The following is a 144,179-nucleotide window of genomic DNA, read 5'->3' as shown; positions in this document are numbered from 1 at the left end:
AAAAAACATAGGCTATTAAAAAAAATTATTTGCAAAATATCCTCCAACGTTTTGCAACCCTTTGCAGTTTGAATGATGTCTTATATGAACATGACGGAGTATGTGTTTATGTTTCCACTGTTCGATCGCGCCTGCGCCTCACACACACACACACACACACACACACACACACACACACACACACACACACACACACACACAACATATTCCAGCACTGCAATCTTGACATCGCAGACTGTTCGTTATAGCCGTAATAAAATATTATAATAAAATAGTCAAACTAACATATAAAAATTACACTGCTCTTTTTAAATAGTCAGTAGTAGCCTACAATTCGTACCATTCAGCGCTGCGTAGCCTAAGCACCGCTCCACTGTGATGTTTCCAAGCCCATTTTTGCGCATGTGAAGAGAATGATTTTTTCCCTCGATATTGGATTTCAAGCACATTTTTGAGCTTGTGAAGAGGATGATTTTTTCCCTCGATATTGGAACGTGGGTGAAGTACAAAGAAGCCTATAATAAAGAATAGTTTACCATCCAAATCCATCGCGAATGTTTAAACATTTTGATTCTAATGAGAGAGATCCGCTTTCACTTTCGCTTTAAATTATTTCGTTTTGGCTTGTTTATAGTTATTTTTTTATTCTTGTTCTGTTCTGAATATCACTAAATTTAAAGGATAAATCATTGATCAAATCAAATTTGTGTGAAATGGCTTAACATTACCGTGACTTTGCGCACGAATTTTCTATGCACGCGAGGTTATGCGCATATGACTCAAACATTGGCAGACACAGCAGCAGTTGTAGGCAGGTATATTGATCATGAAATCTGAATTTTCTTGTCTTGAATTATTAATCCATTCATTAATTTATGTCACTTGTTTAATTTAATTAATATGTAAAAAAAAAAAAAAAAAAACTCGCTTGGGGGCCCCCTGGTGGCGAGGGGGCCCCAAGCAGCCGCTTAGTTCGCTTATGCCTCGGGCCGGCCCTGAGGGTGCCATATCGTCTCTTTTGCCTGAGAGAGGACGTCTTTCCTCATCGGAACAGGCCAAGGGACTGTGTCTGATAGCTGAATCAGCTCCAGAAACCACGGTCTGGATCTCCAGAGAGGGGCCACCAGCAGGACTGGGCACCCGCTCTCCCTGACCCGTTTGATGACTTGTGGAATCATCGAGACAGGGGGAAAAGTGTAAAGGGGACGATTGGGCCAGTGATGGGTCAACGCATCCCTGCTTTTCGAAAAGAACATTCTGCAATGGGTGTTGGATCTCGAGGCAAAAAGGTCTATTTCGGCCTCTCCGAACACACTCCATATCAGAAGGACCGTCTGTGAGTTCAGGGACCACTCGCCTAGGGGAGTGTTGCCCCTTGAGAGCATATCCTCGCCCAGATTCTGAACGCCCGGGATATGCATTGCCCTCAGAGAGCGCAGATTGGTCTGTGCCCACATGAGGAGGTCTCTCGCCATGGCATACAGGTTGCCTGACCTGATGCAGCCTTGGCGATTTATGTAAGCAACCACTGAGATGTTGTCCATGCGGACCAGGACATGGTGACTTTTTAAGTTTGGCAGTAATGCTTTCAGAGCCAAACCAACCGCTTTCATTTCCAGACAGTTGATATGTAAGCTCTGCTCCGTGCTCGACCAGAGGCCGGAGACAGGCTTGCCCTTGTGCAGCGCACCGCAACCCAGGTTGGATGCGTCTGTAAACACCACTTTCCTTCTGGAAACTACCCCCATGGACACACCCTTGAGGTACCAGTCCTGAGCCCGCCAGGGAACCAGGGCTCTCAAACAACCGTGATTCACCATGATACGCAGACCGCCGGACTGCCATGCATGGGTTGGCACCCGGCGTTTCAGCCAGAGCTGCAGCGGACGCATGCGCAGTAAGCCCATACAGAGTACTGACGATGCCGCTGCCATGAGACCGAGAAGTTTCTGAAATTTTCTCAGGGGCGCCCGCTCTGAACGAGGCTGCTAGTGTCTGCACTGAGAGCGCGCGCAAACTGTGTATTGATAAGCTTGACCCTCGAAGGTGAATCTCAAGAATGGCCTGTGATGAGGGTTTATCTGAATATGAAAGTATGCATCTTTCAGATCCATCGTGACAAACCAGTCCCCCGGGCGAATTTGCGTGCGACCGCGTGTTTGATAGTCAACATTTTGAATGGCCGTCTCATGAGAGCTTTGTTCAAATGTCTCAAATCTAGTATGGGTCTGAGACCGCCGTCAATTTTCGGAATTAGAAAATAACGGCTGTAAATCCCGAGTATGTTTGCGCGAGGGGGATTAATTCTATTGCCCCTTTTGCTAAGAAATTCTGTACTTCGGCGCGAAGCATGTGACTCACGTTGTTTCTCACTGAAGACTCGACAACCGTCTGAAACTTTGGGGGTCTGCGAGCGAATTGGAGCAAGTAGCCTCGCTTTATAATGTTTATGACCCAACTCGACACCCCGGGGATGGCTTGCCAGGCCTGCACCCGTGTGGCCAGGGATTGAACCACTGATTTTGATGAGTCGCCTAACATGTGGGGACCTACTACCCTTGTATTGTGATTTGTGCACATATTGAGTGTTTGACTGACTGTACAAGCTTTCGCCTGGGGGGAAGTCAGTGTTACAACAGGGAAGGGGCCAACTAGTGTAGGGGGACCGTGAACCCATGGGTTGTGATTGTGAAACATACTCTTTTTGTGCTTTATTTGGGTCGCCGTGAAAACGGCGTTTGTTTGCAGAGGCGCGCTCACTGCTGCGGGCCTGTTTACAGTAGTAAAATCCCCAGCTGCCTGAACTAAATAGGGAGCTGCGGGAAGTAGCGTAGGCTTTTTCGAGGGTGGTCCGGCTAGCGCGAGACACAAGCCCTCTCTCTTTGTCCTTGCTAGGACGACTTCGGCAGTATGTGACTCGTCCCTGGGATGTGGGCCCTGGCGCCGGGGCATCGGGTAACGTTTAGCCGACCACGGCTGGCGGAAGGTATCAGCCGCAGGGCGGGGCTGAGATACCTGCTTTGCTGGCTTGGCTGGGTGAGGCGAAGGGCGAAGAAACTGGCTTGGTCTTGCTGGACGCTGAGCTTGAGACTTCAGGGAAAAATGGCGCAGGTTTGTGACAAGGGGCCTGCTGGCGCCCCGAGAGAAACCAGCCATCCAGCCGACTACGAGGCGGCTCCTCGGGCGACGCCCGCTCGAGGTCCACAACGGCCTTGGTCAGGATCCGAAGCATTTCCGCGTCGGAGTTAGTCCTGGTCGCTGAAACGCTGCCTGACGACTGAGAAGCTCTGATGAGAGAGCTAGGCCATTCCTCCTCAGATGCAGCGATCGACAGGCTGTTGTCGTGCCCGATCAACCCGCCGAAGGAGACAAGGCCCGCCGGCGGCCTTGAAGCGGCGTCGCCGTCTCGCAAGAGAGCTAGCCGCGTTCGCAGCACGGAGATCGGCATGCTTTCGCAGGCAGAGAGTGCATTTTCCGTGTGGAGGACTCCCAGGCAAGAAATGCAGCTCGCGTGTCCATCGGCCTCGTGCAGCTTGAGTCCGCACGTGGCGCAGGATGAACTAGGCATAGTAAAAGGATATATTGTCGTCGTCGTCGTCGCCGGATAGCCACAGGTGAGACGGCGTCAGGGGAAAACGGCTGAAGGGCGTAGTCCACTGAGAGAATGCTTGCTCAAACTGAAGGGCTTGTTCAACGGCGAAGCTTGCAGTAGTCAGAGACATGCAGTTCTCGCTGAAGGAGTGATATCTGCTATAATGGCGAATTCGGGGGACTGTTATAGGCTAAGGCCACACCCCCTTGGGGAGCTCTGACGTGTGATGATGCTCATTGGTTACATGTCAGAGGCGCCCGCGCCATTGGTTTGTGCAGTTGCTGCAGCACAGCCTATGAGCGAGCCACACGCTCGATGTGCTAGCTGTGCAGCTGCAAATGCGTTTTACCAGAGAATGTCTAATAGGAAGAGAATTGGCGCTCTCTGCTTACTTCCGGTTTCTGGACTGGCTGCAGTAACACGTCTCTGTCCATGCGGGGGCGCTCGTAGGCGAGTGCAGAATGAATGGAGGTCTATGGCGAAAAACCCTCAAAATCCACTTTTCTCAGGATATAATTTTTTGTCTAGTAATTTGAATGTTGTATTCGAAAGGAGATGCAAAGAAATTACACATTGCTGGGTGTTATATTTTTTAGAGTCTCTTATTTGGTTTAAAAAGTCTTTTAAAATGTCAATGATGTCAGAATGCTGACGTCATTAGCAGAATGCTAGCGTGTTATGGGCAACAACAACTCAACCTGTAAGAAATCGAAAGGACATAAGTACTCGTTCATTCAACTTTCGACCTATAACCCATGTTGAACTTGCAAAACCTACAATAAAATCTGAGATTTCTCAACGGCAATCGGGTGAGAGAGACACATTTAGCCGTCTAGCCCCATAGACACCCATTCAGTCTGCACTCGCCCGCGATCACCTCCAGTGGAATTCTAATGGAACTGCAACCAAGATCGATACAATGGGGCTAATAGGAAGTGCCAAGGCTCTCCGTAGACGGGCTCTGGTTTTACATAAAAGTTTCAGTAAATTGAGGAAAAGGAATTTCCCCACTGCGTATAGCTACGCAATACGAAGTGACCGTTCGAAAGGGAACTACACAGAATGCAGGTAAATAAGCTTTATTCCTAATATCAATTTCAGCAAATAAGTTAAAATATTAATAGAATATTATGTTACCGTATTGCAAGTGTAAATACTGAAACTATCTGAACACTGCTCTTCGTATTGTCTGAACTTCTTTGTCATATGTGTTTCAGACATTTTTTAACATTAAAAGACAATACTGTTAATGGGATGTATGTGTTGTTCATTAAAAAATGAAACAAGCACATATTTCTGTGGGCTTATAAAATCTGGCCTTTCATTCCACATGTTCATATTTTCAAGATGCATCTCTCTTATCTTCCATCTGTTGTCTTTAAACTGTTGAAAAAGAGTTTTGACTGGGATTGCTATGGGCTTTGGGCACACTGACCGCATTGTTTTCTCAGGATCATTTCATAATAAAGGAAAGTCTGACTAGTGCTCACCTTAAGGTTCTTGCAACTCAGTTAAGAAGTGAATGAAGAAGAAATGCTTTGGAATACAGACCTAAAGAAGACTGCTCTTTTTAAAGCAGATTATTGCTGAAGTGAAAGCACTTTAAAAAAATGAAAGAGTAAAAAAAGTTTTAGAAGTTTAAGCCTAAGTTTACTAAGCAAATGTAATGAACTAAACATTTGTTTTATTTTATTAAAATTTATATATATATATATATATATATATATATATATATATATATATATATATATATATATATTACAAAATAATTTGGACTTTAAAACAGCTAGAAGATCAAAAACATATGTCTAATGGTCTAAACAAGTTGTGTTCCAAATTTGTAGTTGATATGATAAGAATTTAGCCAATTTCAAAATAGCTTTAACAGGATGAATTTTGAGTGTTTAAGCTTTCGAATGGTACCTAATTTATGATGATTACTAAAATATGGGATAGGAAGAAAAGGTGATAAAAAGTGTGCCAGGTGTCCCACTACCTTGACACTGAGCCTTAACAGGCTATCTTAATAAAAAACATTAAAAATGTGCAATTTTCTTGATTCAGGTGATGGCTTAACACAAGCTCATCTTGCCTTTCCCGTTTTCAGTCATTGGTAGATTTATGGAATGTGGGAAATTTCCAAATTCCATCACAAAGGTGACTTGGTTGAAAGGTATTACCTGCTTGACACAATTTAGTAGGAATGTCTTAGATGATTTAGCTGAGCTGGCAGCGAGTGGAGACATGTGTGATCGTACTTGCCAGAAAGGTGGGAAATCCTGAAATCAGCTCTTTTTACAGCATGATCCAGCTGTTCCCACAAAAAGGAAGTTGCTGGTGGGTTTGTGTGTGTGTGAGCTGGGTTGTGGGTGTTCAGAAAATAACATGCACAAAATGCTTCAATATGTGAGAACTTGTACTGGTTGTATTTAAGCACATTTTACTGATCACGCTCTCAATGCAGGCTACAGACACCTCGGGTGTTACTAAATTAATTATCTTTATTTATCAAATGAGATCAAGATCATTTAAAGCCTATCTAGGCCATAATGCTGAACCAATTTTTTAAAATTGTAAAAGTAAATCACACACAAAGGCAAGTTTGTCTGAGCTCTTATGTGCAATCAGATGAAACACACACACTCTGTCTGGACCTTTATGTATAGGCATAATGTAGCAATAACATGCAGACCACAGCATGTGGCAGTTACCAATTAGAATGTACTTAATTAGTGGTGCTTGCCAAAGGCGAAGCAACACTATTGTTATTGCTCATACTTATTATTATTATTCCGCCGAAAGTTTGGCGCGTAACTCGTCCCGCACCGTTTGTCACAGACCCATGAATGAGGTGTCAAATCGACCGGCTTATTGAGGAGAGGTGTGCTATGACTTATATAAACGATCAGGGGTACGGTGTTCGCCCCAGGGGCGAAAAAGTGGCCAAAAAATCCCACTGACTTAACATTGCGACGAACTTTGACCACTCGTAGCTCTGAGCGAGGATTTCACAGAAACATGTGATTTGCCACATTTGAAGAGGCTGACAGGCTCTGTAAGAACATACCTCACAATGAGGTAAAAGTTGCACCCCTGGGGGGCAGAAGCGTCCCAAAGTTTCCCATTGACTTACAAAACATTGCATAGGGATTTTGTATTGAATGTAGCTCTGGATCACAGTGTCATAGAGACAAGGGGGCGGGCTCATTTTACTCAGACGACCAATCAGTCTCTCAGGATCATTGTGAAGCTATCAAGCCACGCCCTAGCAACCATTTAGGGCACCTTAGCAACAAGTTCCATAGACTTCCATTGAAAGAGATCAAAGGGATATCTCTGGACTGAATTGTCATTGAAACATGGGGGTGGTCTCATTTGACTCGGGGCAGCAAACAGCCAATCATGAATCACCTCAACACTTCCAAGCCCCTCCCTAGCAACCATTGTCGAGCACCTTAGCAATCCAAAGAGGGATATCTTTCATTCTGAATGTCACAGAGGCATGGGAGTTGGTTTATATCAATCATTGTGACAAGAAGCATTGCAGTTTCACCATCGGCAGCTGTCAAGCAACTCCATAGCAACCAAACAGAGTACCCTAGCAACCAAAATCCAAAGAGGGATATCTTCCATTCTGAATGTCACAGAGGCATGGGAGTTGGTTTATATCATTCATACTGACAAGCAGCCTTTGGAGTTTCATGATTGGCAGCTGCCAAGCCACTCCCTTGCAACCAAACAGAGTACCCTAGCAACCAAAATCCACAGAGGGATATTTTCCATTCTGAATGTCACAGAGGCATGGGAGTTGGTTTATAACATTCATAGTGACAAGAAGCCTTTGCAGTTTCATCATTGGCAGCTGCCAAGCAACTCCATAGCAACCAAAAAGAGAACCCTAGCAACCGTTTAGCAAAACATTTAGTCATTTACATTTACATTTAGTCATTTAGCAGACGCTTTTATCCAAAGCGACTTACAAATTAGGACTAAATAAGCGAGTCATCTAAAAGAGGCAAAAACAACAACAACGCAAGGAGTGCTCAAAATACGAAGTTCAGACATTATTCAGAGTAGCATAAGCCTGATAAGTGATGTTTCAAAGGGAAAGGAATTTTTTTTTTTTTTTTTTTTTTTTTTTTTATGAGGTTAAGTGCTCACGGAAGAGATGGGTTTTCAGCTGTCTTTTGAATGTTGTCAGGGATTCTGCTTTCCGGATGAGGGAGGGGAGTGCGTTCCACCAGCATGGAACTGTGAATGAGAATGTTCTGGAGAGTGATTTTGTGGCTCTCTGTGATGGAACCACGAGGCGTCGCTCGTTTTCCGATCGTAGGCGTCTGGTAGGGATGTAGGCTTGTAGGAGTGAGTGAAAGTAGGAGGGAGCTGAGCCTGTGACAGATCTGTAAGCAAGCGTCAAAACGTATATCTCTGCATCAAAACATCGTATAGAGATGGGGCTGGGCTCTTTTGACTAAATCATTAAATCGCTTCTCCCCTCTTCGCGAAACAGAACGCGATGCTGTGATCATCGGCGATTCCATCTTTCGGCAAGTACACGCTACGTTAGGTAAAAGTAAGGTGCACAGTCACTGCTTTCCTGGTGCTCGTGTTTCTGAAATCGCTGCTCGCGTTCCCGAGATTCTGAACGGTGACGAGCGCGTCGGAACTGTGGTCCTGCACGCGGGATTGAACGACATCAGGCTGCGCCAGACGGAGGTTCTGAAGAAAGACTTCAGGAATCTGATCGATACGGTACGCAGCACATCGCCTGAAACAACGATCATTGTGTCAGGACCGCTTCCCACGTACCGACTAGTACATGAAAAGTTTAGTAGATTATTCGCGCTAAATGAATGGTTAATGTCATGGTGCAATGAGCAGAAACTGCTCTTTGTAAATAATTGGAATCTGTTTTGGAAGCGTCCTAGGCTTTTCCGTGCTGATGGCTTACACCCAAGCAGATTCGGAGCGGATCTTCTGTCGGATAACATCTCCAAAATGTTAAATACCTTTTGACTAGTAACCAAAAGTCCAAATCATAGTCTCTGCTGCACCAATTTAACTGATATAAATCCTAGTGTAGAACATTGCATAGAAACTGTGTCTATTCCTCGTTTAGTGAGATCAAATAATAAATCTACTGCAGGATCTAGGAAAAATCTAATTGTTATTTAAACAGAAAATGTTCCTATTAGTAAACAAAAACAATTTCTAAAGCTAGGTCTTCTAAACATTAGATCACTCACACCTAAGGCAGTTATTGTAAATGAAATAGCTTCGATGTACTTTGCCTTACTGAAACCTGGCTTAAACCAAATGATTATTTCGGTCTAAATGAGTCTACTCCATCAGGATACTCCTATAAACATGAGCCCCGTCTGATTGGTCGTGGCGGCGGTGTTGCAACAATCTATAGAGATATTCTCAATGTTACTCAGAAAACGGGTTATAAGTTTATTTCGTTTGAAGTACTTGTACTAAATGTTACACTCTCAGATGTAAGAAAAACATCCCTATTATCTCTAGCCTTGGCTACCGTATATAGATTTATTGAACTCCTTTGGGGTCAAGCAAAACGTTACCGGACCAACTCATCGTTTTAATCATACACTCGATTTAATTATATCACATGGAACCGATCCAACCGATATAGATGTCATTCCACAAAGTGATGATGTCACTGACCATTACATGGTAACTTGCATATTACGTACTCCTGTAATATATGCTGTGCCGCGTTATCGATCAGGCAGAACAATCCTTCCATCCACCATAGATCATTTTTCAAATAGCTTATTGGATCTGTCTCAGCTGCTCAGTGAACCCAAACAAACAGATGAACTAGAGGAATTAACTAGCACTATGAGCACCATTCTCTCTGGAAAATTAGATATTGTTGCACCCATTAGATTAAAAAAGGTCAGAGAGAAAAGTAAAGCACCAAGGTACAACAATGCATGTACGCATGTTCTAAGGAGAGAAACCCGTAATTTAGAGCGTAAATGGAAACGTTATAAAAAGGCCCTAAAAGCGGCCAGGGCTGAGCATCTCCGCAAACTAATAGAAAACAACCAAAACAATCCTAGGTTTTTATTTACCACTGTGGCTAGACTAACAAATAAACAGATGTCACCTGAACAAAATATTCCGTTACAGTTTAGTAGTAATGATTTCATGAAGTTCTTCACTGAGAAAATAGAAAGCATCAGAACCACAATTGTAAACGTTCAATCCTCAGTCGCGCCTTATAATTGAGCCTCAATTATCACCCCGCAAGAACAATTACAGTGCTTTACAACTATAGAACAAAAAGAGTTAAATAAACGTATCACCTCATCTAAAACAACAACATGTTTATTAGATCCTATACCAACTAAACTACTGAAAGAAGTGTTACCTGTAGTGGAAGAGCCTCTCCTCAATATTATTAACTCATCTTTAACTTTAGGTCATGTTCCAAGAACATTTAAATTGGCAGTTATAAAACCTCTCATTAAGAAACCACAATTAGACCCACATAATCTAGCAAATTATAGACCCATTTCAAATCTTCCTTTTATGTCTAAAATTCTAGAAAAAAGTTGTATCCGCCCAACTGGGCTCTTTCTTGCAAGAAAATGACATCAATGAAAAGTTTCAGTCTGGATTCAGACCGCATCATAGCACTGAAACTGCGCTCGTTAAAATCACAAATGACTTACTATTAGCTTCTGACCAAGGCTGTATCTCAATACTAGTTTTACTTGATCTTAGTGCTGCGTACTATAAATCACACAATACTCTTAGATCGACTACAAAATTATACTGGTGTTCAAGGACAAGCATTAAGCTGGTTCAGATGATACTTATCTGACCGCTACCATTTTGTCTATTTAAATGGAGAAAAATCGATCATAACTCCAGTAAACTATGGAGTGCCGCAGGGATCTGTGTTAGGCCCTCTGTTATTCTCAATATATATGCTGCCACTTGGAAATATTATAAGGAAACATGGAATTAGTTTCCATTGTTATGCTGATGACACTCAAATCTATATTTCATCACGGCCAGATGAAAACGCTAAATTATCCTAATTGACTGAGTGTGTTAAAGATATAAAAGATTGGATGACACGCAATTTTCTTTTATTAAATCCAGACAAGACAGAGGTACTAATCATCGGTTCAAAAAACCGCCCACAAAACCTCTCACACTACAACTTTAACATAGTTGGATGTCCTGTTACTTTATCCTCTACAGTAAAAGCCCTGGGTGTTATATTAGACGGCAACCTGTCTTTTGAAAATCATATTTCATATGTTACAAAAACAGCATTCTTCCACCTTAGAAACAATGCTAAGCTACGTAACATGCTATAAGTTTCTGATGCAGAAAAGTTCATGCATTCATGACCTCGAGACTAGATTACTATAATGCTTTATTAGATGGTTGTCCTGCATCCTCAATAAACAAGCTACAGTTAGTCCAAAATGCAGCTGCTAGAGTTCTTACTAGATCAATAAAATATGATCATATAACACCAATTTTATCATCACTACATTGGTTACCTATAAAGTTCCGTATTAACTACAAGGTATTGCTACTGACTTATAAAGCCCTAAACGGCTTAGCTCCAGTCTATTTAACGGATCTTCTATCGCCCTATAATCCATCGCGCTCTTTAAGATCACTAAATTCAAGGCTTTTGGTCATACCTAGGATATCCAGATCCACCAAAGGAGGGAGAGCATTTTCAAATTTAGCTCCAAAACTCTGGAATAGTCTTCCTGATACTGTTCGTTGCTCAGACTCGCTCTCCCAGTTTAAAACTAGATTAAAGACACATCTCTTCAGCCAGGCATTTATATAATACTTTTAATCTTACAGTTAAATCCGACCTCTAGTTTATAAACGCCAGAGGAGAACTGGCCCCCGACTGAGCCTGGGTTCTCCCAAGGTTTTTTTTTTTCTCCATTAGGTCACCTGATGGAGTTTTTCGGTTCCTTGCCACTGTTGCCTTTGGCTTGCTCAGTTGGGGATATTTGGGGATATTTAATTTAATTAATCAATCAACAATACTATTGATCAGCATTACCAAACGTGGACGTTTTCCACTAGAAACAAACATTGATGTATTATTTTAATTTAATACTGTGAAGCTGCTTTGATAAAATCTGTATTGTGAAAAGAGCTATATAAATAATCTTGACTTGACTAACATGATGCTAGCAAAATGCTAATCATGCTAACATGATCCTAGCAAAATGTTAATCATTGATGCTAGCATGATGCTAATAATGCTAGCATGATTCTAACAACATGATAATAATGCTAGCAAGATACTAGCTACATGCTAATCATGCTAGCTTCTTGCACAAACATGCTAGCAAACATGCTATTCATGTTAGCATCTTGTTAAAAATATGCTAGCATAATGCTAGCAACATGCTAATCATATTAGCATCATGCCAGCAACATGCTAATCATGCTAGCAACATGCTAGCATTATGTTAGTCACATGCTTATCATGCTAGCATTATGCTAATTTTGTTATCATCTTGTTAAAAACTAGCTAACCGCACCCTAGCAACCAAGTGGCGAGTTATGCCACTGCAAGCACCACTCATATTTTCTTCAGGAAATGTACATTCTAGTTACAAATTACTATTTACTTACAATAAAATGTAATCAGTAATTGTACAGTAACACCATATATAATAATCTAACTAATCTCATTGAGTTATTTTAATGCCTCATTGAGTTATATATATGCAAATAATAGGCTAACAAAAGTAAACCATATCAATGATATATTATTTATTTAAAGGGGTGGTTGATTATGATTTCACTTTTTTTAACTTTTTAAGGTGTTTGAGCATAAACAACATCTGCAAAGTTACGACGCTCAAAGTTCAAAGCAAAGGGAGATATTTTCTTTTAAAGAAATTGCTTTTTAATGACTAAACAAACAGCTGGTAGGGACTACAAGACAATCACCAACCCTAAAATGTGCATAAACCCCACCCCCGGGAACGCGTTTTATAGATTATCGTGACAGAATACGCTAATCAATGACTATAAGATAACTACACAAGCTACATAAATTCATCAACTAACCATTCAGAAATGTTGTCTACATGTTGTCACTTCTTGAGTCTCTCCATCTTTGTCTGACTCCGGTTTGAACATAAAAGGCTAAAAGTTTTTGAAATGTTCTGGACACAAGCTGTTGTAGCTCTGCCCCCAGTGCTGGGAGCTGCAGGTCATTTGCATTTAAAGCAACAGACACAAAAACGGTGCGTTTTTGCTCACCTTCAAAAAATGACAATTTTTTTACATAAAAATATCTGTGGGGCATTTTGAGCTAAAACTTCACACTCTGGGATCATCAGAGACTTATTCTACATCTTGTGAAAAGGGAATTATACCACCCTTTTAAATGTCATTTGTACACCAGAAAAACTAATTTGCCCTATACTGCTCTTACTGTTATACAGTAATCGAAATGATTCAACCCCCACTGCAAATCAGGTTTATTGGCAAAATGTATAGACTTTCAGCTCTTTACAATGAACAAATAATTGTATAACAAGTAATTAAAATAGCTCAACACAACAAATGTTTCAAGTGGTTTCCCCAAATTCAACTGAAATTGCAACATTTAATGACTTTCGCAGTCTCAAAATTATTCAACCCCCTGAATCCCTCACAACAGCACAAATCTGCAAAACATGTTGTCTCAAGCACACCTGATGCAACTAATCAAGGGCTTCATTAGTTGTAACAGGTCTGAACACATGAAATCTTAACTGGCTAGATTTGTTGAGTGTCACGTTTAACTGCATGTTAGAAATATGGCTAAGCAAAAAGCATAAGAAAGGTTTTTGCGCAAAATCATAAATAAGCCACAGAAGTTTTGGGATTCTGTTCTTTGGAGCGATGAAACAAAACTGAAACTTTTCGGCCCTATGGATCAACGGTGTGTCTGGAGGAAGAAGAACGAAGCATATGCTGAAAAGAACACTCTGTCTACAGTTAAGCATGGTGGTGCTCGGTGATGCTCTGGGGCTGCTTTGCATCCTCTGGCACTGGAAACCTGTAGCGTGTGGAAGACAAGATGGATTCATAGAAGTTTCAGGAAGAAGAAAACATCATGCCATCAGTGAGGAAGCTGAAGCTTGGGCGTCACTGAACCTTCCAACAGGACATTGATCCCAAGCATATACCTCAAATTCCACCAAGGCCTGGTTGCAGAAGAAGTCCTAGAAGATATTACAGTGGCCATCACAGTCACCTGACTTGAACCCCATAGACAATCTCTGGTGGGATTCGAAGAAGGCGATTGCAGCATGCAAACCCAACAATATTACTAAACTGAACTGCATTGCTTCTGAGGAATGGGCTAAGATTCCTAAGAAACGCTTCCAGAAGCTGATTTCTGGTTATACATCTCGTTTGCAGCAGGTCATAACAGCAAAAGGGTGTTCTGCAAAGTACTAAAGTTGCTTGAAGTATCAAGGACTAAGTACTTGAGATTGCAGAAGTCCTTAAAATTTGCATTTTCAGTTGAATTTTTGGAAACCACTTGAAACATTTGTTGTGTTGAGCTATTTCAATTACTTTTGTTTGAATTGTTCATTGAAAACTGAAAGACTAATTTTTGCCAATAAACCTGATTTGCAATGGGGGTTGAATAATTTCGATTACAACTGTAAATGGTTAGAGCATTATGCTAGTATGCATTTCTGAAATCAGCTATTCACTTATTGTGTGTACACAATAGTGCATAAAATCGGCTTACAAACGTTACACCACAGAAATCTGTCAAGTTCTTAATAAAATACAGATAAAATTAAAAGTACTTTACACATCAAAATATGTGTAATTGTTTAAAGCATGACAAAAGATTATAAAAATATAATTAAAATGTACTATAAAAAAATTAAATTTGACATTATTACAAATTAAGTGATCTTTTTAAAAGTCTACTTAAGTGTGCAAAGAAACACTTTCTACTTTTGGTACACTTAATTGCCACTTAAGTGAAACGTTTATTTCATTAATATTTCATCAAGTGACACTTTTATTTCAATAAAATTATTTAATCGGCAAGTACATTTTCTTTTTAATTAATTAATTATAAAGACTACAAGTGCACATTCAATACAATTAAGCACACTTCTTTTTCACGAGGTATTACCATTATAGCATTGGACTAAACAGATTTATTCCTGTTGATTTCGCCCAGTGAACAATTTCAGGAATATTCTGTGTCAAGTCAATCAAAAGATCTTTAATTTCCATCTTATATATTTTTAGAGTTATCTGCCAAAATTCTCACTGGCAACTAATAAGTAGTGCTCTTCTGCTCCTTGCAGGTGTCCGAAAGCCATGCCAGGGCCAGATGGATACAAAGAACTGTGTTCTTTCCAAAACTTGCTAAAACTTACTGTCCCCCTGAACCTCCGCTTAAGGGTGAGAAGTGGGGCTGAGCGACAGACTTTATTTTGAGGAGTGATGCCCAGGAGAAGGACCACCATCGCTGGGTCAGCCAGCACGCCACACCAGTAGCACAAACCCACCAAGCAATTGCCACTGAAGGTCTCGTCACTGCCACACAGATAAAACCAATCCCAAAACCTTGTCTACTGAAAGCACATTTCAATGCTGACCATTCTCAGTCTGTCAATAATAGAAATGTGGATTATGTCATACCTGCGTCAGACCCAACTTGTTCAGGTTGGGATGTTTAAATCATATATTCCCATATTGTTACCTTTTAGTGAATGTCTAATTTCAATTTATGAATATAAACTCCCATGAGTAGATTGAGCAAAACCAGCCTGCATCCAATACTTTCATAATAGCAGATGTGAGTAAATCTGTGAACCACTGGCAAACATTCACCAATCTGATTCCACAGATGGAAAGAATAATGACACCCATTTGGGAAACTGGCACATTCATCCAAAAACGACCTCACAAATCAAAACGACTCCCTCCGAGCATACCTGCACCTGCCAGACCTCTTCCAAAAGAGCCAGAGCAACTGATCTCAATGCCGTGTGAGTGTTCATTTATCTTTGCCATAATGATTTGAATTTATTTCTCATTACTTTTGTGACTGACAAGCATATCCAGAGCCAAAAATCCAACACCTTTCAGATACTCAGCCTTTTTTATCCCCTTTTCATAATCTTATGAGAATTGATCATAAACAAACATTTTTATTAACACCATTGATCACCTTTGTGAAAAAGAAACACACTTTAAAAAATACTTATTACAGAAATAAGGACATTCTTAAATAATAATTATTTACAAAGTAAGAATATATTCAGTAAAAACTGAATATACTTAAAGGAGCTGTATGTAAGAAATCTATTTCAATTAATCATAAAATGGCCCTGATGTGTCACTAGACATTAAGAAATCATGTTAATTTCAAATACTTATATCACTGACAACAGTAGTATGGCTAGGATATTGTCATTTAAAAAGTGGACTTGCAGCCCTCAACTGATGTTGATGTTGTCATTTTGTGTTTTGGCCTGACGCGCCTCCCTCCACCCATCTACCAATCACGAAGTCAGTAAGTGTTTCGGGATCTGGGTTGCCAGCTTTGCTCTAACCTACCCTAACTCTAGTCGGATACAAATGTCTAACGTTACTAAATCAAAAAGACCTCGTTATAATTCAGAAATTCGTCGTGACAAAGTCCGAAATAAAACCAGAATTTGTATTGGAGATGCTTTTGAAAGATGGAGACGGCTGAAAACGAAGAAGAATTTGAACACAGACGCCAACGTTGCTAATTTTCTCCTGGACAGGTAAGATTCATCTATGCTTGGCTAACTTGTACTTGATATCAATGGACATTTCATATATTCATGACAGTCGAACAAAGTTATGCATGTTCGTGCAAAGTAACGTAACATTAGCTCACATGGACGTATGCTAACATTAGCAATGCATTATAGGAGCCGTTTCTCTGTCATTTTGCTGAGACGCTGAGGAAAACAACATTAGCACGCCCATTATGGCAATTTGAAACGTAATTGAGACAGAAGCCTAACTTTACCTCAGAAAAAAATATTCGTCATTCGTTCTTCACGTACAGTATATCGTGGACTGTTACACATGCTGCAAGTTGACCTGTATGACCATTGAAGCAGCCTACGTTTCTGCTGAATCCTGCAGCTTATCTGGCAACCTCGAGTCAGGGGGGAGGGGGAGGGGATACACCGCTCTACAGTATTTTTAAAGTGATTGCAGTACCAGTTTTGGCCACAATCCTACATACGGTTCCTTTAAGTACTGTCATGGATGGGTGGAGAATTCAATGAGAACAAACCAATACACAGGAAATAAAGCACAACCACATTAACTCACGACATATACAACACTGAACAAAGAGAACACGGGCTGAATCCGGAATCATTCACTATTCCCTACGTTAGTCGACTAATACTGTTCACTTGAAGGAGTGAATGAAAAGGAGTGAGCGAATTTGGACAGCGGTTGAGCTTACATCGATTGTACACTCATTATTGCAGTGCAACGTGGGATTGAATAAGTGTACTCAATAACATCCACTATGGTTTCAGACACCACTACAAATGGCTGTCCCCTCAAGAAACATTAAAAATTGTTCATAATATTAAAATAATTTTAAGCTCAATCAGTAGAACATGGACCTAGCAATGTCAAGGTCATGGGTTCAATTCCTGGAAAATCCATGAATTGAGAAAAGTGTATAACTTAAATGCAAATGCAGTTCACATTGGATTAAAAAATATCTGCCAAATGCATAAATGTAAGAGTTTGAAAGAAAAAAAAATACTATTGAAATGTCTATTATTATTATTGCTACACTTAAATCACTCTTGGAAACCAAACATAAAGACTATATGCATACTTTCAAGTTTCTTACTGTATGAGAATCAGTTTGTCAGCAATCTGTCTTGTGATATTCGTTTTTGTTGAAAAAGGATCTAAAAATTATATTGTTGAGGGCATTTATGTGGATATGCCCACAACACCAGCCCAATCTGAATGCTCCAGCTCACTGGTGCTGCACCACCGATAATCAGGTTGAAATCCACCATTATTATCACTGTGTAGAAATATTTCATATTTGATTCTAAACTTGCAGTGACTCTCCTGTTCTCTCCAGGTTTTGGAGTGTCCAAGTGACAGACCTCTTCCACACCTCAGTCTGTCAAAATCATTTTCTGCTCTCAGGATCCAGGATCAAAGCAAAGTAACCTTTGAGCACAACAATGAAGTTGGATCGGTCAGCAACATTATCAGGGAAAGTTTGGTTTCAGAGCTACACAAAATATTCTCACGAACAATTAAAGAGAAAGATTTTATCACCAAAAAGCCAAAAGTAGAAAGTCTACTCAAAAACTTATTAATCTCAGATGTTTCCAATGGAGAGCGTTCAGCAGATGTTCCTAAAAACCAAGAATACCAAAAAACAGATGAGGAGAATCTCTCTGAGCACTTGCTTGAAATTTTTCAGAGGACACCAACAATGCTGCCTCTTCCTGGTTTGGTACAAACTGATAGAAAGCCCCTCTAAGAGAGACTCCAATTGCATGTGTGTTGATAAGAAAAAGTCACTAGAGAATTTATGGCAGGATCGAAACATTGTAAGGGTCAGTGGAATTCTGAGCCGGCTCAGTAAGGAAAAGCTAAAGCTTCAAGAGGTACTCTAAAGTTTATGGTTATGATAATGCCTGTTTTTCATTTACATGACCTCCTTTTTATAAACTCTACTCTGTTTTCTGATGTTCTCCCAACATTCTTTGCTCTTGCCCATCTTCACACCCCTTCACCAGCATCTGTATGAGGTTGTCACATCCAAGCAGACATATCATCAGAGCTTGACAGTGGCTGTAGAACATTTTCAGGAATCTTCAGTGCTGAAAGACGCTCTGGCACCAAGAGATAGAAAGTCATTGTTTTCTAGCATTGCAAAGATCAAAGAGATCAGTCAAAGGTAAGAACCAGGACTAGTGTGTATAGTCTGTTGAACAAGATTGTACATTGAATAAAATTCAGTGTAGAAAACATTCAGATCTGAGTCTTTCCTGTGTTCACGGTCATGTTCAGGAATTAATAATGTTAGACCTGCATAATGAAATTATTTAGGTCAAACCAAGTGTGGGTCCTGTGGGTTTTTTTTTTTTTTTTTTTTTTTTTTTAAAGAAATTAATACTATTATTCAGCAAGGGTGCGTTAAAAGTGGGCAAAAGGAACAGTAAAGACTTTTACATTGTTTAAAATGTTTTGTATTTGTTTTCTATTTATTAAATAATCCTGAAAAAATGTATCACAGTTTCCAAAAAAATATTAAAAGAATATCAAGCAGAACAACTGTTTGCAACATTAATAACAAGACATGTTTCTTGAGACCCAGATCAGCATATTAGAATGATTTCTGAAGGATCATGTGACACTGAAGATTGCAGTCATGGTTGCTGAATATTATTCAGCATTGTCAACAAGAATAAATTACATTTTTCAAAATATAAGAAAATAAAAAATATATATTTTAAATTGTAATATTATTTCACAATTTTACTGTTTTACTGCATTAAATAAATGAAGCCTTATAGTGGGCATAATATACTTTTTTCAAAAACATAAAAAAAAAAAAATACAGACCCCAAGCGTTCAAATGGTAGTAAATATATCTAAAATGTATGAAATCATTTAACCTTTTTCATTCTAAGAATGTATTTATTCAAATTCTTATCTTTGTTATGTGTGGAGAGAAAGATGACCCAAGAGCGAGATGCAGCAAATCAGTCTTTTAATTAACAGAGTCAGAATGTCCAGAGGTAAGAACAGAAACTTTCAGCATATTATAATAAACAACGAAAATCTTCCGGAAAACTGTAGCCGGGAACTTCAACTCAATTCCTCCGTCAAAGCAGCGGAGCGTCTCTGGTAGTAGTGGTTACCGTGAGAAAGTCAGCCGACTCCGGGACCTCCAGGATCAGAACAGAAGGCAACGAGCGCAGTCACAGGTACTCTGTAACAAGTATAGCTTAGTAGCAATTCACAGTGGTAGAACAATCCTCTTACGTGCACAGAACAGACAAAACAGGACAGGACAGGACTTCGACACGGCAGGATGTTTGGCAGAGAATTCGTACGCATAACTTCTGAAATAATCTGGCAAAGAGACAGGGGAAAACAAGGCTAGAAAAAGAGAAGATAATTAGGGAAAGTGATGACTGGTGTGTAACTGATGATGAGAATAATAAGTAATGAAAGAGAACACCTGGGAAGAAGGCGATGTGTGTGCGTAATGACCAATGAAGTAATCAGGGGTGTGAGAGCGTAAATGTGTGTGTTTGAGTGTGTGGGTGACCAGAGGGGGGAGACAAAGTAAAGGAAGAACCAGGATCATGACAGTACCCCTCCCTCAACGAGCGCCCCCTGGCGCTCCCGAGGAAGGGGACTGACGAGACCGAAGAAAATCATCGACCAGCGAAGGGTCCAGGACGTCCCGGGCAGACACCCAACTCCTCTCCTCCGGGCCGTACCCCTCCCAGTCCACTAAGAACTGATGACCACGACCTCGGCGACGCATGTCCAAGAGTCGACGGACCTTGTACACAGGAGACCCCTCGACACGAATAGGAGGAATAGAGGGGCGTGAGGGCGCACGAATCGACGGTTTAATGCAAGAGACATGGAAAACGGGGTGTACGCGACGAAGATTAGGAGGAAGCGACAGCTTGACTACGACAGGACTAATGATCTTACAAATGCGAAATGGTCCGATGAAACGAGGGACCAACTTACGAGATTCAGAGTGGAGTGGCAAATTAGACGAAGAAAGCCAAACCTTCTGGCCGCGAACGTAGCGGGGACTCTTTACGCGACGCTTGTTGGCTGTGGTGCTCATGCGTCTCCTCGAGCGACAAAGAGCTGATCTCACCGTTCTCCAAGTGCGCTTGCAGCGATCGATAAACGCCTGAACGGACGGGACATTAGATTCCGAATCCTGCGAGGGAAATAACGGGGGTTGATAACCCAGGCAACAGGAAAAAGGAGAGAGACCCGTGGCTGACGAGGGGAGCGAGTTATGTGCGTATTCAGCCCAGGCGAGCTGCTCTGACCATGACGAAGGATTACGAAGAGCCAGACTGCGGAGAATGCGGACGACAATCTGATTGGCCCGTTCGGCCTGACCGTTAGTCTGTGGGTGAAACCCGGACGAAAGGCTAGCGGAGGCTCCAATGAGACGACAAAACTCCCTCCAGAATTGTGAGGCAAACTGTGGTCCCCTATCAGAGACGATATCAGTGGGCAGACCGTGCAATCTAAAAACGTGATCAACCATGACCTGAGCCGTCTCCTTTGCGGAGGGAAGCTTGGAGAGCGGAATAAAGTGAGCGGACTTAGAAAAACGATCAATGACTGTTAGGATGACCGTGTTACCCGCGGAAAGAGGGAGGCCGGTGATAAAATCGAGTCCTATATGGGACCACGGGCGCGAAGGGACCGGTAACGGACGAAGAAGACCGGCTGGAGGAGAGTTACCGGACTTAGTCTGGGCACAAACCACACAGGAAGCGATAAAACGCCGTGCGTCACGGACCAAAGTAGGCCACCAAAAGCGTTGGCGGATCATGGCAAGAGTGCCCCGCACGCCGGGATGGGCAGACAATTTAGAGGAATGTCCCCATTGGAGAACAGCCAAGCGCGCAGGGACGGGAACAAACAGACGATGCTTAGGACAGGCGCGCGGGACAGCGACACGGGTTAGTGAACGTTTGACCAACCTCTCTATTCCCCAAACTGCCGCGCCCACCACACAGGCAGAGGGAATGATCTCCTCTTGGGTAGTGGCGGGAGTTGATGAATCAAAGAGGCGAGAAAGAGCGTCAGGCTTAACATTCTTAGACCCGGGGCGAAACGAGATGGTGAAATTGAAACGTGTAAAAAATAGAGCCCAGCGAGCCTGACGAGCGTTTAATCTCTTAGCAGAACGAATGTATTCTAAATTTCTATGATCCGTCCAAACAATGAACGGAACCGGAGCTCCCTCCAACCATTGACGCCACTCACCGAGAGCCAAACGAATGGCGAGTAGTTCGCGGTTACCGACGTCATAATTGCGCTCCGCGGGAGTGAGGCGGTGAGAAAAGAAGGCACAGGGGTGTACCTTCTCATCAGAAGGTGAGCGCTGAGACAGGACAGCCCCGACCCCCACCTCCGAGGCGTCGACCTCGACGATAAATTGTCTCGAAATGTCCGGAGTGAGTAAAATGGGAGCCGTAGTGAAAAGAGTCTTAAGACGATCGAATGAGCGTTGAGCGGAATCGGACCAGTCGAATCTAGAGTTAATAGAAGTCAAGGCGGTGAGAGGAGCGGCCACCTGGCTGAAGTTGCGTATAAAGCGACGGTAAAAATTTGCGAAACCAAGAAATCGTTGGAGCGCGACACGAGACTCGGGGGCGGGCCAATCGGTGACCGCCCGTACCTTGTTGGGATCCATACTGACTCCCTCAGCAGAAATGACCGAACCGAGAAATGAAACTGAAGAGACGTGAAACGAGCACTTCTCTGCTTTAACAAAGAGTCGATTCTCCAGTAAGCGCTGGAGGACTCGTCGAACGTGTTGCACGTGCACTTGGAGAGAGGGAGAAAAGATCAGTATGTCGTCGAGATAGACGAAGACGAAAATATTAAGCATATCCCGAAGGACATCGTTTACGAGGGCTTGAAACACGGCAGGAGCGTTGACCAGGCCGAACGGAAGAACCCGATATTCAAAGTGACCGAGTGGCGTATTAAACGCGGTCTTCCACTCGTCACCCTCCTTGATGCGCACGAGATGGTAGGCGTTACGGAGATCGAGCTTGGTAAAAATCTTTGCTCCCTGCAATAACTCAAAGGCAGATGACATCAATGGTAAGGGATAGCGATTCTTTACAGTGATGTCATTCAGCCCTCGATAGTCTATGCAGGGACGCAAAGAACCGTCCTTCTTTTTAACAAAGAAAAAACCAGCACCGGCTGGAGACGAGGACGGGACGATGGTACCCGCATTTAACGATTCTGAAAGATAATTCTCGAGTGCTTCGCGTTCTGGGGCTGACAAGGAATAGAGTCTGCCGCGCGGAGGAGTGGTACCCGGGAGGAGATTAATGCTACAATCGTACGGCCGATGAGGAGGAAGAGAGGTTGCCCGGGACCGACTGAAAACCTCCCGCAGATCGAGATATTCCTCCGGGACTCCAGACAAATCACCTGGCTCGACCTGTGAAGAAGAGACAGAAGAGACAGGAGGAATAGCAGAGGTTAAACAATCAACATGACAAGACAATTTCCATGATAAAATCGAATTATTAGACCAATTGATAAGGGGATTATGTTTGACCAGCCAGGGGTGTCCTAAAACCACCGGACTAAAAGGGGAAGAGAAAATTAAAAAAGAAATAGTCTCTTTATGGTTCCCCGAGACAGTGAGAGAGAGGGGGATGGTCTTCCTTTGAATCCTAGGAAGCGAACTTCCATCTAAGGCAAACAGGGGGGTGGAGTCTCTTAAGTCTATGAGGGGAATACCTTGTTCTAGCGCCCACGTCTCGTCGAGGAAATTTCCTTCAGCACCAGAGTCTATAAGGGCAGAACAAAAGACTGAAGTGTCAGGCCAGTGGATAGAGATAGGAAGAGAAGTACATGATCCAGATGGAGAGTCCTTGGAGTATGCGCTCGCCAGTAGCCCTCCGTTTACTGGCGAGCCCTGGCTTTTACCGGACAAGCGCTGACGAAATGGTTAGGCGCGGCACAGTACATGCACAGACGATTGGTAATTCTGCGCTCTCGTTCCTTTGCAGAGATGCGTAATCCACCAAGCTGCATCGCCTCCGGCTCAGAACCAGCAGAGGGCGAAGTAGAAACGACAGGCGGAGCAGACAGCAGAGACGAATCCTGGCGGCGCGCGCGGTGACGTAACTCAAAGCGCTTCTCTATACGGATCGCCAGGTCGATGAGCGAGTCGAGGCGAGCAGGTATCTCCCGAGCGTAGATCTCGTCCTTGAGTTCCGGAGAGAGTCCCTCCAGGAAGCGGGCCACCAAGGCTGGCTCATTCCAGCCACTGGTGGTAGCTAAAGTGCGGAATTCGACTGAGAAGTCCGCCGCAGAGCGCCTTCCCTGGCGAAGAGTAGACAGTAATCGTGAAGCCTCCTCTCCATAAGCCGAGCGATCAAAAACTCGGATCATCTCTGCCTTAAACTGGGAAAAATTAAACACACAGTCCGCGTCGATCTCCCAGTTAGCAGCTCCCCATTCACGGGCTCTTCCGGCCAGGAGAGAAATGACAAAGGCGACTCGAGCACGATCCGTAGCGTAGGTCGAGGGCTGGAGAGAGAAGACAACTTCACATTGCGTCAGGAAGGCGCGACATTGAGTGGGCTCACCGGAGTAACATGGAGGATTATTTATCCGCGGCTCAGGCAACTCACGATGATCCTGGGCGGCAAGTGCTTCAGGACGCAGATGAAGAACTCGAGAGGAGAGGTCCGACACCTGAGAAGACAGGGACTCGACAGCCTGTCTAGCAGCAGAGAGCTCCTCCTGATGTCGGCCCAGCATCGCGCCTTGGAGTTCGACCGCTGCCTGAAAGGGGTTGCTGCTCGCTGGGTCCATTCTTGGCCAGATTATTCTGTTATGTGTGGAGAGAAAGATGACCCAAGAGCGAGATGCAGCAAATCAGTCTTTTAATTAACAGAGTCAGAATGTCCAGAGGTAAGAACAGAAACTTTCAGCATATTATAATAAACAACGAAAATCTTCCGGAAAACTGTAGCCGGGAACTTCAACTCAATTCCTCCGTCAAAGCAGCGGAGCGTCTCTGGTAGTAGTGGTTACCGTGAGAAAGTCAGCCGACTCCGGGACCTCCAGGATCAGAACAGAAGGCAACGAGCGCAGTCACAGGTACTCTGTAACAAGTATAGCTTAGTAGCAATTCACAGTGGTAGAACAATCCTCTTACGTGCACAGAACAGACAAAACAGGACAGGACAGGACTTCGACACGGCAGGATGTTTGGCAGAGAATTCGTACGCATAACTTCTGAAATAATCTGGCAAAGAGACAGGGGAAAACAAGGCTAGAAAAAGAGAAGATAATTAGGGAAAGTGATGACTGGTGTGTAACTGATGATGAGAATAATAAGTAATGAAAGAGAACACCTGGGAAGAAGGCGATGTGTGTGCGTAATGACCAATGAAGTAATCAGGGGTGTGAGAGCGTAAATGTGTGTGTTTGAGTGTGTGGGTGACCAGAGGGGGGAGACAAAGTAAAGGAAGAACCAGGATCATGACAATCTTAGCTTCATGGATTTAATGCTGTTGGAGCTGGCTTCAAGTGTTTTCTGCGATGTAATCTGTGATGTTGTTCACCAATATGCTCTTGGACCCTTTGGGGTGTATATGAATTACATCCGTAATATACCCTATCAGGAGCAGACATTGCACAACCTTGGGTAAAAGAGTAGTGCTTGATGTTTATTTATCATGGATATTAGCATAAAACCTGGCACTGTATTCCATAGAGGTATTCTTTAGAGACAAGGATAATATTAATATAATATAATAAAGTGTCTGCTGTTTATTAACATAATTTTCAGAAAAGAGAGTCCTCAAATTGTGGTGATCTTGCATAAACTACAGGAAGATCCTCGATGCAACCGACTTCCCCTCAAATCTTTCCTTTAACTACCATTTCAGAGAATCCCACGGCTTAAAATCCTAATGCAGGTGAGTGATAAAGAGCATTGGCATAATTAGCATGAGCATTTTCAATTGTTTTTAAATATTACATTATCATTCAATCTGTCAAACATTTTGATGCAGAGTATCCAGAAGAAGGCCGTTCCGGGATCAGATTGTGAGGCCACAGCACTCAGAGCTCTGACGGAGATCTCCAGAGTATAAATGCCAAGCAGCTCAGCATACTCTCAATGAGTGCTATTATATAAACACAAGTTTGCTATATTGTATGATTTTTGCTGTCTTCACCTACAGCTACTAGAGGCTTGCAACTGGCAGGTAAGCAGAATGAAACAGATGGAAGAAATAGTGCAGATTGCTAACAAGATTGAGTTTGGGTGCAAGGTAGTTTTATATCGCTGGTAAACTGTTTACATATAGGTGATTACAGGTCACCTTCACATTTTGTAATGCGTAATTTACTATTCCTTAATGTCTTCTCTGTTTGTTGGTTCTCTCTCTCAGGCTCTGCCTATTGTGTCTTCCTCCCGCTGGCTTGTGAAACAGGGAGATCTGGTTCAAATCTCTTCGAAGGAAAACATGTTTGGCCAGAGAAAACTGTGTCATGTACTTATGTTCCTCTTTAATAATCCTCTTTAATTTTACCAATTCTTAATGTGCATGTGAACGCCATCAGCATTTATCACAGGTTCGCGTTTAAAGTCTGTGTAGAGAGAATGGTGTCGTCTTAGCAGCCCCTAATTTAATAACAAATTATCGTTGCGACGGAAGCGAATCAATCAAAACTAACTTTAGCTGGAAAATAACTTTATTAGAGAACTGCTATAAAGCCAAAACAATCTCTGTTACCTTAAATTATACGTTTATCTCTGTAAAGCTGCTTTGAAACAATCTACATTGTTAAAAGCGCTATATAAATGAAGATGACTTGACTTGACTTGACTTAATGATCTGCTGCTGATGACTACCAGGAAAGGGTATGGGAGCCAAATCAACTAGCTAGTCAAACCAAGGTTACTTAGTGAGAAATTTTTCCCTAGTTTCTAGGGGATGCACTGATATTAAAATATGTCTTAATTTCCCATTAGCACTCCAATCTGCACCAGGATAAGAGCAAACACCTCACAGTCAGTCTTGGGCTGAATCCGAAATCGCCCCAACCCCCAATTTGTAGTGGTGTCCAAAACCATAGTGGATGTTATTGAGTACACTCATTCAATCCCACATTGCAATGCAATAACGAGTGTACAGCCGATGTATGTTCAACAGCTATCCGAATTCTCTCACTCTTTTTTATTCACTCCTTCAAGTGAACTGTATTAGTGGACTAACTTATGGAATGGTGGTTGAGGGTTTAGGGGGTGATTTCGGCTTCAGCCAGAGTCTGGTCTCAACTACAGATAACAGACTACTTACCTGATCTACATACCTATTGGATCTCCCTATGAGTCTCCAGCTATCTCCCTGTGATACTCCAGCAATCTGGAGTGTGCTCTTTCCATTAGTTCATATTCATCTGGTCATCATTACTCTGACTCTGCCATTACTCACCTGATTTCGGTTTACAGTAATTCATCACTTTCAATAAATACTCTGTTTACGTTTAACCTAATCTCTGTCTCAGAGTCTGATGTTCTCAGACAGAAGACCAGACCCAAACATCATGAACCCAACAGCATATTCATCCATCCACTCTGTTGCTCCTATCCATTTCACAGGATGGCCTCCCTTTAGAAGACTCCGCGAGCTCCTTGAGTTCTTCAAGCTATTCCCACATGGTGTCCTGGAGTGACAACACTTTGAAGACTTCTGGAGTGGGTTGGATCTCTTCAAGCACCTACAATGGGAACTACCACCTGTACCTTGGAAATATATGTACACTCACCTAAAGAATTATTAGGAACACCTGTTCAATTTCTTATTAATGCAATTATCTAATCAACCAATCACATGGCAGTTGCTTCAATGCATTTAGGGGTGTGGTCCTGGTCAAGACAATCTCCTGAACTCCAAACTGAATGTCAGAATGGGAAAGAAAGGTGATTTAAGCCATTTTGAGCGTGGCATGGTTGTTGGTGCCAGACGGGCCGGTCTGAGTATTTCACAATCTGCTCAGTTACTGGGATTTTCACGCACAACCATTTCTAGGGTTTACAAAGAATGGTGTGAAAAGGGAAAAACATCCAGTATGCGGCAGTCCTGTGGGCGAAAATGCCTTGTTGATGCTAGAGGTCAGAGGAGAATGGGCCGACTGATTCAAGCTGATAGAAGAGCAACTTTGACTGAAATAACCACTCGTTACAACCGAGGTATGCAGCAAAGCATTTGTGAAGCCACAACACGCACAACCTTGAGGCGGATGGGCTACAACAGCAGAAGACCCCACCGGGTACCACTCATCTCCACTACAAATAGGAAAAAGAGGCTACAATTTGCACGAGCTCACCAAAATTGGACAGTTGAAGACTGGAAAAATGTTGCCTGGTCTGATGAGTCTCGATTTCTGTTGAGACATTCAGATGGTAGAGTCAGAATTTGGCGTAAACAGAATGAGAACATGGATCCATCATGCCTTGTTACCACTGTGCAGGCTGGTGGTGGTGGTGTAATGGTGTGGGGGATGTTTTCTTGGCACACTTTAGACCCCTTAGTGCCAATTGGGCATCATTTAAATGCCACGGCCTACCTGAGCATTGTTTCTGACCATGTCCATCCCTTTTTGACCACCATGTACCCATCCTTTGATGGCTACTTCCAGCAGGATAATGCACCATGTCACAAAACTCTTGGTTTGAGACCATTGGTTACTATTGGTTTCTTGAACATGACAATGAGTTCACTGTACTAAAATGGCCCCCACAGTCACCAGATCTCAGCCCAATAGAGCATCTTTGGGATGTGGTGGAACGGGAGCTTCGTGCCCTGGATGTGCATCCCACAAATCTCCATCAACTGCAAGATGCTATCCTATCAATATGGGCCAACATTTCTAAAGAATGCTTTCAGCACCTTGTTGAATCAATGCCACGTAGAATTAAGGCAGTTCTGAGGGCAAAAGGGGGTCAAACACAGTATTAGTATGGTGTTCCTAATAATCCTTTAGGTGAGTGTAGAATATGCACTGTGGCTGAGTAGCTCCTCCCTCAAAGCAGGTGAAGTGGATAAAGACATCTTCTTCCCTTGGTCACAGCCTCCCCAGCCCACATCAGTCCTCCTGGTGCCATCGGTCTTCATCTCAGAGACACCACCTGCTTCGAAATTCCACTTAGTCCCTCTCTACCCCTACTTACACCAGCCACTGAGCCACAGCCCACCATGAGTCAAGAGGCAGAGCCAACGATTGCCACAGACCCGAGCTCAGACAGCCTCTTAGCCCACCCACTATAGTCACAGAGCCCACCGCAGACCCAGAGCCTGAGCCAGAGCCAGCGACCAACAAGGACCTGCCACGAATGGAGAAGGTCACCCGGAGCCAGAGCCTGCAGCCCTACTCATCCAAGAGCCCAAGCCAGTCGTCATGTCTGACCAGGTGCGAGAGCCGGCACCCATAGCCATCCCAGTGGGGATTCTTGTGGAATTTGATGGTGTGGAGTTGGATTCCATTGATGCCCCATTCCCTGATGTACAGTTGCTGCCTATGAGCATGGTCAATATAATGGACTCACTAGTTCCCTCCTATTTCCAAACCAAGTCTCCTGCGACTCCATGGGTCCTGCCCAGCTTTAAGTCTCCTGCATTTCCGCTGGTCCCGCAAAGCTCCAAGTCTCCTGCATCTCTGCTGGTCCCACCAGCTCCAAGTCTTTTGCGTCTCCAATGATACAACCCAGCCTCCCTCTCCCACCTCTTCTACAAAACACAGCCAGTCCTTCGGCCCCGCCTCCGCTGGATCCCACCTCAGATGGCTCCAACCAGCAACTCTGATCCTCCTCGGGTCTTCCAGTCTTTAGCTCAGCCTTGGCACAATGGTCCCGTGGGTTAAACTCGGGCTGCCGAGCCCGTAACTCCACATTAGACTGTCAACTAGTCGGCTCCATCCTGGCTCCTCAACCCCTCAGCTCCACCTGTAACCGCCATCCTCTCTTCAGTTTGCAACTCAACATGAGACTGCATCATATTCTGCAACATCTCGACAGACCTGGGACTTATGCAAGGATTTTATTTGTAGACTTCAGTTCGGATTTCTATACCATCAGGCCAGATCTCCTATTATACAAACTGAGCCAGCTTTTTGTGCCCACCCCAATCTGTCAGTGGATCACAAGCTTTCTAACAGATAGGCAGCAGCTAGTGAGGCTGGGAAAATTCACATTCAGGACTCTCACTTTCAGCATTGGTGCTCCTCAGGGTTGTGTCCTCTCCCACTGGTCTTCTCACAAATTACACATATGACTGCACTTCAAAAGACCCCTTTGTTAAGCTCCTGGAGTTTGCAGACAACACCACAAAAACTCCCCCCACTCACCATCATGGACAGAACTGTGGAAGCAGTGGAGTCATTCAGGTTCCTGGGCATCACCATCTCTCAGGACTTGAAGTGGGACAATCACATTGACTTTGTGAAAAAAGCCGAGCAGAGGTTACTTCCTTCACCAGCTGAGGAAGTTCAACCTGCTACAAGAGCTGCTGATATAGTTCTACTCAGCCGTCATTGAGTCTGTCCTGTTTTCATCTATAACTGTCTGGTTTGGTTTAGCCACCAAATCAGACATCAGGAGACGACAACGGACGGTCCGGACTGCTGAAAGAATTATTGGTGCCCTGTCTGTGTCTTTATACTTTTTTTATATTTTTTATTCTTAAATGTTATTATGTGTCTTGTTATACTTATATTTGTGGACTGGAAGCTTCAATACCAAGGTAAATTACTTGTGTATGTGCAAGCATATTTGGCAATAAAGCTCTTTCTGATTCTGATTATGGCTTCACCGGGCTCCCTTGTCCTTGATTATGGCTTCACCGGGCTCCCTTGTCCTTCCAGCTGCGCCTTGGTCAGTCGTCGCTCTGCCTGCACCCAGAACTTCCGGGTCTTCACCTGCGCTTCGTCCTACCACCCCTTCGGCTCCGTCAGGCTCTGCCTTCCCCCTGGCTCCGCCTTAATCCTCAGTCACACCAGCTTCGCCTCAGTCCTCCGGCACCCTGGCTCCACCTCGTCTGCTTGTCACCATGGCTCCACCTTGACCTCCAGGATTTACAGTGTCATCCAGTCTCATCAGCCCTTCGGCTTCACCTGGGTCACCTATCATGGCTCCACCTCTGTCGGTCAGATCTCTTACTCCATCCTTGTTCTGCCGTGGGTCTTTGTCCTGGCTCTAGTCTGACTCGCTCTGTGATGTTTGCCTTCACCAACTCCTCCACTGCTCTCTCACTCACTGTTCCCCCTCAATGCCTCAGACCCTCCCTCCCAGGCCCTCGAGAACTACACCAAACTATGTCGTTCAAGGACCATTACATTTTTGTGTGCATCAGGATGGATGGGGGTTAGTAATGTCACATATGCTCTCCATCTGCCCAGTCATCTAAACAGATACAACTGTCCCTAATCTGCACTCACTCGGTCATCCCGCACCTGTTTCTTATCGGCATTCAATCTGCACCAGGATAAGAGCACACACCTCACAGTCAATCTTGGTCTGGTCTCAACTACGGATAACAGACTACTTACCCGCTCTACTTCACTATTGGATCTTCCTGTGATACTCCAGCAATCTCCTGTAAACTACTCTTTGGAATATTATATGTACCCGTCAACTCACCATAATCCTGTGAAGAGATGTGTGCTACCTGTAATCACACTCCAGTCATTATTGTTCCACTGTAACCCTGGTAAAGGTTTGGTAAATATTAGTCTTTTCAAAAAGTTACTTTAACGAGCATAAGATGATGGAAAAGGTAATCTAAATGTTAAAATAGGAGATGTGTGCACACAATAAATATTGAAAGAAATGAATAAAGAAACCTCTAAAATTGCCCAAAAACTGATATGTTACATATTGTGTGTAGGTTCTATTATTAAAACCTATTTTATAGATATCCTTTATGGATAAACAGATTGACTATACCATTCAAAAGTTTGGGGCCTGTAAGATTTTTTTGGTAACACTTTACATTAAGGTTTCATTAGTTAACTTCTTAAGTTAATATGAACTAAGAATGAACAATACTTCTACAGCATTTATTCGTTAATTTAAAAATGTACTCATAGATTATTAAAATCAAATATTGTTGGCCTATTTGTTTACATTACTTAATGCACTGTTAACTAACATGAACAAACAATGAATGACTATTTTATGAACTATTAAGAAAGATAAATAAAAAATGTAAACAATTGAGACTTTATTGTAAAGTGTGACTGTTTTTTTTATGTTTTTGATACATTAAACATCTTATGCTCACCAAGGCTGAATTTATTTGATCAAAACTACATTGTTTATTATAATTAAAACCAACTTATTTTAATATATTTGTATTTTATTGCTTTTATGGCAAAGCTAAATTTTCAGCAGACATTACTCAAATCTTCAGTGTCACGTGATTCGTGGTATTTATTTAATGTAAAATGTCTCAATTTATCTCTCTCTCTCTATATATATATAAAACAACTAACACTCTTTGCCTGTGCAGGTTGGACCAGTTTGTAGTTCAGGACTATGTGCACCGCTCTCTGACAGAGGTGACCGAGGGTAAAGACCTGGAGGAGGAGCTGGAGGGATGTGAGCTGAACTGGATATTTCAGCTGGCCCTTCTGCATAATCACCAGAGCACCACCTCTCAACTTCTACTGCATCCAAATTCAGAGTCAGTACCCATAATATGGTCCATATACCACCACAATAGCTAAACTGAACTGTGTCAACTTGACAGTGTCAAACTCTCTATATCAAGATGGCATAACAAGATCAAAACATTTAACAGTATAAAATATGATGTTCCTCTTAATATAATAACAAAGATATGTCTTTGTTTGTTTTCTTAGAGCTGAGAAGGACTTATGGGTGGATCTTCTGGGTGGGCGGAGAGATGGACAGGACACAGTGTACGAGGAGTGGGGTAAGAATGAATCACTGAATGCAATATCAGTCCAAGTGTTTTTGTTTGAGTCAGTTCAACAGAAAACAAAACAATTATTACTACTAATACTACTAAATGACATATTGACACTATCTTTAGTTTTTTTTTTCTTTTTTTTCAATTATTTGAATCATCGCTCAGGGGAAATATTTCTGTTTTATAATTTAAACCATAGAAGTCTACAACCTATTCCCATGATGTATTATAATAAGGTATTATAATACTTATCTTCTCTGTATTTCTATGAGTTTTTACATTTGATTTGTTTCACTCATTATATGTGTTATTTCAAATTATGGTGTTATTTCAGAGATTCAATTGACCTTGGCGGCTCTGTAAATAATACAATATACAGAAGCCTATATTATAATAGTAAAAAAAAAAAAAAAAAAAAAAAACTTTTCATTTTTGAGTGAACTATTCATATTCCTAAAACGTGTGCAGCTAAACATTGGCCACGAGGGGGCAAAAGTGTCAATGGCTTCAAGATTGTGTTTCCTTAAAATGGAAAACATCTGTTCTTAATCAGAGCAAACCACTAACTTCAGTGCATAATGTTCTTTAGAATTATAAAACATTTATGAATAAATAAATTATGTTCAAACTGTAATCAAAAAGGCACTGTAGACTGTAAGCCTACTCAGGTGCGATGTATTGAGGTGTTCAATGGACAACAACGAGGGGAGCTTAGTCTACAGCTAGGAGATATGATAAACATCATACTGAAGAGTACTGATGGTGCTGTTGCAACACAACCCTGCTATTCCAAATGAAATTAGTCTAAAATGAACTAAACTTGCATGCTCATTCTCTACTCTGCTGTTTTTTAGGGTTCCTGGAGGGCCGTAGGGTACAGGATGGACAGCGGGGCTGGTTTTCTGCTACATGTGTGGTAGAAATCACCAATGAACATGTACAGGGACGTCACCTTCGTCAGCGGTATCCAGTATGTCCTACAGACAGCCACACGCCTGCTGAAACAACGCAATGGAGGCCTTGAACAACGAACCACAACATCCTTTAAATGAGAGACTGCTTTGCTATACAGTCTATATTTAGAGACTTTGACTGCATTTTTTATTTTTTTTTTTCACTCACTGACTTGAATGAATATATATATAATTCAGTTTTGGTTTTGTCTTTTGGTCTTACTTTATATTTGTATGTTGTATGTAGGCCTATATGTTTCACCATTTTTATGTCTGGTTTTACAGAGCATCTCCAAATGTCCTTATGCGACTGAAGCTACTTTCTATTATGACAAATAACCTGGTCACTACTGTCAGCAAATGTGGGGTTGCTGTTTTTGTTTCTTTACATGTAATGTACTGTGTAGGTCATGCTTAATCTGTTCTGCTCCCTTATATTCTGTGGAAATAGATTTTGTTATTATAATGTATATCCCTCTAGTCTTAGTGACTCCTTAATGATTTGCTTAGGCTATATGTCAGCTGTTTTAAATGTCACTTTACATACAATGTTTGCTTATTTTTGCATGTGATCATACAGTATATATTGCATTTTTGTGGCATTCCTGCAATTCTTGGAAAGAGGAGAGCAGACACAACTAGTTTTGTTGTTGCTGCAACTTAATTAGACAGTGTTTTAGACAACAACTGAACACAAATCAATAGTTTAAATTTCGTCTCTTATTTATTTGCCTATTGAAAACTATTCAATGTACCGGTAAATGTTTCCATAACTATATCATCAACAAACGACATGGCATTTTGAAACCAATAAAATCAATCCGCAGGTACACCTCTCAGCCAATAGCTGTCGACGATTTCAGTACGAAACTGAACCAATAGAAGGCAAGATATCTCCGAAGTCGTCCAATCAGAATGCAGCTTTGGCCACAGTTCGCCTACAACGACGGTCGGACGTGTAACTCGTTTAGAGTTGAAGAAATACCAGGCGAAAAATAAAAGGTATGATGTCGATTTATTCCGAAATAGAGATTTAAAGCAAACGCGAACCAGTAATATTGGCAATAGTTTATTTAAACGTGTCTCAGTGAAGCGTACGGTAGAGTTTTATGATCTCTTCGCATGTTTGTGCGGTTTGACTAAACTTTCTCAGTCTTTGTTTCATCTCTGTAATAACAAACAGTAAAATGTGCGCTTTTATTTTTCGTTGCAGTTGAGGATATTGTTGTCGGTGTTTGTGAAATACTCTCACTCGAGAAGTAAAATGAGTTTGTCGTGAGAGGTTAAGATTGCAGAGATTTTTTTATCGTAGGTGAATTGGGTGCATGCAGCTTTAACTCATTACATTAAATAAAGTATTTTAATTTAATAGTTTTTAAACATTGTTGCATTATCAAGTGCATGATAATTGCTTCATTGCTCAAACAAAACGATAAATGGTCGCCCATTATTGTTTAATACAGCGGTAGGAATTGCTCCAAATCTTGGATGAAGTATTCATTCTCAAATATGTTCACTTCATTCCTATGAGGGTAAATGGGTCACAGCTTGTAAGTGAGCCTGTGCTTTGAAGGCATTCCAGTCAAATTGTTTAAACCAACCTGCATTAAAGAGCCAGAATCAAGAATGGTTTTGGATTTAATGCCGAGTGAATGTGATTCTCATCAAAACAGTTGGAGCTTGTTTATCTAGGATGTTGTAGTTGGTCGTGTTACAATATTGCTTTAGTGTTTCCATTGTTAATCAGACCTCATGCAAGTCACTGTGCTAAATGTGGCAGTACATTAGTAGCCTATTTTGTAAGGGCTCATGTGAGCTTGTCTTGTGTTCATTTCACTGCTGTTGTGCTGGCCAATTGTGAAAGGAACTGAATGAAGTGCAATGTGAAAGAAAGGGAGCTGGGTCATAATAATTTTTTCTGAAAGAATGAATCGTGTCATTCAGGATATTTTGAATGTGTAGAGCTGTCAATGAATGTTAGGCTGACAATAAATGCATCAGCTCAGATTGGATCATGCCTATCATATAAAGTTGGCATGAAATGGATATTCTTCTGTTTTCTAAATGCATCTTTTTTATCTTATTTTGAACGATTCATCCATGTATGTTTTTTTAGCTCATTTTTAATCAATATATCGTTACATCGGTTAGACTTCTCCAAACATTTAGTCTGATCAAAGCTTGCATTGCAGATCTGCTTCCATCCAATCAACAACTGATGGAAAGTCCCTGCTATAATTTTTTTTTTTTCTTCAATAATCCATTTCACGCGGATATACGCCACAATACAGAAGAAAAGATCTGACTCTACATTGAGATTTTACATAATAACGGAATAGTTTGCTTGTTTAACACTTAGACTAGATAATGGTTTACTAGTTAGAGTATCCTAGTAGTCAAAACAAAGATGAACTTGCCAGGTGGAAAGTGTACAAGTGTAAAGTATTTTTAATTTAAATAAGATTTTAAATTGTAGTTGAATGACTTAGACTGTGCAATATGTGTTTTTAAAGGATAATGTTCACCTTCAGATGGTTAAATGGTTAGTTCACCCAAAAATGAAATTTCTGGAATTTTCTTTCATGTCGTTCCAAACCCGTAAGACGTTTGTTCATCTTCGGAACACAAATTAACATATTTTTGGATGAAATCTGAGAGCTTTCTGTTCTCTCCATAGACACCTACTCAACTACCACTTTGACACTTCAAAAGTTTGTAAAGAGATTGTAAAACTAATAATATGAATTGATTTAATTTGATTAATTTAGGTTTTTATTCACATATAAACATTCATCAACTCTCACATCAGTTATGATAAACGGAACACAAGCATGTTCGCTTCGTGTAATAGCCAATGAGGTTCATTCTTGTGTGTTATGCAACACGTTTGAGCTTCAGCAAGAGGTTTGTTCTCTCGCGTCAAGCTGGTTCGGTTGAGCTCCTGTTTATATTCGCTGATCAGTGTTTATGTGATTGTGAATAAAAGCCTCTTAAGAAAATTTGGACTAAACCACTCAATTCATATGGATTAGTTTTACGATCTCTTTATGAACTTTTTGAGGCGTCAAAGTGTCAGTTGCGTAGCTGTCAATGGAGGGACAAAAAACTCTCAGATTTCATCCAAAAAAACATTTTTTTTTTTTTTTTTTTTCAAAGATGAACGAAAGTCTTTACAGGTTTGGAACGACATGAGGGTGAGTAATTGATAGGAGAATTTTCTTTTTTGGGTGAACTATCCCTTTAATGATGAATGATTTAGTTCATTATGTTCAGTGGTGGGAATAATTACTATCTTTGTAGATCCAGTTTCATCTGTTTTCATAATAGTATCTTCTTTGAATCCTGGAGTAGTCCCTTTTATAATCTGCCATGATATCAATTCCTGTATAACTGGCATGAGATTTAATTTCATTGCGTCATTTCTTTGATTATTGTGTTGTCTCCAGGCTGGGGTGTATATAAATGTGAGAGAGAGAGGGTAGGCTGCATCGGGAGCAGCTATGGGTGAGATTGAGGGCACCTACCGCTCCTTGCAGACCCCTGCAGGGACACGGCTCGGAGCTCAGAACAACACCGGCATCAGCACCCTGGAGCCCGGGCAGAGCCTCAGTTCGGCTATGGGAGCGGGAGGGAAAGGCCACAACAAGGGCCTTCAGATCCGCGTCCAGGGCCTGGACGATGCTCAGGAGTTCTATGAGCTTGAGGTGAGACACTTCACATCAATTTCTTTATTTTTCAATGTCTGTTCATCACCTTATCGGCCTGGGTGAGACTTCCTGAAGTTTTTGATTTGTAAAAAAAAAATTCAACAATATAATGTCTTTTAATGTGCTTTTTAATTTGACTGTTCAAAAGCCATTACTCCAGATGTCAGTGTCACGTGATCCTTCAGAAATCATTCAAATATGCTGATTTGTGCTCAAACATTTCTTATCTTATTATCTTATTAATGTTAAAAACAGTACTGCTTAATTTTTTGTGATAATGATACATATTTTCAGGATTTGTTTTTGAATTTCAGTAGAATTTATTTTAAACAAATCTTTTGTAATATTGTAAATGTCATTACTGTCATTTTTAGTCAATTTAATGCATCTTGGCTGAATAGAAGTATTAGTCTCATTAAAAAAAAGGGCTTACTATTACTAACCTCACTTTTGAGTAACATGACATTTTTTAATGTGCTGAAATGTTTTAGTTATAATACGTGTAAGTAAATAGTGCTTTATGTTGCTTATAAATTGTTTGTAGACAAAAATAAGTATAATTAAATATAATTACTTCTATAGCTTAGGCTACTCTTTGGATCTTCTTGACTACAATGGCTGTTGTTGGAACTCCTGAAGTGATGCATATCACGTATTGATAACTTACACCCTGATCATACTTTTTTATAGTTGTCTGGTTAATTGTTTGCCTGGTTGTTTTGTTGTTGTTTGATTCCATTGCACAAATATTGTACGTTTGCTATTGTGTTTGCAAAGCTACCCAAAGTTTATTTAAAAATAAGCGCACTGTAGCAACTGTGTTTGGTTTTGTCCATTTGCGGCTGTGCTGGAGAATGTAAACGACCGTCTCTCCGGAGACCGCTGGCAGTCTTGCTTTTGCGTGCCGGTTGTGGTGGGTGACAGCTGCCACATGGCTTTAGCTCTTAAATCCTGCGTCTTTAAGTCTGTTTTACACCCAAGGCCTGAAGTCACTTTCTAAGTGCTAGCCTGGGTGTAGTTACACATCTGACAAATGCATTTTCTCCTTTGATGTTGTTTATTAATCACAATGGGTGAAATGATCTGAAAAAGCAAAAGTCTTTGGTGAAGTCCTACAATATGACACCAGCATTTGACTAAAATTACATGAGCGGGGCATGATTTAAGGTCTTGTTTGTGGGTTTGTGCACTGTTGAGATTAGCAGTGTGGTTTTTAAAACATGTTTACTATTGCCAGCTGCTCAGTCAAGGACTTGGAAACATTTCACTGGCTTTACTGTGGCAACACCTGAATTTATCTTAACCTCTCCTTTATATTTTGCTGGGCTGACAATGACACGGAGGATTATCTAAATGATGTTAAATGTGGTGTTATAAGACAGCCTAACTGTTTTAGTGGACTGAGGATGAAACTTCCCATAATTAGATCAGATAACAGTATGCTTTGAATTCCCCTGTTACAAAGATCAAACACGGGAGAGTGGAAAATGGTCATTATCCAGCTTTATTAGGCTACAGGACTCTGGAATGCGGTGGTGCCACCAAACATGCTGTACTGAAGCAGAGAGACCCTGCTGGAGGTAAATGACTGTTCATATTATGTCTAGATAATGGAAGAACAATGAGGTCAGCTCTGGTTCAAAGATTTATTACTCTTTCTAGTGTTCCCCAGGAGTGCATTGGGACTTGTTTTCCATTACTCTTTATTTAGCACTGCCAAGTGCGTATGAATTGCTGTATTGATTGATCTGCTGTCAGATGATGTGGATGTTTTATTAGGCAGATTGTGTTTAATGATTCATAAGGCAACATGGCTTCGTGATCTGTTCCATGATGCACAAACCGGCGATAACGCAGTCTGGTGTTGCTCATGAAAAGGTTTTGTTTATTCTCAGCAGGAGTGTGTGTGCACGTGCGCTTGTGTGCTCACTGCATTGTGGGTCTGATGTCATGTTGCCACATCTGTTTCCAAGATGGGACTGTGTTTTCGTAAGCACAGCCAGGTACTCAAGTGTGAGTGCTGTGGGAAAATATCCCAAATTGACCCTCAGGATTAAACTACCAGACCAAAGAAATAAAGACATATGTGCTGAACTTCTGTTCATGTTAGTCTAAACAAACAAAGTATGCACTGTCTGGTGATGGGTGCAATGAGACGGTTTTTGATTCACTTTTTTCCAAATGTACAAGTTTGAAACCCCAGGTTTGTTCTAGGGCTAAACGATATACACCGCTTCAGCATCGACATCGCAATGTGCACATCCGCAATAGTCACATCGCAAGATGTGCGATGTCAAGTAGGAATCGCAGTTGATCCATGAGCCGATCGGACCAGGCCCCAATGTCTGAACGCATGTGATTAGCAGATTCGTTGCAAAGCTTAGGCTAACCATCATAGAGTGAAAGTTTATCATTTGAGGGTGTTTAAGTCCTGTCAGTTTCATTCAAACGCGAAAATTAATTCAATTCAGTTCAATTTTCACACAGAGCCGCGCAGACGTCACGCGAACAACAAATTCAGTTCTCTTTATGCCCATCTTGGCGAGTATCTTCGTAAACACAGTCACTTATGTGAACGTAAACAATTGAGAATGTATCATCATATTGGATCCGTTCATCAGGTATTAAAGTGACAGCAGCCCAATAAACCTTCTGCCAACCGTATCATTAATGTTAGTCGAACAACAGAAGACAAAGAGGAAATCCCCCTTAACAAAGATTCATTTAATTTATACAGTGCAGACTATGCAGTGTTATTTTACATTTGACCTGAATACTGTAAGACTTACCTGAAAAGCATAAAAAAGCATTTTCTATGCTGATGCACTCCCCTACAAAATCACCCCAGTCATTATAGAATGATTAATTCTTTCCAAAAAGAGCTATTAAAGCAACTTGCTCTGACGTATCTTAAAATATGTCAGTGCCATAGTTTTGTCTCAAGATGCACACCAGTAACGTTTTTTTTTCTAAGCCATGTTTAAAAACGCTACTTAAATGTCCTAATTTAATTAAGGCCTAATCCTGTCTTAATCTAATCCCTGTCTGTGAAACCAGGCCATATTGATAAACGGCTATGCATGAAGGTACTAATTGTTCAAAACTTTAAAGACCAATAAAGGGTATTAAAGCTGAAACGATAAATTAGAAAACTAGTCAGTCTCACTGACAGACTGTTTGTTTGGTAGATTAGAATTCGTCCGTTCTGATCCATCCTTAATTTAAACGTACTTAATTATTTTTTTTTTTTTTATAAATTGGCATGAAACTTACAGCTGTTTGATTTTAGAAACTGGCAGGTCTATATAGTCTGAAATGATTTGTCATGAGGGCGTGTGCATATTGGGCACTAGTCTGTTTTTTTTACTCTAACCTCATTCCCAGTTCACCCGGAAACCCACTGACCTGCTCTCCTCGTCTGTGAGCCGCTCCTCTGCATCGCCAACTTGTAATTTGTGTTGCCATCTAAATGCTGAAGGCTTGCAGCAATCTCAGCCTCAGCATGTATTTATGGATATGGGTTTGTTCTCTCCTCCACAGCGTCTGCCCGAGTAATAATTTTCTCCAACTTAGAAATCAGGCAAAATGTATTTATGGACTTTTACTCCTTAGTTGGATGTAATCTTTAGCTTTCTTTTTGGGCTTTGTAACCAATTTGTGAATATTTGGACCTGTTTGCCAGGTGTAAATGAAACTCATTCGAGACCAAGGAAAATGGTCTAAATTGCGCTATATTGTCTCACCAGTGCTGACACTTTGCACGCTACAGTAGAAGTGTCCGTTATGGTGATGTCAACAGTTGCCACAACACCTCTATTTTTGACACATTAATGAACTACACCAGAGTCACTTTATTTGTCTGAACTACAGTGTTTTTACTGGAAAAGTACAGCTATTAATTCTATTAGTTACATGTTTAATTTAAACATATCTGTTACTATAACAATCAAATACAGATTGTGTAATGTTTCTTGTTTTTGGTGTTTAAATCCTATTACAGTTCAAAAGTTTGGTGTTGGTAAGATTTTTTTAAATTTATTTTGCACACCACCAAGACTGCATTTATTTGATCCAGATCCAGTAAAATAATACAGTATAAACAGTAATATTATGAAATATTAATACAATTTACAATAACTGTTTTCTATTGTAATATATTTTAGTGTATTCCTGTTATGGCAAAGCTGAATTTTCAGTAGTCATTACTCAGTGTCACATGATCCTTCAGACCCAGTCGTCTTATTAATGTTGAAATCAGTTGTTCTGCTTAATAATTTTGTGGAACTGTGATACTTTTTAATGGATTATTTAATAAATAGAAAGTTTTAAAACTGTTTATTTGAAATAGAACTCTCTTGTAACATTTATGATGTCTTTTAAATCACTTTTTAACAATTGAACGCATCCTTGCTAAATAAAAGAATTACTTTTTACAAGTCTTGCTGACCCCAAACTTTTGAATGGTAATGTATGTGGTTATAGTGTTAAAATGATCATAATCAATTATTATTAATTGTAGGATTAATAATATTAAAAGTAGGATAGATAAGCTGTGTCTGAAATTACATTAGTTAGAGTATTCGAAGTAGAGCTGTTCTTTAGATATGGGCTGTAAATACATTCCGGGACATACTTCATCTGCCGTTATCCTTTGACCCGCCTGTTCTTTGATCTATGACATACTTATAACAGCCACAAAAATAATTTACTTGCCTGTTGTTAAAGTACAATAACCACAAAGGAACAACTATCTTGGTACCTGTAGCGCTTGCACTTGCTCTCTTTTAGTTTTTTACATTTCGAATTTCGTGGTTCTACAGCTCCCATTGCAGAATGGGAAAGTAAAGTGTCCACTGGAATCTCTGGTTATTGTTTGCCTGCTGTATCATGAATGCTGTATATTCTGAAATCATACCAAGTTGACATATGTTTTTTTGCATATTACATACTAGGGAGATGCGCATATTTGGACGCAGTTGATAGTTGTCTAGTCTATTTTCGAGCTTACAGCTGATTGGTCTGTGTCGGTGGCAGTGCTTATCCTGAGATGATTTGTTGCCTTGATATGTCCAGTATAAACAGGCTTGAGACACTCTGACTGTCAGACGTCTGGCTCCCTGTGGGTTTTTGTTCATTAGGCCTATAGGAAGTGATGAGGAAGCCGCTACAACAGTCCAAACTTCCTGTTCCATCCACACCCATGGGACGACACAGGCCTCTGCTCGCTCTCCCAAATAATCACCCAAGCTGTCAGTCAAAGTTACGGACAGGCTTGTTGCCTTAATTTATGTGTGTGTGTGTGTCTGCATATTAGTTCTACACAGTGTTATTTTAGTATCAAATTCAATGAGATGCACGTTTTTTTTTTGTTTTTTGTTTTTTTACTTTCAGTTAAAGGATTTTTGTAATGTTGTGTTTTTTTTTGTCATTTTTAGTTAAAAAACAGTCTATATAGTTTAATAATTGTTATTTTAGTTTGAGTTATTTTAGTACACCAAGTTATATATGTATATATGTGTGTGTATATATACACATATATACATATATAACTATATATGTATATACATATGTAACTATATGTGTATATATACACACACACACACACACACACACACACACACACACACACACACACACACACACACACACAACATTGACCTAAATTTGTAGTCATAACAAGGACTCCGGCAGCTGTGATGGTGTGGGCTTGTCTTAGAACATCGGTTTTTATCATTTAGTTCTCCATATGTTTTCTCAGCTCTTGAAACAAAGAGAGAACATGCACACATACACATTTGCATGGAATTTGACCAGTGCACGCAGCACGCCATTCAAGCCCTACTGTGACCTTCTGAGGAATCTATTGGAGAGCTGGGGCTCTGCGGGGGGAACGGCAGAAATAGACAGCATTAAACGGAGACTGCAGAGAACTCTCGCACAACCCAGGCCCAGAGCATGCTGCATTTTAGGAGATCCCCTGCTTTCAGTCCTGAAGAGAGGCAGAAGATGGTGTGTGTGTGTGGTAGCATGTCACACTAGTTCTCTTACTGAGCTGACTCTGTGCCAGGACCAGGAACCTTGCCAAATACTCTCCAATGAGGGTCTGTTCACAGCTGCTTGCGGAGAGAGAGGGTAGAGAGCCCCCTTTATCTGCTCAATGACACTATGCAACAGATATAAATACACCTTTAGCCATGTAATAATGTCCTCTTTGTCTGGACAAATACTTTTTATGCAACTCTACAAATTTATCGCCGGTCTGCGAGTTTTGGTGATGATGGATCAAAATGTTACATTTATACTTGCTACACTAACTTTTGGGTCAATGACATTATTATTATTTTTTTTTTTTGTCCAGATCTGTTAGTAAAACCTACATTACAAACGCAATTCATGCATACACTATTTTGAATAAACCTCTTGGATGAATTAACATGTTTTTAGTTTCTGAATTAAAAATAATTTTGATATTTTTTGGGCAGCATTAAGTCAACTGTATCACTGTTCTGATATCATGTGATAAAATGTATCACTGTTCTGATATCATGTGATCATTCTGATAAATGTTGGTTTCACTTTATTTTGATAGTCACATTCTGTTGACTATAATTAATGTTGCACCTACATCTCTACTAACTGTCATTAGAGTGCTAGTAGAGTATTAGAAGACTGGTAGGGTTAGAATAAGTTGGTATAAATACGTACACACAAGTACTGGAATTAGAGCCCGAAGCCATTTGTTTTGAGAATAATGGCTGGCTGATGAAGTTATTGGCTGGCTAGCCGGCTCAGCCAAAACCTAAATGGCTGCTGCAGCCGCCAAACTTTTCATAGCTGCAAATGGCTGAAGCCATGTTTTTTGGAATAAAATTTTATATATATCAGGCTAGGAATAATATATTTACAAATCCCTCTGTAAATGTCTTCATAATATAACTAGGTACTACTGAAGTGGAGATTTCGGACTTGGAGTATGAGAGAAAGGTCATTTTGAGAAAACGGGCTTTAAAGATTTATCATCAGCCAATGAAATCGCGCATTCAGTCTTTTTTACTTTCAAGATTGGTTGCTGATAAAAAGGAAATGACCATATTTGGATCTGACAGCATTGTACAGGAGAGAGAGAGAGAGCTGCCTACGATGCATGTGATGAGAGGGTGACGGAAGAGATCGCGGAGAAGTATGTTGATTAAGAACGCAAACTTTTGTTGAATGTATGAGAAATCTACAGACGCAAACAGACGAAGTGTAGTAAAATAAAGACCTACTGTGTATTTCGGACTTTTTTTCACCACAAGTCTGAAAGAAGACATGTATTTGAAGACAAATATCCAAAAATCTCAAAATTGACCAGTAAAAAAAAACGATGTTTTTGCCTGCCGTGTCTCGCCTTAATATAAACACACACTGTTATCAGTATTATTATGGACAAAGTTTTGCACATTTCACTTCAATGTACACTGAAGCATGCGTAGTGAATTAGAAACGGTGGTTTGTTACTTCAGTAATATCACGTTCAGTGCTATAAATCTCTCCGTTCCAGAATATTTGGTTCATAACGTCAATCTTTGTTTCAGGTGTTTGTGCAACCGTGCCCTGAAGATTTAACAAAAGTCTGGGTAACGTTAGGCCTAAGTAAAAAAAAAAAAAAAGTAAGTAGGAATTAGGAAAGTGTGTGAGAAGTGAGATCAAAATTACCTTGCTTGCTTCTTTCCGCCATTTCACCTCAGTGCGAGAAAAAAATGCATCGCTTCTTCTGTATGGAAAACGAGCAATTTTAATTGGTCGTCAGTTCACTGTGAGTCTGTGTATCGTAGCAACGAGCACAAGACTGCTGTTATGAATACAGTGGGAAAATAGATCTCGTGTATTGTTTATATATTTCGTGTGTGTATGTCTCTTTGTGATATAATTATTATTTGATGCAAATAATTCTAGCCGGCTCAGCCAAACTTTATCAGATGGCGGCTCAATTTGGCTTACGAAATTATTGGCTGGCGGCGGCTGAAATTCTAAATGGCGCAAATGGCGGCGCCTGGCGGCGGCTTCGGGGTCTAACTGGAATAAAGTTTATATTTTGGATATATACACTGATGAAGCGATCACAATAGAGTAAATCACGAGAAAGTAAATTGACGCTTCAAATACCAATTATAATTGTTACACCATTAAGTGGCGACAAGTGGCAATTAAAACTATTTGTTATTGGATCATTCAAGAGATCCTTTAAAAAAGCTGATTCATCCAGTAAAGAAGCAAGTGAAGTCTTTATGTATTTGTCTTTTCAGAATCATGGGAAAATCATGATCTCTATTTTAAACAAAAATTGTGATTCTCAATTTATTCAGTATGCAGCTCTACTTGATAGTTGAGTGGTTGTTTTTAGAATCATTAATTTTACAGTTTATGGGGGATTGGTGGTTACACTTTATTTTAAGGTGTCATTGTTACAGTGTAATTATTTAAAGGAACCATATGTAAGATTGTGGCCAAAACTGGTACTGCAATCACTTTCAAATTACTGTAAAGCGGTGTATCCCCTCCCCCTCCCCCTGACTCGAGGTTGCCAGATAATCTGCAGGATCCAGCAGGAACGTAGGCTGCTACGTAGCTGTGGTAACTAGAGCAGAGCTGGCAACCCGGATGCCGAAACACTACTGACTTTGTGATTGGTAGATCGGTGGAGGGTGGCGCTTCAGGCCAAAACACAACATGTCAACATCAGTTGAGGGCTGCAACTTCACTTTTAAATGACAATATCCTGGCTGGACTACTGTTGTCAGTGATATAAGTATTTAAAATGAACATGATTTTTTAACGTCTAGTGACATATCAGGGCCATGTTATGATTAATTGAAATACATTTCTTACATACGGTTTCTTTAAGTACTGAGTAGTAATAATTAACTACATGTACTTACTATAGGGTTTGGGTAGGATGAGGTGTTGGTTTAGGGTTAATTGCATGTAATTATGCATAATTTACTCTTATTACTACGGTAAGTACATATATAACAAGGACACTGTAAAACTGCCAAAATGGTATAAAGTTTTTTGAAACAAACATTTTAAACTCGATTTTAAAGGATTTTCCTTTTCTTTATTGTGCACTCTTTTACCCTTTTATCATTTTCTTTGTGAATATTTGCAAGAACTTGTGATAAACATTACTGCATGATTTATGTAGGTTATAAAACTGATCTGTCCTGACTCTACACACTTGTAATTCAATCTTGGGCTTGCTCTCCATTGATGTTCAAGTAAAAATAGACACTAATTGCCGCATTGGATGTTTGAACTGGCTCAGGCCTTGAAAAAACAGCCTGTCTTTTAAAAGCTGAGAATGTCCAGTGGCCAGAAATGGTTTTTGATCCTACACAGACCTGGAAACAGTCACATTAAAATACATTTCCTGTTCTTCAATGGCTTTAATGGCATAACAGAACGTAAAACATGCCTTTCAAAAACGTTGGCTCCTTGTGCCAACTTTAATCCTTATTGGCAAAAATTCCTTCCTTATAATGTCTGTGTTTTTCTTTTTAATAAAACAATGTGTGTTGTGTAAGACTGTGCAGAGGCCCAAAGTAGACATTCCCTCTGTGTTTATGTAGACGTTGTACTCAGATTCTTTCCTTTGTTAATGTTGGAGCCGTTTTTGAATGTGCTTTCAGACTCAAAACAACTGTAACTGACAGTGAGGGAGCAGCAGTGACAGCAGGTAAATGGGCGGCTCTACAAAGAGAGGGTTAAATGGGATTGGTCAGTAGGCTCGGGGCTCCGCCCACACCTCAGCAAACACCTCAGGAAGCTCAGGAACACTGGACCTTTTTATTCAACCTGTAACAACAGAGGAAAGAAGCACTGGCATTCACTCCCTGCTTTGTGTTTGAGACCTGCAGAGCGATGAAAATTTGTGTGTGTGTTTTAATGAATACATATGAATGTGTTTTTTGATTGTGTGAGGCACAGATGAGTCTTTGTGGAGGGGTCAGTGCAGTGAGGGGGCTGCTTCGATCATTGGGAATGCGGAACAGTGGAGACAGGGGCTGGCTGATGGGATTTCGGAGGAGGGAGTGGAGCAGGACTTGTCCAGCATGAGCAAACAAGCTCATAAATAGTTCAGTTGACAGACTAAATGAGTGAGTGGGAGGAATGGGGTGGTTGGGAGTTGGCATGTTGTGTGTATTGGGCAGATTGTGTTGGTTTGGCATAACTAGTATTACAAGTCGTACAACCTTAGTCCAGCCTTTGGACAAGTCTTTACAACTTACATATAGGACTAGAAGCAATAAAACCCAGTAAGTGATTTCACTATATTAACACTTAAAGACTTATTAGATGATTTTTTATTCTTTAGGGACTCTGGTTGTGAGTTTCTTTGTGTAAGACAATTTTAAAATCAGAATCCTCAAAAATAATGTAAAATGTCACTTTATTTTGTAGTTGCTTGGAATTAACTATGATTCAGTTTTGTTGCTGTAATGTCATTTTTTTTTTTACACCAAGAGTTCAGTTGAAAAATAGTTGCCTAAAGTATTGTTTAATAACACTGTGGTCAGTTGGCCTTTTTAGCTATATTTAGTAGTAATCAACAGATATAGATTTTTCAGTGTGAGTAATTAGAGGGCAAGATGGGTGTTAATTTGAGATGCGTGTTATATCAGGGATGCCAAAAGTTCCAATACTAAAAATGTTAAATTAAAATGGAGGAATACTAGTGATCTACTATATTTCAGTGCCATATGGTTATTGGCTAAATTTTTTGGTCACATGACTTAACTATGCCTTAAGTCCGAATTTCTGCATATTATACCATGGTCTGGGTGAATACTCAATTCTGATTGGCTGCAAGGTGTCCATTAAAAAGTGATAGAGGACACCTAGTAAATAAACCGTCAGGCGTAACCAGGGAAACCAAGTTATTGTTTGTAAAAACTTTAGATTTCGATTGTAAAACTAATTAAAATATAAACTAATGTTTTAAAAATGTGTTATTTGGCAAGTGACCATGGTATAAGCGGGTTAATGCCCTTCGAGGTATCCATTGTCAGGTATTAATGGACTTCGGCGGAGGCTGCGCCTCGGACAGTTCACGCCTCACCGTCGTCCGTTAATACCGGACAATGGACACCTCGTCGGGCATTAACCCTTACTTAATAGTTAGAAATGTAGTTGTTAAGTTTAGGTGTTGGGTAGGATTGAGGGATGTAGAATATGGTCATGCAGAAAAAGGTATGAATATGTGCTTTATAAGTAGGGATGCACATAACTTTTTTGGGTCTGGTTCTCAAGGGAGCACCTGGAGATGCTGCTTGGTACTCTCACTTTACGTGGCGCACGTATCCTATGATGGTTAAACTTGGCAGTTAATCCACAAATCACATGCATGCCATTCTGTTGGGCCTGGTCCGTACGGATCACGGTTGCACCCCTAATAATTAATGAAAACACTTATCATCATGATTGCTATCTTACCAGAGATGGAGGGAAAAATAAACGTGAAAGTAAAAAGTAAAAGTTTACTAAAAAGTAAACGTGTCCCTGTTCCCCAAAATGTTGGTACTCAAAAGCACCTCCCTTCACGTTTTCTACTGCGCATTGTTTATTTTTACCACGCATGCGCACCTGCTTACCAGTTATGTGCACACCTGTTTATAAGTATAATAAACAGCCAATATCCTAGTAATATGCATGCTAATCAGCAACTAGTTATTAGTGAGAATTGGACCCTAAACTAAAGTGTTACCGTTTTTTTAATATTGGCTATTTCATTTTGCATGCTTATTTCCTCTGTTTAAATTTAGATTACGTTTGCCGTCATCTAATAATCTAATATAAATACTCAGTATTCGTTGAAGTTGTGTTTAAACGGAAGTAGCAACAGATATTTTCTTAATTATCAAAAAAGGCATCTCAAAGAAATACCTGTAGAAAGTTTTTACACAGTGAAAAATAAATAATAAATAATAATAAAATAATTCAAATTAAATCAGTTTAGTTGGGGCAACAAAACATTTTTTTTTTATGTTTGTCTTCCTCCTTCCTTAACTCCTAAATGTTCAACATAACAACATTAAACTCTAACATTTCAATCCTTTTACTGAAAACATAAAAATAGCACTTAATCCATAAATTTACTCTCCTAATGCTGTCACTTGCAAAGCATGCTGGGAACCAGAGATCCCCTGCCCAGTTAGTTGTTAATATCATGTGGTTTTAACACAAATTAAGTAAACTTCAGTTTTAAATATATTAGGTGGATTGAACGCAATGAAATTAAGTTGTCAAAATTGTTACTTTAGCTCATTTGAATTAATTAAACTGAACAAAAGCAAAAAATTACTTTTTTTTGTGCAGTACAACAGTATTTTCGAACACATGCATGTTTACTTGTGCACTCATTCTGTTACAGTATTGCATTATAACATTTACACTGGTATTTCTTCTGACTACTTTTTTTGGTATTTATGGAAACCCTATTTGAAAGCAGATACATTTTAATTATAATGATTGAGATGTACACACACATGCTGAAATTAGATAAACATTTACTTAAAGGCTTCTGCTAATCAGCTGGGGTCTATGCCGATAATCTCAAAATAGATCGTTTTTTTTTGTTGTTTTTTTTGATTATCAGAAATGTATTGTTGCTTTATCTGGTTGTTTAATCTTATAGCAACAATGGCAAAACAGCTTTCTAATAGTAAGTCACAAGATGCACGATCTACCACATCAGTACAGTCAGCTCTAGGAAGCCTCGCACACGCTCACTCATTTGGCCTGCTTAACGTCCTCATACGATGCAATTAGTGGAACAAATTAGTGACTGCTTTGAGAGAGCTCGCCATGAGGAAAATCCTAGAGGCCAGCATCTCTTGATTGCTTCAAGCCCCCGCCACCCCCAACTCAGATGACAACTTTTCGCATCTCTCACTCTGATGTAATTTAAGGGTGTTGAAGCGTGACAGATTTGGCTTTTCATTGGTTTGGCCCTGTTGGTGGCCGTCACTGACTTTGACCTTAAGTCGGGATTTGCTCAAGCACAGATCAAGTTCACTACAGAGCCTTTCCAAAGAGACTTAATATGTTAATATATTGGTTTTATTTAAACAATGGCAGTACTAAACTGGTACTATACAGTAGAGATGGTTCAGAATAAATTCCATGTGCATTTTTGTGTGGTCACCTGTGCATGTGCGAGTGATCTGAGCACATAAAAGCAAAGGTCCACGAACTAGTGCTTATGTTATTGCGTAATTTAGAATTGCTTTATAGCAAAACGACAGAAATATATTTTTTCATACAAAACACAGGCCAGTTAAGCGGTAAAAAAAGCAAGGTCTAGAGACATTTTTAGAATGCTTTGTCATGCACGAGACGCTGCAAAAGACGCGAGCACAACAGTCAAACATGTCCGTCTAGCACTTATCTACATTGAAAATCAATATAAAAGTAACACAGTTTAATGGAAAAAAATGTATTCCATGTGAACCCGGACCTTGCAAGAACATTTTACTGAAAATCAAGGTGGGGCTTAGCGATGGGCCAATAGTGCTGCCCTAGCAAAAACTGTGGTTTAAAAAAAGAGAGAGAGAATGCTTAGCGTAAAAACTCTTGGGAACTCATCTAAACATGAGATATTTGATTAGATTTGTTGAACGAGTACTATTCCTGTTGAACTGCACTCAACTGAAGGCTAGCTTTAGCAAGCTATTTAACCATCTGGGTGACGCAGCACACTGGAGCAGTTGGTCAGTAATGCCAGGTACATTAAAACCCTACTCTGATCCTTATTAACTCCCATTTTAAGTGCTGACAAACTCTTTATGTCCAGCTGTCCGCCCGAAATGCTAGCCACTGGTGGTGGTCACAGGTCTCTTGCAGGAGCCAGTTGGTTTGATGCATACAATAAGGAATCAAATGTATCATTTGTGTATTATTTGAATGAAATCTCCCTGCTCTGTTTATTTTAAGGGTCAGATTCCTGAAACATTTAGTTGATGCCTGTAACAGTGAGTGTATTGAGTGAGGGAGTGTTTTAATCTTTGCACTTAAATAAGCCCATGGTCAAGAACTTGAGAGTAGGGTTAGCTACAATTTTGTTCTTGGCATGTATGCTCTTACCACAGTGACGAAAGTCAGGAAAATGTAGCCGTCTGCGGCACATTTCCTGAGAACTTTACCCTTTTACTTCATTCAGATAAATATTGAACTAAATAGGTAATCTAATACAGTCATGTGTTGGCTGTTACATTCATAATATAATTTGGCTGGGCCTGCTTCATTTTTCTTTTTGCTGTGTGATTTGAGTTGATTCATATGATCAACATTCCATACATTTTAAGTGGATTTTAAGATGGATATCAGTAAAAGTAATTATTGTATTTTAGTTATTTTAGTTTAGTCATTATAAAAATAAATGTCACCTTATCTATTTTGTAAATGCATGTTATAGATCTTATTGTGAAAGATTAATCAAGGTTTCATTTTACAAAATAATGGGTTTGATTTTGTATTTAACATCGGCAAAATGAGACAGACACACAACATTATAACCTTAACATCCATTTCTTTGACATCGAACAATACATTATACAACGTGTATTATACAACAATAGCCTCGTCATATAACATTTCACAGGTCTTCAACAGTTAAACAATAATGGATCATTACTCGCTTCACTTAGATCTTCACTCAACCCGTTTAAAATAGTTTATAATAGATTAAGACAAAATTCATGTAGTTTTTGCTGTCATTTCCCCCTCCCATATATTCTCCTTGGCCGTGAGGTCATGGTTTGCTGGTTTGCATTAAGGAAACCAAGTGTGCCCTGACAACGGCCAAGGAAACAATTATTTTACTCTGTATATTTCATGCTTGAGTACTTTGGCTTCCGACAACGCTAACTAGTGGTTGAAGTAGTCGATTACCTGACTACCCGACTAGTCCATGCAAGCCCTAGTCTACGTTTTTTTTTTTTTTTTTTAAATGTATGACCCTTTACATTTGGATGTACGTCATGATATGAAAAAAAAAAAAAAAACTATCGCTATTGCGAATCAGATGTTGCTTTACACCAGGGGTTCCCAAACTTTTCCATGCCAAGGCCCCCCAAATACCACTAGGTTCTGGCCAAGGCCCCCCTTTTGCAGGATGTGTTATTGAACCCATCGACAATACTACGGCACGTGTAGAAATAAATAAATAAAACATCTAGGTGAACATCAGATTATGTGGTGGTGTTTGATACCAGAAAGATTATGCACCGATTACAATTTTCAAGGCAGATTCCGATTTTTCATTGAGTTTAACCTGCCGATACAGATTTTAGCCGATTCTGATTTAATTTTTTCTTACCACTTTACAGCACACACAAATATTATATATATATTAGGGCTGGGAATCGATTAGAAAAAAATAACTAATTACTTGCACAATTTGCTGTAATTAATTGCAATTAATTGCATTTCCTCCAAGCTTGTAATCATCAATAATTAAAACTTAGAATCACCAGAAAAAAGGAACAGAAAATAGCCCTATATTAAAATAATATTAAACATCAATATATCAATGTATTATTCTTTTTCAATAATCAATCAACATAATCAATTTAAGATTTTTTTTTTTCAATTTTTTTTTTTTTTTTACTAATTATAAAAATAAACTATAGTCCTAAAAAAGCTATTATTACACAGAGCATGTGATCAGAGCAGGTCATTTTAAAGGAATAGTTCACCCAAAAATTAAAAATTCTGTCCTCATTTACTCTTCCTCAAGTTGTTCCAAACCTTTATGACTTTCTTTCTTCTGCTGAACACAAAAGAAGATATTTTGAAGAAAGTCGGTAACCAAACGACTGATGGACCCCATTGACTTCCATATAGGAATAATAAAATACTATGGTCAATGGGGACCAGCAACTGTTTAGTTACAAACCTTCTTTAAAATATCTTCTTTTGTGTTTAGCAGAAAAAAGGAAATCATACAGGTTTGGAACAACTTGAGGGAGAGTAAATGACAGAATTTTCATTTTTGGGTGAGCTATCCCTTTAACATTGTTGCCCAGCATGCATAACAGCGCAGCAAACAGAAGTCTAGATAGAAATTTCACCTTATTTGAGCGGACTTGCTTTTCCAGTGCGTGATCGGTACATGATTGGAGCGTTTGGGCCGTGAACGACAGAGCAGAACGCGCAGCGCGCCGACACACACACACACACACACACACACGGAACGGAGAGTGCGGCGGCGCACACGGAGCGGAAAAGACCCGCTCATTAAAGCTGCTCGAGAATGAAACCCGATCCACATATTTTCGGCTTTTTAATAGCAGCCGCAACAGGAAATCATTAAAACGAGGCAAAAAAAAAGTGCTGCGTTAAATGCGTTATTTTTTTAACGCGTTAAACATTTCAAATTAATCGCAAAGATTAACGCGTTAATTCCACCAGCCCTAATATAGCCTATATATATAATAAAACACCACTTTTACCCAAACTGATTAGCCTAATAAAAACAAGTTTATTTTCTATAAATATTTTTGTCTTCATTTTCTTTAGTAGGCTATGTCAGAAAAGAAAATGAAGACAAAAATCCTACTCCAGTTCTTGTTCAAAACACACTATAGGCTACATGCAATATGTGCATTTTAGGTACTTTTTGTGTGAAATCATATTTATTTTGTCCATCAAAAGTGTGCCTTCACTTTAATTGAGCGTGAGCAGCACAGCAAAAATAGACTCGGCGCCGAAACCCTCCGCTTCACTACTGCTCATGCGACGCTCCTGCTTGACGCTCACGCGCTGCTCCTGCTCGCAGTGTGAATGAATCGCGCTGCTCGCGCGCCGCTCGCGGTCTGAAACGGCCGTAATTCACAAGGTTTCCTACATGTGCGTTCTGTGTGCATGTGTGATGCTGATGTTGCGCGATCATGTTATTCATGCGGCGCCTGCGTGCATTTGAATCAGCATATGTCAGACTGAAAATCACGTGAAAATCGGCCAATTCTTGTCACTAGCCGATCAATCAGTTCATCTCTAAAATATTAACATTAAAAGTATAATGTTAAGATAGGCTATGCAACAAATTATTATAATGTTATTTCATAACAATACTCATATTAGCAAATATTTAATATTTTATATAAATATATATTTTTTTTTACTTTTTTCCGCTTTTTTTCCCCAACTTGCTGCGGGCCCCCTGGCGGCCCCCCAGGGGGCCGCGGCCCCCACTTTGAAAACCCCTGCTTTACACCACTCTGACTGATTGAACAATTCGTAAAAATAACTATTGAGAACATTTATTTGCTTGTCATTCAGACAGAAACGCTTGTTTGTCCTGTTTGTATCCTGTATGTTTGTGTATTATCTGTCATTTATTTTGTCACATTCTATTCATTCAAATATGATTTCTTTTGCTGTGAGCCTGTGGTGCTGAAGATTCAGCAGCCGTGCAACAATAAACACCTGTAATTCATTCATGTAACTGCCGTGCATTTACTTAAAGTTAATGATTTACGGCGTTTCTTATTATTTGGTGTCAAGGTATGGCTGGGATTGTTGCAACATAGCAAACGCTGCTACCTGCTTGGAGTGTGAGAAGGAGATGCCTCCTGCTGAGATCTCAACATGTCCCAACACAGCACTCAAACGCATGATCACCGATTCTGTACTGACAGACTAAATGGGAAAAGCGTACATATTACTGTTAGTTTGGATTCAGCAGTTGCCAATGTAGTCTGACAAATTGGCTTGGTGAATACGAGAAAGATTCCCCAGACTGTGAACATCTGCTGCTCAGTAATCCCAGCCACTGTTGACCCATAAACCCGCCCGACTGACGCTACAACTGTAACAAGGAAACTCCTGCTCGCTGGATAGCGTCTATGTGCTTAGAGGGTTCAGCAGGCACTGTACTGTGACGCGTGGAAAATATGCTACGGGTGGTATTTCCTTGTTGGAGTCAACACCCCCTAGTTGATCCATAGCTTAGATTTGTTATGCTGTACTTCTAATGGGCTTTTAGTTTAGGGTGCTTGAGGAAGCTGCAGAAAAGAGACTTAATCCAATTATTGCTGAAGTATGTGAACTGACAGTCTGTAGAATTCTCTTCCAAGCATAAGACACACCTCACACATGGGACCGTCGAAAATGCGTTCAGAAGACCAGTACTGTTTCTTGTTTTTTTTTTTTATAGCAGTGTGAGTGATTGTACACCAAAGTCCCTCAATTGGCAACCATTTTTTCTTTGTAGATTATCCAGCTTTTGCAGTGCAGAAGCTACTTTTTTTGAACGTGCAAGTCTTCTGATTCATAAGCCGCTATAGGTAAATAACTCTTAAGGATAACACAGTGCAGTAAACAATACATCTATTTGTGATATAAACCACTGTGTTCAGAATTATGATTATCAATTAAAATAATCAGATAACAAATGCCAGTTTGCAATCAAGCCAGCATAACAGACAATGTTTTTGGACTGGTAAAGTAACTGAAGCAAAGGACTCTAGTCAAATGAAGCAAGTAACTCTTACACTATTATTCAAAAGAGCAGAAACATTTCTTATTATTTTCACGAATTTTGTGGAAAGTGTCATCCTTTTTTCAGGATTGTTTGAATAGAAAGTACAAAGAACAGCATTTATTTCTTATCAGAAATCTTTATATCATTGTAAATGTCTTTACTGTCTTTACCTTGCTTATTGCATCTACTTTAATGGGAAAAGGCACAACTGATTGCCTTTCAATAATATATTTTAGGGCTGGGAAAATTAAAAATTTTCCAATGAATGACCCTGATATCAATTCCGCACCAAGGTAGAAGAAATCATATTTTTACCAAAGTTGTTTTTAGGGAATAAAGAAATACAGCACAACCAGTGTAGCCTGATTCCTGAAGTTAATGAACCCTTATAAGCCAGTTCTTTCAAAGAATAGTTCAAAAGAAGAATAACCATTTCTACACTGTATAATTAATAGCATTGATAGATAGACAGTAGGTTTCTTTATTTCATATGCATGTAAGATTATAAATGCCATTTATAATTGAAATATACCTAAATGAACTTGATCCTTAATCTGTATTAAACTGAGAGCTTATGAATCAGAATCAGATCTGGAAATCTATATTAAAACCCAGCCCTGATGTATTTCATTAAATTCTAACCACAATTTTATCATATTTTTTTTTTTCCGTCAGATCAAATAAACGCTATATTAAACTATTTTCCAGGCCGGTCGAACTAATTTGTGCATTTTAACACACAAGCAATGTTTCCATAAAATTGCCATCATGTTGATTCTTCCAATCCATTCACAGCTTCCGTATCAAGTATTATGATTTCTTCATTTCTCTTTTAGTGGTCCATCTCCTCTTTACACTGCTGTGCATGTTGATGCCGGTTTTGGCAGAGTTTAGAGGAAGCCATTTGGAAGGTGCTTACCTGCCCTGCTTGGCACAGAGAGTACATTCTTTATTTAAGAAACTGTATTAAAGAATCAGTCAAGTTTAGAAGGTACCACAGAACTCAAGGGTAACAATCTGGCCAGCCCAATTCGGGCTGTTTTTATGGTCTTTAAAAATACATTTCACATTACAAACAGCTGTCTGCTGTATAATTTTCCCAAAAAAGTCACAGACTTGAATGGCAAAACCCAAGCACAGTGTGTTCTGGGTACATAGTAATTAGTCCTTCATTTTGTAATGACAAACCCTTGAGTCTGTTTACAGGGAAACCCCTGCCTTTTCCCTTTAAGCAGGTTTAACCGCCTTTGTGCTCTGAAATGTCCTCAGATGTTCTCCTAGCCTTTCACAGCTATATGTTTACATCAGACAGTCCAGCTGATCTCAGAGACTGAATGTGTTTTGGCCTTGCGTCTGGTTTAGGCCTGGCTGCATGCTGTGGAGAATTTCTCAGATAACCCACAGATATTTCCCACTGACACCCATTAGCCTCAAATATCCAGCGAATTCATAGCAGACACAGCTGCTTTTCCACAGAAACATTTTACCCCTCATAACCCCATAAAAAGAAAAACATTATTTGAAATGAACTATAACATCATACTTGGAAGAAGTTATACTTTATGTGATTATTTGATCTCGTTGCAGTTATATGCAATATATTTTCTAAAATAATTTAGTATTTAAAATAGTATTCTTGTCATCTGACTTCTGTGCAAAATGTATTATCATATATTTAACGGAAATCATACATTTGTTGTATGATTCTGATGTATGTGTTTTAAGTGGTGAACAAAATCTGTCTCTCTGTGTGTGTATGTATGTGTTTGTCATATATTTAATGTATATTAATTGAATGTCTTGTTTTCCCTTCTTTTTCTTGTAGTCAAAAGCAGAAGGGCAAGCTCTTTTCTCTGAGGTGTTCAGACGGATCAATCTCATTGAGAGCGATTACTTTGGTCTGGAGTTCCAAAACCTGCATATGAACTGGGTAAGTGGCCACTTGACAAACAGTCCCCCTGCTCACACAAAGACGGGATTGTGAACGGCCCGCTCCTCTGAAAACCCGGCTAAGCTCTTAAAAGACGAGGAGGTGTATTATGTTATTTGTGCTGCCTTTCTCTGGGCCCCAGAGGTTTGCTGTTCCCTTTAAACCAGCCTGATACAGACACTCAAACTTAAAGAACACATGCTTTATATTTTATAACATATCTATAAATGGGCGTCATTAAAGGAATACAGTTATACAGAATTACTTCACACTGGAAGACTTTAGTTGATCAAACAGTTCTGTGTGCTGTGCCAGACAAAATTTGATGTATTTAAAGGATTACGTGATCCAGAAACAAAAAGTTAAAGCTGAAGTGTGTAATTTTTCAATTTTGAAATACTTACCCTTGCTTAATAAGGAGATAAAATGATAAGTAATCGTTGCTAGGTTGATTCAGCTTAGCCAGTGGTGTGAGTTAGGGATGGGACTTTTTTTTCTTTTCTTTTTTTTGACCAGTGACGGATGAGAGGAGTGTTCAGAATACCAGTTTGAAAACGGTGGTTATTTTTTTACATTTTGCTTGTGTTTGATTTTGCAAGCCTAGAAATTAATTACATAGTCAATATATTTTAAATTTTCTGGCAAATTGTTTGTGGTTGTGTGCTTTTCAAAGGAAATGTAAGTCATTTTATAAGCCAGTGAAGCAAGTAAATTTTTTTCATAATGAATAAGCTTAAAGGTATAGTCCACCCAAAAAAATTATATTGTCATCACTTTTTTCTATGGAACACAAAAGAATATATTTTTAAGAATGTTGGTAGCTAAGTTTTGGTTCCAATTGTATTCCATTGTATGAACAAAAAATATATAATGGAAGTCTAAAGGAACTGAAACGGTTACCAACGTTCTTCAAAATATATTTTGTGTTCAGCAGAATAAAGAGATGTTTGAAATGACATGAGTAAATGATATAATTTTGGGTTGACTAATCCTTTGTGTTATGTAAGTGTAAGTGTATGTGTCTTTTTTTGGTTTGTTTTTTGCTGGTTTCTTTTGGATTGGTTCATTGCTTAGAACTGTTTATTAAAAAATATTTATAAAATCACTATGGAGAAAATAAATGAAAAAGTTAGCAGTTTAGTTATCGCCATAATTCATCTTTTTCGGTTTGTTTTTTTATTATTGACGCAATAAAAAAAAACACATTGTCAGCAAACTTTTCATAAGTAATTCTGATATAAACACTGTAGACGGTCTGTTGGCCATCTGTTTTTGAGTTTGCCATGCTAGCTTATTTGGAGAGGTTAGAATCAGGTGTGGAATGTGTGTATAGGGTTGTTGTGATGATTCCGCTAAAGTTGAGAGGTCAGCGGAGTGGAAGGAGCTGGAGGTGGAGTGAGAAAAGGTACATTCTTGCCACAATCAACTCCAGATGTGCTGTGAGGAGCAGAGTGTCTACAAACTCTACAGACACATACAATTAAAACTGATCATCCACATCTATGCAAGATCCCAAAACTGGCAAGCACAGAGTTTTGAATTAAAAGAGTGCATATCACGGGGCATTTGAATAGGAGCAGATAATAACTTTCCATAAATCTCTGAAATATGTTTTTGGTGTGGTCACCATCTCAAGATCTCATCTGTGGCCTCTGTGACCATGATGTTCTTCAGTTTTAGTGCTTGCTTCAAAGACCAAAAACAGATGTAGTTTGAAAGAGTGAGAGATTATTTGTATTATTTATTGCTTAGAGTTTATAAGCTGAAATGCCAGTCTTATTACTTTGGACTGTTTTATTTCTACAGGTTTGGCTGGATCCCACCAAGCTCATAATGAAACAAGTGAGACGTAAGTACACCTTCTGCTTTGTGTTGTGTTAAGAGATCACAGGATCTTGGGGTCTTTGAACCTGTGAGTTTGTGCTTACCATCCACAGGGCCGATGAACACACTCTTTCGACTGTCTGTGAAGTTCTTTCCTCCAGATCCCGGTCAGCTTCAGGAGGAGTTTTCTAGGTGGGATGTTTAGAAATCACCATCCATTCATACGTTATATATTGACAAGCTGAACAGTTCTTGTAATTAAATGCCTCTTTTTTTTTTTTTTTTTTTTTTTTTTTTCAGGTACTTGTTTTCTCTGCAAATCAAGAGGGATCTAATAGATGGTCGACTGAACTGTTCAGAAAACACTGCCGCCTTGCTTGCCTCTCATTTGGTGCAATGTATGTACGATCAGTTAGTTTCCTTACCCAAGTCCTTCATAATGTTTTAAATCTGTTGTGTTTCACTAATTATGTTGCGTCTCTGCTTTGTAATGTCAGTCATTGACATGATTATTTTTTTCAAAAATGCATTACAAATGGAATGCATAAATTCATTGACTTGAATGTGTATTTATGAATAGGGGTGAATAAAGTAGAAAATGACAACGTTCAGAAACATACAGGGGGGAAACATAAAACAGACATGCTGTCATAGAGATGAGGATCAGCAGAGCCTCATGACTGTATTTCAAGGTCAATAAGTCTTTTGAAATGTCAAACAATTAGAATTTATACATTGCTAGGTTATTTTCAGGTGGTAAAATGTCTTATGGTACAACCCCCCCAAAAATGTAATATTTACACTATCGTTCCAAAGTTTGGGGTTGGTAAGATGTTTTTGAAAAGTCTCTTGTGCTCCCCAAGGCTGCATTTATTTGATTAAAAATACAGTAATACTTGGAAATATTATCAGTTTAATTTTCAGCAGCAATTATTTCAGTCTTCAGTGCATTGGTGCTTAGATAACATTTCTTATTATTATCCATGTTTAAAACAGTTGTGCTGCTTAATATTTTTGTGGATATATTTTTTCAGAATTCTTTGAATAGAAGGTTCAAAAGAATGGCATTTTTTTTAAAATAGAATATTTTGTAACATAAATGTCTTTAATGTCCATTTTAATTAAGTTGATGCATCCTTATTAATTTTAATTTCCTTTAAAAAACATAGTAATTCTTGAACGGTAGTGTATGTACTTACTTTACATTGAGAACGTAATTAAAAACTGTTTTTAATTTATTACTTTTTACACCATTACATTTTTAGAGTCATTCAATTTAAACAGTTGTAAAAGTTTTTCAAAACCATATGAAACCAACATGAATGCAAACAGTACGTTGCCACAACTAGAAGTTTAAAACTAGATCCTTTTTTTTCTCTTGGACGCTCTTATTTGTCTTTTAACATTTACTTTTCTGTCCCCCCCAGCTGAGATCGGTGACTATGATGACATAGCAGACAGGGAGTTTCTGAAGATGAATAAAGTGCTGCCATATCAGGAACGTGTGCTAGAAAAGATCATGGAGCTCCACCGCAGACACACGTAAGACATTATTGTTTTGGCCTGAAGGTGTAGTTTTGCGCATTGTTCCTCTTAAATTTATCTTAGACTGTCAAGCTTTGCGTTTGTAACTTCACTGAGCTGACCACTGGGAATCAGTTGAGAAAATTTATGGCACCAAAGTAATTTTATCTTTGACATGTCCAGTTTAGTTGGAAGCATTTGTGTGGAATGAGAAGCCATTTCTTTCAAGTGGAACATCTAACTGAACTTTCAATACAAACTCCCCTGGATATCTTGAATGACAGTATGTTTCCATTTAGTGCTGAGTTTATTTGGTTTATCTGATAGTGTGTAAGTGATTGTTGTGTGTGGCAGTTTAAGAGATTTAGAGGCAGTTAAAGGTGGACTGCAGATTCTCTCTCTGCTTGAACTTTAGAAAGACACTATTTTAAGAGCTTACAGACACTATTAGATAATATAATAAAGGACACGTATCTGCTTAAAACTATGTGGCATGTGTGCTATTACTTTTGTAAGCAATCACACTTATTGAATTAAATTTTTTTTTTGGCCAAAAAATGGGCTGACAATTTTTGTAACTATACATAAAACAAAAGATTTGAGGTAATATGAAAACAAAATATTAAGTTTTTTTTTTTTTTTTTTTTTTTTGTAAGATCTCAGGCATATGAGCCCTGTGTTTTTGGCTCTTTGTAATGATGCATTTCCGGTGGGTTTAATCTGAGGCTTTGGGTGTGAGAGAAGTATTGCAGGTCGGCCGTGTCAGTGGCTATGTGAGGCTGTGGTTGTAATCCAGTGGCTCAAGGCTTTTTATTAGCCATACGGCCACAAGGGAAGGGGAGGGGCTTAAGCAGATTGAACAGCTTAAAGGATGAGCAAAATTGCAAAATGATCTGGCTCTGCTCTAACATTTGCCCAGGATTAGCCTGAACGCTATACAACATTAATGGAATATATCTGGCCATCCCCCAAACTTTGCTTAGAAATGGGAGGATATAAGTTTTGTGAGATTTAGATAAAAGGTGTGTTTATATACAGGTGAATATATAAGGTAGTGAGGTATACACTGCCGTTTGGGCTCAGTAAGGTTTCAGGCTATATGTATATAGGATATATATCGCTGGATATCGCTCCTGTCAGCGACTTTTATAGTATGAAATAGTTGTCAATCAAAAGGAGATGCAGCCTTTTGACAGACCCTCCAATCGTCACGCAGAAGCCCGGAGTCCCGGCCAGCCCACTCCTCATTCACCCCCAGAGACGTTGAGCGTCTGTGGGCGGGACATAATCGCAGCATTTATCCAATGACCGTCAGTTTCGAAGCACTGAAAAAAACTGTTCAAAGCCAGCCCCATTGAAGTCAATGGACGCTGGGCTTCAACAGGGAAATGCACTGTGATGCTACGTGAATGTATGAGAAGGAAATCGAGTCAGCCGACCTGCTATATGTAGCTGATTCTGAACAAACTCGTCTTTGAGATGAGCGTTTTCTAACGCATTTTAGTCAATAAAATGTTAACACAATAGTACATATTTGGCCATTCATTTTTTGACATTATAGGGGAAGCCGAGCTTCCCTTGCAGTCTTAAAGAAATCCCCAATGATATTCTGACTGACTTACTGACCCCAAACGGCAGTGGGAAATATTCATTTATTTTATGTATGTATGCATGTAAAATATATATTTTTTAGTTATTTTTTATAAATTAATATTTCTTTTATTCAGCAAGAATGCATCAAAAGTGACACTAAACATTGTTGTATTAGAAATTCTATTTCATAATATTTCTGTTCTTTTGAATTTTCTATCCATCAAAAAAAAAAAACCATAAAATATTAAGCGGCACAACTGTTTTCAACATTGATAATAATAAGAAATGTTTTATAAAGCACCAAATCAGCTTATTATAATGATTTCTGAAGGATCGTGTGACACTAATTCGTGGAGTAATGACTGCTGAAAATTCGGCTTTGCCATCATACATGAATAAACTACATTTTAAAAATGTATTAAAATAGAACACCTTTATTTGAAATTGTATTATTTCACAATTTTGCTGTATTTTCAGTCAAATAAATGCAGCCTTAATGAGCATGATACTTTTTGTCCAAAATATAAGGTAATATAATACAATACAATACAATACAATACAATATTGCAGCGACCCTACAGAGGATAAGCAGTTTGGATGGTTAACAATATATTAAGAATTCAGAAACCCTCGTTATTAGCAATACAGGTGGCCGTTTAGTAAACTGCAGCCAGCAACTTATTGCTTGTGCTCATACACATAATGCTCAAGAGACTGAACGTGATTTAATGCCCCAATATACTCACAGTGGAGTTATTTTTCCTTCTTTGCTTAGAAGTGAAAAGAATTTGGAAATACTGTTGCAGCAATAAACTGTTCACGAGCATCCAGATGCCGTCCAGGCAGCTGAGAGCGACATTTAGATTAATATTTAATTATGTGCTGTGCGCTTTTATCAATAACAAAATAAACACACAGTACAGTACAGTGCAGAATGACTCTTTTAGCATTATCCTGAACATTGTATTAGCATTCATTTCATGTGTCATTGAACGTAAAAGGGGATCTCGGGAGCGCGCGTAACCGTTACATCCTTTGGATTATCCTGGCGAAACCAGACCGAATCCTTCAGATAAAAATCAGTCTACAGGCTTTCATAGACCACCTAGGAAGTCAGGGAAGGTCTCATTTTTAAGTGTCGTTACAAGCTGTTCACACATGGCAATACAAAAATATAAACGTTAATGTAAAGTGGGTATAGATGATATTTTGTCTTATTAATTTTCAATGTTATAAAACCTATAAAATGTTATTCTAGTCAACAAATTATGCTTTACCCAAATTCTTTTTGCTGTGGTAATATGTTTCACTTGTCTTTGCGCCCTCGCCTGTAGGGGGCAGACCCCAGCAGAATCGGATTTCCAGGTCCTGGAGATTGCACGTAAACTGGAGATGTATGGGGTACGCTTTCATCCCGCTGCTGACCGAGAAGGCACCAAGATCAACCTGGCTGTAGCACACATGGGCCTGCAGGTCTTTCAGGTACATGTACAACTTTAACTTCTTAGTGAATATAATTGCTTCCTTAGAGCTCTAAAAATTATTATTATTATTATTAGTCCAAAATTATTTTAGTCTACTCCAAATATTGGTGCATTTTTAGTGCGTTATTTAGTACAATAATATAGAATTCCTCTGAAATGTAGTCACAGGTGTGTGTATATACGCATGTATTTGTTTCATATCTATTTTATTATAAATATTTATCTTTTTATTTTTCAGGGCCACACCAAAATTAACACCTTCAACTGGTCCAAGATTCGGAAGCTGAGCTTCAAGAGGAAACGATTTCTAATTAAACTGCACCCAGAAGTCCATGTAGGTATCATGTTTATAATATTATATATTGTTATAATATTATTATATGTACATTTACAAACATGTAGTAGACACTACCTCAAAGAAAAAGGGACGGAATAAGTCTAACATGACAAGGAAACAATTTCATATGAGAAAAGACTATTTTTTATACTTAATTGCTATAATGTGTCTTGTTATATTTATATGTGTGTACTAGAAGCTTAAATACCAAGGTAAATTCCTTGTGTGTGCAAGCACACTTGGCAATAAAGCTCTTTCTGATTCTGACTCACTAAAAGACACAATTTTGGACAAATACAAAGCAGTGAAATCAGTCTAAAAACTCCTGGGACATACAGAATCAACAGAGACACATAATAAGACATAGAAGTAATGTTTTCGAGCTCTGGAGTTTAGTTGGATGAGGCCATCTTATACATCTTATGTAAACATTTTAAATGTATTCCAAGTGACGTTTGTTATTCTGTCTGGATCACTTTCATGGGTTGCTAAGAATTAAGACCACATGTTTCCTCATGTTGCCTTTCATCTGAGATGGAAGTTCTTAAGATCAATCTTTTCTCAGTGACTGATCAACATTTCGTTCCACAGGGTCCTCATCAGGATACGCTGGAATTTCTCATGGGCAGTCGAGATCAGTGCAAGATCTTCTGGAAGAACTGTGTGGAACATCACTCGTTTTTCCGTCTCTTAGACCAGCCTCTGCCCAAATCCAAAGCCGTCTTCTTCAGCAGAGGATCCTCCTTCAGATACAGGTACACGTGCTATGATCGAGAATCACTTCGATTGTGATTATGCCAGTGTTTCTGGTACTGCTACTTATGGCCCATTCACACCAAGGATGAACAATAAAAAAAAACATCCTAGTCCATCCTGTTTTCAGAGCTCGAGCATTTAAAGTGGCAGGACGACAAAACTGCATCATGCTTAGAATGAACAGAACAATATTGTGCACTGGTGTGGATGCTAATAGTGTCATCATTATAGTCATCGTCCTTGCGGTGAACAGGCCGTGGGAGTTTCTAACAAAACAAAAACATACAGCCCAATCATTGTAGTCCAATTCATATGAGCTGATTTGAATGAATTGTTCAAAAAGACTTACTGAGATACTAGTTCAATCTGTTAGAAGAAACCTTCACTGAGTGAACTCACTAACATCTGCCTCACTTACTGAACAGGTACTGCAAGTTACTTGCATAAGTCACCAAAAAGGTTTTCATCATTTCATGGAAGGCTATCCATATCATTTAAACAATTTTTAAATAATTTGTTTATTGATAAAGTTGTTTCTTTGCATTGTTTTGTTGACTGTTCAAAAAAATGTATCTAAAGTGACAGTAAAGAAATTTAATGTTTTAATTCTGTTGTTTTGAACTTTTCTTTTCATTAAAGAGTCCTTAAAAAATATATGATCACGGTTTCCACAAAAAAATGTATCTGTACTGTTTTCCACATGGATAATAAGAAGAAATGTTTCTGAAAATTCAGCTTTGCCTTGACTTGGTTTGTTAAAATGCATTGTGTATATGTAACAGTGGGAGGACGCAGAAACAGCTTGTTGAGTATGTGAGGGACAGTGGGTTGAGAAGAACTCCTTACCAGAGGTAAATCTTTTTTTTTTTTTTGTTTTTTTTTTTTTTGTCTCACATGAAACCTGTTTTATACTGTGTATTGGACCGTTTTTCGTAAGCCATTTTGCTGTGGTGCTTCTCTCTCTGTTATCTGCTTTGCACTGATTATGCTGTTTCTACAGGAGGAACAGTAAGATTCGCATGTCGACACGTTCCTTGGCTTCCGATGTGCTCAAACAGGTCAGTAGAGCCTAAGATCAGGGACACATCCAACCAAATTCATGACAACCAATACCACTATGAAGAACAAAAACAACTCACTTTGTTTTCATCCACTCTCTTTACCTTACCCATCCATTTCAGAATCTGTCTTTTAACGACAGTCTAAGGGCTCCAGTGTGTCCTTCCTCTGTCACCGCCTCCTTCCACTCCCTGCATGCCCCCAGCTTACCCATGCGGACAGAGACCCCGAACCAGCCTCTGAATCTCCAACAGATGCAGCAGCCTCCAAGAGCCCCCAGCCCAACTCAGCAGGACTCCATCCAGAACTCCCAATCCACCTACGCCTTCCCAGGTGCCATTCATATCCAGGCAGCAGGAGACTGCAGCCCCTCGTTTGTGTGTGTAGAGAGTAGTTCCTCTAGTGCACGGCCCTCCCAAAATGGCAATGAGGATAGCGAGGGAGTAGGGGTGGGTGGCGCAAGCGTTGGGGCGAAAAAGGGTTTCTTCACACCTGAAGCGTTTGAGGCGGAGTTAATGCGCGTCCAACAGATGTCGTACCAGATCCCGAGTGCCTGCAATCAGCTACATGTTAGCGAAGAGTATATAGATGATGATCCAGCTGAAATCTCGTTTTACGCTGGTGGTGCGGAAGCCTACTGTTATGGGTTTGACGAAGAAGGTGCTGAGAGATTCGAATACGGCGATAGAATCACTGTGCCGCCCGCTACATACGGTCTCGGTCTCGAGGACCTTAACGGCAACGCTAATGCATTCTCAGAGAGTGCCTTCGGCCGATCCGAGACCAGTTCCCTGGTTAACAACCGCTCCGAGTGTAGCTCGCTGGATAACCTTCCTATAGGTTCTGCTGGCGACTCGCTCTCGCTCGGCTTTGGAGGCCCCGACTCTTCATCCTCCTTGCGTCTGCCTGGTTCCGAGAACCTTTCTGAGGCAAGTTCGATGGTTAACTTCCCTGCGTATTCGGTGCGTTCGGAAGACAGTTCGGCCATGCAGTTTAATGATCTGGTGGAGCAGCTGGAGCAGCTCAGCTATCCGCCCACAGCCACAGAGGGCTCGGCTGACGGCAGCTCCGATTCCGACTCCGACTGGGGGTCGGATGGAGGTCTGCCTCCAGATCATAACCTCTTCTTCAGCAACCCACTAGTGAGTGAGGCAGATTTAGACAGCTTCTTGCTGGAATGCCAAAATCTCAGGGCTCTAAGCATTGGGGAGACCCCGCCAGGCCCCACCCATCTTAAAATGTAGCATGACCCCCATTAAACGGCAACAGTATTGGTGGTTTTTAATACAGAACATGACCAAGCACTTAATTCTCCACATCATCCTGATATAATCAGTTCTTATAGTTTTGGCACTTCCTGTTATCGCTTCAACCTACCCCTTTTTTTCCTCACGTGGCTTTCCAGTGTACTACTTCTCTCTCTCTCTCTCTCTCTCTCTCTCTCTCTCTTTCTCTATCTCTCTTTGGTGTTAATTCATTCTTTTTTTTATTGTTTTTGAATCATGTGCTGTAAGTTCTTGTAGGGTCATATGATTCATTTATATTTTTCAGATTATATAGTTCAATTATTATAACTGTTTAGTTTGACATTTTAATCTTGGTAGTCTGGATGGCTACAAGTTGCGCTGTGACCTTTTGAAGGGGAAAATCAAATGGATATATCACCTAGAATTGTGATATCCGTACCACTTTATGCACACAAAACTATAAACTTTCAAATTTATGAGCATTTGAAGCTTAGAAAAGAACATTTAATCATGTTCCGTGATTTTTTTTTTTTCTTTTCTTTTTTCCATATTAGGGCTGCAAGACATGGAGAAATGCAATAATAGCTGTATGCATTACATATAAGATAATGGCACACATCAGTTTTATCTAGTAGATTTAAAGCCAGAAAGTTTTCTTTCTGAGTAAAGAACTTCCCAACTACTCAAAGTGAACATTAAATCTTTTACTAAAATATCATGCTGTAAACATAAAAAATATATATATTATCTAGCATTTATAGGTAATCAACTGGAAATCTAAACAAAGGTTAAGTTTAATTGACAATTTGAACTTGTCAAGTTTTGACTTGATTATAAGCTCATCATATGTTTATTTGCAATATTTTGGGGGTTCTTGCCATTCTTGTCCCTTTAAATGTTTTGACCTAAAAGGGATCCGAAAACAAGTTCAAATATTCATTCAACCACTGAACTGATTTGTCTGAAGAGGAAAACTCACTTGAATATGAATAAGGAAAAATACACATCACTAAGATGAGATTTACATGCTTGTAAAGGTACTTTCATATCAGGATAACTGCATGAGCCTATTCCAGTAGTGAGCCACTCTACTCAGGGCTGTGATTTAATTAGCAGTGGAGCTGACAGCCTTTGCTTTTAAAAGCAAATTTGAGCCGAAGTTAATTTTGTGTTCGTTACTTTAGAATTGTTTGCTCCACTCTGCCCCCTGCTGTTTAACTTTTAGACGTGTGCATCTCTTATTTTATTGGACTATATGGCTGCATTTACACACGATCACTGGCACAGATTGGACCTTGTTGCTTGTGTGTAAACGCCAAAAGCACTCTTTTGGCATCCGATTTGAGCCATTTTTAAATCTCATTTTCAAATTTAGCATTTTGACTTTATATTTTGAGTCTTAAGTTCAGATCTGTGCATGTTTCTTTTCAGTGTAAGCCTTTGATGCCTCATTTTTCCGATTTTAGTTGTAGACTATTGTAGCCATTAACCCATGTTCTGCATGTAAAGAAATGTAGAAGCTTGCACTACAGTTCAAAAGTTTGGGTCAGTAAGATTTAAAAAAAAAAAAAATTTGAAAGAAGTCTCCTATACCGTTTCCTAACCAGACGCGATGCGATTCCAGCAACAAGCAATTTATCTGGCCACATCAGACGCAAAGCGACTAAAGGTGATGATACACAGGGCAACTTTTTGGGCAATGTTGCTGGGCAATGTTGTCGTCAACGGGAAACCAGATGAGACACAGGGCCCACGACCGATCTGAAGTATCCAGATAGAAATTTATTGCTCATTTTCAATGGGAAAGTGCCCAAGCAACAATCGCTCAGCAAGATTGCCCAGCAACATTGCTCAAAAAGTAACCCTGTGTATCATCACCTTAAGAGACACGATAAAAACAATCAAAAATCACAGCCTATCAGAAGAGCGTGTGGGCCGGCACTTTCGACTCTTACACCATTTTAACAATTAAAAATACATACTGAGTGACTGAAACAATCTTTTTCTTAGAATAAACTTGCTTGTTAATATTGAGTTCACAGTTAAAAGTTCTTGTTTCCTTTCATTTATTTTCAAGATCTGAGGTGAATGATCCATTGTCGATTCAGTACGGCTATAAAGGTCATTCAGACTCATATTAGATGCTTTTAACATTAAATCAACCAAATAAACAGTACCTGAGATTATCACTGTCAGACTTTTGTATGTTGTCATTCCAGCCGCGACATCGCAGAAACGTAGAAACCGTTTCTAAAATAGAATTGCCACATATCACAGCTGGTTAGGACAAAAACTCTGATTAACATGAAAAAGATACCTTTTATCGCATGTCACGTCACATCTGGTTAGGATACGGTGTTATGCTTACCATGACTTGCATTTATTTGAAAGATACAGTAAAAACTGTCAAATTTATTATAATTTAAAAAATGTAATATATATATATCTGTATATCCGGCAGCCATTACTGATTTGGGGCTCTAGAAACATTTCTTAAAGGTCCCGTTGCATGCGATTCCATGTTTCAAACTTTAGTTAGTGTGTAATGTTGCTGTTAGAGCATAAATAATATCTGTAAAATTATAAAGCTCAAAGTTCAATGCCAAGCGAGATATTTTATTTAACAGAAGTTGACTACAAAAAACGGCTCGATTGGACTACACCCCTCTACATCCTGCATTAGTGATGTCACCAGAACCGTTTCTTGACTAACCTCCGCCCACAGGAATGCTCCCTCAACTCTACTGGCAACTTGCGCACTTCTTATAACTTAGCCTACTGTGTTTACTCAGCTCTTACGGTGATTTTCTGAAGTAAAACTGACGCTTCATCTTTTGTGTGATGTACAATAAACTTTATTAAACTCATCAGTACATGTTTGATCATCATTCAGACAGCAGACTTGTAGGCTATTAATAAATAATGGATACATAGCCTACAAGCAGATGACAAATACGTTATAATAACCGTAATTAAACTACTAAACCATACCTGTTTCATCTCTATACAGCACTCTGACTCTGTAGGCATTATTGTCCGACTCGAAATGAACGCCGTTACTGAGAGTTTCTGATATTATCATCATTCCGTGAGATGAATTTTTCCTGACAGACTGAGCACGAGCTCATGAAGCTCCGCCCCCTGTGTCGTCCAGCAGCACCTCATTTGCATTTAAAGGGGACACACTGAAACGGCTCGTTTTTCTGAGCCCCAAAAAATGTCAATTTAAACATGCTGTAAAAAATTATCTGTTGGGTATTTTGAGCTCAAACTTCACATACACACTCTGGGGACATCAGAGACTTATTTTACATCTTGTGAAAAGGGGCATAGAACGGGACCTTTAATGTTATCAATGTTGAAAAAAAAGTTGTGCTGCAATTTTTTTGTAGAAAGCGTAATGCTTTTTTCAGGATTTTTTGATGAATTTAAAGTGATTAGTTATTTTAAATAATCTTTTGTAACATACGTAAATGTCTTTCCAGACACTCAATTTGATGGTTCTTTGCTGAATAAAATTAATTTTTTCTTAATTTTTTTTTTTTTTACTGACCCCAAAATTTTGGCCAGTTGTGTAGATTTTTGCTTTTATCGACGAATGTAAGTGGTTGAGTATTGTAATGTGCTGTCAATACCACTGATAAGAAAGTGAATGTAATATAGAACTTCTAACCTCATGCACAGTATTGTATGCGCGTAGGAGCATGTGGAACTATAAAAACCAGAGTCATAGTTAATCGTCCCTATTATAATTATGGTCTGATAATGTAAAACGTCTCTATCATTAACAGTACGACCGGTTCTGGCACATTTTTGTGAATGTAGTGAACATTTCTTACTTAAAGTTTTAAGAACGATTAGTTTGTGCCTTTTATTTGCTTTATACAAAATTGGTGAACTTCTCTTTTTTTATATAAAATAGCCTCAGAAACATGATTCAGGTATTATAATTCAGTGAAGTGTCTTTTTTTTTTTTTACTGTATTTTTTGTGTCTCTACTCTGTCCTCTCTCATTGATTTATACTGCAGGTTTGCTTTCGATGCACTTGAATCTTTTGCCTGTTCTTATTACCTTTGGGTGTCTCTTTTGAAGGTTTTAACTTGATCTTTATTTGCTTATTAATGCCTCACCTAATACATTCAAATTAAAGGCACTCCTAATAATACAAAGTATTACACAGTGCCTTAATAGGTAACATCAGCTCTGTGCAGTTGTGTTTTTGTATGACATCCAAACCACACAAATGCCTTAGGTTTCTGTTCTGGGGTTTGGAGTGAATAAGACTGTCTGATTGCCATGAGTACATTGAGTTCTATGAGCCCATGATGAAATGCAGACTGTGTCTTTGTATTGATGTCATTTCCACTTATTTTCTTGAAATCCCATTTAATATCCTGGCATATCACTCTGCTTCACTTCTGTCCTTTGCATTTCTTTAGCAGTCCCATTTAATGAATACCACCCAAAAGTGAACTAAACTCTTTTTGAACAATTTTGTTGTAAAGAACAACCATTTTAGTATTAACCATAAGAATTCATTCTCATTGTCATTTTGAGAGCACATTTGGCCCGTTTATTTTTTCTTTGCATCCTATTTTTTAAAACTGCAGGAGCCTCTCTCTACTCCCACAAGCGAGGGCAGGCCTGGGCTGCTCTTAAACTCTGGGCAAGGCACCATTTGGCCATCCACCTAACAGTGCTTCCTTCACATCAGATCTCCCATCATGGACACAATGACTTTGACTTTCTCTTTGTATTGACCATTATTATTATTATTATTATTAACTGTTGCCAAACCTACTTTATAAAGTGACCTATGAAGTAAAAAGTAACATCTTTTCTTATTAACAAAGTAAATAATTCAGGATTTTTTTCTGTTTTTACTTTAACATCACAAGGCCAGCACTAATGGATTCCCATAATGTTTCTGGTCCAATCTTAGCATGTGTGATCTTCTCTCTTGCTTTGTGAGGGCTGTTATAGTTTAGATTTAACTGTCCATTTAACACACAAAGCCACTGTATAAGAGGAGACCTCTTTTATCTTTATGAAAACACTTTTTATTTAATTTAACTCAGGTCTTGTTCCTTTCAAATGCGTCAGTATCTCCGATTGTGGATGTGTTTTAGTTACATGACCGATCTGCCACTCTTGAGTTTGGATTAATATGTAATCATAGTGTGCTCGGTCAGTGTTTTAACTTCACTCTGTCTATGAAGAGCGTTTTCCATATCATGGATCATGATTATTATAATGTATCGTTATGATTTATACCTTTTATACCATTTTTATACCATAGCACTTCATTTTAAAACAGACGATACACCCTTTTTATGGTAGATTCAGTCCTTAGTAAGTAATGAAGCCCACCATTTTTTTCTCCCCTGAGATAGATTTATGATTTGTTTACATGCACGCTTAAAATCTTGGCGCTTAAAAAAAAAAAAAAAAGTGTTTCTTATAAGAGATGCAAAATAAACATGTTATTGGTAGGGAACATCTCTTACAATGTACTATTGTAAAACTGTAATTGCTATTGAAGGAGCCTCAAATTAAAATAGTATTATTGTGCATTTTGTTTTCGGTATTTATTATAACATTTTTTTTTTTTTTATGTTTGGGTGCCGAGTCAGACCTGATGTTAAGTGACCTCTGCACAGATTTGGTCCAATTAATTTTGTTTTTTGAGGAGTTAAAGAAGCTTGATTATTTAATTAAATCATATAGTTTATCTGGCTTTTCATATGAAAGTTTAAAGCATTTCAAATAGAAATACTATTATATTATATTATATTACAAAATTAAGTCACAATTAATCACAATACTGCATCAGAAATGTGTGTGTGTATATATATATATATATATATATATATATATATATATATATATATATATATATATATATATATATATATATATATATATATATATATATATATATATATAATGAGGTATTCTAAGTGCTTTGTGGGATTTAATAAGAGAGAACGTAACCAGATTCACCTTACCTTTCTTTACTTGCCTTGTGCTTTGCTTTTTGCTTCCTCAGTATACATACTTTTGTAAATTTAAATCTGAAATTAAGAGCTATTAATGCAAATACAACGTCCTTAATGTACTAATGTGAAAATAGTTTACTTATGTGTGTGTGCATTTCATATATTTCCCCTTTGAAATAAAAAAAATACTTTTGGGTAACTGGGATTTCAGACTTTTTTGTGAATCGAATGACTTAACAAGCATCAGCTACATTAGCCCCTCTTATAACCTGTGTCTATACCTAATATTTTTTTTAACCATGGTGTTCATTACAATTTAATACAGTTTTCTTAAACTGCTGGAATGCTTTTTTTTATGAGGATGTGACCTTAATCGTTTTTTCAGGATTTGTGGTTTGCAGTGTTATTTTGATTAGTTCTATATTTAAGGAGCTATTCTCAATGGCATGGATCAGTGCCACTGTCAACAACATGAGCCACCTATTTATCTTCATTTCTTTGAGAGTTTGTGGTGGAACTCACAGCTAAAGTCTTAGAGAAAATCAAGCCGATGGGCAGGAAAGTAGGAACACAATGTTAAAACTAGCACCATAATGGCAGAGGCCGGGAGACTGTCTGGCATCATTCTGATCCTTCTATCTGTATGTTAGATGTTGCAAGATCATGGGTATGGCATTGAAAGCTAAGTTCTGTGTTGGATAATGCCCTGGTATATACTAATTCAAGTAATTTAATCTTGCACAAATCTTAAGTGAACGTGTTTGCTAATATTGTACCAGCCACCCGGAAATAAATGAGCAAAATCCGTAAACAGTGCTAACGCTGAGACCATATCAGATGTCCATTTGCCTTCCTGTGTGTATTCCTTGTTGACCCGGCCTGTGATTTAATTTACATTCATGTTGCATTTCAGTAAATATATACTTAAATTTAGTCTCCATCTAAATTTAAATAACCTTTTATTTTTATATTTAAAATATTAAGGTTAAAAAAACCTCACTGACCCCAAACGGCAGTGTGTATACCTCACTACCTTATATATACCTGTATATAAACACACCTTTTATCTAAATCTCACAAAACTTGTATCATTATAACTTATATATTATAATACATTTTTATTAGTTTTATTTAATAGCAACACTGGTCTACATTATATATGTTTAACAGATAAGTTAAGATAATAATTAATTTCACTCATTGTAAAGGTCTGTCTTTTTATCCTTTTTAGTTATACATAAGTTACTAAATAGGAAGTCAGTTCTATTCTTTTGTGTCTATATATTTACATGTATGTTCTAATCTATGTTCATTTCTGAACAACAGATGATACTGTACACAAAAGTGTATATAAAATACCCTGTTTATGATTACTTTGTGCAGTAGCTCAAGATTAATGTTGTTTGTTGCTAATAATTACAAGTTGCTAGTTTACAAATAGTTCTGATACATCTGTTTCTCATCTATAGTTTATAACTATAATGAACTACCATTAGGATTTGATACAAAATGGGAAAATATGCACAATCTAGCATGAGTCTTTCTGTTGTTTTAGAGTTTCAGATACACTTCTTATGCTACATTCCACAGCCTCGATCTAGTGTAGAGCGCTGTTTGCTTAGGCTAGCTGCCAAACCCCGGCTCCAGACCTCCTCTCTCCCTCCCCTCTTCTCCTATGTCATCCCCGCTGGGACACTCCAGTTAAACTGTAAACCACTGCCGGCTCACCAGCCCAGCAGTATTGCTGATAATCCTTTGCAGGAATTATTTCCGGGTCGTAAAGCCACCTTTTTCTATCTGGAGTTCCTTGTTTATGCCCAGCCTCTACATTCTTGTTTTCCCCCGTGACCTGCTCCTCTTTGAGGAAGAAACCATTTCCCCCTTCTCATATTTGTCCCTCTTTATATAGGCGTAGTGCTATCTTGCTTTTGTTTTCAGGTTTCTTATCTTCATTTTGTTTTAAATAAAATAGTCTGTGGTAAAGGAAATAGATGTGATTTTTGTCTAACTGCGTGTTTATTGCACTACAAAAAGTGGCTAAAAAAGTCTGGGACCAGCCTTGTGTCCTGGTGTGTCATATCTTTTGCTGTTCTGCTTTGTCCAAATAGCTGAAGTAAATGCCTTTTTTGTTGACCAAATGTTTTCTGAAATTTGCCATGTTATGTTATTAGCACTTTGAATGGTCTGTTTGATCTGTCAGATTCAGGACAGGCTTACTGAATTGACAAGAAGCATGAAGAATTTCTTGAGTAGTTTTTAGTGCATTTGCAATTGCTAGCGCAATTGATAGCTTGTTCTTAGTGGTTGCTAGCATGTTCAGAGTGGTTGATGGGTGTTTACTGAACTCCTAATTTGTCTTTAATATTATTACCATAATTTTCATTATGCTGGTGATCTTAACAGTATTATCGCCCTCTCTTTTTCCATCCCATAGACTCGCTGACAGCCATTGACAGCCCACAGCTGTCTCCCTTCAATGCCAAGGGTGCTCTGTGTCTGTCGCCCTCCTTCCAGATGTCCACCCTCAGTCTTCCCGGCCAGTCACCCTCACCCCTGCACAGCCCCATCTTGAATGAGGTGGGCACCTCCAGACTAGAGGAAGACGAAGAGGGCAGGAGGAAGGTACACTGATCGCATGGCGACCTGCCCAGGCCTCAATAAGAGCTGAAAAAATGTTATATTTAAGCCCAGCTCATGGCATGCTTGGGTTTGATTTACACGGATGAGGAAATTGGAAAGGACCATTAAGCTTGCATTGATAGATTGTAGATTTGAGGGGTGATTAAGGAGTTTTTTAGCTTAACCTTGGTGTGCCTTCAGCGTTTATAGATCTATCAGACATTGAAACTTTAAATATTTAAAGTTTCAAGTAATTTTTCTCTTCAAATACTAACTTTAAATATTGCCAAGTTAAGTTGAAATGAGTTCTAGGTTCTGCCTTCCTCTTCTAGGTTCTGTGTTAACGTTTTGGTTCTAACTTCTAATTCTATTTTATGTGTTAAAGGTTAACTTGTATGTTTGTTTCTATGTAAACGTCTTGGTTCTAAGTTCTACATTAACTTCTAGGTTCTAAGTTATACAAATTCTTCATTCATTTCAAAGAAACGTTTTAGGTTCTAAATTAATTTACTAAGTTCTAAGCGATGTTCATTTCTAAATTCAATTCTAGGTTCTCTGTTCGAGGTTGTACAATGTGTTCTTGGCTAGCTACATTAACTTCTAGGTTGTAAGTTAATCTAAGTCTAAGAACCAAGTTTTCTTGATTCTATGTTCTACATGAACTTTTACATTTTATATTTAAAAGTCGTGCTCTAGTTCTACATTTTACAATTATTTCATAGAACTTTAATTAGTTAAATTGACTTAATTTGCCAAATAAAAAAGTGTTTTGAGGGTTTAATCAAAGTATGCTTTCTTTTTCAGAGATATCCCACGGACAAAGCCTACTTCATTGCTAAAGAGATTCTGACAACAGAACGGACTTACCTGAAGGATCTGGAGGTCATCACAGTGGTGAGCAGAGCTACGCTCGTGACTCATGAGTGTAACAAGTTTAGTGTGTGGGGCTTGTCTGGAGAAGAGTGCTGTAGAGTCTGTACAATGTATACTGTATGTTGTGTCAATTAGGGGGGATGTGTGTCTCTTTCTTTTGATGTGTTCTTGGTGATTTCTGGCTTTGAACGGTCTAATCATTGGTGTGTGTGTGTGTGTGTGTGTGTGTGTGTGTGTGTGTGTGTGTGTGTGTGTGTGTGTGTGTGTAGTGGTTCCGCAGTGCAGTGATTAAAGAGAACGCAATGCCTGAGGGTCTCATGACCCTCCTGTTCTCCAACATCGACCCCATATATGAGTTCCACAGAGGCTTTCTCAAAGAGATTGACCAAAGGCTAGCTCTCTGGTACTTGTCCTTCTCATTTATCACAATGTAACTTGTTGACATATGACAATAACATACAAGTTTTCATTTGCTTAATGATTGGAAAAATGTTTTGCCTTAAATGTTGATGATTTTCACGTTCGCAGGGAGGGGCGCTCTAACGCTCATGTAAAAGGAGATTACCAACGAATTGGAGATGTAATGCTGCGCAACATGTGTGCTCTGAAGGTGAGGGTATAGTTTGGTTCTACAAACAAGAACAACTTTGAGTTTAACTTCAATTTTTGGTATAAACTCCCAAAGATGGTCTATAATTTAAGATCATATTTAGATTATTCATAACTTAATGTCATGGGGTTGTTGCCTTCATATCCTTAGGAGTTCACAGGCTACCTGCAGAAGCACGATGAGGTGTTAACCGAGCTTGAGAAAGCCACAAAGCGTGTGAAGAAGTTAGAGACGGTGTATAAAGAGTTTGAGCTACAGAAGGTGTGCTACCTACCCCTCAACACCTTCCTGCTGAAACCCATCCAGAGACTCATGCACTACAAACTCATCCTGGAGCGTCTGTCTAAGCATTACGCCCCCCAGCACAGAGACTACGATGACTGCAGAGGTGGACCTGCACCCAGATAAATCTCAAATGTTTTTTGTTGTTGTTTTTTATCTGACAATGACAATAAACTCATACTGGTTCAATTTCTGCAGAGGCCTTGAAAGAAGTTGCAGAGATTGCTGCTCAGCTGCAGAGCAGTCTGATTCGACTGGAGAACTTTCAGAAGCTGACAGAACTTCAGAGGGATCTGATTGGCATTGAGAACCTCACGGCTCCAGGAAGAGTGAGTTGTTACCTTGTACATGAAGTTTTGTTTTGGTTAGTCAAAGCGGGTGGATGTTTATTAAGTAGTTTGAAATGTAGCTTCAGTGCTAGACTTACACTTTTTAAATGGCAGAAATCTATAAGATAAAAGAAAAATCGATAAGCTCAAAGATATTGTTTCAGCTCAGAATATAGAGAAAAGTATTTAAGAGGGTTAAATTACCTAAATGATTGCATGTATGTTGTCCATCACTGGCTAAGCTAATTGACCTCAATACAAACAATACACTGCTTTGTCTCATTGCTCGTCCCTAAGATTTGTGGCACACCACTTGCAGGATGATAGTAATGTAGTGGTTAGGGCAGTGAACCAATACTGCAAACATCATAGATTCAGTCTCACATATCTTACAAAATGAAGAGTTCCTGGGAATCTGGAGTTGCCGTTTGCTGCATTATAATTAATTACAGTAATTGTCTGTGTACTGCTTTAATAAAATCTCAAAGGACAGTTGATAATCTGCAGCCCTGTGAATGGCAAATGATTTTTCTTCTCCAGGAATTCGTCAGGGAAGGTTGTCTTTACAAGCTCACCAAGAAGGGTCTGCAGCAGAGGATGTTTTTTCTTGTAAGATTGAACTTTTAGTCTGTTTTGGTGGTTTTTAATTTAACTTCTGTCTGTGCTGACCAAAACATTTGCATCTTAAGTTTTCAGATATGCTGCTGTACACAAGCAAAGGGGTGACTGCAACCAATCAGTTCAAAGTTCATGGACAGCTTCCTCTGCATGGGATGATTGTGAGTATTCCCAGGAATTATATTTGGAATGGAATTCTCACAAACTGCATACTGGATAAAATAGGCTATGTACTGCTATAACATGTTGAAAAGTATGCATTATGCAGTGATGCTCATTTCAAACAGGATCTCATGTTATGTTCAATTCAACAAGTGATGTTCAGTTAGGGCTGGGAGTCTATCCCAAAAAGATTTGATTCAAAGGCCTTGAGAATCGGAAGGCAACTCCAAAAGTTGAATCAACCATTGAATGTGCACTTCCAGCAGAAGTAGAAGGTCATCCGGGTGTTTTTTGCATACTTTTTTTCCAAATACAGCACATTTGGTCATACTACTCTTTTGCTGTAGTGTTTGTCACATGTAGTCGGGAAGTTAAAGGGGGGGTGAAATGCTCATTTTCACTCAATCTCCTGTTAATCTTGAATACCTATAGAGTAGTATTGCATCCTTCATATCTCCAAAAAGTCTTTTAGTTTTATTATATTTATAAGAGAAAATAGGCTGTACCAAGTCTTTCCGGAAAAAAACGAGCGTCTGGAGGCGGGCCGTGTGGGCGAAGCCAGAGCCATAGAGAGAATCCGTCGATCTGGGCTTTGTTTATAAAACATTCATCGTCGAAATGCAGGGAACAAACAGTCTACACAACTCGTTTCTGCATCCACTGTTCCTAACGCTGGGTTCTTTTGTAAGCTTTCCCTCGCCAAAAACACTTTGGAGACACTATGCAGCGCTGCCGATGATTTCCTGTTGAAGCGCGTTGAGATGCGCGGTCACGCTTTTCCGGGAGAAATGCTCATATAAGGAGTTCCACTCTGGTCTACGTCATTAGATCCACGGTAAAAAAAAAAACAGCCAATACTTGTACCAACCCGGAAGTAAGATTTTCGGCACAGAAATTCTCCGTTATTCGTCCAAAATATTTGTAAAAAACTTTGGCCATGTTAAGCATGAGAATCCATCTCTTTAACACTGTAAACAACTCTGAATACATGAAACACCATTGTACCCCCCCTTTAAGATATTGAGAGGCAATGAGTGTCTATTCATTTGATTCATCCCAGTTACTCAAATCTTTTGATTCAGTTCAGCAAAAAGACTTTGTTCAGTGATTCATTTGGTGACTCTTTCTGTACATTTCATTATTACACCAGTAGATGGAGACTTGTAAGTGTTATTTTTTTATATTATTAGTGATTTTTTGAATCATTCAGTCAACAGATTTATTTTTTATTCAAGTCAAGTTCATGACATAACTGCACTAATTTTAATATACTTGTTTTAAAGAGATGGTTAATCATAATTACTTGACTGATCAACGTGACACTTTTTTTAAGGGCTATTTTTACCCACATAGCCTGCAAAAAGTACACACACTTCAACTGAGTTTTAACCAGTTGAATCTTTATCACATCAATAAGTCTCATCTCTCTCTTGCCTGAAAAGCCCTTTTGATAAATGACTCTGTCAAACAGTCTGCACAAGTGCTATGCTGAGAGGATTTGCCCATCTTTAAACATGAGAAGAGTGCTTTCTCAGTAACATGGTGTTTTTAAGCGAAGTTAGAATTAATGTGGCTAGCTGGGTTTCTCTCAGATGAAAGTACACAGGCAGGCGGTGATAAATGACGTTTACACTGGCTTTTTTTCTCTAAACATCTGCTCTGTCTCACATCTTAGCTTTGTTTTCGTAGAGCAGTGATCTTTCAGGCCTTATTTGCAGTATCAACCGTTAACTAGAATTTGAATGTGAACCACAATTCATACAAGACTCGCGCTCAAAGTTTCTCTTACAAGGACTGTTTACAAGTGTTAATGACTGGAATTTGGAGGAGAGAAGTATTCTATGTTATTTTCCACCTTATGTCATGCTGTCTATTAACATAATTGACTATATTACCGTTCAAAAATTTGGAGTCAAGGTTTTGATTTTAAAGAAATATATTTTTATTCAGAAAGGATACATTAAAATGATCAAAAGTGACAGTAAAAGACATTTATAATGTTACAAAATATTTATATTTCAAATACATTCTGTTCTTTTGAACTTTTCACCAGTTGATGGGTTTTTTTTGTATTACTATAGTGAGTTTTTGAATCATTCACTTTGATCCACAAAAGTCAAGTTGTTCATGATTTAACTATTTCAAACAAATGCTGTTCTTTTGAACTTTACATTCATAAAAGAATCATGGAAAAAATGTATCAGTGTTTCCACATAAATATTAAGCAGCACAACTACTTTCTACATTGATAATAATATTAAGTCATGTTTCTTGAGCACAAAATCAGCATATTAGAATATCTGAAGGATCATGTGACACTGAAGAATAATGGCTGCTGAAATTCAGCTTTGTCAGCATAGGACTAAATCTTTAAGTTTCAAAATTGATTTTAAATTGTAATAATATTTCACAATTTTACTGTTTGTACTGTATTTTTAATCAAATAAATGCAGCATTAGTGAGAATAATAGACTTAAAAATTAAGTTTTAACTAACTAACCCTAAACTTTTTAACGGTAGTATATATTACCTAATGAGAAACACATTTACAATACATACTGTTACAATGGACTTGTCTGTGCTTCGCTCCTACCCGCAGCTCATTGTGCTGGATGCTCCGGTGAGTATGAGGACAATCCCCCACTCCCAAACAACACCTCGAAAGTCTGCCCACAACATTTGCACTTCCCTCTCGGCTCCTTCTGCTATCCCTTCCCGGCATCAATAGAAATAAGGATTACCAGTAGTCAGGATGTTACCAAGTAGATTATTGATATTATTGGGAAGGGATTAGTCACATGATGCCATGAAATGCTAGTCGTACAGACCCCTTTGGTTTGACTGGGAGGCCTCTCTCTTGACTGTGTGTTTAAATGTTTCGCAGGTGGAGGAGAGTGAGAATGAGTGGTCTGTCCCTCACTGTTTCACCATATATTCTGCTCAACGGACCATTGTGGTGGCAGCCAGGTGAGACATAGTGTGTGTGAAGGACAGTTCAGTACAGCTTTCACAATGTGTTTAACTAGGCCTTGGGAATCATGATGAATTTAACGATTTGGGGTTTAATTCCTTAATTATTCTATAAACTGTTCCATTAACAATTTTTGGAAATGCACTACTCATAGCAGCCTGTTGGGTTAATGAGATCTCTTCATATTTCAACTGTACAGTAATAACAAATGCATTTGCATTACTTTTTCTGCAGTTGTGTTTATTTCATAAATATTGATGTATATTATCTTTTTACATATTTATTCATCTATGTATTTATAAAAATATAAAAACATTATTTATAAAAATTATTATATCCTACTTTTTTTTTTTTTTTTTTGTGAGGTTGATCGCTTATTAACATGAACAGCTGAAAGGATATGAGTATAATGTATGCTGTTCCATCCTCATCACCACAAGAATGCAAATGTCATCAAAACTAAACCTCCTAAATCATTCAGTTCCAGTTTCTTTAATCTATCGTAAATCTACAATATTAACTCTACACTTAACCCTAGTATCTTAATATCTTATCTTTTTATGAAACATTTTATTACATAACATTATTATTATTATTATTATTATTATATAAAAATCTGTTATTTTGAACTTTCGAGTAAAAAAAGTATCATGGTTTTCTTAAAAATATTAAGCAGCACAACTGTTTTCAACTTTGATGAGATTAAAATAAAATAAAAAATCAGCATATTTGATTTCTGAAGGATCATGTGACACTGAAGATTGGAGTAATGGCTTCTGAAAATTCAGCTGTGCCATCACAGAAATAAATAGCATTTTAAAATAATTGCATTATTAAAATGAGAGTTATTTTGTATATTGTAATAATTGTAATTTTACAAAATTACTGTTTTTACTCTATTAAATAAATGCAGCCTTGGTGAGCATAAGCTATTTATTTCAAAAACATAAAAAAAAAAAAATCTTAGATGCCAATCTTTTGAACTGTATATTATATTATATTATATTATATTACAGGTATATTATATTAAATTCAAACAAACATATACTTTAATATTTGTCTCTTGTTCATATTTCAGTAAGAGTCTCTCTCTCTCCTCCACAGCTCCAAAGTAGAGATGAACAAATGGATCGAAGATCTAAACATGGCTATTGAAATGTCAAAGAAATGTCAGGAGAAATCCGATCTTCCGTTGGACCCAAGCCTGTGTGATCGCTCCAACAGTAAGTACCTCAAACCTTCTCGCGACATACTCCTCCACTGTCCACACGTGTGCAGGTCGCGGTGTGTTTTTATCCCTTAGCCTCCTTATCCAGGGTACCCGCGGGGTCTTAAAAGCATTGAAAAAGTCTTAAATTTGATCATCTCAAATTAAGGCCTTAAAAGCCTTGAATTTGGTATACAAGTCTTGAATTTCGTTACAAAGGTCTTAATTTTTTTTTTTTTTTTGCCTTTTCTATGATTAAATTCATACCGTAACAAAATTAGCTGTTGTTACTAATGTAGACTTATTAAAAATTAGTCGCGTAACGTTGAGTGCACCTCGCACTTCACGTCATAGAAGAACGCGCGAAAGCGCGCGCACCCGTTACGATGGTTACTAATCAGAGCTTTTCTGTTAAAAGAGCATGTTTTCTACCCGGTCTTTTCAGTAGTATCTGGCCACAACCATCCACGCGCGCTCTCTCTACATTGTTGAAGAAGCGCGGATGATCTGAAAACACAGACAAGCTGGAGTTCAGCGATCTTCATTTGAGAATATCTGTCACGAGCCGCTTGTGCTGTTTGTGCGACTAAATCTGCGATCAAAATGCAGGCTGATATACAGCAGTGTTTTTAATGTTGATCATTATGCGAGCAAGAATGCAATGTTTCCCAACTATCCACACGATTTCAAATGTGACATTGATTTTATACAACAGTAAAAAAAAAAAAAGGGTAACATTAAGTGATGTACTAAATTTTAAACAGGCTTATTGCTCTATTTTGCAACAAAATCTGTGGCTTTGACAAAGACAATGAGTTACCGCCACCTACTGGCGATTTTAATATCATATTTGTATTAATATTAAACGTTTTTTAACATTGAATATTTATTGAACATTGTTTTATTCAAAGCATTATTTATTTTTAAAAGTATTATAAAGGTGAAAAATGTAATGGAAAAATCAAATATTATTTGATTGGCAAATAATATGGCAAATATTGTCCCTTAATGGAAAGATGTGACTGCAGTCGTGGAAGAGTACAGCACGCTAAAAAATTGAAGAACTAAGGAAAAGGGATAGGCCTATGTAGAATTGCACAAGTGCTACTGCTAAAGAGTGCAATGTTAATACAAGTGCAATGTTAGCTTAATTTTAATTTCTCATAAGCTTAATCGAATTGGCCTAGAGAGAATAATTATGACATTTTCTGTCTAAAGACTACATATAAAATAGTTACCAAAATTAAAGTAACTGCAGTTTGACTAAAAGTAATGACTAAAAGTTGACAAAAAATGCAAACACATTTCGTCAACTAAAACTATGAAAGGCAGAATGACTCAAATGTGACTGACCAATAAGCATTTTCGTCTGAAGATGAAGAGTAAGACTAAATCAAAAATGGCTGCCAAAATTAACATTGGCCTACACACGTGCACGCTACAACGCTGCCACGTATGTATTAAATATGACTGATAATTCAAATAAAATGTTTTATTTAATTCAAATAGTCTACTTGTACATAATTATTTTTAGGGTTTAAAATGTATACAGATTTGACATTTTCCCCTCATACTTCTGTCGGAATTGGTACGAAGTTGGCATTGAATTTCATTTGAAATGGTATTAAAAAGGTCTTAAAAAGCCTTGAATTTAAGTTGGAGGATCCTGGGGGTACCCTGTTATCACTGTTCCTGAAGTAGATGTAAACCCCACCCCTTCCAACTGCCCCTCCCCTCTCTGCTCCTTTCCTCCTCTCCCTCCGCACAATCATAAGGATCATCCGATGAGATGTCTCTGGAACAGGAGTCAGAGGATGACATGAACTCCTCCCGCTGCTCTCTGGACAAGCAGAGCCACCACAGGGCCAACACCACCATGCATGTGTGCTGGCACCGCAACACCAGCGTCTCTATGTCTGACCACAGCCTAGCTGTAGAGGTAGCATTTACACACACTCACACACTCATGTAAATCTTCATGAAGCCTGATTGTGAAGGTCTTGACTACAGCTGCAGTGTAGAAATGAAGGAATGTGGGTCCAGCATGTGTTTGGGTCAATTTTACAAAGAAATGTGTGGGTCATATTTCACACCAGAATCAAAAGAACCAAATATTTTCGATCGAAAAAGAAGCGTAGCTTAGGACTGTTTAGAATGAATGCATTCGTCCGTCAGTCAGTCAAACTATTTCTTTTTATCGTAAATAATTCATACATACATACATACATACATTTTTGGGTATTATTTTCATGTATGCTAGGAACATTTCCACCCTGAATAGTCAGTACTCTGTGTTTGTAGATGATGAAGCTGTTTTTGCATGTTTTGATGATTAGGTTCAACAAATATATATATATATATATATATATATATATATATATATATATACACACACACACACGCACACACAATAGTACTTCATGGTTAAATGGATTTATTTATTTGTTTGGTTTTATTTTAGTTTCTCATAAATGTTTACCTTTTTTATCATAAACAAATTCAGTGCACATGCACATTCATGCACATTTCCATCCTAAATTGTCAATTAATTTAGTTATTTTTTTTGCTAATTCAGTACAACAAATACTATTATTATATTTAAAGTTTAAGTAATCATGAATAGCTTAAATAATAGTTTAAATGTTTAAGAATGAATTTAAATAATGAGATTCTTTAAATTTTGAATTGAGATGTTTCATGAGATTCGCCTGTTTAGAGCTTTACAGACATGCCCCCCCTCTCCCCCACACACACACATACAAATATGTGGTTTACAGGGACTCTCTAAAGATGTAATACATTTTATACTGTACAAACTGTATATTCTATCCCCTTACACTAAACCTACCCCTAAACCAACCTATCACAGAAAAAAATTGGCATTTAAAAAAACAAAATGAAAAATCACTATTATGTTTTTTTGTTTGTCGTTTTTTTAAGCCATTTTAAGTGTCCTCATAAACCATGTTTGCGTTTAATAACCATGTCATTATACACATTAATATCCTCATAAACTATATATACAAGAACACACACACTTCTCTGAATCTGGCTGTTGAGGTCTGGACTGCAACCAAGCTTGTGGATGAGGGGTAAAGACTCGTGGATCTTTTTCTGTGTCGGTCTCCTTTCTTCACCCTCATTTTCCAGTTTTTCCGCATCCAGTAGCTTCTCCACCTCCCCCTTCCATGTTTTTTGTTTTTCTTTTATGTCTGTAACATTTGTTTCCTCTTTATTTGTCCATCTCTCTTCTGTGTTAACAGTAACTGCCTTTTGGAATGAAAGTGACTGAATTAATGAACATTTTATGACAGAACTTCACTCCCACTCAAGGATTGAAAGCTAACATTCTAACACACTTCTGTTCTTCCTCTCTTTTGCTCCTTGTTGCCCTTTTTGTCTTCATCACTTTCTCTGCACCACATTATCTGTCCTTCTTCCCGTGCCTGTGCTGTTTGCCTGCCTGCCTGCTCTCAGTATTCAGTTCTCCAGCTGTGTCTCCAGAGCTCCCCCCTCGGTACCTGCTCGGTCAGGGCCAGAGACCCAACACCATCACACATGTGTGCTGGTACAGAAACCAGAACCTTTCTCTCAATGACTACCTGCGCATGAACCAGGTACCAGTGCGGTCAAAACCGAAGACTTGTGAAGACTTCACAAATTAAAATACAGTTTTCCTCAAGAGTGATCCTCAATTATCAAAATCCATCTTATACAATTTTTCATTTTTTTATACAATGCATCATGTTTTATTCATTTATTCAAAAATACATAAAAAAAGCCTCTTCTCTTTTTTGTTTTAAAGATACATCATTGAGGATACACCTGTCCTTATAATAAAGAAAAGTCTTCATTAAGTCAAATTTATTGAAAAGAATAAATTGTATTATCTGTTATTATTATTTCTTAAGGGGAGAAAACTAATATTTTAACACAACTGTTTAAAAAATTAAATAATGTGCAAATATTGTCGTGAAAAATATAAATGTGATGCTTCAACTGTCACTCATGATACTATATATATATATATATATATATATATATATATATATATAGATAGTATCATGAGTGACAGTTGAAGCATACACTTATTAATCATTATTAAAAAAAATAATATATATAATTATGATGTTTACGCTTCATGAACTCTCTCTGTCACTCATACAATGGATCTTTTTATTTAAAGGAATTATATAATTAAAGAATTAAAATAAATAAGAACGTAGTAATTAAGTAATCAATTTGACTATTTGCAAATAATATTTATATTAAAATATGCATACATTCAATCTTATTCGAATGTCTCATATGTAAAAAACACAAAACATTTATCTCTTCACATTCAATTAAGAATTACATGAATGAAGTAAATAGCACGTTCAATTCAAAACAGTGAAATTTCATAGTAGTTTGCATCACTGTATATTACTGTCGATCGCTGAACATTTCTAGTGTAAACATTGTCAAATATTAAATGTTTAGCCACTTGTATCTTACCACACACTCTTTCATCTTTCGTCTTCTTTGAACAGTAAGGCCTGCTTCCTTTGATTTAATTGGCCATCTCGATCATTTTGACATTGAGCGCTGTTAGAGTAGCCTAAAAAAGCAACTTTTGAAACTTCTTGCCATCCTTAGAACAAACAGAGCGGTGCGTAATGGAGTGCAGCAGAGCAGCGGTTGACTTATTTCCCTCAAGGTCTACGGTGGTTACGGGCTTGGTATAGAGCACAAGCTCCACTGTAAAATTGAGACTTTCTATTATGCATTCTTTCTTCTTTTTTTAACTACTGATTTGGAAAATTGGCACTCTCTCCCTTAGCTTACACATTTCATGAAACACTAATGCAGCACTAAAGGTCCGCGCTGTTGTAGCAGTTGATGTTTTAACTTGCTGTTGCGCTCCATTGCAGAACCAGCTGTCCGGTTACCTCCTAAGGAAGTTCAAGAACAGCAACGGCTGGCAGAAACTCTGGGTCGTCTTTACCAACTTCTGCCTGTTCTTTTACAAGACACATCAGGTATTGAAATATGCACCATCCCTTTGATTTCATGTATTTGATGTTCATTCTGAAAGCTTAAAGGTCCCATGACATGCTATTTTTTGTAGGCTTTAATATAGGCCTTAGTGGCCCCTAGTACTGTATCTGAAATCTCTTTTCAAAAATTCAGCCTCGGTGCAGAATTATAGCCACTACAAGCCAGTCCCAGAATGAGCTTCCTTCCAACAGGCCGTTTCGGTGTCTGTAGCTTTAAATACTAATGAGGAGGAGAAAGGCGGAGCAAGGTGGAGGGTGGGTGTGGCCTTGACCATCTTGCGCAACGGTACCGGTCCGTGCATGTTAACGTTGGATATAGCAATGGCACGAGGACACGCAGTCGTTCAAGCATTTCAGTTTGACCCAGAATCTGATCCGGATGGAGAAGCAACAACTCAGCAGTTCCAGCAGGACATTTACGAATGGTTAGTTTAAAATATTATGTAGGGATACGGTACTTTATTCGGATGGTTTACAGTTATTATCATGTAGCTAACGCTAACCTACTGTTGCCTTTTCACGGGAGATCTGTAACATCTGTAATTTATCTTATTACAATTACATCATCAAGCTCTGCGATCTTGAAATGCGGATATCGCGCGCGCCGTATAACCAACAGGAAAACGGTTATCCAAATAACAAAGAAGTGTACAACACTCGCGTTACAGTGTGTGTATTCACACACATAAACTGCATGGCTGCATAGCTAATGTGACAGCCACATTCTACATGTAACAGTCTAGGCAAACATAAACAGTAAAGCAACACACTTATATCATTAGTTGACTTACTGTTCCGAGGTGTGTAACTTAGCTGAGCCAAAGAGAGTGATCCAGACTTTAGTTTCAGACGTTCAGCAAGCCCAGCTCTGTATTAACCCTTCGGTGTTCATTTGTACATCCAATTATTGAGCAATTGTTATGCTTCGCTCGCTCAAAAGCCATGATATCTCTCGTGGACAAACTAAAATCGCACGCGCGCGTTCCTACTTCCTTCCTAGCTCATTTTCTCATGGGCGGAAATATTCTCTGGGCGGGCAAAGCAGAGACAGGGGAGGTAACATTCCTCCTTATAACGTCACAAGGAGGAGATTCAAGATCAGCGCGATTGAGCTTCCATTTTCTCAAAGGCAGAGAAAGATAGCAAAAGCTCGATTTACACCGATTGAAATTTCTAGAAACTTGGGGACCATATACAGGCTAGGGGAACTCATATTAATGTTAAAAAACCTCAGAAAGTGAAAATTTTATGTCATGGGACCTTTAAACTTCCTGTAGGAGGTCTGAATAATTAATAATTAATTCTTGTTTTTGTCCCAGGATGACTTCCCTCTAGCCAGTCTTCCGTTGCTAGGTTACACAGTCAGCACCCCAGGGGAATCGGATAGCATCCATAAGGAGTACGTCTTCAAGCTGCAGTTCAAATCCCATGTTTACTTCTTCAGGGCAGAGAGCGAGTATACATTTGAAAGGTAATGTTATTTAAATACATTTTTTAACATAATTTATAAGAAATTTAAAATATATACGGTGAGGAAAATAAGTATTGGAACACCCTGCTATTTTGCAAGTTCTCCCACTTGGAAATCATGGAGGGGTCTGAAATTGTCATCGTAGGTGCATGTCCACTGTGAGAGACATAATCTAAAAAAAAAAAAATCCAAAAATCACAATGTATGATTTTTTAACTATTTATTTGTATGATACAGCTGCAAATAAGTATTTGAACACCTGTCTATCAGCTAGAATTCTGACCCTCAAAGACCTGTTAGTCTGCCTTTAAAATGTCCACCTCCACTCCATTTATTATCCTAAATTAGATGCACCTGTTTGAGGTCGTTAGCTGCATAAAGACACCTGTCCACCCCATACAATCAGTAAGAATCCAACTACTAACATGGCCAAGACCAAAGAGCTGTCCAAAGACACTAGAGACAAAATTGTACACCTCCACAAGGCTGGAAAGGGCTACGGGGAAATTGCCAAGCAGCTTGGTGAAAAAAGGTCCACTGTTGGAGCAATCATTAGAAAATGGAAGAAGCTAAACATGACTGTCAATGTCCCTCGGACTGGGGCTCCATGCAAGATCTCACCTCGTGGGGTCTCAATGATCCTAAGAAAGGTGAGAAATCAGCCCAGAACTACACGGGAGGAGCTGGTCAATGACCTGAAAAGAGCTGGGACCACCGTTTCCAAGGTTACTGTTGGTAATACACTAAGACATCATGGTTTGAAATCATGCATGGTACGGAAGCTTCCCCTGCTTAAATCAGCACATGTCAAGGCCCGTCTTAAGTTTGCCAATGACCATTTGGATGATCCAGAGGAGTCATGGGAGAAAGTCATGTGGTCGGATGAGACCAAAATAGAACTTTTTGGTCATAATTCCACTAAACGTGTTTGGAGGAAGAAGAATGATGATGAGTACCATCCCAAGAACACCATCCCTACTGTGAAGCATGGGGGTGGTAGCATCATGCTTTGGGGGTGTTTTTCTGCACATGGGACAGGGCGACTGCACTGTATTAAGGAGAGGATGACCGGGGCCATGTATTGCGAGATTTTGGGGAACAACCTCCTTCCCTCAGTTAGAGCATTGAAGATGGGTCGAGGCTGGGTCTTAATGACCCGAAGCACACAGCCAGGATAACCAAGGAGTGGCTCTGTAAGAAGCATATCAAGGTTCTGGCGTGGCCTAGCCAGTCTCCAGACCTAAACCCAATAGAGAATCTTTGGAGGGAGCTCAAACTCCGTGTTTCTCAGCGACAGCCCAGAAACCTGACTGATCTAGAGAAGATCTGTGTGGAGGAGTGGGCCAAAATCCCTCCTTCAGTGTGTGCAAACCTGGTGAAAAACTACAGGAAACGTTTGACCTCTGTAATTGCAAACAAAGGCTACTGTACCAAATATTAACATGGATTTTCTCAGGTGATCAAATACTTATTTGCAGCTGTATCATACAAATAAATAGTTAAAAAAATCATACATTGTGATTTCTGGATGTTTTTTTTTTTTTTTAGATTATGTCTCTAACAGTGGACATGCACCTACGATGACAATTTCAGACCCCTCCATGATTTCTAAGTGGGAGAACTTGCAAAATAGCAGGGTGTTCAAATACTTATTTTCCTCACTATATATATATATATTATATATATATATATTTTTTTTTTTTTTTTTTTTTTTTTTATTAATTTTAGGGCCGTCAATTGATTTCTCTGTATAATTTGATCATTCGTTGAATTAATGTACACTGTTGTTCAAAAGTTTGGGGTCGGTCAGATTTTTTTTGTGTTTTTGAAAGAAGTCTCTTATGCTCATCAAAGCTGCATTTTATTTGATCAGTAAAAACAGTAATACTGTAAATTAGTATTACAATTCAAGATAAATGATTTCTGCAACAACAACATCAAAATCAGCATCATTACTCCAGTTTTCAGTCACATGATCTTCACAAATCTATTTATAGCTGATTTGGTGCTCAAGAAACATTTCTTACTATAATCAAATTTGAAACCATTTGTGCTGCTTAATATTTTCTGCTTAATATCTGTCAACCACAAGCATGAAAACTCATAGCGGCTAGGTCGTCTCTTTTTTCGACATAAAGAGAGGTTTTAGTTTCGTCTTGATATAGTCGTATCGATATATATTTCGCCTCGTCAATGATATAGCATGTTGATATAGTCAGAGATTTCATTTAATGACGTTGGTGTTGTCTCGTTATCGTATCGGAAAAAAGGTCATCATCAAACATAGATTTGGTTAACGAAATGAACACTATTTTGAAGGAATGTTTGATGTGCTGAAACATGCTGTGATGTGTTGCAGATGGATGGAGGTGATCAAAAGTGCAGCGAGCTCCACGGGACGCATGAGTCTTCTCGTACCCAAAGGCCCTGCAGAGATGAACGGGGGGAGCTGAGTGTGTCAGACTGATGTCCTGGAGCTGAGGGCTGGGCCCACTGTCTGCCAGGACCAAACGCACCATCATTTGATCTTTTCTGATTCGTGGCTCTGAGAGGTGCATCATCATCATCATCATCATCATAATAACTTGTTTCTTGACTCTGGACTGTTCGCTCTCTGCATCCCGGGAGTTCGAGCAGCTTATTGAAACCTTGGAGGAAAGTTTCCGCGCTCTTCCAACGTTTCTTTCTTTTTATCTGGTGTTCTCTTTAATGAAACATAAAGTGGGCATCTTGCTCTTCTAGAACCACGTTAGACTGAATTAAGTTATGGTTGATATTGATTTTGCTAAGGTTTCAATTATTATTGCCGTATTCAGGTTTTTAAGGTCTTTGCTATGAATCTGTCATTTAGGACGATATTTAATATTCTTGTCAGAACGGACTTTTGTTATGCCAGTTATTCAGTAGAAATCTTGTCCCACAGGAACAGAAGTATGATTTGAATTGTTTGTCCTGGGACAACATGACTGAATACTACTGAAGGGAGTGTTGACAAACAGAGGGTTTGTATTACGTCTAGCTGGTGCAGTAAGTGAGATGAAGGATAAAATGTGTCTCACTGATGTAATGTTGGTCAGAGAGCATGTTTACAGGTATGATCCCTTTGAATGGCTGAGGTTGTGATGTTGGTACAAGAAGGAACCAGAGAGAGGACTATATTATTTTGACGATGAGGCAGCTGTATCATTGCATCGCGTATTAGCTTGTCCTCTTTCAGAATAGGTCAAAGCATGTCTTGAAGGTCATTATTGTGCGACTGTTACTATTTAGGGGATTTTGATCGGTTGTTCTGATCGGTTGATTTAGTTTCATTCTGAAAACTAATCGGCTATTTATTTTAAAGTGAAGACTGACCAAAAAACATTTGCTAACCAAACTAAATGTAATGTTTTAAATGATGTATTCACAAATGTCACTAGTTTTGATTTTTGGATACTTGATGGATAACAGTTTTAAACTGACCCCCATAAGGGGAAATTGGGTCATCCACAGTGTAATATTGCACTTTTCTTTCGCTTTCTGCCATTTACACACAGGGAAGAGGAAATGGTTCTGGGGAAGTCAAAGCTGAAGTTAAAAACAAAAACAAAATCGCAAGTCAAGATGTTTTCGGTCAGACTCTAAATGCTAAAATTTAAGTTAGTATCAGCAGCCTAAAACTGCCTGTTCCCTTTTTATTATACTGTATATGTGTTTTTGTTTTGTTTTTTCTTTCTTTTAGGTATATTAATAATTCATTTACAAGTTCTTTCCCTATGATCCATCAATCAACAAGCAAACTTTTTTTTTTTTTTACTACCAATATTTTTTGCAAGGCATAACTTACTAATACATATATATGTATATGTATGTGCTATCATCAAGACCAGTTGAGTTTTGTTATTTTAATAGCATGATGAAGAAGAGTTCCACAGTGTTACATTTACTTATCGGCTTCACTTTACGAAGACAGATCTGTATGATATCTGATTTGGGAGACTTTTTTTCTTGCTCTTTTTGGATTATTGATTGTATTTATAAGGCTTTTGGCTTTGTCCGTTCAACATGCTGTACAGGGTCCAACCAAAGACCTGAATTTTTTTTTTTTTTTTTTTTGTGTAAGCCTGAAAAGGTTGGCCAAAGTTAGTCGGCCACACAATAAGCAGTGTTGCTTTGTGTACTCAACAATATACTGTAAGCAGCTATCATCTCGACTTGAGCTCAGCTAGTCTGATGTGTTTCAAATTCTTAATTCAGTAATGCACTGTGGGCTCATGGTCTTCACCCATTTGTACATTTTATGCAAGGACTGGAATCATTTTCTTCCTCGTTTTCTGTATCTGGCAATTAGAGGGATGAATGAAAGTTTCTTTGTTTTTTGATCCCGGATTGCAAAGGACGAGAAAAGGGAGTTTACTCAAAGTCCTCAGTTTCCGGTCTCATTCAGAGAGGCACTAAACAGAGTTTTTACGAATTCGCTTCTCTCCGACTTTAATATTTAACTCTCTTGACTTTACTATTTATTTTGTGTAGCATGTTGCCGAGGCGTTGCTCCTGTACACACCGCATGTAGTACGTTCCATGTTATGACATTGAGGGATATCAAATAAAACTGAACTGTGTAAACATTTTCTTCTCTTCATTTTGTCCCATTTAAACATTTGTTCACCTAAAAATAACCTAAAAATTCTGTCATTAAGTACCCTGTATGAGATTACTTTTGTTGATCTCTGAAACAAATGAAGATAGTTTTAATGAAACCTGAGAGATTTCTGTCCCTCCATTGAAAGAACATTACAGCAAAACTTCCACACTTCAAAAAGTGAATAAACATTGTAAAATAATACATATCGAACGGTTTATTCCAAGTCTTCTGATGAGACATGATCACTTATCAGTGTTACATAAATTTATTTAGTAAAACTATTTTATATATTTTTTATCATGAATTCAGCTATATTTCAATTAAAATAAAATATTAGATGACAAACTTAAACTAAAATTAGAAATGTTGCTTTGGCAAATAAACAAATACTAAACTTACTAAAGCTAAAACTTAATTAAAATATGAATTATTTAAAGATAATTAAAATAAACTAATAAAAATGACAAAAACAACTAAATTAAGACTATTAAAAACTGAAAATATTAAAATAATAGCTAGTTCAAAATATTAATAAATACAATGATTTATATTATACAAATAATACTAAAATAACACTGCTTTATATGATGAATATATTTAATTTGGTATCAAGTGGTTTAATCCAAGTCAGTTCAAGTTCATTTTATATTATGAACAGATTTAATTTAGGCTTTTATTTTCATATTTAAAAATTGATCGACTCACAAACATAGAGCACATCGAATATGATAAACAAACAAAGTGTATGCTCTTTGATCAATGTTTGTGAATAAAATGCTAAATTAAATCTGTTCATCATAAAATGTTCACCATAAAACCGTTTGATTCATATAGATTAATCTTACAATATATTTATGATTATTTTGGAGCGTCAAAGTTTTGGTGGAATGGACTTTCAGTTGAAGGACAGTAATCTTTCAAGTTTCATTGAAAAAAAAAATTAATGAATTTAAAGAATAAATTTTTTTGGGTGAACTATGCCTTTAAACCCTTTCCTGCATTTCCTACAGTGATTTATGCAAAAGAAAGAAATTGAGCACAGTTTTCTTCTTACACTAGTATATTTATAGTTAAATGTACTTAGTCATTTAATGGAACGCACATAAACTTGACTTGTCATTTCATATTTTACATTTCATTTAGACATTTCAAAATTCTATAAAGGAAACTGTAAAAACATCTCCTCATACAAGCAGTAATGGAAAGCCTGGTGGTCTTCAGCAGAAGGAGCAGGTGAGCCATCATGATAGTCTTTCCGTGGAGCTGGCCAGCAGTCCGATGGACCTCATCGTTTCGAAGGCATGCCGTTTCCGTTGAGTGTGAACCTGCAGGGTTGAGGCACAGGAAGTCTCAAAGTTCACTCCTGCGAATGATTCAGTGTTGCATGCAAGTGCCACAGTGCAGTACAAAATCTTATAGCAAAGAGTCTGCATGACCTGAAAAACTGGCATAAGCGGAAAATTACATCAAATACAATTAGATGCTGTGTGGATGAGACTGTCTGTTAAATGTAAGGCCTGTTTACCTGCACACCCTCTCCATGACGTGATTGAGTAAACGGTCAGAGATTCCAGGGCTGGACTCCTCAGCGAGGCTGAAGGCGTTTTCCAGCTCTTCCAGGGCGCATACGCCGTTCCCGCTAACACGCCGCTTCTCCTTCAGCTGCATTCAGAACATAACAGTCTGCTAATCCACGTGTCGAGACGCGACGTTAAAGCACAGGTGCGCCCATGATGGAGGCTCGCTGACATAAACATACATTTTTGAATGCTTTACCTCTCTGAAGATGGGTGAGATGAATGTTGTCAGAGACGGTGACTTCGGCTGCCTCTTCATAGCGTCTGATGTCTGTTAGAAAAAACGAGTTCTGTGATACCTGATGGATCACTTTGAATAAATGACATGGGTAAGCTGAACTTAGTACAATTTGCATAATGCATATATACATGTGTATATATATATATATATATATATATATATATATATATATATATATATATGCATAGCTGTCTCCTAAAAAAGTATCCTACTCTAATAGACTATAGAGTACTACAGTTGGGTTCCGGGAGTACAAACTCCATTCATTTTCTCCATAAGGCAAACCTACTGTGAGATACAAAGTTGTTAATCCATGGTATTTTCTTCTGCTGAAGCCGGCATTATTTCATTTTTTTTTAATAATCATGTTTAACAGTGGAATTCTGTGGAAAAACTACATTACCCATGATGCTGTACTGAAATTTACAACAATCAGAGAGTCGAAAAAAGCAACACGCTCCAAAAAGCTCTTTAGCTCCACCCACTCCCATGAAGCACTGCGAATGACATAATAAAGTTGATTTCCCTACGCTCTCAAAATACTGAACTGTAGGCTATATATATATGCATATTTTTCAATAAACTTAAAATTGTTGCTATACATATAATCCATATATATATTCGATTATGCTGTTCACAGTGCTTCATGGGATTGTAGTTCTTTCTCTCATTTAAACCATCAAGTACACAGTCTTGTACCTTTGTCTTTTTGTCCCATTTTCGAAAAAATGTTTGCTTCAAATTAAAGTTTGTAGTGTTGTGATTCACCTCTTAGCTGATTGGCTAAGTTCATGGCTTATAACGAAGACCGTATCAAAATCCCTATGGGAAAAATGAATGAAAAATATACTTCCGGAATATTTTGAAAAAAAAAGGGGGCACTGTTGCACTCCATAGTATTCAGCTAGTCATGTGATCACAAAATGGCAGCCCCCATGAGACGACAGTACGGTTCTACATGATTTTAAACTAAAAATGTTTAAAATCATGTATACTACGCTTCATTTCTTTGCCTAAAAATCAAACAAACTACATATAAAGGAGGCTTTGAGCTGCTTCTGAATTCTATGCAAATATGTAATGTAGCATAAAAGTCATATTTAACACAAGATCTGTCCCAATTCACCCCTAGTATCAGAAGCAGCTCTGATGTAAGTTTAGTTCTGTTCGATTCATCATTACCTGCAATTGTGATTTCTGTGTAAATGTATGCTGCCTCTGAGACACTAAAAATTCTGTTTTAACACCTCATTTATGTCGTCTATAGATGCAGCTTTTGTGTTGGCGTCGCGGTGTAAAGACTTTAAAAGACATATTTACCTTATTGTCTAAATGATTGAAGCCTCTCTGTAACTTGTTCATGGAACTGGGCCGCACGGTGGGGAAAGTCCACATGGGACACTGGTCCCTGTCATCCCCCTCCCCGTCCCTGAGTGAAAAACAAACACAAAGTAAACATACTGTACACGGATATCACAGGTATCGCTCATCCTGGAATGTGGACCGGACACGTACATGTCAGAGTCGTCAGAGCTCGATTCGTCCCCGTGTCCCTCTGACTTCCAGCGGCGGTATCGGTCAATGAGCTCTGCCAGGTATGAGGTTTTCTTGGTGTAGCGGGTGATGAACTTGTGTTTCAGCAGCTCTTTGGCTGTTGGTCTCTGTCATATGCAAACATCATATTACAAAAAAATAAAAGCAGTTTCCCTTAGGTTTTAAAGTTTAATTAAAGCCTGTTTACACTAAAAGATAATGGCATCACTGCCAGCATTAAAATAATTAGCGATAATACAATTCCAGCCAATACAATAAGTCGATAATTATTTTTGTGTTATGGCATTAACCAATAAATGGCAGGTATTAAAATTCTATAACATTTAGCCTCCAATTTGGTCAATCATTTTAAATGTTACAAGTGAAAAATGTAATATTTATTTTGAGATTGCAAAAAACATTTAATAGTGCTATTAAATTATTAGTATTTTTAAAGGCTAACTGTAATTAGATAATCTAATTTTACAAATATTTAATATCAGATACTGTTAATTAAATCTATAAAAATCTATAAAAAATAAAATCAATATTTAAAAAAAAAATACTGGCTGATAAGTGATATAGAACCAATATATTACGCATCTCTTAATAAAATTGTTTTTATTATAAAATAAAGGTATTAAAAAGAGAGCTACTAACAAATCGTGGCTCTTTATTGAGACAAGATTCAACAAAGTCCTTAAAGGCTCTGCTGTAGGACCCGTCCAGTGTGGGCGGGTTACTTTTAGGGATGAGGAACAAGACTCTCATGGGGTGAAGTTCTGAGTTTGGTGGCTCTCCTTTAGCCAGCTCGATGGCTGTGATACCCAATGACCAGATGTCAGCCTAAAACATAGGGAAGACAAAAAAAAATGGGGGTTAGTACTTGTGCCATCTGTCTGTCTCTGAATATTTCATTGAGCTTATTTTCATCGTGCAGTCTTCACTAGTTAACAGATGTTCACGTGGAGGACTTGAACATGATACCTGTTAGCTAAATGGCAAACGAGACAAGGAAGTGCTTGTACCTTGAAGTCATACGCAGACTGTTTGATGACCTCTGGTGCCATCCAAAATGGAGTTCCTACAAATGTGTTTCTCTTAATTTGTGTGTCCGTTAGCTGGCCGGCCACTCCAAAGTCTGCCAGTTTGACTTCTCCATGTTCAGACAGTAACACATTGGCCGCTGTAGCCAAAAAGTAGAAGGGTTATCCATATAGGGACACTTCACAGGACTAAAATCAATCACACAGAGGCCAGTTTTAAATACTGACCTTTGATATCTCTGTGAATCTTCCTCTCTGAGTGGAGGTAGTCAAGTCCTTTCAGTATTTCTCTGATGATGGTGGCGATATATGCCTCTTCCAGAGGTCCCGGCCTCAACTGTTCAAACACACATTAGAGGATGTTAAATATAGTGACTTTCCAGTGCCTTTGAGGGGGTTTTCTTGTCCAGAAGTCATTTTCTGAAGTTACGCCTCACTGTAAAGAACTCACCAAGTCCAGCGCCGATCCACCTCCCAAATATTCCATGATGATCCATAGTTTAGAGCCCTGAGAAACACAATAAAGCAGTCAATTAAATTAGCATTAATTTGTCTGATAAAAATCAACAGATATTTGATCATCTCTAAAAGGAATAGTTCATCAATGCATGACCACATTTATGATGCACTTTCGCCCTTTTTGGAGTTGGAGACTTATTTTAGTATTATTTATATACTATTACATTATTTATTCATATTTTAATTTAGCTTTTATTTTAGATTTTTTCATTTTGATGTGTGTTTTTCATATACATATATTTAGCTTAGCTTTCATTCATTTTTATTTAAATTTTAGTACTTTAATGTAAACTTATTTCAGTTAGTATTTCTAATTAGTTAGAAATTTTTATATTATATTAGTTCAATATAAATCTAATATTTATATTTTAATTTATTTCAGCTTTATTTCGATTACAGAAAACTATTTTTATTCGTTTTTCGTTTACGATAACAACACTGGTTTGAGACACACTGGTCACTGTCTACTTTTACTGTATGGAAAAGAACAGCTTGGACATTCTGCAAAATACCTTGTTTTGTGTTCCATGGAGGAATGCTGGTGACACTTTGAGACTGAGTAGTGGCCAAAAGTCATGTCCGAGGGGATATTTGTTTTTAATGAAGTTTGATTAAACCATCAAAATATGAGGAAGATATTTTACATTTTTTAAATGTTTTAAAACTAAACTTGGTTAAGGCATTTAACCGCTAACCATAGTTCCCTAAAGGGACATGATGGTGGAAAAAAACATGAGATGGGAGGAACAAATATATTTCAAAACTTTTGCATTCCCCTGAAAAACTTTTGCTCACAAAACTTTTGCGGCCTCTAAAAAAATGTGCGATCCCCTGAGAAACTTTGCGTTTGCTCGATAATTTCTACATTTGCATTAATTTAGTTCATTTCTATTTGCTCACAAACCTTTTGCATTCTCTGGAAAACATTTGCGTTCCCCTGAGTTTGCATTTGCTCTTGAAGAACACAAACGTTTTGCAAGCGAACGCAAAGTTTCTCGGGGGAACGCAAAGCATTTGCGAGAGAACGCAAAAGCACTGATATATCATTTTTCCTCGCATCTCATATTTTTTTTCCATCGCCATATCCCTTTTGGAGCTCCGTAATAATCAAACAAAATTATTTGGCAAAAAAAAATAATTTTTTTTTTACTGCTACAGGATTTATTTTACTATGTGAAAAACAAAATCCGCACAGGAAAAAAAGCATACATAATTCTGAATGTTCCGATCCAATCTGACTTCTGATCTGTAATGCTGCCTGAATCATCATAATCATACACTGTTTGTTCGTTGGCCAAAGGAGAACTGGCCCTGACTGGGCCAGGCTTCTCCCAAGGTTCCCACGTTTTGGTTACTTACCACTGTCGCCTTGGCTTTTGGCTTGCTTAGTTGGGGACACCTAATATTCAACAATATTATTGATCTGCCTGCATTGACACCATTATATGAGAACTGAACTGAGCTGGACGATGACATCACTGTTTTCTCCAGAGTGGCTGTATAGATAAATGAACTTAATTTTACAACAGAAATGAACCATCCCTGAAATGACTTAAGCTGGACTATGACACTATTTTCTGTGCAGCAGAAACAAACTTTGTTGCATTATTATCCTGTTATCTCTGTGAAGCTGCTTTGAAATAATCCGTATTGTAAAAAACGCTATATAAATAAAGGTGACTTGACTTGATGTGTTCATAATTTCTTTGTATGAGAGTCTGGCCAAAAATTATGTCCGCACAATTTGGAATGTTTCATTGTATTATCACAAATAAAATGATTGACAACTGACTCCAAGCACAACTACACAATATGTTTACAAATTCTTAATAATATTTGAAGGAGATTATCCTAGGCCAGACATCACATTTGGCCACCACTGTACCTACAGTAAGGAACTAATGTTAATTTATATGGCTTACATTTTTTTTATTTAAATTTTTTATTAACATTTATAGCATCTTAATGTATTGTTTATTGTTAGTTTGTGATACCTAATGCATGAACTAAAATAATGCCATTGTAAAGTGTTACGAGGAAGCCATATGTTTTTGAAGGATGGCATTTGGAGAAGTATTCCTTTAAAAATGGAGAAATACATTGATAATTTAAAAGCTGTGTCCGAAAGAAGGAAATTTCCACAAACCGTCAGATAGGAGCCGTAGTATTTGGTGACATAAGGGCTGTCACACTGGCTGAGAACTGTGATCTCCTGCTGGATGTCTTCAATCTCATCCTCTGCCTCTTCCAAGTCAATAATCTTAATGGCCACCACCTCTTTTGTGCGGTTGTTGATTCCCTTGTAGACCTCTCCAAATGAGCCTTTACCAATTCGCTCCAATTTGGTGAAGTATTCCTCAGGATTCAAACGCGGATTCTGAAGGGAGAAAACAAATGATTTAAACAAGAACGATTTCAAAATTCTTACCAGCTATCTATGGCAAGATCCAGCATGGTGTATTTTGTTTACACAGGTGACGGACTCTAGAAGTTGTCCTTTAATCAAGCAACAGATTAACAAATGCAGGAAGATCTACCCAGTCATCGCTCCACTGCTGAAGGTCCGGAGATGATGGGAATCTATCGAGGGAACTGCTAGAAATCACATGTAGTTTTTTAAGCACTTTTTTCATTTTCTAGGAAAACTCCGAGCCTCTGCTTCCTCGTTCAGTATGGGATAAAGATGACTTGTACTGACAATCCATCTGGAAGTGACACCGTTTTATCAAAACAAAACAATCACTTAACAAGACTCAAAGTTCAGGAGATAAAAACTCCTCTTGGTATCAGCTCAACATCTGATTTCCGCATTCATCACACTCATATTGACCCTTTATAAAACACAAACTTTTACTATTCCTTGTCAGTACCACCCATTGGAGGCCCCATAATATGAGATAAGCAGGATATGCTTTCTAAAAATTCTCAGAAACAGAAAGTTAATTATTCTGCCAAGTACACCTGCGTTATCTGTGGGTGTGCCACTCAAGATACTCATCAAAACACATGATGCACTGCAATTATCATATTGACCTACAAAACATGCGCACTGGCTACAAAACATAAACACGTTAACTAGGCCTACATCATGAATAGATGGCATCCATTATCATCTGAATCTGTACAAAATACCCACATTGTCTAATATGTAATATAACATTTTTACACTTTTTCCTCTATTCATCTATATAATGGTGGTGTCAGATTCTCAATACAATATAATATCATATAAGATCATCAGAGTGAATTTCATGTTTATTTTCCATGGACTTTGCCATTTTAGCAGCCCTGTTACACATGAGACACCTAAATACAGCTTTAATTTAGCAATTTTCTTGCAATTAATGTTAAATCAATGTCAAAATTAAATGGGCATTAAAACAAATTTTTGAATGGGTAATAGGGTTGCAAATTATGATGTTTCTCAGATGGTCCCAGCTAGTTTAGGATAAAATGTTGGTTTGTAGTTAGTGATAAACCTATATTTGACATAAAAAAGCTTTTTAAGTGCAGTTCACACTACAATTTGTGTAAAAATGTAGAAAATGATGATCTCATTTCTTGGGTGTTACAATGTTTCAGAATATCATGTGGTAACAGGGTTGTGTGCAAAATGTGGACAGCTAAATATTAGCTATTATTAGTAACTACTATTATTAGTTAAACATTAGCTTTTAGTGATTAGTTAATCATTTAAAAATATTATTATATATTAAATACGGCAAGTCTTGGTTTATTTATATATTTTTTTGAAAGATCAAGCCTGCATTTATTTGATAAAAAAAAAAAACAGTAATATTGTGAAATATTATTACAATTTATAATATTGGTTTTCTATTTTAATATACTTTAAGATATAATTTATTTCTGTGGTGCAAAGCTGAATTTTTCAGTGTCACGTGATCCTTCAGAAATCATTATAATATGCTGATTTATTATCAGTTGGCATATTAGAATATATATAGAATATTAGAAAATTTCTTTGAAACCTGTGAAATTTCAGGATTCATTGATGAATAAAAAGTTCAAAAGAACAGCATTTACTTAAAATAGAAATATTTTCTAACAATATAAATCTTTACTATCACTTTTTATCAATTTAACACATCCTTGCTAAGTAAAAATATTAATTTCTTTCAAAAAAAAAATACATTATCCCAAACCTTTGAACTTCTATTTTAAATAAATGCTGTTCTTTTTTTCTTTTAATTCATCAAAGAATCCTGGAAAAAAGTATCATATGTTATAAAAAAAATGTAGGCTAAGCAGCACGACTCTTTCAAACATTGATAATAAATCAGCATATTAGAATATGTTGTATTGGCCTAAATTTAAACGTGTATAGCCTACTAAAAAACTATTAGAAATAGAGACTGGATTTTCTTTCTTTTTTTTCAAGAGGAACATCCTAAGCATCACAAACACTTAAGTGCACTTTAGGCATACTTTACATTACAGTAATGTATTCACATAAATGCTGAGCAAAACTAACCAATTTAATTACAAAGCTTCCCACTATGTTATAGTATATTATACACAAAGACAAGTAATGTAAAGTTAATCATCATCCTAAAAGAACAGTAAGTCTTAGTATGAAAGAAACGCAAGGAGGTATTCAGGTGTCATCTTCATCTCTCTGGATTACCTGGTTCCGCATGTTATGAAGGTGTGCCATGTCCAACTAGATATACCTCCAGTTCGGGGTTCACAGATTTTTCCTCTTTCTCTCCTTCTTGAACAGTCACCCACCAATGGAACAGCTTGTTCCCAATACACGCCTCTCTAAATCATCCCCGTGTACCAGACTGGCCCGCTGTAGGGTTTATAAGGTTTATAATCTGTATTCTCGTCCATCCATAAGCGCAGACAATCGGTCTTTCGCGTGAATGTTTACGGTTTATGGTCTGCAGAGGAGACTCCCTGTGCAACCCCACTACTTTGACTAAGAGAGAGGAATTGTGTTCCGCGCATGCGTGACAATCTCCTTTAAAGCCCAAAGACTGCTGGGAATCGTAGTTTTTCGCTCCCTCTGAGCTACATGGCTGTGTACACACATAGATGCTATGAAATAAATAAAATGTTTTCCCCCGGTTTCACAGACAAGGCTTACGCCTATCCCATATAATAGGCTACATCTGTTTTATGAAGGTAACTTGACAAAAGTTCAAATCTTAACTTATGTCAGTGCCATTGTTTTTTCTCAAGATGCACACCAATGTTTGTTTGTTTTCTTAGGCATGTTTATAAAAGCTACTTAAATAACCTAATTGAAGGCCTAATCCTGGCTTAATCTAAGCCCTGTCTGTGAAACCTTAGAAATTCACAATTTAGGAATGTGCCTATCATTAGTTAATCTTCTATATTTTTAGCTTAAACATTTCTAATTTATTCTACAACAGTTGCACATTAAGTCGCTTCTTTCCTCACTTTTTATTTATTTATTTTAATTCAAGGTCTTTTTTATTAATATGACAAACATAGCATGCTGGTATAGCCTATTAGCTTGAAGACCTTTTTGAGCAAACCATTGCTATTGCTCTAATTTTACACTTCCCCTAAACCGCACCCTCACATCTTTTTAATGAAATATTACTTAATTCCTTTAATTAAGCCTTCTGTATTGGGAAAATAACTAGGAGGTTTAAGATTTTCCTTGATTGTGTGGGCATTTCAGTTATTTTGAGCATCAAAATATTGTAGGCGATTATAAAATATGTATAAAATATACATTATTGTATAGGCTACACAAAAGTTTCTTGAGCATTTTGTGCAAATGTTACTGTCGGTTTTTGTCGCAGTAAGATTTGTGTTTTGTTTTGTTTTTCAATTGAAAATCTCTGCTATGACCTGCCAAGTTGGGAAAGGACATGAGGTCGAGGAGTGGGTTTTTTTTTCTCTTCTTTTTTTTTCAGTTCATTTTGTGTTCAGTCAGAACATGGCCTGCCTTGCTTTGGTCGTCAGTTTGAATTGGCCTGTTTATACCAAGATTATGTTCACGCAGTCTGTATGAATTTTCTTAGTGGTCAGGTTAAATATTCTGCCATTTTTGAGCATTCCAATTTGGCCTGTTTATTTCCAGTTATTTGACATCTTAAATATTTTTCTTTTGCCTATACATTTTGTATCATGGCTTCATATCATTTTTCATGCTTCTTTTTTAATCGTGTTGACCAATTAAATAGTTATAATTGACCAAATCTATAGCTAATGTGTTTTGCCTTTGTAGCCAATAGACATCACATCTATAGACCTATTTAAAAAATAAATAAATAAAAAATCATTATTCTTATTGGGATTCCAATTTTGAATTTTTTTTTTTTTTTTTTTTTGTCTGGCATAAGTTGTAAAGGAGGTCATCAAACGAGGCATTTCACATTGATGAAATAGTTTTTTTTTCCTGTTCATTTAGTCCGTTCAGTTGTCGTTTAAGTTATGTATGTTCTTGTTTCAAATATTCTGTTAGCTGTCAAATTGACACCTGCATTATTGTAAAAAAAAAAAAAAAAAAAAAAAAGAAGAAGAAAAAAAAAGAAATTGTGTAGCTTCCTCTTTGTCCCTGTAGGGGGAAGTATTGTACAAAAATATTGCCCCAAGCCAAAATAAATATATTTATTTAGGGATCAGAGTAATTGTTGATTTGCAAACGTATGCGATTCTGTTTATATCTATGAAGATCAGTTATCATGTCTGTATTTTGATTATTAAAGAATAAACACGATCATGGGAGGTCATGTGACAGGCATGCAGGAGCATGTACAGTATGAGTTCCACAGAAAACATAAGCATTATTCCTCAGAGGTGTGGTGTGTTAAAACTTAGGCTACTGAAGATTACTAGTCTTCACAGTGTCTCATTTTTCACTGGAAATGAATTAAGTGTTACATAAATGTGAGCAACGTACGGCCTCCGTCTGTCTGTATGCGATTGTTTTAATCTGATAAACTGTCAAAAGCTATTTAGAATTAGTTGTGAAGATAGGTTATTTTAGTTTTAAATTGGGATACAGAGGAAACCACAAATGTGGTCAGGAAAAAAAGGAACTGTATGTCAGTGAGATAAACTTCAACTTTCTACTCATTATGTTCCTGTGTTGAACAGAACTTTTTGTTCTTTTTTTTGTCCCTGTTTTTGAGGAAGTTCACTGGTGCCTCAGTAAGCTTTTTATTATACTCCATTATTAAATCAGTTATTCAACATTTGAAGGAAACTTGATGTGTTTTGCATATTCCTGTTTACTTGTCAAACAAGTCAAAGCAGATCTTATTCAATGTGTGTGCATGTTTCTTTGGGAAAGCCGATGATTCAGCTGAATGGGTGGCTCCAATGATTCGGAACTGACACGTTTAGGGCAAAAACAGTCAAGACTTGTAAAACAACTCTATCAAACGACGGTGGGTGGGACTACAGTCACTTGAACCCTTTTTTGTTCAACAACTAGCACATTAAAATAACTTTTACAAACATTATGTGCTCAAAACTGATCTTGTTAGATTAAAAGGGAGTACAGTGAGACAAAAATGTTGGTTTTATTAACCATGTTTTTTTTTGGAAAATTGATTACCATTTGTATAACCACAGTTTTACTACAAATACCATGGTTTAACTATGGTTAGTGTAGCAAAATGGTTCATTTGTGGCTACCATGGTTTACAATGCTTTATTTGAAGTAAAACTATAATGGCTGACAAAAAAAAAAAAGCATGTGACTGTTAAATAAGCATGAGTATTGATTGTAGTCTATTATTGTGTATTAAATTATAGTTTGGTTAGCCATATTTTTATAATTTTCATACTTAAAATGACTTGGGATATGGGATAACAACATAAAGGGTTAGTAGGCCATGGAAGAAATTGTTAAGGATGCTGATGGGATTCTGTGGGTCAACAGATACAAATAGGTTCCAGACAGACACAAAACAATTTAACCAAATTTAAGCTATTTTGCTGGTCTTAGCTCACATTTGGCCAAGTTGGTATTCAGATGGTCTAACGTTAGCTGGGTGGGCAGTTGAAAAAAGTTCAAAACCCCTTGAAAATCAGCCAACAGACCACCAGCCCGACCAGGCAAGATAATACCAACCAGCAGCAGGTTTAAGATGTTTATTTTATGTATTGATAGGGCTTGCATAGACTAGTCGAGTAGTGGATAGATCGACTACTTCAACCAGTAGTCGACGCTGTCGGAAACAATCGACTACTCGAGCGTCCATTAAACATAAATTAATTAAAAATGGCGAACGTCACCAACAGACACCACGCGTCAGATGTGTGGAAGAATTGCATCAAGGATGACAAAAATATTGTAATTTGGCCAACTCTGCAAGAGGCCGTTCACATATTGCTTCTAAAAACGTGTGGAAAGCGCGCGCGGCCGTGCCGCTGTCTCCTACAAGCGCTCGCGCTCCCGTGGCGTCTGTCGTTGCTATGCAACCAAACTGCGCACTACATGATGACGACGAAGAAGTATCATTCAGCAAAGGATTCATGTATTTCTAGCCCTTGCATTAGCTTTACTACTAGATATATTTTTGGAGATGAGAAGGAAAAACCCGCCTGGACAAACTAGCGCACCACGTCCGTTGCTTTCATTATGAGCGCGCTCGCCGCGCGCCTACATTTGAAATAACGACCTTGAGCGCGGAAAAGACGCGATATGTGAACGGCCCCTAGAAACTAGACGTCTAAAATGAAAGGCAAGAACGGCTATTTATTTGGCTTTAGACTGTTACATGAAAATTTAAAAATGAAATGTCATAATTATAACGTTTTGAGAGTTTACTTATGTAATTGTTGCATTAGGCTATGAATTAATAAATCTTTATTGATAAGATCTAGCTATTTCATGTCTTTTCATATACAGTAGCATAAAAGACGAGTAAGTTAGTCGAGTAACTCGAGTATTGTTTTGATAAGAAATCGACTAGTAGAAATCAGTAGTCGTGCAACCCCTTGAGACTAAAACAGATAGTCTAACATTTGTCACAATGCAGGACCATTTATAATATATTAGTAAAGACAAAAGGTGATTAAACATGAAGAAAAAATATGAAGACATTGTGACACCTAAGGTGTGTTCGACATCGGCTGCGGCTGGATGCACCCGATCGGCGAGAGTAGCCGCGTGCAGGCGGGGAGGAGCTGCAAACGGAGACGTGAAGTCGGACACTTTCTGGGTCCCGTAGTGACCGCTCACGTGGTGTTTGCATACTTTACCACAGCTGAAGTGAAATAAATGCAATATTTGCCAAATAATGTTTCAGAGACATTTTCATTCAATACTTTATGTACTGCTTCTTACAGCGTCTGTTTGAACAAGAATAAAGTTCAACATAAGCTACTATCAATGAAGTGGAGTCTACGTTTTTTAATCAGTTTTACTTTGATAAACATGACACAATATAACATCACAAATACATGAAAAGAGTGTTTACTGTTTTAAAAAACTGATTTGTGCGCTTTAGAGGAACTAAAGGTGTTTGAATAAACACGCAACACATGTGATCGTTGTCATGCAATGGATTTGGCCAATCGTGGAACAGCTGTGTCGTCATCAGCCCTCGTGAAGCCCAGTGCAGCCGCTCTTGAGAAGCTGCGCTGGCTGAGTTCTCCGGCTACTCTCGAATCGCTCTCGCGGTACTTTGATGGCATACGTCACAGTCACGTGGCGTCGGCGCTGGATCAAGTCGGACAAAATTTCTAACCGGCATGCACTGCTTTAAGTCAGCCGCCGATCGGTCTGCGCAGAGCTGCATGAAGTCGAACAAGCCTCTATAGTCTACATTAGGCATTTTATCCAAAAAAAATAGCTAATAAGTCCATGAACACACTTACCCAGACAGATAGATGGATAGATGGATAGATAGATAGATAGATAGATAGATAGATAGATAGATAGATAGATAGATAGATAGATAGATAGATAGATAGATAGATAGATAGATAGATGTGTTTACACGACAGTTTCACACGTTTTGGCTCTTTTGGCCTTCCATATTCCAGCGACGTAACTGTGATTCCTGGTACGTCACAAGAAAGTGATGATGACGTCACGTCTCAATGACCAAACTGGTATGTTGCGAGGACGTAACATCAAAGGACCATATTAGTCGTAGCAACGACCAAAATACACTGCATAGGCCTATATTTAATAAGCATTTATTCAGTGTGTTACCTGTAGCCTATTGTGTGTGTGCACCGCATGGATCACATGTGTGCCTCAAGAATCAATCAAAAGAAAACATTTAGGCTATATAATTTATTAATCAGCAGTAGTTAATGACATTTCCCAGATAATAAATAATTAACATATAATTTTTGCCATACATATATTTTAAAAGTTAACAAAGTTATTGAGAAGTGACAATTTGGCATTGATTTTAATTAATTTGATCTTGGAAAAAAATGAAAACAAATTTCTATGGAATCAAAAAGTCTTATTCGTTTTCAAAAAGTAGGAGTGTTTCATCATCATCATCATCATCATCATATATGGTTTATTATTTAAAGTTTGTGTAGGCCTATCACATTTATCTGTTATATTTGTTTCTTGATTTATCAAATTTTAGCTCTGTAAAAGAGGGGCGGACCATCAAAACCATAACAGTGCTGGACTGGTTATCTTATCTCCGCCTTAACGGACTCCGGAGAGCTTTTCCATAGAAGGAGATCAGACTTGATGTGCGCAGTCCATCCATACAGACCGAAGACAGGCGACACTCCGCCGCTGACAGATTCCCCTCGCTCGCGGGCTGCTGTGGAGAGAACAATACCCGAGCTTTTATTAAAAATGCCGATATTTAAGACTCTTTGGATTTATTGACTTACGAGAAATAGTAAGGGTAATCGATATCTGGTTTTCTGCTCTTTTTGGCCGCTTTTTCAGGTTCATGTCCATTCCAAGAGAAGGTGCGACCGAGTCTTTAAATTAGCTAAAAAAAACACGCGAGTTTTCATCTTTATCCAGATCGTGTACGGCGTCATCCGACTTTGGAAAGAGAGGAGGGTGGAGAAGAAATACTTCCATACACGGTGAGAAAGGTGGAGGTTTGTTGTCAGCTGATTGCAATTCTCCACTCATGAAGGGCATGGAGATGTTGCGCCGCTCCTCAGTGTTCGCGGCTGAAGTCATGGAGGTGTTCGATCGTTCTCCCACGGATAAGGAGTTAGTGTCTCAGTCTAAAGTGTTGTGCAGGGATTACATTCACTCCAGACTCCACCGGGCTGGAATCGGATGGTCGAAACCAGAGCACGGATCCGGAACACTGGCTGAGGTGTCTTCAGTCCTTCTGTGGTTGGGTAAGACATCTGACGTTTCACTGATGTAGACTATTAATGTTTATGGAGATTGCCATGGGGTTACATGTACTGTAGTGTAGTGCATGTATAGTAGCCTATTTGGATGCTATACACCCCTTACGAAAATTAACCATGGTTTTACTACAAATAAAACCAAAACACATTGGTTGTTGTAGTTAAACCACGGTAACCACAAATTAACCATGGTTTTGCTACATAAGCATAGTTAAATCATGGTGTTTGTAGTAAAACTGGTTATACCTATGGTAATCAATCCGCCAAAAAACAAAACATGGTTACTACACTTTTACTACAATAAAACCATGGTTCATTTTCGTAAGGGATATACCACATACTATACTGAAGTGTGAATATTTTTTATATTATGGTGCTAAATGGTCATATATATATATATATATATATATATATATATATATATATATATATATATATATATATATATATAATATGCATAAGTAGCCTAGGCTATTCGTATCTGTTTGAGTTGTGGTTTGATGTACAGATGTTATATTTTAAGACTGAGTTAAAAGTGCAGAGAACTTCCTGTTAATTTTCATTCTTTCTTAATCTGTGCTTGTCTGATTCATAAGAAAATAAATGGAAAATGGACCATCCATAATTGTTCTATGAACTTTCAGAAATGAAAATAAACACGTGTTGCTCAGCTTCCTCAAAGCCAAACGAAACCATACAATTGATTGTGTAATCACTTTTTACAACACTCTTACAAGGTTCGTCTGTGTCTCACCCATTGAAAAGTACTTTGCCTTTTGTACCATGTTAAATGTGTTTCATCCTTTTATGTCATTGGACATTCTGAGTTCTTTCACAAGATTGAATGTTATATGCCTATCAATAACATTTAATCTCACATCATTTTGTTGATCAGACACATTAAGTAGCCTACCTTAAACATATCACATGACTTTCATCTGAGTTACTCTTAACTGTCATTTTTTCTGCAAGAACCCGTTTTCTCCTAAAAGGGAAAAGCACAAGAATTTTAATTTGAGACAACTGTCTGACTGAGGGAGCTGCTTTTTATGGACAAGGCATGCAAACATGCAGATCATTCTCACAAGGCAGATTGAGGGTTCCCCACCCACACTTAACCAGGTTAACCCTGTACTGTCTTGAAAAAGGTCCTTCACGCCTACATTAAGATGGATGATTCATGTGGGTGAGACACTCTTCCAAATAAAAGTTGCAAAAGGGGGGTTTCACAGTGATTCCGTAGTAGAAATATGTAAAGTATTTTGTTTTTCTTAACGTGAAGAACATTTAAAAAAAAATCTAAAGAACATTTTCCCACTATAAAGACATTATTTTGTGCAATTGAAAGGTTCCATTGATTTTCTTTAAGGAACCATCAATGCCAATAAAGAGTGCAGCTGAGCATAGCTAAAGACTTATTTAACAGACAATTTCATCATCAGGACATTGCAGTATAACGACAACGTTACATCCTTCCGTTAGCCTGCTTATATGACAGAATGACGATAGTATGAATAGTAGCAGGTTTTAAGGTTAGGTTGCAGTTCTTTTACACTGTCATTGTCAAGCTTCTCCGAATTAGTGATTTTATTCTGTAAGACTCGAGACCTTTTGTTCCCGATAGTTTGAGCCAAGGAAAGAAAACACATTTGTCTCTCTGTCTTCTAGGAGACGAGCTGGAGTACCTGCGACCCAACGTATACCGCAACGTAGCACGGCAGCTCAACATCACAATCGCCTCTGAGAGTATAGTGTCTGATGCCTTTTTGGCCGTCGCTGCAGAAATCTTCTCTACAGGTTGGTCAGTGTCCTCCTTGCTTGATACATTTAGTTTGGAAAACAGTTTATTGTCTGTAGATAAACTAATCGGTGCATCTGGTTCCGGAGATGTCCATTCATTCTATCAGTTAAACAGAAAATACTCACACTAAAAACAGTTTAAATGAATCTGAAAACCAATGAAACCTGGTTTATATGATATGCCTATGTTTTGTTTTTTATATCTATATCAATTTTATATAAGTTTATATTTTTTTCAGACGCTTAAATCGATAGTTCACCCAAAAATCAAACAAACGACAACAACAACAACAAAAAATTTCTTCTTTTATGTTCCACAGAAGAAAATCGTAAAGGTTTACAACGTGAGGGTGAGTAAATGATGACATGTTTTTTTTTTTTTTTTAAATTGGGTGAACTATCCCTTTAAGTGACTTTACACGTGAGGGTAAAACTGGATCCATTCTGACATTTATATATACACAGAGAAGCGGTGCTGGACTCGACCCTGAGAGCACCATAAAATATGAATTTTTCTTTAAAGTAAATAGTGTCTGGGCACCATGGAAGTTATCATTCCTTTTGCTGCGTACTGTACTTTGCTCATATTTAGTGCAAACCTTTGAGATTCAGTTTTTTTTCCAAATGACTCAACCATTTAGTTCAAATGGTCAACCCTTATTTGATCTCCCAGATTTAGAGTGTAGTAAATCATGGTCTTTTTTTTTTTTTTTTTTTTTTTTCCAACAATGGCAGCTTTTAAGATGTGCTGTAACTTGTTCGCCTCATTTCTTCAGAGAAACATTCTTTGCATTCTAATTATCAATGCATAATTGCTTGTGTTAGTCCAAGTACCTCACTACACCTGGTGACACCCTTGCACCTCTTGTTTTTACACATACCTGTCCTTAAGCAGTGCAGCTGAGTTTGTGTGGTCATCGGTGTTCACTTTATTTATTTTTAACCCTGCGAGTGACCTTTGATCCTATTGTAGAGTTCTATATGACTGTGCACTTTAAACAATTATTGTGCTTTTTTACATTTTAAGAGATAAATGTAATATTTTCACACGATGCTTGATATTTTAATTTAATTTCTTTTCAGTATTTTATATATTTACCTTTGCTTTTGTTTTATTCTTGAGGTATTTCAATCATTTCTGCTTTTTCAATCATTCAGCTTTACTGTGACACTTTCTAAGGCTGTTTAAAATAAACAATTGTGCAATTTCCAACATATTTTAATTAAACAATATTATGCGTAATACAATGTTATACATAGCATTTTAAAAAGAAAAGATGTATATTTTTCTTTTGTGGTTTTCATAATTAATGCTGGATAAGTTTTTTTTTTTTTTGCCCTGATGCATTGGTGTATTAAAATCTACTTAAATAAATAAAAATTCGGTAACACTTTATTTTATAGTGTCCTTGTTACATGTACTTACCATAGTAATAACAGTAAATTATGCATAATTACATGCAACTAACCCTCAACTAAACCCTAATCCTACCCTAACCCTATAGTAAGTAGGCTACATGTAGTTGCTTAATATTACTCAGTACTTAAATATATAATTACACTGTAACAATGACACCTTAAAGGGGTCATATAATGCCATTTTTGTACAAGCTAATATGATTCTTTAGGGTCTAAATTAAAAGTTTGTAATATACTTTAATTAAAAATTCTCATTAGTATTGTAAGAAAACACTAATTTTACCTGGTCAAAAACAGCTCTGTTTTCAGCACGCCGTTTCAGTGCATGTGTCTTTAAATGATAATGAGCTTTGCTCACCCCGCCCCTCTGTTCTGTGCGTACACCGTATTAGACATTCTCTGACCGTATCTAACACAATAACCACGTGTTATTTGTTATAAACGTGGGATTATGAATTATATTGAGAACGTCGTACATAGAAAACATGCCGTAATGTACCCTGAGTGTAAACCTTAGACGCATTCATCATGAAGCCTGCAGCAAGGTTTGCAAATTTCGCAAAGATTAATATAAATACTAATATAAAGGTTAATAAAACATTACACTCACATCTTCTGGAGGTTCAGCAGGAACACGTTGGTACCGATCCGTTTTTTTCTCGTTTGTAAAGCTGTCTGGTGTGAAATGATTCGCGCAAACATGAAAGCACAGACGATTGTGGGGAATCCCCGTGAGGGAATCCCCGCGTCAATCCTTTGGGCATATCGCTTCAAAAACAAAACTCAGCCACTGCTTATTCAACGGCTCGGATTTAGGAACATCCAAATGACTGCTGTGTTCCTTATTACATCTAAGAACAGAACACCACAATCGCTTAGACGCCATTCTACTCCAGCATAACAACAATGGCGGACTACTATGACGACAGCTGTCACAGCTCGCTCAGGGCGGGTCTTGTGTTGAAACACGGCTGTCAATCACAATAGCGGGAGGGGCGTACGATCTTATGACGTCACAATATCGAACGGCTTGATTTCAGAGATGGTCAAACATATAAGGAGATTAAAACAAAACCACTGGATGGATTTTTATCATGATAGGATGGTTGTGTACAGGCAATGCCAACAGACATTTCAGTGCAATCAACTTGTAAAAGTGCATGTACCATTATATGACCCCTTTAAAATAAAGTGTAGCCAAAAATTCTAAATAAAACAGGAGACCAATAACTGATTCTGTCAAGGGGAAGCATTTTAGCAGATCTTTTATCCTCAACTTAATCGAAATCAATAAAGCCATTAACAAGATTAGGTTCCTTGAAGTAGGCCTACATTTCCTCCAGAATGGAAAGTGTAACTATAAGGTGTGTGAGCAGATTTGTGTCACATGTTGAGTTTGTTTTTTGATCTGTTTCCCTGTATTGTTGTGTTATATTTGAGTTTCTTTGTTAATCTTCTAGTCTGTAAATTAGTTCAGGTCTCCATTCTCTCCCTCTTTGTTTCTGTGGTTGCAGATTGATTTGAGTCCTCAAAGTTTCTGTTAGTCACTTGTCTTTCATTGTTTTATGTTATTGTATTTGTGGTTAAGTTTTTCTGTGGTTTATTGCTTGGAATTTGTGGATTAAAGACTATTTCGGTGTTTATATCGTCTTTTGCTTTCATCTCAGCCACCAACCGTGATGATTTGTCGAGTGGGTTGATATTGTTGATTCATTTGTTCATTCAAAGATATTTTCAGTTGTTTTATTAAATGGGGTCATAGGTCAGCGTGGTGATTGTTAGAATCTGCAACGCCTGCATAATTCCTTAGATACATAGTCACAACATAGAGGCAAGTTTCTAATTAAATGCGGGAAAATCCAGTTTAGTCTTTTTTTTTGGCAGTGATACTCCTTCTACACTTTATATATAAAGTGCGTATTATAAAGTGCGTATCATATGCACGTGAAAACATGCATATATTCACGCAAAAAAACATTTTTTGCCACGAGAAATCAAATTTGTGTTATAGATACGCACTTTCATGAGATCGTGTTGAAATTATCAGTATCAATATTTCGAGTGTCATTGTGCATATAGGAATAATTGACTCCGGGTCATTAGTTATTTTTTAATTATTTATTTTTAAATAATTACCTACTATGGTTACCACACTTCAAAACACTGTTCAGATCATGTATTTCAAGATATTTGTCAGGTTTAAGTCCTTAAAACGCTAATTTCTTACGCATCTAATCTCTAGCCTCCGTTGCTAATTAATTCCGTAATTTTAGAGCTAGAAATGGAGGCTTTAGCCATTGATAGCAGACTAATGCAGTTTCATGTAGCTTTTAAGTTGTTCAACTATTTTACTGACAAAATCGTCAGAGCAACGCTGACAACACACGACTATGTATGTGTGTGCATTTGAGTGGGAGAGAAGGCGGAATATATGCTTTCCGTACATAATAAAAACTTAATTTTGTGGTAAAAAAAACATGGACGTAATTTCTCGTTTTTATCCTATTGTTTACTATATTAATTTGCTTGGTCAGGGTCGTTGTGGGTTTTGGTTCTTTTGTTGTTGTAGGAGGAACTTTGAAATAACTGAAATCATGTGGCGAAGTGATATGGAATTGTAATGCGGTCAAGACCCCTGAAAATAATTGCACGCCTTAGAACGCTCGTCAACCAATCAGATTCAAGCATTCAACAGCCCTTAAAGGCACAATATGTAACTTTTTTGCTTTAAAAATAGCAAAAATAATTAGTTATATATATTTTTTTTTGTTGTGTACTTACATTATCCCGACTGTTTCAAACAACTTTCAAACCAGGAGAAATTTGTAATTTAATTCGAGAAATGTCCCGTTTCTTTATTTCCGTTTTGTCGCCGCCAATGGCGTCATATCCGCGTTGTCCCTGGTTTCCACCTATGGTTTCCGCTCGTGCTGCCATGGCAACCAGAGCTATGAACCAGAGCCGTCTGATAGTAACCAAAGCGATTGACGCGGACAACTTTGTAGTTCGCTATGTCTATTTGCACGCTGTTGTTGTTTTGTTCAAACATTATGGACCATGGCAAGCAGACTTTGGATAAAAAAAGGTGAACTAAAACGAGAATCAATATCAGCGCGGTGTTTTCGGTATGCCGAGAGCTCCCATAGACAGTATATAAACGAGAGCTCCACGTCCGAGACTTCGACCGCTCCTACATGCAACTACTTTATTAAACAGGTGAGCACATTTACATAACTCGGGACTTGCGTCGCGTTTGGAGCTGATAGCTGTCTCTTAGCAATCCCGAACTGCTTCATATCACAGTCATGATAAAAGCATCGATGTATTCAGTCATCCATAAACATTATTAGATCGGTCGGCTTGACGTTGACGACAAGATCCATAATTCTTAGCAAATGTTGCGTCATCAATCTACGCCTTTGTTATTGTAAATAGGTTAGCGACCCCTAGTGGCGAAAAATGCCATACTGTACGTTTAAGTATAAATTTAACTAATACATTGTCTTCATTTGATTAACACATGTCTTCATTTGAAACAGCATGTTGTAAACTAAAATATTCCGTCGGAATTGTGAACTCAACATGTAAACGTTCTTACAAGAGTCAGGGGGAGGAAATTGTGGTGTTTTCTGTTTATCTTGAACTTCAAACCAGCTTTTATCTATTTTATTCCTCAGTATGGTTTCCTTTTGCCTTTGTGTTTCCTGCCTTTGCTAGACTCCGATTAGGTTCCTGCCTGGGTTGATATGTTTATGTCTGGCCATTTGATGTTCCCAGGCGGGGTTTTGCGGCTTTATTACGTTTTGTTTAATTCCAGGCTGAAATGTTTGAAGGTTAGAGTAGTGTCCGTTTATCATTTTAGTTATCAGGATGCCTACTTGTTTGATGAAATGTAATATTACAGATAGCCTTTTATTTAAATTCAGACCTGTGACCATAACCTATTTACTGTATGATGGGGAAAAGCATCTTATTACATTTAAGGCATGTTGATATCATTTATAGGTTACAGTCACAAATGAAACAAATGAATTTGCTCTGCTGAAAAAAAAAGTCCTTGTGTCTTTCTGGCTGACACACCAGCTGACAGCTTGCCTGGCTGCCAATACAGTTATACAACAATACTCCACCCCTTTTTACAGTATAATAATGTTCTGTTAGAAATGGGGGTAAGGAATTATGTGTTTTAATGACTCACATGGTTATGATTTTCAGTCCTACTATATATTAATTGTCATTATTAATCATTAAAATTACATTTCTTTAAATGAATCATTTGATACAAAGCACTTATTTAGTTCTTACAACATGTTCTTACATTGTACTTGTATTTCATATTTAATTTCTCTAATTACACTATAATTACACTGTTGACCCTTCCCTTACATCTTACCCATACCACCAAACTTGTCCCTGGCCTGACCTTACCCATATCCGACCTCAATAGCAGCAAAAGTGTTTTGTACATAACAGTTAAAGGTTTTTTTATGTAAGTACAAAGTAATTAGAGACCTAATATGAAGTGTGACCTGACTTTCATACACACTTCCACCAGCACACACAAATATAAGCTGTCACTGGTATGAATGAAAGTATGTTGAAAAGGACAGACTTTGTTTGATTATATTTATGTCAATCTCTGTTTCTCTATGTACAGGTGTAACATGGGGGAAGATTGTGTCTCTGTATGCAGTGGCCGGAGCTCTTGCTGTGGACTGTGTTCGGCACGGGCATCCAGCAATGGTGCACACCATTGTCGACTGCATGGGCGAGTTTGTTCGCAAGAGCCTTGTGTCGTGGTTAAAGAGGAGAGGAGGCTGGGTAAGAAATAAATCTATTAATTTAGTACAATTAATTTGAATATTTATGCATTTAATCATCCCGTCACCCGACCCAAACATACATAATACTTGATTCTGATTGGTCATTCGCTGTGGCATTCAGCAGGCAATTTCCTAATATTCGGTATTCGCTGTCGTCCATTATATGTGGCTCATGTTTATCAGACTCATTTGGGTAACTGAAACTCTGTTTTCTCATATCATGCCGTGGACTCGCTCTCTTATTTCACATAAGCGCAACTGGTGTTACCTTGCATCTCAGTTATCAAATGTAGTGAAAATGACCGCAAAGAACCAATTTCTAGCCTGACTGTTTTGTGTGTTGTAATAAACTTTTTTTATGTTGTTGTGGACTATTTTTTAAAGCAGAAGTTATTTTTTATATCATATTACTAGTACTAGTCAAAAGGGTGATTTGGATGAATTTACACATCAAATTCTACTTTTAAAACAACATAGGATTCCATTGAAAGAGTTTAACCCTTTTTTGTTTTTATAAAATTATTATTATTATTTTCTGTGGTAGGCTACTTGACAGAAAGTTTGCAGGAGCTAAAGTTGCATTTAAAGGGATAGTTCACCCAAAAATATAAATTCCGTCATCATTTACTCACCTCATGTTATTCCAAACTTTTATGACTTTCTTTCTTCTGTGGAACATAAACTAAGATATTTTGAGAAATGTGTCAAACGATGTGTGTTTTTTTTCTCCGTACAATGGAAGTCAATGGTCGCCAAAACTGTTTGGTTACCAACATTCTTCAAAATATCTTCTTTTGTGTTCAGCAGAAGACTTTGGGCCCTATCTTACACCCGGCTCAATGCAGCGCCAAGCGCGACGCAAGTGTTTTTTGCTAGTTTCAGTTCGACGCAGTTATCATTTTCACGTCTTGCGCCGTGTTGTTTAAATAGCAAATGCTTTTGCGCCCATTTGTGCACCGATGGGCGTGCTGGTCTGAAAACTAGGTGTGTTCTGGTGCATTGTTGGCGCTGCTATTTTGAGGCAACAGAAATAGACTGCGCCAATTACCAACTAAAACCTGGTCTAAAGTCAATGGCACAATATTTCTTTTGTTATTTAATGAGCGCGTTAGTATTGTGCGCCTAGGCGGGTCCACAACGCGCGTACACTCTGCTTATTAAACACACAGGGACACACAGCAGCACACAAACATGCCAATTATTTAAAATAAAAGGATTACAATGTAATAGATTATTATTGTGTACATAAAGATATGGTGGAATCTGGCTTGTCCCGTAGATGATCTGCTTGCGCACTTTTACTTTGCGCACGAGCAGGTCCGTTTGCGCTCTGGAGACGCGTTCGGTCTTTCCACTATCAAATTCCGTCATGTAAATAGCGAATCTGCCATGGCGCGAGCGCAACTGGCATTTAAAGGGAATGGGAGATGAGACTCTGATTGGTTTAACGACCGTGAATCCCAAAACACACCCATTACTCGTTATGAGAATAGGGACAACCCTTTTAGACAATTTTTCCCGTCATTAAACTAGCAAAAGTGGATTCGGACACGCCCTAAGTGAACTTGCGCCCTGCGCTTTAGACCATGTACTTAGATCGTTAAAATAGGGCCCAAAAAGTCATACGTGTTTGGAACAACATTAGGTGAGTAAATGATGAAAGAGTTATCATTTTTGGCCACTCTTTTCAGAGTTAATGAAAGTAACATTGTGCTGTCTGTTTATATAACCAAGCTAAGGCCCAGAGAGAGTGCAGACTGCTGCATTTCCATCTTTGTTCAGTGTGTAGACAGAATGTGCAGGGTTCATGCAGCTTTTGGGGGGAAATCTGATCAATCTCTCTGAAGACCAGCACAGTTCAGCGAACCTGTTGAATGAGGAGCTGTGCTGGTATGTGCGTCTGCTTTGGCAGGGCATGTCTGTGGTGTCTGTTCTCATTAGACTGTCTCTGTTCAGGCAGATTCGACATGGCACTGTGCCAGAGTCATAACTGCCTGCACTTACAGTAGGTCCATATGCAGCTCTCACACCTGCTTTTGACTTTTAGATAAACATTAGATATTAGATATAGATATTAACCTCCTAAAACCCAGCAAAAAAATAATATATATATACACCGATCCGTCGTGGCATGGACTCTACTAGACCCCTGAAGAAGGTGTTCTGTGGTATCTAGCATCAAGGCCTTAGTAGTGGGCTAGATCCTTCAAGTCCTGTAGGTTTGTTGGTGGAGCCACTGTGAATTGAACTTTTTGGTCACAGATGCTCATTTGGATTGAGATTGGGGAATTTGGAGGCAATGGCAACACCTTGAACTCTTCATTGTTCCTCAAACCATTCCTGAACAATGTGTGCAGTGTGGTAGGCCGCATTCTCCTGCTAAAAGAGACCACATCCACCTGGCAACACTATTGTCATGAAGGGGTGTATCTGGTCTGCAACAATGTTTAGGTATGTGCCATGTGTCAAATTTACGTCCATATGAATGGCCGGACTCAGGGTTTTCCAGAAGAACATTGCCCAGAGCATCACACTTCCTCCACCGTTTTGTCATCATCCCACAGTGCACCATCACTTCCCCAGGCAAGCGGAGCACACGTACACGGCCGTCCACGTGATGTAAAAGAAAACAGGACTCATCGAACCAGGCGACCTTCTTCCCCTGCTCCAAGGTCCAGTTCCGACACTCATGTGGCCATTGCAGGCCCATAACCATCATTCAAATTTTGTGTGAATTGTGCCACAGTAGGCCTTCTGTTGGCTCGGACCATACGGGATAGCCTTTGTTGCCCTCGTGCATCAATGAGCTTTTGGCGCTCAACACCCTGTCGCCGGTTTGTGGTTTGTGCCTCCTTGGATCACTGTTGGTAAATTCTCACCTCTGCTGACCGGAAGCAACCAACAAGCCTTGACGTTCCCTCAGTCAAAATCACTCTTGTCCCTCGGTCAAAATCACTCAGATCTTTATTCCTGCCCATTCCTCGTGCATCCAACACGTTGATTACGAGAACTGATCGTTTGCTTACCATCTAATCTACCCAGACCTTAATACGTGGCCTTGTCAGGAGATGATCAATGTTATTCGCTCATAATGTTTTGGCTCATCAGTGTACACAGATTATTAATGTGAGTAATAACATGTCGAAAAATATGTTAATGTTGTGTTAAGAGATATTTTTAGGGATATATTTAATAAGAACATAGAGCACCTTGGTTCACCTATCGGTCGATGTAAGGTGCTATATAAATAAAGTACATTAAATTACATTACATAGTTCTAGGATAAGTTTAATGTTTGTTTGTTCTGTTTTATGACTTATTTAGAAAGTGAGAACAAAAAAGAAAACAATCAGGACTTAGGATCAACTTAAAATTATTTTATGCTCAGTGGTGGATGTACTAACTACATGAAAAAAATGCTGGTTCAATTTGGGTGAGTGTAATGGTTGCCTCAGGTGAAATCATTCTCAACATTTTTCAATGTGTTCTTCTTGGGAGTGACCTGATTTTTTTTTTAACTGCTGTTTTTGTAAGACATGGGCACACCTACAGACTGAACTGAATCTGAAAACAAGGACTTTATCATCAGGAGCACTAAGTCAAAGTATGTGTAAAGCAGAAGCCGGTTAGACTGTATTTTACATTGTTGTTGATGTGAGTATGTGGGCACTAGTGTCTACGTGCCATGTTGAGGATTTTGCTCTGCGGGATTGCCCTGGGAGCTGAATGAAGGGCCACACACACACACACACACACGCACACACAGAGAGATACACAAAAACGCCACTGAGTAAGATCTTTTATAATTAAAATTCCTAATTAACGGATGTCCCCATCTCTTAGTGCCTTCATTATCTAAAAAAAAAATCTGTATTTTTTTTTTTTTGGAAGAAATTAATTAATGCAAGAATGCATTACATTGATCAAAGTTAGCTTAAAGTCATTTCAAAATGTTAAAATATAATATAATATAATACTAAAAATTATATTTCAAACTTTCAATTCATCAAAGAATCCTGAAAAAAGTCAGTTTTCACAAAAACATTAAAGTTACACAACAATTGGCGGCAGGGAGGGGGGGGGGGTCGTTCTGCATTGTAAATGTGTTTAAATCTAACCACTTCATAAATGTGTGCAGACTGCATTGTGACTGATTGATTTTTATTTGAATAAATAAATAACATTGCCACGTTATATGCCCCCCCCCCCATTAATTTGAATGGGAATCCCTAGGTGTTAGTGTGTATGTGTGTACATGTGTGTATGCGCATGGGAGTGTGTTGTGCATTGGTGATGTTCTATAGGCTCATGCCTTCATTTGCGTGTGTTTGTTCTGGATTGTGCCAGATTTTGTATTATTAATTTTTTTTTTTTTTTACATATAATAAAAGAAATCCCCATTTTCCCCCATTTCACTATTTTTTTTTTCTTTTTTTTTTACAACCACATAAACTCTTCAAATCCAGTATAAAAAATGTTGTGTGTATTCCAAGTTCAAGGATAAATTTCGGGTCAAAATGACCCGAAGAGAGCATAAGGGAACTGACCATCCAGCTCAAAACAAACTGAACTTTAATACTCTGAACATCAAGCTAATTTGGAAATTTATAACATTTGGCCAACCCTGTAAAGCTGCATGCTGAAATATAACGTATTTAGACTACTGAATGTTGGCTTTGGCTTAAAAGGAACATACTTGAGTGCATACTGAAGTTCCTTTTCCTTTTGTTATTACCAGAAGAACTCAGAGAGAATTACATAACATACTCCATTTTTAAGTATGGAGTATGTTAAATATATATATATATATATATATATATATATATATATATATATATATATATATATATATATATATATATATATATATATATAATGTATATAATGTATATATTTCATATATTTAATTTATATATCTAAATATTTTCTTTGCTCTCTTACAGGCGGACATCACTAAGTGTGTAGTCAATACAGACCCCAGTTTTCGTTCTCATTGGCTGGTGGCAGCTGCCTGTGCCTGTGGTCACTATCTCAAGGCCGTGGTCTTCTACCTGCTGAGAGAAAAATGAAGAGCAGGATAAACAAGTGACGGACAGCTGAACGCTTCAGCGGGGGTTTCTAGTCACTGCTTAAGCCTTTCACTGCTCTTATTAATGTGTTTACACTTGCACAACGTTTGCACTTTGGTAACCCTTTACAATAAGGTCTCGTTTGTTAACGTTAGTTAAATAACTAGTTCAGATGAACTAACTATGAACAATATATTTGTATAGCATTTAAGCTTTGTTAGAAATCCAATTGTTCATTGTTTGTTCATGTTAATTCGAGCGCATAAACTAATGTTAACACACATGTATTAGTAAATCTAGGCATTAACATTAAGATTAATAAATGCTGTAGAAGTTGACCTTATTGTAAAGTGTCCCCCAATTTTGTTTAAAAGGATATTGAGCTCTAAGATGAACCGCTATCTTTAAGGTTTTATGTGTTTAACCTGGCCTTTTGCACTCTAGGCATTCCTTGCTGTTACCATTTTTTTGTATTGAACCTAATGTTGATATGCAGAATATCTAGGCCAGCGGGAGAGGAAATTATTGTGACCTTTGAATTTGTGTGTGAAATAGAGTGTTCATGTACTTGGATTAATGCTGCCTATAGTCCAACGTTGTCTTATTGTCAAAGTTTCTCTGATTGTTAATACATTTTTCACTGTCTTGAGTGGTTTTGATGCTCTAAATGCAGATTATTAACAATCAAGCTTCAAAAATCCAACTGCCATCCACAATGCAGGGTAAAAAAAAATGACCAGGAGTTCCAAAGTACTGAATGTAAATGGCTGTAGGAGAGATTTGGGTTGACTAAAAAGATATAACATTTCAGTTCATGCCATATTTCAAGTCTGGACCTGTCAGCTATGTCATAGTGTTGTCTCTCTTTTGTTGTAATTTATTTTTGTGGAATATTTTCACCTTACATGTGGTGTTGTTGGCGCCGCCTTGAACAATTTGTGAAATATCATGGAGCCATCACTATATTAATAACTTAACTTGGTGTCTTAAAATTGTTTTGTTTTGTTCTTGTGTATAGTTCAGTTTATAACAAATAATTTTGTGGAAAACTACACATTGTTTTGTGTATGCTACACTGAATGTATGCTAAATAAAAATATACTTTTTTGTTTTTTTCCAAAAATCTATTTGCTGTGCTTTTCTTGCGGTAGGAACAGAACAACATAATAATAAAGCCTTTATGCTGATAATTCTACACAACATTAGTGTAATTGGTGGAAGCCGAGTGGGAGGAAGCAGTTTAGATCAGATAGAATAGTTTAGAGATATTGTTACTATGGTGATCACTCTCAACATGTGGTTTCCCTTACCCAGACTTTGAGAACACAGACATGAATTGAAATAATGGGTCTTACTGATTTACTGCATAAACACAAAGCATATTAATGCAAGTGATTGCATTTTACACCTACTATCACAGATATTGGGAGAAATTGAAGACTATGATGGTCTGTGTTCATTAAGATCAATGTTAAAGCAAATAATTCCTAATATGATCCAGATTATTTAGTCTGTAATCACTGAGGCACTGTCAACCTGAAAACTTTTTTTTTACTTCAACTTTCTGCCTAATAATTTCCAATGTCTACGCCTCACTGACACCTAGTGGCTGTAAATGAAACTACAGGCGCTCAATGATTAAAGTTATCACACAGGACAAAGGTGTAAACGTTTTAGATATTGTTCTTGATTTTCAGAAACTATCCAGTGACAGACTTTGATCTACAAAACTGAATACGCGTGATGATGAGTCAGCCTCCTGTCACATACTTGTGCAGATTATATTTAAAATTGATTTAAATAAATCAATGACAAAAATGTGGGTTTGTCAAATCTGTTCAATTTCAAAATCACGTCTTGGACGATGAAAAACAAAAACTATCATAAGCAGTTTAGTTAAATACTAAAGAACGGCTCAGGGCTCAGATTTAAAAAATGCATGCATTTATTTAGATATTTATCTAGTTAAATAGTTTTTGCACAACAACATGACATGTCAGATTCTGACAGTCAGAAATAGCACATTTAGACAGAGAATACACTTTCACGGCTGTTTCCCGGCGTTTGATGATACATATCAATTTCAAAACAGTAATGACAATACTGATTATGTACATTTATGTAGCGTTACATTCCACAACTCTTTATCACTCTAGTTAGCTTGTTTATATCTGCTTCCCAGAGAAGACAACACGTCCCGCCTTAAAATAAATTCTATTGGTTTAAAACACCACCAAATACATAGAAGGTATTTGATTGGTTACCGCAGAAATTACGCTTTCTGACCAAAGCGGAAGTGACTTTGTATTGGTCAGTACAGTGTAAGGAACACTCAACAAACAAGATAGGCTGAATCACTGTCGGGATGGATGCAGGTAAGAAAATCGCTGGAAAACAATTTGTTTTATATTTCGCTCATCTGCCCAGATGTCATGAAATTGTTAAAAAGAAAAATTCTTCTTTCGACAACCACCTACGCGCCTGTTATTGGAGAGGCCGCCTCTTCAGTTTGGGATTTTGTCGTTAAATATGGTAACGTTACATAGATGTCCCAACTGCTGCCAACTGGACAGTAAAACAGAACAGTCTGCTGTCAGATTAGGGATGGACACTGTTTTGTCTTTCTAGATGTCACTGCACCAAATGCCACGGCCATCCGTTAAAGCTGCCTGTGTTTTAGAGTCTATTGAGCTGCATTGTTGAGCATTATATGAGCGTTCCGGCGCACGAACGATACTGTTGGGCTGTGGACGCTTTTGGGATGTTGTCCGTGTCGTCTGTTATCAAATTTCTGCCTACTCTAATAATCTGTTTGCCAGTAACATTTATCACAGGGACTTTTGTGCACTGTGCCATGTCTTTAACCCTTTGATGCATGACATCCGTTACAATTAAAGGAATAGTTCACCGAAAAGTGAACATTTTGTCATGACTTGCCCTCAAGTTGTTCCAAACCTGTATGAGTTTCTTTCTTCTGTTGAACACAAAATAAGAACTTTTAAAGAATGTTACCAACCTTATTTTGTGTTCAACAGAAGAAGAAAACTCATACAGGTATGGAATAACTTAAGGGTAAGTAATAACAAAATGTTTTTTTTTGTTTTTTTTTGGTGAACTATCCCTTTAACAGCCGTTTTACATAGAATGAAACTTAAGAGACAAAGTAACGTTACACATACAGTACACAGCGGTACAGTGAAATTGGTGGGGGGGAAATCAGGTGCCACTTTACAATAATGTTCAGTTTGTTAACATTAGTTAAAGGGATAGGCCTAGTTCACCCAAAAATTAACATTCTGTTATCATTTACTCTCCTTCAAGTTGTTCCAAACCTGTATGATTTCCTTTCTTCTGCTAAACACATTTTATAGTATATTTTAAAGAAGGTTGGTAATTAAACAGTTGCTGGTCTCCATTGACATCCATAGTATTTTTTTTTCCTACTATGGAAGTCAATGGGGTCCATCAGTCGTTTGGTTACCGACTTTCTTCAAAATATCTTCTTTTGTGTTCAGCAGAAGAAAGAAAGTCATACAGGTTTGGAACAACTTGAGGGAGAGTAGGCTAAATGATGACAGAATTTTCATTTTTGGGTGAACTATCCCTTTAATGGATTAGGTATCAATCAACAATACATTATAATTAAGTGTTAATCTAAGTTCATTGTTCATTCTTTTTTTATTATAAAAAATGGTTAATTTACAACTCTTGAAACTGTTAAAATGTATATGTAAAATAATAATTAACCGTAACAAATGATCTTTGATTAATAATTGCTTTATTTGTTGCATCTTTTATTACATTTAACAGATGTGAAACTCCCTCAAAATACATCATATTTGAAAACACAAAAAGATTGGCAGTGATTATATGTAAAATGTTAAGATATATTTTTTTCTTTTGTGATAATTATAAAAATGTTTGCATTGGATGGTTAGGCCAACTAAATAGACTAAAAAAGGTGCCAAATTATGTTTTTGTTTTTACAAAAAAAATTTTATATTTCTGTTGGGCTGTGTAAGTGGTTTAGCTTCCAGTTGATCATTGGCTTTTCCCCCAACAGCTACTCTCACATACGACTCATTGCGCTTTGGAGAGATCGAAGATTTCCCAGAGACCTCTGAGCCTGTCTGGATTTTGGGAAAGCAGTTCAGTGCTCTGACAGGTAATAAAGTGGTAGACATTGAAGGTTTTGTGCTGCTGTGTTTGGTTCTTGTTGGTAACACGATGTTCTTCGTGTCCCAGAGAAGGATGATATTCTGGCAGACGTCACCTCACGTTTGTGGTTCACGTACAGAAAGAACTTTCAGCCAATTGGTGAGAGAAGTCATCAATCCTATTCTTACCGTCCAAGGACTGCATTTAATTATTCGTACGGATAGATAAATCTGTTTAGTTTGGTTTGTTAATGGAAGTAATGTTTCAGGTGGCACTGGGCCCACTTCAGACACTGGTTGGGGCTGCATGCTTCGATGTGGACAGATGATTCTTGGGGAGGCCTTGGTCTGCAGGCACTTGGGTAGAGGTAAGGCTACCAGATTTGAAAACTGGGATTGGTGATTATGATGTCTGCTGAAATCTGAGATGTAATGTGTGTTGTGTGTTTTATTAGACTGGAGATGGATTCCAGGTCAGCGGCAGAGAGCAGAATATATCAGTATCCTCAATGCCTTCATTGACAAGAAGGACAGCTATTATTCCATCCATCAAATAGGTACTACTCCTTATCTATCTATATTATAGGAATAGTGTTAATGTAGGGCTGTCGCGATAATATTGTATATTGTAGTACCGCGATACTGAAAAGCCAACCACAGATTTGGTCTTGGGAGAGTCTTGTTTTACACTTCATGCATGTGTATTGAATGTTACACAAGTTAATAAGGATAACAAGAGTGAATAATGTATTTTTTCCTGTCAACTGGCTCTTTTTTTACTTAAGACACTGTGTACCATTGTGATTTGGACAGAGTCTCTGTAGATTTGCACTAAACAAGCCTAAATTGTCAGTGAGTGAGAGAGAGAGAGATCGACTGAGAATGTGCAATTACCTGTATCTGTCTTTCTTCAGGTCGTCATATATTTGTGAAAAAAAGGTTTGCCATGTCCGAAGAGGAAAGCGATATCTTTGTTGTTTTGAACTATTAGTTTAATTAACTCATTGATGTTTAAAGAGTTAGTTCACCCAAAAATGAAAATTCTGTCAGTAATTACTCACCCTCATGTTGTTCCAACCGTGTAAGACCTTCGTTCATCTTCGGAACACAAATTAAGATATTTTTTATTAAATCTGAGAGCTGGATCACTCCTCCATAGGCTGCTAGGTGACCGAAACTTGCTGGCCCAGAAAAGTTATTAAAGACATTGTTAATATAGTCCAAGTGACTCCAGTGGCTTAATCTTAAGTATATCAAGCAACGAGAATACTTTTTGTGCGCAAAAACAAACAAAAATAACGACTTTATTCCACTATTCATTTCCTTCTCTCTGGGCCTCGAGTTAGTTCACATAGTGTTTTTGCGCTGCGCGTCTGTGTTACACGTCACCACGTAGGCTCACAATTGGCCGAAGCTGGTCATGTGTGTGATGCGTGATGACGTGCAACACAGACGCGCAGCGCAAAAACACTACGAGGTCCAGAGAGAAGGAAATGAATAGTGGAATAAAGTCGTTATTTTTGTTTGTTTTTGCGCACAAAAAGTATTCTCGTTGCTTGATATACTTAAGATTGAGCCACTGGAGTCACTTGGACTATATTAACGATCTCTTTAATAACTTTTCTGGGCCAGCAAGTTTCGGTCACCTAGCAGCCTATGGAGAAGTGATCCAGCTCTCAGATTTAATCAAAAATATCTTAATTTGTGTTCCGAAGATGAACGAAGGTCTTACGCGGTTGGAACAACATGAGGGTGAGTAATTACTGACAGAATTTTCATTTTTGGGTGAACTAACCCTTTAATGTCTCACTCTTCCCGCCACCTAGTGGCATAACAATGTAACTGCACTGATTGACAGCCTGTCTAGACGGTGTCACGCAGAGACGAGCACAGTGCTGATACTGGTGAAATATCAGCAGAGAAAGCCTCTCGTCCAGTCAGATTCGAAGATCGGACCTAACTGTTATACCCCAACAAGCTTAGCTTATTGTCAGCTGTATGTTCTGTTATATGGACCCTTATTTTGACTTTCTGTTCTGTTTCCTTTAGTTCTTGTTTCCCTGATCTGTTTAGTTTCAGTTTCATTGGTTACTGATTATGTCCTCATTTGTTCCTATAGTTATGTATTAGTTTCACATGTCTAGTTTACTTTTACTTTGTTCTACCCCTGTTTATATAGCCCTGTGTTTCAGTTGTTCTTTGTCAGTTCTTTTTTATGCTTTTTGTGGTTTGCATGATTCTCCTGCGTGTTCATTCAGAGTGTTTGGATTATTAATAAAGCATGTTCTGTCCTGTTCTGAACACATTGTAACACTTATCGCAATATTGAGCCACTCAAAATTACCATAAGGAAAATTTACCACAACAGCTCTCTTGACAGGTAAATTACTGTGGATGACATGGCTTGTTCTTTTTCCAGCTCAGATGGGTGTAGGTGAGGGAAAGTCTATAGGCCAATGGTATGGTCCAAATACAGTGGCACAGGTACTCAAGTAAGTTGGCCAAATCAAATTAAATATATCTATTTTTTTTATATAATTATTATTCAAATATATATATATATATATATATATATATATATATATATATATATATATATATATATATATATATATATATATATATATATATATATATATATATAAAAAAGTAATTTTTAGTCATATGAAATATAACTGTAAAAGACTATTGAAGCTAAGTAATCTTTAAATAAACTATTGTGCTTTGCTGTATTGGAATAAACCCATCTAAACTTTTATGCCCATCTAGGAAACTGGCAGTATTTGACTCCTGGAGCCGACTGGCAGTTCATGTAGCTATGGACAATACTGTGGTCATAGAGGAAATCAGTGAGTTTTCTTTCATAGTGCCCACATGTAATCTGCAGCCTTCTTTTGCACTAATTTAGAGGGGATTCTGTGGAATGGATTTGAGCTGACTATACTTTACTCTTATTAGTAGCTGAAAGCATGATATAATTAGCCAGTATATTTAAAGGGATAGTTCACCCAAAAATGAAAATTCTGTCATTACTTACTCACCTCATGTCGTCACAAACCTGCATGACTTGTGCTGACTAACATGAAAGAATATAAAGATAGAGATGACAGAATTTATATTTATGAGTCAATATATACATGTATATTATATAATATCACAATCTGACATACCTCTTCTGACTGATTTGTGGATTCTTTTTGTGTGTGTTTGTTTTTGATTGCAAATTAGGGTTAGTACGCAACAGACCAATTAGAACACATTTTCATCACAGTTGGTTTATAAATAAATATTGTTCTAGGTGAATTAATTGATTTATCTGTTATACAATGCCTTTTTTGTTTCAACACAAATGATTTCCACAACCAAAGTTGATGTTATTATTTTTTAAATCACTTGCCTCTGCAACTTTGCAACCCAAAAATAAATATAATTATATACAATAAAAAAATATATATAATATAATAACTGAATGTTAATTTTAGCCAGTGGATATGTATTTGTTCCCTTTCTTTAGTATTTTGTTGAACCAGCTTCAGAGATATTACAACTATCAGCCTTGGGTCTCTCTTAATTTTGCACAATGTGAGCCATATTAGCTCATTCCTCTTTGAAAAATCACTCAGACTGTACCAGGTCATTCAGCAGTTCATTTTTTCAGAGATGTTGGATAAGATTGAAGTCAAGACTGACTCAAGGGCATTAATTTCTTCATTTTAAGTCACTTCAGTGTTACTCAGTGTGCTTTGGGTTGTTGCCCTACTGAAACGTCCTTAGTTTATACTTTCTGGGAAAAAGGAGTAGGTGTTTAGCAGCATTCATCAATCTTAAGAAGACTGCCAGTGCCTGCTGCTGAAAAGCACCTCAGTAATATAACAATAACACTGCCATCAGCGTATTTCACTGTGGGCATGGTGTTACCTGGCTAATGTACAGTGTTAGATTGTACACCACACAAACAACTGTGTTTGAGCCAAAAGTTTTACTTTAGTGTAATCAAACCACCGGGCTTTATTCCATGTCTTTTGTTTTTACAGATGACAGCTTTTTCTTTTTCAATTTCCCCAAAAGCTCTTTTTTGTGCGGTAGCTTGAAGATGGTTGTCCCATAGAAATCTTTTGTAACTTGGACAGAGACCGTAGCTCAATTACTGCAAATGTAAACATACCTAATGACTTTTGAAACTTGGTCAAAGTGTCTTAGATATGTTAAGTTTGGAGAATTGTGAAATTGCACAAACCGTGTTTTTAATCAAGGTTGTACTACTGTACCTTTTTTTTTACAGGACTGTGTCATTATGTGTGTATCAGATGTTTTTAGTGTAAGGAAGATATAGACTTGAGAAGGAAATTCTGACTTCACAATTGTCCTAATTAGCCAATAAATGACTACGGTATTTGATAATGGTTGTTTGTACTGGCTGTCCGTAGAGAGGCAGTGTATGCCGTGGCTGGACTTCGACAGGGGTGCATGTGCGGTTTCAGACGAGCCTCTGGAGATGAATGGTGATCGGGAGGGGGCTTGTGCTCTGGCAGAAGAGGAGACGGCTTTGTGGAAACCCCTTGTTCTGCTGATTCCTCTGAGACTGGGCCTCAGTGATATCAATGAAGCTTATATTGAACCACTCAAGGTAAATCTATAACATCATCTGATGTATGAATAGATGTTAACACTGTTAAGTGTGAGTAAAATGTCATCTACTATAGCTTTGGTGTTGGGCTTTATTTTCATATCTTATCCACAGCAATGCTTCATGATGCCTCAGTCTTTAGGAGTAATAGGTGGAAAGCCAAACAGCGCTCACTACTTCATTGGCTTTGTAGGTGAGCAGGTTTTCTTAAAGCTAAACCTATAAAAAGTCTGTTCTCAACTGGTGGCTCGTGACCCAAAATGGTTTACCAGTCCTTCTGATGAGAATCTAAGATGACCGGGAAAAACAAACAATACAAAATGCGAAAAATAGGTGCAGCTTCTCATTTATGGTAGTTTGGATGGCAAAATAAGTTTTGCGAAACTTATTCGCATTACACCTTTGCGCGTGCGAATCAAAATCGACGGTAATTTGCAGCAAATTCGTCTGGTTTACAATTTTGAAAAATGTACATATTATTTACTCCGTATGCTGAAATAATGTACAACCCAGACTACATTAAGTTAAATATGGTTTGTCAATCAGTGTGCTTAATGCTATAAATATTTTTTTTAATACTCTATTATTTTGAGACAAAGACAATTTTGTTTATTTGTGTATTACAACCCATTTTGTGTTGGGACGCCACTTCATGTCCAATGTAAAATATGAGTTGAGAAGCACTACTGTTTTACTGGGAGGTTAAGCTATCTGTGTAGTAAAGATTAATTCAATGTTAAATGCTGAATGGCAGCATATCATTTCAAACGGCTTCATTATATTTTCTTATTGATGACGCCTGGCAGGTGAGGAGCTCATTTATCTAGACCCCCATACAACTCAGCCAGCTGTGGACCCAAGTGAAGGGGGTCATTTCCCAGACGACTCCTACCACTGCCAGCACCCTCCCTGCCGAATGCACATCTGTGAGCTTGACCCCTCCATTGCTGCTGTAAGTATAGCTTGATGCAGAAAAAAACAAATTCTTCATTTCAGTATCCTTTATGTCCACCTAGTAGTGCTCAACTGAGGAACCCATTTGACCCCATCAGTGTCCACAAAAAAGATCACCAAATCAGGATATTATGATTTCTGAAGGATCATGTGACACTGAAGACTGTAGTCACATTATACAGCTGCATATGTATAGAAGTATTGTTATTTGCTAAAGAGAAATATGTATTTATTCTTGGATTATCATTCCATTTTCCTCTCAGTTGCCTGATATCAAGAGTATAACAAGTGCTCATTTAGCTTGGAAAACTTTGGGATTAAATTGGTAAATACAGTTGTTGTTAGGTGTCAAAAACAGTAAAAAGTAATTTCCTTTGAATAACAGTCATCTATGCCAAATTTTGTCCATCAGGGCTTTTTCTGTCAAACAGAGGATGATTTTGATGACTGGTGTGCACAGATTAGTAAGGTACTTAAGCCAAAAATGGCTTCTTTTTTTCGTAGTCTCCGTTCATGTTTGTTCCTCTGGCTCACTGGCCACTTTTGTTTTTCCCTTGCACAGGTTTCTAACTGTAGAGGTCTTCCTATGTTTGAATTAGTAGACAGTCAGCCATCTCATCTAATTGGCGCCGAAGTAATTAATCTTACTCCAGGTAATCTCTAATACTGCTTGTTCATAGATTCAGAATTCGAAGATTTGCATTTATAATGTATTTATTTATTTTTCCTTAACAGAATTTTCGGATTCGGACCGGCTCGAGCGCTTCTTTGATTCTGAGGATGAAGAATTTGAAATCCTGTCTTTGTGAGGACCAGTTGCATTTGCCAGACTTTCAGAGTTCTGTGGTAAAGCCTCCTCAGAGGAAAGAAAGAGAAGAATACCATTGACGTCCAAGGCCACTGTGGAATAGTCACCTGCGTCAAAACACACAGCTTTCTTCTTTAACAGCTATATTGACTGCTCTGTCACCCTGAGTGAGCCGAGGTCAGGTTTCATGGTCACAGGCACTCAGGACCATCAGTATGTATGTACTTTGTCGCATTTACGTGTATCCATATTGAGTCTTAACGCTATAGATTAATTTTTAAGTGATATGGTGCCTTTTTACCCCCTTAACTTAAACACAGGTTTGCGCATAACACATTTTATGGTTTCGGTTAGGAGACTTGCTAATCAAATTTGATTCAGCATTTACTCTCAACCTTGAAATTTTGGACCTGTATCAAATTGTAAATGACAGCTAAGGAAGGTTGGTTCATTTGCAGACTGGGTGGGATTGCTCGTGTAATTATACAAGAATGAGTTTGTCTTCATGTTTAAAATCTCTGTATACACAAGTTTATTTTATGAATATTTATTTAATCATTAAAAAATAAAAATGTCTTAGGTTTTTCCACTATTCAACAGTGACATAAAAACCAAAGAAAAGTTTAAGGTTTGGGAGCAGGTGGAGATCTGTTCACTTCCACAGCTCTCCAACTGGCTGATTCTCGGCTAAACGGATGATGTCTTCACTCAAAAGCTTAATATCTTTGTGCACCTCTTCTATGGTCCTTGCAGCATCAATCACCTAGACGAAGAAAGACGCAAGATAAATATTACACTAATTTAAAGATAGTTACCTACTGTAAATGTACAATAATTAGGATTACACTAAATAAATCACCTTCCAGTTGATTGAGGAATCTTGCATGAGCTCTTCGAACCTTTGTGAAACTGTGCGTTGGAAAGCGCTCGTCTCATACCGTTCAGTTCCATATTCTCCACGGTTTGCCGCCGTACTGGGGTTGAGTTGCAGAAACATCACCAGGTCTGGTTTTGGAAGGCCCACATCTGGATTCATGCACCACTCCAGAGAGAAGCCCTGAACATGTAAAACATCTATCTGCTTAGGTTCAGATCCCGTTAACTGTTCCAAACAAAAACTGTAAAATAACTTAGTGAGCATTTTAAGAATATACGCTACATTTAAAAAGAAAAAAATATTTGGGGTTTGGTAACACTTAACAATAAGGTTTCATTAATTAACAATTGTTAATGTATGATCTAACAATGAACAAAAGCTTTGTTACAGTATTTATTCATCTTTGTTAATTTTAGTTATAAAAATAGTCGTTTTTAACTGTGAACAAACAACTTCTGATTTTAATGTATTTTGAAATTTAAATTTAGAGTAATAAATGCTGTAGTTATTGTTCATTCTTAATTCATGTAAACTAAAGTTATTAACTAATGAAACCTTATAGTAAAGTGTTACCAGTGTTTTTGAGATGTCTCTTCTGCTCACCAAGGCTGCATTTATTTGATCAAATACAGTAAATCATTGTGAAATAATCTTTTAAAATAACTTTTCTGTTTTAATATTAGAAAATGTAATTTATTCCTGTGAATTTTCTATAGCCATTAGTCCTGCACCATATCATCCTTCAGAAGTCATTCTAATATCCAACATTTCTTCTTCATATCAATGTTGAAATGTTATGTTACTGTTGGTGGAAAATTATAAATTTAGGATTCTTGTGATTTTTGTTACATTGAAGTATAACAATAACACTCACAGGCTTGGCACTAGTAAAAGCCACTCCTGAAAACGCATAGCGGTCCACCACTAGATTAATCCCTTGTTCCAACTTCTGTTTCATCAGAGGCCTGAAGTCAGAAAACAGATCGGTCGAATGATACATCAATGAAACATTCCTGTGCATGCACTTCACTTTATTAATAAAACTGGAGAGATAACCTACACCATTTCCCATCGGTTTGCAGAAAACAGCAGGTGAACAGTGTGATCCTCCAGATTACTCTTCTTCTCTAAGTATGAACTGATGAGCTGACCAATCTTAGTGGTTCTGTCTGTGTAGAAAACAATTCATCCTCAGTACATGAAATACAAACACTGCACATGAAAACAAAATCCCAGTGAGCTGCCACGTGTGAAGTTAGTTATAGGTGTAGCTATGTTTTCTGGTATTTTATATGTATACATGTATATGTCCTATTGATTTCACAAGCGTTGCACCAATGTTTATAAACAAGAGCTGCAAATATTGCGGGATGCTTCACTATCACGTTATTATTTCATAGTCTGTCTAGATAAAGCTCCACAAAAAGCCTGGTTTTCACCTGGAAATCGCATAATTTCTGCCGCTCGTCCGCTCTGCTGTAACGCCTGTACAAGTGTTTGGCATTGCGTAGTTTTCCCGGCTCTGTCAACTCCTTCTAGAACAATCAAAGCTCCTCTTCTGCAAGACATGGCTCTTGAAAACAACTGAAAATGTGGAACAGTAGAGAGGAAATGCTAGCACTGGTTAGCAAATCAATCCAAGGCCGTTGTCTCTTTACGCGGTTCTTTTCTAAAAAACAAAAAAAAACAACAAAAAAAACACCCTAAACATCGTCCTATCGTCCTCCCACTTCTACGGTGTCCGCGAAGGTACACGATTCTTCACGAATCCGAACTCCATTGTCAGTGAAGAGTGTTTATATTTTTTTTATCCATCTTTATCTAAGTTTTCATTATATCATCCACAGACATTATGGTTTGGCAGATGTAATATATTATTTATTTACTTACTTACTTAAAGTGTAATTAAGTATTCATTGTAAGCATCTCTGCCTTTATTGGGTTTTTTTTAATGTCTGAATGCACATCAAATATGTAACTTATTTTGATGTAAATGTTATATATTAACAAAACGTTATTAATTAGTGCAAACTTCTATAAACCTATACAAAATAATTTACATTTTAGCGCTTTTGTTCCCTTTTTTATTAAAATTAAAAAAATACAAACCACATTTTCTAATGCTGAAACACAGCAGTAACTAATAAAGAAACAAATAAAAAATTTAAATTAAAGGGTATCACATTTAACAGAGGTCGTTCTTTGGGCTTTTTGATATTTGTTTTGTTACACTGGGACAAATTTCCATGAAGCAAATTTCACGTGAATTTGTATTCCCACGTCATTCGCCCGTGCGTGTCACGTCATATCCGTACACGGTGGAAAATTTCTTAAATAGATCGATGGGTGCAGCCAAAGACCATTTTTGATATTGGGCCTATATATTTATTTGTATTATTAGGGGTTCAAGCATGAAATGCTGAAACCCTATTGTAATTGTAAGGATTCGTAAAACGCATCGCGCAGGACAAACCGTAAGGCCTAGAGACTTGAAACCTGGCCAGATGGTAGGCCTCAATTTGGGGACAACCTATCAGAGTATGACCCTGATTGGCCCATAGGTGGCGCTACAGCAACCAAAAGTTCAAAATCGCTCATAACTCTTAGACTGTTTGTCCCAGGATCAAGTGTCTTATATCGTTGGAATCCTTGGCTCAAGGTGGACAAAATGGCTATCTCCGATTTGGATGTAGGCAGGGAAAATTTTCTGCTATGTTGAATTTTGTCCAAAACCTACTTTTGCGAACTAGTCCCTGGTTTTTCGCCCGATCGGAACCAAACCAGTCTATGACAATTCTCTGGACTCTCTAGATCAATAATTATCAAAAAAAAGTTGAACTTTGGCATTTGCGTGGCTGTAACAGGGTCATTTAGAAAAGGGGCGTGGCAAAATACGCTCAAAAGCCTATAAATCCCAAAGGAAAACTCAGAACTTCACCAAAATTGATGAGCATATGTGTGAGAACATGGTGAGGAAGCATGCAGAGTTTCATGGAGATCGGACCATAGGTGGCGCTATAACTGGCAAAAAGCCTTCATTCTTATTAGGGGTTCAAGCATGAAATGCTGAAACCCTATTGTAATTGTAAGGATTCGTAAAACGCATCGCGCAGGACAAACCGTAAGGCCTAGAGACTTGAAACCTGGCCAGATGGTAGGCCTCAATTTGGGGACAACCTATCAGAGTATGACCCTGATTGGCCCATAGGTGGCGCTACAGCAACCAAAAGTTCAAAATCGCTCATAACTCTTAGACCGTTTGTCCCAGGATCAAGTGTCTTATATCGTTGGAATCCTTGACTCAAGGCGGACAAAATGGCTATCTCCGATTTGGATGTAGGCAGGGGAAATTTTCTGCTATGTTGAATTTTGTCCAAAACCTACTTTTGCGAACTAGTCCCTGGTTTTTCGCCCGATCGGAACCAAACCAGTCTAGGACAATTCTCTGGACTCTCTAGATCAATAATTATCAAAAAAAAAGTTGAACTTTGGCATTTGCGTGGCTGTAACAGGGTCATTTAGAAAAGGGGCGTGGCAAAATACGCTCAAAAGCCTATAAATCCCAAAGGAAAACTCAGAACTTCACCAAAATTGATGAGCATATGTGTCAGAACATGGTGAGGAAGCATGCAGAGTTTCATGGAGATCGGACCATAGGTGGCGCTATAACTGGCAAAAAGCCTTCATTCTTATTAGGGGTTCAAGCATGAAATGCTGAAACCCTATTGTAATTGTAAGGATTCGTAAAACGCATCGCGCAGGACAAACCGTAAGGCCTAGAGACTTGAAACCTGGCCAGATGGTAGGCCTCAATTTGGGGACAACCTATCAGAGTATGACCCTGATTGGCCCATAGGTGGCGCTACAGCAACCAAAAGTTCAAAATCGCTCATAACTCTTAGACCGTTTGTCCCAGGATCAAGTGTCTTATATCGTTGGAATCCTTGGCTCAAGTCGGACAAAATGGCCATCTCCGATTTGGATGTAGGCAGGGAAAATTTTCTGCTATGTTGAATTTTGTCCAAAACCTACTTTTGCGAACTAGTCCCTGGTTTTTCGCCCGATCGGAACCAAACCAGTCTATGACAATTCTCTGGACTCTCTAGATCAATAATTATCAAAAAAAGTTTAACTTTGGCATTTGCGTGGCTGTAACAGGGTCATTTAGAAAAGGGGCGTGGCAAAATACGCTCAAAAGCCTATAAATCCCAAAGGAAAACTCAGAACTTCACCAAAATTGATGAGCATATGTGTCAGAACATGGTGAGGAAGCATGCAGAGTTTCATGGAGATCGGACCATAGGTGGCGCTATAACTGGCAAAAAGCCTTCATTCTTAGGGGTTCAAGCATGAAATGCTGAAACCCTATTGTAATTGTAAGGATTCGTAAAACGCATCGCGCAGGACAAACCGTAAGGCCTAGAGACTTGAAACCTGGCCAGATGGTAGGCCTCAATTTGGGGACAACCTATCAGAGTATAACCCCGATTGGCCCATAGGTGGCGCTACAGCAACCAAAAGTTCAAAATCGCTCATAACTCTTAGACCGTTTGTCCCAGGATCAAGTGTCTTATATCGTTGGAATCCTTGTCTCAAGGTGGACAAAATGGCTATCTCCGATTTGCTCGCCCTTTAGGCGCCAATTTGAGTAAATTGCATTTTTCAAAAACCTATTTTTGCGAACTTCTCCTAGGTTTTTTGCCCGATCGGAACCAAACCACTGCAAGAATATTCTCTGGAGTCTGACAATCAGTAATCATCCAAAAAATTCAAAATTTCAATTAATGGTCGATAAGGGGACCAAAATATTTGATGGCACCAGGGCCACTTTTACTAAAACGGTTATAAATTGTGAACACAAAGAGATTTTTTTGCTAAACTTGGGATACATCTTCCTAAGCTCAATCTGAGATCACTTGAAAAAAATCGCAACAATTGTCCACTTGGTGGCACTATAAAATGGTTATAACTTGTGAACAGAAAGAGATATTTTCGCAAAACTTGGGACACATGTTCATGAGCTCATTCTGAGGTCACGTGAAAAAAATCATGACAATTGGCCACTTGGTGGCACTATAAAATGGTTATAACTTGTGAGCGGAAAGAGATATTTTCGCTAAACTTGGGACACATGTTCATAAGCTCAATCTGAGTTGACATGAAAAAAATCTTGACAATTGGCCACTTGGTGGCGCTATAACAGTGAAAAAAATCATAACAATTGCTATAAGCGCACCCAACTGTTAGTCTGCTGAAAATTGGCACGCAGTGTCTTTGTCCAGGGTGCCATGATAGTCTATGAGAACATTGGTGTATCTCAAAAAACTCAGTATACGTCATTGGCACAATGCCTTGAAGGAGCCTTAGAAGTTTCAAGCCAGTGTTTTTTCACAGGAGTGACCTCCTAAGACTCCTGAATCCTTGCCGAGTCCAACAATACCAAACATGACAGGTTTCGCCCATAGACTGTAAAAAATATGGACAAAGCGTCTGTGACGTCACCCATAGACTTTCTGCAGAACGGTTTTGAAGCCTTTTATGGGGGGTATGGGCGGCACCATCTTTGAAAATCTTGGGAAATCCTAACCCCGCCCACCTTCTGACGCAGCGCGCGTCACTCAGCTCGCTCTGCTACTCCGGTTATCTCTGTGTATATTTTAGGCAACGGAATATGTTATAAAACACCATACTAACTCTTTTTTTTTCATTTAAAGAAATCTTAATATTATAGCCACACAAATGTGGTTCAGGCAACGCGTATTGATTATATTCACTGCACATAGTTTGCATATTTATAAAAAAAAACAAAATATAAAACACAAACCTGCCTCTTTTCGTTTTAAATATAATATAAAAATATTAAACATTTTGAATATGGTCCAGGCAATATGTGCATTTGTACTAAACAACAGATTTTGCAGTAAACAACATATAGATCATCTTCGTTGTGTTAAAATTTAAAATGACAAAACTCAACCCAGTCTCTTTTTGTTAAATTTCAGTTGTATCAATATTAGCCATTATAAAAGTATAAGTAAAAGGTATAAGAAGCTATACAAATAAAGCAAACAATTCAGTCAAACACACAAAGTCAGCGCTCGATCTAGTCTAACAATACAACAGTAAAGTTAAATAGTTTATAAAGTTATGAAACTTCCCCTCAGCAAAAACGTTTGGCCAGGGAACAAATTATAGTTTCACAAAACCAAAAATCGCCCGTTGGATATAGACAAGACGAATTATATCTCATGTTTAACCACTACAGAGACCCCAGGGTCAGCGGCGAACGACTAGCCGAGGAAAAGCTGTTCCAGGCAGGGTACATGCGCCGAGCGCCCGGTCATCATCGCTGGATCTCACAACTGGATAAAATTTTCATAAATCTTTAAATAAACCACAGATTTGAGCTTTAAATAACTACATTCTCGCCTGAAAAACTCTTAAAACTACATTTCATGATACAGAAACCGTAGTATTATATTTCAACTGTGTTAAAAAATGGCGCTTCTTATGTTGTCATTCTCCTTGGCCCAGCCATTATTATTATTATTCTGCCGTAAAATGCATCGTGCAGCCCAAACCGTAAGTGCTGGAGACTTGAAACTTTGCCAGATGGTAGTACAAAATCGAGGAAAGGTTGACAAAGTATGACCCCGATTGGCCAATAGGTGGCGCTATAGCAAGCAAAAGTATGAAATCGCTAATAACTCCTAGACGGTTTGTCATAGAATCAAGTGTCTTATATCACTGTAATCCTTGGCTCAAGACGGTCAAAACGTATATCTCCGATTTCATTTCCGCCTAGGAAAATTTTCCGCCATTTTGAATTTTGTCAAAAACCTACTTTTGCAAACTAGTCCTAGGTTTTTCGTCCGATCGGAACCAAACCAGTGCAGAAATGTTCTCTGGAGTCTGAATATCAATAATTATCGAAAAAATGTTTAAATTTGATTCACGGTTGCTAAGGGGCGCCAAAATGTTAGTTGTGGGAGGAGCCTATTTGACTAAAACGGCTATAACTCGAGAAGTAAACTAGGTATCTTCACCAAACTCGGTACACATGTGTAATAGTTCAATTTGAGGTCACAGTAAAAAAAACGCAACGATTGAACACTAGGTGGCGCTATAACTTGAAAAAAAACATGAAAAGGGCTATAACCACCTGACCATTTGTCCGATTGACTTGAAAATTGGTATGCTGTGTCTTGGTCCAAGGTGCCATGTATGCCTATGAGGACATGGACGTATCTCAAAAAACATGGCCGCCATCGGCCAATGAAGTTTGAGCACCTATTAGACAAGGTTAACGGAGGCTGATCGGAACGAAACTGGATGGGCATGTTCGACTCATGGCCCAAGAGGTCTGTAAGAATTTTGAAAGAAATCGGCCACTAGTTGGCGCTAACGAGTTTTTCCGTCTCTGTGATCACGTGGTGTTGCATACATCCAAAAAATATGCATATCAGTTGATAGATCTCCTCATACTGAACAACTTTGCCTCAAGAACCATTGCTGTCAATCAAACCGTTCATTTAATATTCGCAAACATGTTAAAAACCTACTTTTGCGAACTAGTCCTAGGATTTTTGCCCGATCGGAACCAAACCAGTCTAGGACAATTCTCTGGACTCTCTAGATCAATAATTATCAAAAAAAAGTTTAACTTTTGCATTTGGATGGCTATAATAGGGTCATTTATAAAATGGGCGTGGCAAAATACACTAAAAAGCCTATAAATCCTAAATGAAAACTCAAAACTTCACAAAAATTGGTGAGCATATCGTCGCATCACGCCGCGTATCTCCCGCCCTGTGGAGGCATCTCGCGGTCTAAGCGTCTCTGGAAGCTCAGCATTGGATAGCCGAATAACTCTGTGAGGTAAAGTATCAGCAAACGTTTGTTTTGACAACTGTTCAAGTTTATTATATATTCGCAATATATTTACAACTGTTATTTACCAGTAAATGGTCTAGACGAAGTAATTGTCACTGTTTATTGTGGAGATGTAAACGCACGGGCCTGTTAACTTAAGCAATACTTTTAAGGTAGTCTAATATTTTTCTGACTAATAAATTACTGACACAGTAAAGGGTAGATTTAAATAAAGAATAACGAATTTTAAATAAAGAAAAACAAAATTTAAATAAAGAAGAAACTAAATAAAAAAAAAGAACAAATGAAATTTAAATAAAGAAAAATGACATTTAATTAAAGAAAGAAAAAACGAAAATTAAAGAAAAAAACGAAATTTAAATAAAGAAAAACGAAATTTAAATAAAGAAAAACGAAATTAAGTTAAATTAAAAACGAGATTAATTTAGACTGATAACGGGTAAAAAGGCTAATAGCCTACATGTTGGGTCCGTGTACTTTTTCGTCCATTCATTATTCTATTTCGGAATGAAAGATGAAATGTAAAAAAAAGGGTGCAGCTTGTTTTTTGTTTTTTTTTGTTTAAAAGAAAAAAAAAACAGAAATGGCTATTTTTTTTGTACATAGCATAGCCTACTTTGTTGTGATTTTTAGTATCATAATGATTAATAAATGCAAGCACAATTATCCGTGAACTTGATTTGAAGCCTTTCAACTTGTGTGTGTGCAAAATTCAGAATTAAATGAATGTGCAGCAATTTGTACAAATAGAGTCTGTAGGTCTACTATATTGTTGAAAGTATGAAAAGTGAACAGCACGAGTAACAGGATGCACAATTTGAGACGGATCAGACATGATTTTGACCACTTCATTAAGTTTGGTTTTGTAGAAAGCCTTTCTTTAAAGTGAATTTCGTTTTGTATAAATTGTATCTTAATTTTAATCAATTTTTCATCAGCCGATTGCCTGGAGTGGATTTAATAAATAAGAGGCAAATATATAGCAGACAATATAATCATGGAGGCGCCCGCGCGGTCACTTGCATTGCACGTTAACTGGAGCTCATCTCATCCTAACTTAACGAACTCAGTGTATGCCTCACACAGACATGAGAAAGACATCAAATACACATAGCTTGAAAAGTCTTTTAACGAAATAATTCAAAACGAAAAGAAAAAGGCTACTCTCTGATTATGTATGATTATATGATCATAGCCTATAGCCTATTTTGTGAATTGTTCATTCCCGGTTGGCACACATTTTGCCTTTACAAAAGTGCCGCACTAGGCAATTGCCTAGTTCGCCTATATGGACACGCCGGCCCTGGGGTCAGCAATGAGTGTATTGATTCATTGTCCCTTCATAGTTTGCAAGAGACATTTAATAAACTGAGCGTATTTAATAAACTGAGACGTAGGCTAT

At 38.1% G+C, this 144,179-nt stretch overlaps 5 protein-coding genes across 12 annotated transcripts; 3 read left to right on the top strand and 2 right to left on the bottom strand.

The window, feature by feature from the left end:
• Positions 1–34,242: 34,242 nt before the first annotated feature.
• Positions 34,243–94,103, top strand: farp2 (FERM, RhoGEF and pleckstrin domain protein 2). Of its 4 annotated transcripts, none has more exons than XM_081380289.1 (27): positions 34,243–34,334; positions 36,779–37,036; positions 57,391–57,495; positions 59,302–59,344; positions 59,433–59,511; positions 59,620–59,717; positions 60,747–60,861; positions 63,771–63,918; positions 64,159–64,254; positions 64,849–65,012; positions 65,796–65,864; positions 66,014–66,071; positions 66,195–66,405; positions 75,754–75,941; positions 76,743–76,832; positions 77,081–77,214; positions 77,340–77,421; positions 77,572–77,809; positions 77,902–78,032; positions 78,573–78,641; positions 78,722–78,811; positions 81,697–81,779; positions 82,888–83,006; positions 84,766–84,929; positions 87,904–88,011; positions 89,349–89,500; positions 91,860–94,103. In XM_081380289.1, exons 2-27 carry the CDS (start codon positions 36,833–36,835, stop codon positions 91,951–91,953), a joined length of 3,132 nt encoding a protein of 1,043 aa, XP_081236415.1. In that variant the 5' UTR covers positions 34,243–34,334; positions 36,779–36,832; the 3' UTR covers positions 91,954–94,103. The 4 variants fall into 4 exon arrangements, 3 of the variants coding, with proteins under 3 accessions (XP_081236415.1, XP_081236416.1, XP_081236417.1); XR_014031195.1 differs by lacking the exon at positions 91,860–94,103 and adding an exon at positions 86,468–86,607 and having other exon boundaries at positions 34,258–34,334; positions 89,349–89,365; XM_081380290.1 differs by having other exon boundaries at positions 34,258–34,334; positions 75,754–75,896.
• A 1,073-nt stretch (positions 94,104–95,176) lies between these two features.
• Positions 95,177–104,015, bottom strand: stk25a (serine/threonine kinase 25a). Of its 2 annotated transcripts, XM_081380154.1 has the most exons (12): positions 103,686–104,015; positions 101,578–101,745; positions 101,187–101,417; positions 98,973–99,029; positions 98,750–98,858; positions 98,504–98,661; positions 98,136–98,321; positions 97,458–97,603; positions 97,263–97,371; positions 95,901–95,972; positions 95,650–95,786; positions 95,177–95,449 (listed from the first exon to the last, which is right to left on the bottom strand). In XM_081380154.1, exons 2-12 carry the CDS (start codon positions 101,671–101,673, stop codon positions 95,410–95,412), a joined length of 1,341 nt encoding a protein of 446 aa, XP_081236280.1. In that variant the 5' UTR covers positions 101,674–101,745; positions 103,686–104,015; the 3' UTR covers positions 95,177–95,409. The 2 variants fall into 2 exon arrangements, with proteins under 2 accessions (XP_081236280.1, XP_081236281.1); XM_081380155.1 differs by lacking the exon at positions 101,578–101,745 and having other exon boundaries at positions 103,686–104,002.
• A 5,677-nt stretch (positions 104,016–109,692) lies between these two features.
• boka (BCL2 family apoptosis regulator BOK a) lies at positions 109,693–125,274 on the top strand. 3 transcript variants are annotated; one of them, XM_081380444.1, is made up of 5 exons: positions 109,693–110,335; positions 112,019–112,147; positions 112,471–112,500; positions 118,227–118,390; positions 123,336–124,657. In XM_081380444.1, exons 1-5 carry the CDS (start codon positions 110,116–110,118, stop codon positions 123,459–123,461), a joined length of 669 nt encoding a protein of 222 aa, XP_081236570.1. In that variant the 5' UTR covers positions 109,693–110,115; the 3' UTR covers positions 123,462–124,657. The 3 variants fall into 3 exon arrangements, with proteins under 3 accessions (XP_081236570.1, XP_081236571.1, XP_081236572.1); XM_081380446.1 differs by lacking the exon at positions 123,336–124,657 and adding an exon at positions 121,927–122,095 and having other exon boundaries at positions 109,709–110,335; XM_081380445.1 differs by lacking the exon at positions 112,471–112,500 and having other exon boundaries at positions 109,696–110,335; positions 123,336–125,274.
• Positions 125,275–125,755: 481 nt separating this feature from the next.
• Positions 125,756–134,717, top strand: atg4b (autophagy related 4B, cysteine peptidase). 2 transcript variants are annotated; one of them, XM_081381108.1, is made up of 13 exons: positions 125,756–125,836; positions 127,525–127,626; positions 127,707–127,778; positions 127,888–127,986; positions 128,074–128,175; positions 130,038–130,110; positions 130,388–130,467; positions 132,046–132,245; positions 132,360–132,438; positions 133,052–133,197; positions 133,612–133,668; positions 133,762–133,852; positions 133,935–134,717. In XM_081381108.1, the coding sequence occupies exons 1-13, from the start codon at positions 125,827–125,829 to the stop codon at positions 134,006–134,008; spliced, it is 1,185 nt and encodes a 394-aa protein (XP_081237234.1). In that variant the 5' UTR covers positions 125,756–125,826; the 3' UTR covers positions 134,009–134,717. The 2 variants fall into 2 exon arrangements, with proteins under 2 accessions (XP_081237234.1, XP_081237233.1); XM_081381107.1 differs by having other exon boundaries at positions 125,832–125,993; positions 133,935–134,597.
• On the bottom strand, positions 134,332–136,655 carry dtymk (deoxythymidylate kinase (thymidylate kinase)). The gene is made up of 5 exons (XM_081381109.1): positions 136,324–136,655; positions 135,945–136,053; positions 135,759–135,849; positions 134,867–135,064; positions 134,332–134,770 (listed from the first exon to the last, which is right to left on the bottom strand). The coding sequence occupies exons 1-5, from the start codon at positions 136,451–136,453 to the stop codon at positions 134,660–134,662; spliced, it is 639 nt and encodes a 212-aa protein (XP_081237235.1). The 5' UTR covers positions 136,454–136,655; the 3' UTR covers positions 134,332–134,659.
• Between the last annotated feature and the right edge of the window lie 7,524 nt (positions 136,656–144,179).

The sequence above is a fragment of the Scardinius erythrophthalmus genome (assembly GCF_964197995.2).
Source record: "Scardinius erythrophthalmus genome assembly, chromosome: 12".
Classification (NCBI taxonomy): domain Eukaryota; kingdom Metazoa; phylum Chordata; class Actinopteri; order Cypriniformes; family Leuciscidae; genus Scardinius; species Scardinius erythrophthalmus.
This window is presented reverse-complemented; position numbering and strand designations above follow the sequence as displayed.

What these genes read in the sequence shown, in the direction of transcription:
- dtymk (XM_081381109.1), bottom strand. Translation starts at nt 136,453, where the DNA reads ATGTCTTGCAGAAGAGGAGCTTTGATTGTTCTAGAAGGAGTTGACAGA. An exon ending in AGAAATTATGCGATTTCCAG is followed by an intron (nt 136,054 to 136,323) that starts GTGAAAACCAGG and finishes TTTTCTACACAG; the next exon opens with ACAGAACCACTAAGATTGGT. An exon ending in GCAAACCGATGGGAAATGGT is followed by an intron (nt 135,850 to 135,944) that starts GTAGGTTATCTC and finishes TTCTGACTTCAG; the next exon opens with GCCTCTGATGAAACAGAAGT.
- farp2 (XM_081380289.1), top strand. Translation starts at nt 36,833, where the DNA reads ATGGGTGAGATTGAGGGCACCTACCGCTCCTTGCAGACCCCTGCAGGG. An exon ending in GAGCTCCACCGCAGACACAC is followed by an intron (nt 60,862 to 63,770) that starts GTAAGACATTAT and finishes CCTCGCCTGTAG; the next exon opens with GGGGCAGACCCCAGCAGAAT. An exon ending in AGAAGAACTCCTTACCAGAG is followed by an intron (nt 65,865 to 66,013) that starts GTAAATCTTTTT and finishes CTGTTTCTACAG; the next exon opens with GAGGAACAGTAAGATTCGCA.
- stk25a (XM_081380154.1), bottom strand. Translation starts at nt 101,673, where the DNA reads ATGAAAAAAGTGCTTAAAAAACTACATGTGATTTCTAGCAGTTCCCTC. An exon ending in AGCAGTGGAGCGATGACTGG is followed by an intron (nt 101,418 to 101,577) that starts GTAGATCTTCCT and finishes TTCTCCCTTCAG; the next exon opens with AATCCGCGTTTGAATCCTGA. An exon ending in GTCATGGAGAGGGTGTGCAG is followed by an intron (nt 95,450 to 95,649) that starts GTAAACAGGCCT and finishes TCAACCCTGCAG; the next exon opens with GTTCACACTCAACGGAAACG.
- atg4b (XM_081381107.1), top strand. Translation starts at nt 125,894, where the DNA reads ATGAAATTGTTAAAAAGAAAAATTCTTCTTTCGACAACCACCTACGCG. An exon ending in GGATTTTGTCGTTAAATATG is followed by an intron (nt 125,994 to 127,524) that starts GTAACGTTACAT and finishes TTCCCCCAACAG; the next exon opens with CTACTCTCACATACGACTCA. An exon ending in ACAGTGGCACAGGTACTCAA is followed by an intron (nt 130,111 to 130,387) that starts GTAAGTTGGCCA and finishes ATGCCCATCTAG; the next exon opens with GAAACTGGCAGTATTTGACT.
- boka (XM_081380444.1), top strand. Translation starts at nt 110,116, where the DNA reads ATGAAGGGCATGGAGATGTTGCGCCGCTCCTCAGTGTTCGCGGCTGAA. An exon ending in TTCAGTCCTTCTGTGGTTGG is followed by an intron (nt 110,336 to 112,018) that starts GTAAGACATCTG and finishes TCTGTCTTCTAG; the next exon opens with GAGACGAGCTGGAGTACCTG. An exon ending in TGCAGAAATCTTCTCTACAG is followed by an intron (nt 112,148 to 112,470) that starts GTTGGTCAGTGT and finishes TATGTTCCACAG; the next exon opens with AAGAAAATCGTAAAGGTTTA.